This window comes from Channa argus, chromosome 6 (assembly GCF_033026475.1).
Source record: "Channa argus isolate prfri chromosome 6, Channa argus male v1.0, whole genome shotgun sequence".
NCBI classification, from domain to species: domain Eukaryota; kingdom Metazoa; phylum Chordata; class Actinopteri; order Anabantiformes; family Channidae; genus Channa; species Channa argus.
In genome coordinates this window covers 28,004,917-28,149,095 of record NC_090202.1, presented here as the reverse complement: position 1 = coordinate 28,149,095, position 144,179 = coordinate 28,004,917, and the positions used below count along the sequence as shown (strand labels likewise).

Genomic DNA, 144,179 nt, shown 5'->3' with positions numbered 1-144,179 from the left:
ATTGTTACATTTTGACCACTAACTAGCTTGGCCGATGTGTGGCCAGTATAAATATTTTTTTTTTTGATAAGCCATCAGTATACTGTATTTGTGCCAATGAATAATACCTTTTTGTCCAAACAAAAAGTTTAACTGTTTCACTCATCATTTGTCTTTGTCTCAGTTCTTTGATAAACACACAGAAATGGCGCCTATCAAGTACTTTGTGTTTATGTTGCAGTAAGATGATGTAAATGCTCTGCACTTATATAGCGCTTTTCTACCTATTGGTATTCACCCATTCACGCTCACAATCACACACACTCACACACCGATGGGGGAGCTGCCATGCAGCTGGCCAACACTCACCGCGAGCAACTAAGTTGGGGTTCAGTGTTTTGGTCAAAGGAGTCGGGAAATGAACCAACAACTGTGAGATTGGTGGACAACTGCTCTACCGTCCTGCACCACAGTCACTCCTCTTTGTTTTTGAATGAAATCCAATGAGATTTTTCTCATAGCATCGAGTTTTAAAAACTTGCATCTCTTGATCACATTTTATTCGTTGACGTGATCGTTCCTGAATTTGAATTATTGTATTGCAGTATGCCTCTGTCATCCAACCAAGGTACGGACTGATGTGTGGTCACTGCGGGGGAAACTTTTTATTTAGACTTCCGCGAGGATTTTTGTGTTCTGTCAGACTTTAGGACAGACTTGGTTTGAAAAATGAGGCAGTGTTGCCCCATTATTGATCTCTCTCCAATGCAAAGAATGAACTAGTTTCGGCCAAAGAATGAAGAACTATCAAAATGTTTATTCCATCCTTGAATTCAGACGTGTTGGGTACATTTGAAGAAAGGTCCACAAAACGTTTCTGAGATATCACATTGACGGGACTGACCTGGCAGGAAGTTACCGTAACCTTGCTGTTTGAAATATCGCGAGTCCTGTTTTTTGTGATATTGTGACAATATGTACATAATTTCTTTTTTTTTTTTTTTTAAACCACAAATATAATCCTCACACATAAAACCAAGACTAGACATTCACAACTATTCATTGTTTCAAATTAAAATGACATAATGCGCCTGGGTAACATGAAACACTGAATACTAAACGAGGGGTAAATTGTTCGTAATGTGACACAAACATTTTAATCTTCTATGATGTTTGATGTGCCATGGTGTAAGCGCCATCAAATAAAAGATGAATTTCTGAATGGCATCTGACATCCAGCTTATCATATTAAATCCACATGTCTTCAGTATTGAGCAAAAACAATAAACTAGCTTTGCAATTTCAACACTTTTGGAAATGACTGTAAATTCCAAACACAGATTTACTCCAGAACTTAAAAATGCTCAAAAAAAACACCACTGTGGATTTGATTGAAATATCTGACTGTAGCATCAGGAGAGACACTGCACCACAGGAACATCACATTATGTAATGCTTCTGTTTTATGTTAGAATAAAATCAAATCCTAGTATATGTCATTTTAAAAGGATCATGCTACAGTAAATGTTCTTAAATGATTCTGCTAGCTGATTTAAAAATAAAGCACAAAGGCACAGGGCTGTTTTTGGCTCCTTCAGTTATTTTAAAACTTCATAAGTCCAAGACTCAAATCTATTCCAAGGTTATGTTTTCTCTAGAACACAGCTCAAATCCAGGAAATCTATCGAAGGGAACGATTTCTCTCTGGAAAATATATAGCAGCAACAACACATTATTTAGCTTCTGAAGTCATTTATTTACTCATAGAGACTCCTTGTTCGTTTCCACAGGCCAGTCCCAGTCCCAGTCCTGTGGGCTACAGTCCCATGACGCCCGGAGCACCTTCTCCCGGAGGCTACAATCCTCACACTCCCGGCTCCAACATCGAGCAGGGCGGCAGCGACTGGGTGACCACTGACATCCTGGTCCGAGTGAAGGACTCCTTCATGGACCTTATGGGACAGACCGGGGTCATCCGGAGTGTCACGGTAACGCACACAGTCTCATAGAATGTCTTACATTGTCATATCAGTATTTGGTCTCATCTTGTGATGCTGTCTGTGTGATCTAAATTCATGTTGGCTGAGTTATTGAAAACTCCGCTTGTGTTACTGCATTTGGAATTAACATCCTGCTGATGGGGAAACAGGCCCAACGCAAAGGAAGCGATGACACGATTTATAATAGAGCTCAACAGACACACACCAGTCCATATGTCAGCTTTTGCATCATGTTGCATCATGAAGGATTCAGACTCAGGGTTTCTGTTCGTTAATCTACCCTCAATATCCCCAAATCAGATTCAGTAATTAAATTGTGTGTTTGTAGGGAGGGATGTGTTCGGTGTTCATGCAGGAGTCGGAGAAAGTGGTCAGCATCAGCAGTGATCACCTGGAGCCCATCACTCCCACCAAGAACAACAAGGTAACTGCTACTGTTTAAACCAACTTTACCAAAAAGAGCCACACAAAGATTTGTAACAGAATTCTGGGTCATTTAAACCGTTTTTTTTTTTTTTATAAATATACCGCATATGAATAAGCTTCAGATATTTCTATATTTATTATTCCTCAGTCTTAGGTTTTTTTAAAATTGTGATTTTTAAGTATAGATTCTATTAAAATTAATTTATTTCTTGTCCCACATATACATCATCTACTAGTAAATTTAGACTATAAACTATATTTATGGTGTGTAGACTTGGCAAAAGGTTAGTTTAGGCCAGAACCTTAAATAACTGACATTAAAGTGATGGTTTTCTGTCCCATGACTTTATTGGTAGTTTGATGATGTGGAAAATAAGCGGGTTTTTCCTGTGTGTCCAGGTGAAGGTGATCCTCGGTGAGGACCGCGAGGCGACCGGGATCCTGCTGAGCATCGACGGAGACGACGGCATCGTCCGCATGGAGCTGGATGACCAGCTGAAGATTCTCAACCTGAGGTTCCTGGGACGTCTCGAACACTGAGAGACCGACACGGCAAGGGAGAGAAACATGTGCATAGAAACACAAACACACTATAGACTGATACGATGGTGTTTGCGAACATATCTGTTTAAATATTTGTGTGAGCCAACAATCTGTTTTTGTTAAGCGCCAAAAACCACCCGCACACCCGCTCACACACAAAGCTGAGTGGATCTTGTTGTACATCATTCTGACAGTGAACTCTCCTCTGCTGTAGATTAAAGTGTTACGCCTTTTCTCCAAACCCATATTGGCCCAGCAGTCTCTGTTTCCCCTGAGGTTTTTTTTATTCCCCATTAGCTTTACTCTCACAAGTGATCTGAATCTGTTTTAGTGATTTATTGTTGTTCCATTATTGCTTTTGGTTTATTTTGCCACAGTAGCATAAAGAAATTAGATAAAACATGTCAATAAACTCTTAAATATTTGAACTGTTCGTCTACATGTGTGTTTTTGCACACAAACTGTGGGAGTAGTGTGTGTGTGTGTGTGTGTGTGTGTGTGCAGAAAATAACATTACAGTTACGTGTTTGGTTTTGAAGTGAACTCTAATAGATTAGACCGTTAGCCTCCCTAATGAAATCTGTTGAAAGCCTTAGGTTTCCCATTTTTCAAGCATGGACTTGAGCCTTTATGTTGGTGACCTTCAAGATGTTTTGGACCAACTTGGATGTGTGTTACAGGTCACTGTCCCAAATGTGTTGCTGGACCCAGTGCTGACTTAAAGCGATACTCTCAGCAGCAGCTTTCTTTATATCACAAAATGTCAACATACTCTTTTCGCATGCTCTCAAGCAGGGGACCTTGTTCCTAAACCAGCAAACTAGACCCACCATGTTAAACTGTGGGAAGTCGCTTTCGGGTTGAGGGCCTCTGCCTTCTCTGCCAAACGAAGCAGCATATATATCCCCAAACGAAGCAAGTGTGGTCTTATCCAACTAAGAACACTTCCAAATGCCATTCCTATGTTTTCAGTGCTCCGGTCTGGCTTTGCTGCGTTAGCAATAAAGCTTTACTTGGACAATCACCTCTTAGATATTGTGACAAACAGCCCTTCCAACACTCCAATATAGGCCAGTACATCTTGGCAGAGATTTGGGGATTTTTGTTGAAATCTGACTTCTAAACTTTTGGAGAGGATACTGGGGGAGGAGAGGATCATGAACATATACAACATACACTGAAATGCTTGGACAGGTCAGTAAAGCCTTTACGCTTTGACATGATAAAATTACTTCTAAAAGTGCCGCTGTTGCTGATTGCGCACCACAAAATGGATGCTAATAATTTTGGCCTCCTCAATTTATGAATGATGCAAACATCCATCTCTGCCCTCCACCCTTTTTAGCAGAACTAATGCTCAAACATGTTCCATTACTAATCAAGCCTATTTAATATAACGCCCCTTTATTTTTTCAGCACTTACAACTGGATGCACAAGTTTTCTGTCTTGGTGATTTATCTTGTTTGTTGTCTCTGTGAATGCTGTTTACATGCACTTAAGAAACCCGCTTACTGGAAATTCATGTACATGTGGAGCAGAAATGAAATCGCGATCCACCTCCAGCTTATTTTAAAAGCCTGAGGCTTTTAAAGGCTCAAAGATATTAACTGTATAGTGCAGACACCACAGTTTAGTAAATGGCTAAAACAGCTGGTTACTGTAGTTTGTGTTGTCCATTTAGTGCTTTTTTTTTAATTTATTTATTTAATGAGAACGCAAGTTTATAAAGAAAAGGAAAATGGTAATTGAAAGTTTAAGTTTATTCTGAAGATTTAGAGACAAAAAAAAAAGAGCTAGAACATTGTTACATTAATTGAAATGATGTTATACTGTAGCTAATTCAGAACAAACTTTGAAAGTCTGAAGTCCACCAAAGAAGATGCAAAGCTCACAGCTGTTATCTAGAAGTGATAGTGAGGCATTAGCCACATGGCTGCCGGGGCTGCTGGTGGTCTATGGGGAGGTAGAAGAAAGGGGCCTGAGGAGGGCAGGGATGTCCAGGAGAGGCCCTCCATCCTGGGCCAGAGCTGCTTCCTGGTTCCCCTTCAGTGTCCACGTGGTGATCACAGCCCACAGTCAAGTTGGGAGACAGGGGGATCTTTACCTGGAACCACACCTGCCTGTCCTGAAGGGGAAGAGACGGAGGAGCAGAGATGAAACACGTCCCCTGGTAAGATGCAGTTTATCATTAGTGCTGATCACGATAATTGCTGCTACTTCTACGTATCTTAAAACACAATAGAAGTTCTCACCCTCCGAGAGTTTTAAGGTTTAATCAAGGAGGATTTAATGTGACTTTTTGACACTGATTAACAGAAAAACATTTTTAAAAGTTCCTCCAAATTAGGAAATTTTAAATACTTTTTCAGTCTTTATTTACACGTGAAATGGTATTTTGTGAGGGATTTTCCAGCTTATTTTGTTACTCAATTCCTGCTCAATATCCCAAATGTAAAAATGCAGAAAAGTTGGAGAGCAGCGTCATAGTAGAGGAAAGTGTCAGTGAGCGACGTGTCACATCAACCAACACATTGGACAGATTAATATTATTAATGACTTCTCCTCAATGCTGCCATTTTATACTCCAGTACTCCTTCAAATTGTGCTTCTTACTAATCTTCAACTAATCTTTGGACAATCAGTGAAAACCAAAATGAGGCTTCATCATCCTTTGCATTGTACTAATTAACTGTTGGACAGAAAGCTCTGCTGTAAATCAGACATCTGGATTAAATTGTCTGCGGTTTCAGCCAGCACATAAACCTTTTAATGGAAAACTGCTAAACGTTTAAATCTTTTTTAATAAAGTGATGTTTTGAAAAGCTAAGTACTGACCCAGCTCACCTTCATTAGTGCTGCCGTCACAGTCAGAACCAGCAGTCAGTTCTAATAATATCAAATTCGTTGCTCATTACAGTCAGTGGAGACGGACTAATGTCAAGAGAGCAGATTTCAATCTATTTTCCAGGACTTATGCTGGGTTAGATAGATTTAATTAAGATATAAAATGTTTATAAAAGTCTCCTGTGGGTTTTAAAAGGTTTCTGAGATCTTCCCACACATTAAGGTCCTATCCACAAAGCTCACAGGCACTGGACTGTGGTTTGATATCATCATTTGGCCAGAAAGACAAACAGCTCCACATTTCGATGTGTTTAGAATGTGTTTTCATTACTTTTAGAATATTAAGCCTTTTGTTTTGGAGAAGTTACTCACATGCTGCTAGAGCTGCTAGTGAGGCTTAGCGGCAGATGGAAGCTCTTTGATATTAGTCACATCGAGTCTTTTTTTTTTTTTTCAGGAATACAGGCCATTTGTCCCATAGTTCAACATTTACAATGGCACAAAACGCACTTCTCTCTGCATTTGCAGAGCTCGTGTACCGAGAAGCTCAAAAGTGTTATTGTGTTGCTGTTTGTATCAGGAAATATTCAGCCAAATCCTGGTGCTGCACAAAATATATTGTCACCAAAAGATTTCAAACTTAGATCAGGTTTAGTGTTAGGAGTCTTTTACCCAACTTAGATAAGATAAAGCTCTGTGGTTAAAAAGTCAATATCGATGGTTAGGATATTCACAGATCCGACAGATTTTTTTGCTGTTCACTGTCTGAGGCCTGTTTGTGACACTGAGATTTTCATGGCTGATGTTGATTGGGACTGACTCCTCCACATCACACATGGTAATAAAGAATTATGAAATTCTTAAAACCCTACGCAAATGATGAATGTTCCTACCAGACTCATTCCAAAGATCAGAATAAAGCCACCTTACCAGATCAAATACTTACAAACATACCCCATATATACACACATCAACTGCAGTATTTCTTATATTGTTATATTTATAATCTGAGTCTCCAAACAAATGTCATCCCAAAAATATGGAAATCAGCCTGTGTTGTCCCGCTTTTAAAAGGTGGGACCCAAATGGCTTGAACAACTATTGCTGCGTCTCAACGTTGCCTGTTTTAGCTGGGTTAGTTTCAGATTAAACATTACTTGCTAGTATTTTTGGGCAGCACATAGCTGCGACGGTGCCCGTGTCCCCCGACCCTCACTGACCCTCAGGAGACGACATCATTGGTTTATTTTTACTTATCAATCCATCCTGGGTAAACGGCCCTCATGTCTATGCAGTTTGATGTTCCCAGTTCCCTGTAAGTTATAATTCTTTGTTTTTCTCTACTAACTAGGCTAAACCCAGGCCAAGTCCATGTCCTGACAGCATCTGTTGAATTACAAATAGCCAGTTTTAAGTACACTGGAATTTCATTGGAAGGAAAAACATCCTCTTCTGGGTTTAACATCAGTCTGATTTTGGAGAAGTCTACAACTGTGTTGATGCACAATCAGTAAAAGGTGCAAACGTGGCATTGACTTGTTGATTGATTCGATTGTTTTGCTGTTTCCATACAAATTATATTTGTTATAGATCTGACCGAGTAGGCAAAGGAGGAGGGGTTCCCAGCACTTTTAGCTGCTGGAGGTCTCAAAAATTACATCTTCACGGTCCTTTTCACAGCTGCAGACTAATATTTGCCTTAGTCCTCCAAGCTCCTGATGGTCTGGCCTTAGACCTCTGGATTGGATTGTGTTGTTGATCAAAGTAAATCTGCACATATGAGCCCATTAATCACACGTCATCTCGTCTGGTACCACATTTCAGCTGTTCCCCAGGGGCTTTGTGGTAGAAAAGTGTTTGTCAACCAACATTTTGTTCTTATTAAATCCACTGTAACACTGTACGTACGCAGCAAAAAGTGGTTTGACCTGCATTTGTACATTGATTGGACAAAATTGCAAGGTTGAGCAGAGGGACTAGTTAATATCAATCAATCATTTGTCTGTTAATCATATTTGCTTTTTAAACTAAATTGGAAAATGTCTGACATCTTATTATTAACTGGGACTGTCAGTAATCAGGGCTACAACTAGAGCATGGATCAGGACACATTGTTTTCTATCCAAACCCAACCCAAACCCTCAGGACTTACAGGTCCTATCAGGCTTGTTTCAAGTATCCAGCCTCTAGTTGGAGGCTAGTAGCTACTTTTACTTTTAAAACGGCAGAAAACCCAGAGATTCAATTTGCAGTGGTAGAAAACAAAAAATGTTGTTGCCAAGCAAAGAGGAACGTAACGAGAAGGACAGTTTCTCTGACCTTATCATCCATCACACACTGGATCTCATGTTTGTCTCCCAGATGTGGAGCCAGGATGTTGTGAACCTCTGCAACCTAAACACACCCCAACAACAAGATGATGCACAGATACTGCAGGTCACAGATTCCTCTTCATTGAAAATGTAAAAGCAGCTGCCTCATATTAGAACATTGACATTAAGGGTTAACAAGTTCATTGTACTGAATTAGTGAACATCTTCAGTGACTGGACATTGCACCTAATGTAATAAAAAAAAATCTGATCAGTAGCTAATGGCAGCAAATAGTGGGTAAATATGTCTGTTATTATGGGTCATTACACATGGTTCTGTGATTCTTACAGCTGCTGATATAAAATTCCAAACATACAAAGTGTGAAGATAAAATCTGCTAAAAAATAACTGTGACGTTACCTTATAGGGTCGTTCACAGGATGGAGTGATACCAGCATCCTCCAGAAGTCTGCACAACACATACAACACTCTTATTTTGACACCTATCTTCTTTTTTCCCATACAACATTTGCCAAATTTTTTCCAAGTCATACATCTTAAGTTTGACGTCTACAAACTTCTAGGCAAAGAAAACCTAAAATCCTGCCATAATTTCAGCAGCACAGACGAACAAGCCCAACAGATAATGGATGTGGGTGGAGAAGCTTCATTGTCGGTTTCAGTGTCTGATTTAGTTTCTGGGCACTGTTAAAAATACTTGATGTGGAAACTTTTCGGAGTTCAAGTTAGAATTGGGGCTAGTTCATGTTCGGGATTCTACATCAGGTCGTGCAGGTTAAGGACATTGTGTCTGCTGGTCGCAGATGGATGCAATAAGTCCCCACAAGATATGAAAAGAAATGTGTCTGCAGTGCTGGATTGGACCAGTAATAAAGTACAGGAGAGGGTTATGGTAATGAATGTCCTCACAAAGACAGCTGTCCTAATGTGTGTCTGTGTGACTAACTTGTAGATACTGAACCGTCCTCGCAGTTTGAGGCAGATCTGGAAGTATCTCAGTGGAGAGTTCATTCCTTCAACACACGCTGCACAAGCTCCATGTTTCTGCCACTCATCTCTCCTGTTCCACACCAACACAAGCGCAGTTACACACTTACACAAACATTGCTTGATCACAAAGTGACGGAGGAGACACAGATGTGCGGCGCAATTCGCATTCACACTTCTTCACCGTTTGCACACTGTTGTGTTGGAAAACAAAGTGATGCAATCTTACAGCCGCGTTGGCAAAGAATGATGGACACACATTACAGTGGTGTGAGTAGCGGAGAACAAGCTCGAGTCAGTTCATGAAAACGTGCACAGCCTACTATGCAAAGCAAAGTCACTGTGATCAACAGCCTGTAGGTAAAAACAATATCTTTGCTACCAGAACTGGAAGCTCGGTTTATCTTTCACCAAGGATGGCCAGTGTTCAGTCAGTTCTTCCTCCAGCTCCTGGAAGAGAAATCAGCCAATCGGTGCTCAGCCTCAGATAGCATCATCACTCATGTATCATCACCTATAAGCAGGCGAGCTGATCCCCACTGGGACTCACCTGGACGTCAGAGTGGAACATCGGCCAGCAGTCACAGCAGCTCATTGCCCGAAGAGGCCTGCACACACACATACACAGGAGCAGTGGTCATCCACTCTCGTCCCTGCTGAACTAAACCGATTACCAGGATCAGTTCTGCTCAGTCAGGTAGAGAGTTGATGAGCACTGCGCTGGTGTCATAAATGTCCCTGCATGGAGAGTTCCTTGCATCCAGGGAGGCTAAGACGGGAGTGTTGCTAAGACAAACTGACCATAAATGGTCTCGGGATTGAACAAAGCCAACAGATGAAGAAAAAAAGAGCAAACAGGACAAATGAGCTAATAACCCTTTTATCATCAGTTCCAGACCCGATGTGTTTTCATTGTCTGCAGCGTTGTCTTGTTTGAATCATGGAAGTTTGATATGGCGCCGTTATTCAGCCGCTCGGCCATGAAAAACACGTGTGTAACTGCTGACTCGGGACACTCATTCGTGATACAAAGCCCCTTTGTATCATGAATGTTTTCATCCTTTGATGGATTTCAACTGTTAGGATCAGTTGCCTTCATGCTTGGTACATGCATCAGTGAATTAAGCACCGGTCAGACTGGATCTAGTTTCATATCTATAGGTTTGGGTTGTGATTTTTTTCCTCACTGCTGTTAATGAATATTCAGTTACTCTCCAGCCTTTAATTGTCTTGAAGATGAGCTTAGAAATGGGTTTTATCATCATGACCTCATGTGCACACAACCCGAGTGCAGTAATCTTTTGGTGACCATTGTGTGATTTTTACCACAGGCCGTGGATCGTCCACTTGTCGACGTCCTGAGGAATCCTGCACTCAATCTCCTTGTTCAAGGACTAAAAGACAGACAAAAGACAGAGGACAGTCACTGGCTTTGTTTCTATTCAAGGATTGGCCTACACAATCTGCAGCCCCCCCCCCCCATTTGCATTGCCATCTGTTCTCCCCCTACATGTTCCACCACAAAGCAGCTATCAGATTGAAACATTTAATAAAAACTTGCTTGGTTTTCTTGACTTGTGAATCTTTAGCCTGAACTGAGACGCGTCTGACGTTTTTATGGTCCCTTCATCTGACATGTTAACCTGGTCAGTGAAATGTGGTTACTACTAATAGAAATAACGGACACATATATCAAACTAAAACCACAATCAGTGACCACACAGTCACTGCCATATGGTGTTAGTTCGGAGGAATTTCTGTCCGAGCAACTCTCTGCAATTACTGGAAAACTACAGGAACCAGCTCAGGCTGGGCCAAGGACAACAGGAACTTTGACAGTCTGCAGCTGCTTCTCATTCGAAATGGAAATGAAAGCTTCTTCTTTCCCTTATCGCTGTTCCCTTTCAGGTGTCTCCACATCGAATCATGTGCCTCCATCTAACTCTGTCCTCTGCATCCTCTTCTCTCACACCAACTAACTTCATGTCCTCCCTCACTACATCCATAAATCTCCTCTTTGGTCGTCTTCTACACCTCCTGCCTGGCAGCTCCAACCTCAGCATCCTTCTACAGATATATTCACAGTTTTTCCTCTGAACATGTCCAAACCACCTGAATCTGTCCTCTCTGACTTTATCTCCAACACATCTAACATGAGCTGTCCCTCTGATGTCCTCATTCCTGATCCTGTCCGTCCTCGTCACTCCCAAATAGAACCTCAACATCTTAAGCTCTGCTACCTCCAGCTCTGGAAGCACCTCCTGACCACCCAGAGTCTGTCTCAGCTCCTCCCTGAAAACTATAAAACATCCCTTTCTTTTTCAGCTCCCACCACTTCGTCCTCTGCTCTGCCTTCGTCCTCTTCATCGTCCTCACCACCAGCATCATTTTACACACCACAATCCTGTGTTGTCTGGCTACACTCTACTCTACCAATGCTTTACAGTCACTGATCTGTTTCAGATTACAGCATCTACACAAGATGTCGTCCACCTGAATGTTTCTACCTCTGCTCTTATACGTCACCCTATGTTCCTGCCTCTTCTGGAAGAAATTATTCACTACAGCCATTTCCATCCTCTTTGCAAAGTCTATCACCATCTGATCTTCTGTGTTTCTGTCCTGAAGACCAAACCTGTCCATCACATTCTCATCACTTATGATCCCTTCACCTACATGTCCATTGAAATCTTCACTAATCACCACTCTCTCACCTCTGGAGATGCTCTGCATCACTTCTTCTAACTCACATCCTACCTGTGGGACGTAACCGCTAACAACATTGAACATCATGTCTTCAATTTCCAGCTTCAGACTCATCAACTTGTCTGATACTCTTTTCACGTCTAGAACATTCCTCACAAACTCCTCTTTCAGGATAACTCCTACTCCATCTTCCTATGTGACCCATGGTAAAACAACTTAAACCCTGCTCCTAAGCTTCTAGCCTTGCTACCTTTCCACCTGGTCTCCTGGACACACAGTATGTCCACCTTCCTTCTCTGCATCATGTCGATCAACTCTCTATCCTTCCCTGTCATAGTACCAACATTCAAAGTCCCCACTGTCAGTCCTACATTCTTAGCTTTCCTCTTCTCTCTCTGCCTACAAACACACCTTCCTCCTCTCCTTCTTTGACCAACAGTAGTCCAGTTTCCCCTGGCAGCCTTTAGGTCAACAGCACCGGTGGCGGTCGTTGTTAACCCAGGCTGCAACTGATCCGGTATGAAAGTCGTTTAATTTGACACAACCCTCTCCATTTATCCAGACTTGTGACTGGCACAATAAGACACTGGCTTGTGTCCCCTAATGGTTTCATTCCAACAGGAGATAAAATCATATAAATCAAACTTACCATTAGTCCATCTGTTTTTGCAGAGAACTACATCAGAAATAGCCCCTTTACCATTTGTCTGTTTCCTTCCTTACCACACTCTCTGGAACAACCTCCTTCATCCCTTCTTAAAGATTTCTTCTCTTACCTCCTCCTTCATTTTACTTCCTTTCCTTCTACTACCCTTCACATGTGACTGTGGCACAGGAAGGTAGAGCGGTTGTCCACCAATCCCACAGTTGTTGGTTCAATCCCCACCTCCTCCAGTCACATGTTGCAGTGAGCAAGACACTGAGCCCCAACTTAGTTGCTCCCGGTGAGTGTTGGCCAGCTGCATAGCAGCTTCCCCATCAGTGTGTGAGTGTGTGTGTGATTGTGTGAATTGGTGAATAAGAAGCAGTGTAAAGCGCTTTGAGTGCCAATAGGTAAAAAAGTGCTATATAAGTGCAGAGTATTTACATTATTTCCACTTTAGCCTCCTCCCTCCTTTCTTTCCTACGCGTTCTTTTTCCTTCTTGTCTGTTTAATTTTGTTACCTTCATCATGTTTTCCTGCTCGATTAATTCACTACCTGCTTTTTTCCTTTCTTCACTGACCTTTCTGCACCACTTTTCCTTCTCCTTACCCACTAGTTTCCATTTCCACCACGTGCTTCTGATCTGTTTTTCTTCAAGGGAGTCTCCTCTCATCAGGAAAACAAACTGTGTGTCTTTCTATGGCAATGATGATGAAGATGAAGCTCACCTGGCAGAACCCTCCGGGCCACTGCAGGGTGAACAGGAGACATTTCCATGTGCAGAAACGCTTCTTTTCATGCAGCTCTGAGCCTTGGTGGCCATATTTGTAGTCCTTCCAGTGTGTGTCTTGTGCCATAGTGACAAAAGGCAGTTGCAGCAGCAAGAGGCTGATCAGGGGGTGAGTCCGTAAGTACCACATCTCTTTAGACAATCAACCAACCTGCACTGATCACAAATAGTTTTTAATAAATACCATAGAAAATACTGTATATAGAGATGGAGAGATTGCAATAGAGAGGTCAACAGAGATAGATATAGATCAAGAAAGGGAGAGAGAGAGAAAGAGAGAGCGAGAGAGAGACATATAGATAGAGAGATATAGAAATAATATTGTTGGAGGAAAGCTGTTAGAAACTTACCAAGAGCTGCTGCTGCCGCTGCTGCTGCTGCTGCTGTTAAAGCTCAGAATAATGGGAAATGAAACCCATGCTGAGTTTTTATGTTCATGTATAAAGTTTTTTTAGGGGAAGCAAACTCTAGTTTCTTGCACCTGGAGGGAAGTAGCACTATTATAAAACCAATCAAAACCAACAAGAAACTACACAAACACTGACTTTTTACACTAATTTATTTATACCTGCATTTGTATTTGTATTTATGGGTAATTGGGACAATAGTGGCTCCTGTTTCACTAATAAACGGATTTACACTTTTTTAGCACCATGTACACAACTGAATGTTGTGTACATGGTGCTAAAATCACTTTTGTTGAAAAGGCCGCTCACTGTAAAACAGACCCCCCATAAGAAGACCATACACAGTAGTTGTTCCTTAGCTGTGCAGAACCTACAGATGGTAAAGCACAGTTTCAGAAAATGAAAATGAGAATGTTTGCACTCGCACAGCAGAAGGAGTAGAACCTAAAGCAAGACTCAAAGCTGTAACTGGTGCCAAAGGAGGCCTGTGGGTGCAAACCAGAAAAAGATAAGGACTGAGCAGACAGAACCGACGTTAACCCAGATCAGCATCAATATATGAAAGTGAACAGCAGCCAGCTCCTAGATTTTATACGTTCAAGTTTCCCCGTGAGAAAGTAGCCAGGTAGCTTTTCAGTAAATTTTACCTGAATAGAGAGATTTTCTAACACACGTTTTGCACCCACTGGCCTCCACAGCACAAAACTGAAGCATGTGAATGACAAATTTTAGTAAAAAAAAAAAATTGATTTGATGGAATATTAAGGGTTGATGACACATTAAAAAAGTGTTAGGACTGCAGCTCGTTCTCATCAGTGTCCTGCGGCATGTGTGAACTTTAGTCCAGCATCGCTGAGTAAACACAGCTGTGAACACACTCGGTTTCATTTGAGGTATTAGAAGTATTATTGCACAATGAAAAAAAGAAGTGCGAAAAGTTCACCAATTACCAAGTGCATGTCCAAAGGTTGGAAGGAAAAATTTAGATGATCTCACAGATATTAAAATATCTATTTCCAGCTGAATAACACCTCCAGATGACATCACTTGGAGGAAACTTAAGTTTAGATGATGTCATCTAGTTGCTCACACTATGAGGTTTATCACGGTCAACCTGCTTTTCCAGAGCTCCTCCAGATGACATCATCTGAACACCTACTGATGGAAAACTCCTCCAGCTGATGTCCTCTGGAGGAGTTTTTTTAATATGGGGAATTTAATATGGAAAATATTCCCAATTATTTACTAACTAACTAATTGAAATTAAATGTTAAAGGCTAACACACACCAGCACCAGGAGCAACATTTTAAAAAGGAGAAAACATTTAGAGTCAACTCATTTTACATCTGTGCTGTAAACTGACAGATACAGGTGGTATCAGTTCAGTAGATACTTTGTGCATCCTGTCACTGAAATGACGTGTAGGGGGATGGAAACGTAACCTCACACCTAACATGATAATATACACATGTTTTTTATCATCCAAAAAGGTCAAGGGCTGTATGAAAAAGCTAAATTATTAACGTTAATTTTGGCTGAAGGAACATTGTTTTTAGCTGAACGTGCATGAAATATTGTGTTGATGCAATGGACATAAAATATAAATAAAATACTGATAATTAAAGAAAAGAGCTGGTATAAAACATTTTGACTGCATCTTCAGGATGAAGTCAAACGTTAAATAGTCAATGCAGCTATGTGCAGTAGTTACTAGTAGTTTGAGTAAGTTCTGCATATCACAAGCTGAAAATCAGTGTCCCACCCTCTGTCAGTGTAGTGCAGATAACACGTCCAGCTTCCCGTCCCCACCGGACAACAACTGGACTGTCGTTCTCCAGTCAGTCCAGCAAACACACGTCAGGGACACACAAATTATGCCACGACGGATGTCTCTGTCTGCTTCCACAGTGTTGCCGAAGGCAGAAAGTTTGGCCTCTGCAGCAGATCGTAGTTTGGCAGTGATTCAAAAATGTGTGTGTGTGTGTGTGTGTGCACGCTAGTTCTTGTGAGGGTGAAGTGCAGCAGTGCAGCTCGACACACACCACCACAGACATGAATCACCTACTGGTAACTACAACTGTTCTTTTTCTGCTTTTATCCACAAGTCTTCCTCCTGTTTCTGTATCTGGTTTTTCTTCTGGATCATTTCAGGTAAAAAGCAGGTGCAGCGAGGACAGAATGAGCAGTGTTGTTGTGTCAGGCTGAGCGACTCAGGTAATCAGGCCTGACCTTTGTGCTGTGTAGGACAGAAAGCTAAAGTCCGTCACAAGCCGGCGTTTACTTTGTGTTTGTGTTGGGAGTCACACGGACCTGCTCTGTATTTACTGACTGCAGGACCATTTCACATGACTGGACACCAGGTCACTTTTCTTCTCCTCTCTCAGCACAATGCAGTGCAGCACGTACACACACACACACACACACACACACACACAGAGAAACAGGTTGAACCTGCAGCACAGAAACAGACAAAAGACAATTTACTTCATGGAGTCCAAAACGTTTGATTGGGAATCATTGTACTTTATCTGGAGTCAGTTTGCAGATGGAAATGTGCTTGTGACGTAGCAAAACCTACTTTAACGTTGTTAATCATTAAAACTGTGCATTAACGCAAAGAGCTTCTTTTATTTGAAACACATTGGATCGGATTTCAGTCAGTGATCAGTTTCCAGTTACAAGATGTTGAACTTTGGAGACAGGATTGAAAGTTATGTTGTTATTTTACAGAGCACAATCTTGTTTTATCACAGTTTCATTCCTCAGAAATTCTGCTTTTCCCACTGGTTTTGTCCATTATGTGTCAGTAATTAAACTTTATTTGCTGCATCCTGCTTACAAGAAGCATTGTCTCATGTGAAGAAAAAGCCACAAATAGAAACCATATAATGCTGCAGGCTGTGTGGTCTTTGTGTGACAGTGAGATCAATGTCACATTAAACACACGGAATTGTGTTTGCAGTTTTTGTTAGTTTGCGTTCAGTGAACAATCTGGGAAGCAGAGACGCTACAGTTTGCAGATTATACAGGACTGGACGGTGTCTTTGCAGAGACTGAAAGTGCTCGACTGTAAACTGACTCCACAGTGGAAAACACAGCACAGTTTGGCACAGTTGATCTGTCTGACGCTTCTCTGCCTACTGACTGGCTGAAGTGCCAAGTTCAGAGGCTGCGATTGGCCGGTGGTGATGCCGGTTACGCCTGCAGCAGCCCAGTGTGACCTTGGTGGAGAGTTGACAAGTCAAACGGAAATCTTAAAGTGCGGGAGGAAGTGGCAGCTGAGCTGTGTCATTCCAAAATAAAATACTCTCCTGTTTAGAGCAGCAGGAACATGACGAGCGTGGACGGCTGCTTCTCGACGCAGCAGGAAGCAACTTTAAACAAACCACGCTTTGTTAAATGGGACTAAAAAACAAAGTTATTGATTTCAGACGCCTCAGTGTGGGGACATTCTCTGGATGAAACTGTGGCTGTTAGGAACCAGACGCACATTCGAATGAGTCATATTCTGTGCAAACACACACACGTGTTGAACACACAACACTGTCTCCTAACTGTTATTACAATGTTTTGTTGTTTCCCAGAGAAACTTAATTTCAACCTCATTGTTCCCAGTAGGCCCAGTCAGTGTTCCAGTGTTCCCTCCTTCGCTGACGGTTTGTGACCTCTTCACATTCTCCGTAAATAATGACGTCACCCCAGTGAAACAATTGTTGACAGGTTCAGGCTTTTACTGTTTGGTATTTATCAATTCTCTTCAGTTCAATAAGCTGTTACTATTGCATTTTCCAGCTTTGGTTCAGTCGCACAGATGAATATTTCAACAAACCTTCAGTTATTCCTTAAAACGAAACAACACAGGGGCCAAAGAGCAGCACACAAATCATTCTTGCTCTAGTTACTCTGGGACCATGTCCCACAAAAACAAATAAATTCTTTTTTCCTTCAATATTTGGCAGATAAGTGCAGGATTTCTTCATCGTATTGATGAGAAGCATCAATTTAATGCATCTACTTACAATGAACGAGGCCACAACATTAGCAGCTGTTCTCATACTGTAACACACTGCAGTACGACCCCACTAACCAACTTCGCCCTTAATAATTAACGGGAGAATTATCACCTTTCTGACAGTTTCAACTAAAAAACTGAGCGATTTTAACATTGTAAAAGTTGAAATTAAATTACGTAATGTTCTGCCTGATCTGTGTAATGATAATTGATGTTGGGCAGTTTCCAAACTCAATCCGGTCAGAACATCAAATTAATTCAAACCTTTCGTCTTATTCTCAACGCATGATTATCAGTTCTTTGTTACTGCCAACAGTTCCAGCCTAACCAGCCCTGTCTCCTGGAAAATGTGGTGGAAATAAATGTGAAGCACGACCACCGTGTTCGTCTCACTTTAATAAAAGCAGCGAGAATTTGACCTGAATTAGGAAACAGTTAAATGAAGCTGTAGTCAGTGGTTTCAGCATTTGTTAAGCCGATGTTTTGGCAGCGATTCAGGAGAAAAACACGTTGCAGATGTTTTCTAAATGAACACGTTAAAGACTTGTTACAAATTAAGTCAATTCCACTCTGATGACAATACAAACACGGTCGCAGTTACACTGCATGAAAGTGTGTCAGCTGACAGGGTCCTGCCCAGTTTGAATCACCAACAGATGCTGCTCCAGCACAGTGTGGTTGCAGCTCTGTAACATAAGTTATAATTAGTGTGACAAATCAATAAAAACTCTATGACAGCTTCATACAAATCTAGCAGTTGTGTGTATAAGCTGGCCGGGTGTCTGATGCGATGGACAAAACCAGCAGAGAGAGAAACTCAGGCAAATTTTATGTAGAATCAAACCGCACGGCAGGTGAGAACACACCTGGAGTCTGTGTTCTGATTTTGAACTTGCTTCTTTTAGTTGTAGTTTGGGTGCATGTACATAGATACCATGAAACGTCCCTCTGACTTCCCCATTTCAAATGATCTTCTTCACGCTGGAAAAATGCCTCCAGATGACATCACTTGGAGGCACCTTCAGTTCATATTCGGTCCTCTAGTTGGTCACACTATGAAGTTTCTAATCATGGTCAACCTGCTTTTCAGCTAGAAGCAGAGAATTATTTTAAAATGATGAATTCAGAGGGAAGTTTAAAATCCTTAATGTACATTTAAACCCTGAAGTAAAAGCATAGAAAGCAATTGGCCCTTTAAAAGAATTCACCAGAATTTAGAGTCAAAGTAGCAAAACGTGAGCTGATGCTGCAGGATTCCAAACAGTGGATACACAATGGATAGAATTAATGTCCGTGCTGCCCTCACACACTATCACTGCTTTCTGTTTTAATTACATTTAGAACAGTCCTGACACTTGGTTTGCAGAGATTAAAAGCTCAGACCTGAATACTCTCACTAAGACTGGAACTGGGACTGGGACTGGCTCTGGCTCTGGCTCTGGCTCTGGTTCTGGCTCTGACTCTCCTCCTCTGTCCAGCTGCATTTCATCTTCACTCTTTCCAATTTCTGTTTTCTTACGCTTCAGAAAGTTCCATCTCTGGCCGTCCGAGCCTTCAGCAGTTCCACCAGACAGCTGAAGAACAAAGTCCCTGAGGCCCAGAAGCTTTTCCAGGTAAAGCAGCGGAGAAAGGCAGGAAGAGCCTAAAGGATTAGATATCCTTCAGAAAGTTTGTGGATAATAGGAAATTATTCTATTTTACTGCCTTCAGTAAAAAAATATGACAGATGTTTTTATCATCAGCAACAAGAAAGCAGGAAATAGCTTGAAATATTATGTGTAGAAGTTAGACCAGAAATGTATCCGCAGCCCAGTTCAGCCAAAACCAAATCTTTGAAGGGCCGAACATGTTTACTGTGGAAAAGTGCGTTTATGGGTTCAGGTGTTTTGTTCAGGGAGTCTTCAGGGTTTTATGGTGTGTCTGTGTCCATTCGTTTATCGGTGGGGGACAGTAACAAAGTCTATTTTTACTGTTCTTTACTTAAGTAGATTTACTGACATGTTTTGTCCTCCTGTCCCTCTGAAGGAAGCAGCTACATACTAGGGACCATCCACAGGTTTCCTCCTTGTTAAGGGATTTATTTCTGTGGCTCTTTAACTCTGTGCGTCCCCCCCCCAACATAAGGCAGCACTGGTCTACAGAAAAGGACTTTTAATACTTTAATTAAAATCAAAATCATGTACTTACTTACTTTTAGTTAAGTAGAAATGTCAGTTTTTGTTTGTGTGTTTGTACTTTTACTGTAGTATAGTTTGAGTACTTTGTCCACTCATTCCTTTCTAACACCAACATACAGCTTCTTACTTTACAGCTCAAAGATTTGTCATGAATGGTGATGAATTCCTCAGACAGGCTGTGGCCTGCTGCCGCCGTGTGAAGGTTTTATTTAGCCCGAACACCAGCACCCCGTCCTCTGGATACTCTAAATATTTAGTTTGGGATTTTTTGCTGCTCACATGAATGTAGAGGACAGACAGCAGCATCACTGTGACACTCAATGTGACTAAGTACTTAAACATAAATGTTTAAAGTATCAGTTATTTCTCATTTCCTCTTTCACAAATAACCACAGTTACTGTTTAAATAGCTGGTGGCAGGTGCAGATCTACATGTGTGTCATGTTCCTGGTCTCAAAAAAAATGTACAAATGAAGTAAAAGCTCAGACGTGCTTGTGCTTTTTTAAATCAAATGTGACTGGATAGTGCAGGCCGGGGTTGGCACTGCTGTGGTTCTCCCCTCATGGTTTCCTCCCACAGTCCAAAGTCATGCATGTTAAGTTAACACAATGTGAGTGTGGATGGTTGTCTGTCTGTGCATGTCTTTCTGTCATGGCCCTGAGACAGACTGGAGACCTGTCCATCCTGCCTCTCACCCAATGACAGCTGGGAGAGACTCCAGCTCCCCACGACCCCAAACCTGCACTGCTGCAGATCAGTGTTGACATGGAGGTGCAGCATTAAGCTAATTTAACCACGTGGTTTCTATGGTTACAGGAGGACAATGGGCTGCCAGTCCACATCAAAGGAGGAACCAGCGATGTTCTGCTCTACCGAGCAACCATGACGCTAACTATCGCAGGTAACGACTTCTTTTTTAGAAGTTTTTTTATTGAATTATCCTACATGGAAGCTGCTCCCAGCAGCTCAGCTTTGGGTCGTTTTGCTGTAGGACGATGGAACATTGACCTTAATACACTGTCCAACCATTTTTCTCCTGCACAGGAACCTGTTACTCTCTGTACTGGCTGCTCATGGCCTCTCTGCCCCCGAAGAAAGCGTAGGAGGAGCAGCAATCCCGGGCTCGGCTCTGTCCAACGCCTGCAAACCCGTTTGTTTGCTCCATGCTCATCTTATCGTGACAACGTCCTGCAATATGTCACAGTCACTGTTCTTGTGTAACAAATGTGCTCGCGAGTGAAAATTGGATAAAATGTTCTGAGTAAATGTTGCTGTGTCACATTTTTAAAGGGGGGTAGTAAGAACAGGTTTAGACCACTGAACAAAGCTCCTTATATAGTAGCAACCCTGTCAATTCACTTAAAAGAAAACACATGAAGCCATTGGCTTGAAGAAATCGTGAGCTGGAACAGAAAGTGTGTTTGTGCTTACAAATGGTTTTTTATTGCAGTACACTTACAATTAAACTATAAAAAAAAACAACACAACAACAACACCCCCCATAATATAAGAACATGCAGTACTATTGTAACAGCAATATCATATTATTGTATACTATGCTACTGCAGTAAGCTCTTGAAATTGACAGACCCCCACACTTCCAGATGCTCCATCTAAGAACTTCTTTTGTAGATCAGTGCCACCATGGTGGTAAATGTTCTTCACACTCTCAATGTAGAGGATTTTCCAAGAGCAGAAAAGCTCAATGGTCGATTGAACCAGGTTTATGATTTGCAGCATGTTGCTCACCTAGAAAGGGTCGGCTCAGTCACATTTTAATGAAAACCTGCAGGGAGACATTTAGTGGCGTCCTCCAGCCCACACAGAGCACAAGCAGTGAAAAACAAAGAGCTTGATTCACACACTGAAAAATACAGACTGAAGAGGAATTTGGGTTCTTTCCTATTCAAAGAAAGTGAAGCAGCTTTGAGTTTAAGATGCCATCTGAACACCTCTAATCTCATCCAGCTGTTCAACACACAACCAGCTGCCAGAGAAACCGGAAATGCTGAACAACAGCTCCACCAAGTGGTGTCAAACTAACTGTCTCTTTGTACAAGGGCTCAAACCCAAGACGTGAGTGAGGGAAACACGACTCCTACAGTCATTCTGAGGAATCCTCAGTGTTTCCTACAGCAAGCGTCTAATCGTCCCTGAGTGAAAACAGATCATCGTTTGTCAGACTGACGTTGCTGCTTTAGTGTTGCTGTTATGTTGAATTGTAGAAATCACGGCAGAAGGAACCAGTGCAGATTACGATGCTGGATTGTGAAAATAAAACCCAACCCTTAGATATGGACATGGAAACTGCAGGTCCACATCTTTCTTTAATGGTAGAACTCAACACACACAAAGTCCTAACTGGGTGCGTGGTCACAGGCGGAACCTTGACAGATAGACGCAAATGTCCATGTGAAGCCGATGCTGCAGGTGACGTCCATCCAGTGATTTGCTGCTTCTCTCAGACACCTCAGCCTGTGTCTCCTTCGGCCTGTGAGCTACCGTCTCTCCACCTGAGGACTCGCACTGGGCTTGTTCTGACCTCCCACCTGACCTCGCTGCCCGCACAGCAGGTGCAGGTGTTTGGTCATTTCTCATCCCACTGGTTGTGAGACCTAGTTTGGCTTTTAACAGATCTGAGACGTCCTCATTGTCCCTTAGTGTTTACGGTCCTGACGAAGCTTCTACTGGGATCGTGATTCAGTTTCACTAACAGCATCTATTTACAATGTGGGTTCTACAATCCTGCACGAACTAAAAGTGTTAAAGAGGCCGAGTCTCTATCTCAGGAAGCGAATACTCATCTTGTGATCGATGTCCACTTTCTCCAGTGACTGCAAACAAAATACACAAGATCGTTTCAGTTTCATTTTGTTGCATTGTTTTCCATGCAGATAATCTCTGATTCAAGATTCTAATAGCAGAATTTAATCCTTTTAAGCTTCTCGTGCAAAAGGGGCTTGTGTGAAAATTGTAGAAATAATTTACTTTTCGTTTTTAAAACTTTAGTATTTAACAATAATTTAAAATGTGTTTGTTGTTTGTCACAGGATTCTTAATGAACAGGATAAAGAGTTATTAACACATGATGGGGAAACATGAATCTGTTATCAGAAATGGATTCTAAATGGTTCTTCACATCACTGCGGCGGTTTTTGATCGGTTCGTTTATACTTTGTTAAAACTCAAAGTCTTTCTTGGGCTCTCTCACCTTCTTGAACTCCTCGAAGGAGATGGCGTCGTCTTTGTCCAGGTCGGCCTCCTGAATGGCTCGTTCAGCGATGCTCTGTAGCTGCTCCTCCGTCACCTGCTTCTCCAGCATCGCCCGCAGCACCTGCCGGTCGTGGTCATCAACCGATCAGTAATGATCGCAATTTCATTTTTTTTCAGCAAGGACTTAACTTACCTGAAGAAGCTCTGCTCTAGAGATCTTTCCATCTCTGTCCTGGTCATACAGCTGGAAAGCAACTACACACAGATGAGGAGAAGTGTCATTGCTAGAGCTCAGAGGTCAGTTCAGAAAATGTGCAGCAGATTAAACCCAAACCCCTGACATTTCAGCTTCCTGTTCCTGCTGTTGGCTGCCTCTTGCTGCATCCCGACTCTGGTTCTGTTTGTGTCGGCGGGACGGAAATGAGCCAGAAGTCGAACAAATGCAGCAAAGTCCACAGTTTCCTGCCTGGAGAGAATCAAGAAAGACAAATTGTTCCCTTTTCGTCTTCAAAGTGAAACCAAGAAAATGTAAAGGATGCTCCAATTAAAGCAGAAACTGCTCCAAGATGCTGCTGGAGCCTCCATGACTGTTGACTTTTAAACTCATTGGTTTGTGTCAGATTAACTTGTCTCTAGTGCAGACAACATCATTTACAATCAATGAGCCATTGTCCCTAAGAAAGGGGGGCTGTTGGTAATGGACAACCTGTGGACGGGAAGTGTGCCGTTCCCTGGGTTTTTCCATCCCTCATGTTTCCCCGTTAACCCTCCGATTAGTGGCTAAACTCCCTTCACCTGATGAACCTCCTCACCCACATGAACCGTGATGAACTGAAAACCAAACCCAAACTCACAGGACCATCTCCTCCTTTCTCAGTTTTCTGGACATATGATTATAGGGGGACTGAACTTTAGCAGCTTGTTTCATCTTGTGTTAACCCCGTAAATGAACTGCAGCTGGAGTCAGTTTTTGTTGGCTTTATTGGAGTGAATTTAATTTGTTTATTATTTGATATCCTACGGGAGAATGGGATGAATTATTGAAAGTGAAGAGATCATCTGGGTTGTTTTCCTTTTGTAGTGAGGTATAAGTTAACCAGGACTCTTATTAAGATTAATATGATTAAGCTTAACTGTGAACAGACAGGATGAACTTCTAGATCATTCTCCTGTCTGACGCCCAACTTCTGTTTCAGCTGACTAATAGCTCCTTACTTACACAGCTCCGCATTCAAATCCCCATGTGGACTTTGTCCTCCAGTCCAAAAACATGCTGTCCGGTTAACTGATGTCTGTAGGTGTGAGTATGAATGATTGTCTGTCTTTGTTAGTCTTGAGACAGACTGAAGACCTGTCCAGGATGGACCCCGCCTCTTACTGGGACAGGCTCCAGCCCCCCCACAACCCTGAACAGAATAAGAGGTTACAGATAATGGATGGATGGATATTTGCGGACTGATTTACCCCGGAGAGAAAAAGGCCCTGATGATTCTGTCTCCGATGGGGTTTACGGCCAATTCAGGAACCGCTCCAAAGTCCTGAGGTCTGAGACACAGAGATTGGACGACAATGAGACCACAGGAATTAGACTTCACGCAACAGAAGCACTGGAGTTCAAGCTGCAATCCTTCATTAAGACAGCTAACTTGTGAAGAATCATAAAAGCATCACATTTTTCCTTTACATTTATTGTCACCTGAGGAAAAATGTGACCACGAGTCTAATTGACATGTTGAAGCTTCAGTATCATGCGTTAATACATTTTTTTATTTCAGAAAAACACAGTGTGTCTGTTCAGGCTACGATGATGATGGTTTTGTGACGTTTGTCCACCAACCTGAGCTGTCCTCGCTGGTCTTTGTCCAGAAACTCAAACCTCTCGTACAGACGCCGGAGATGAGCAGCAGAGACTGAAACACACACACACAGTTGATTGATTGCAGGCTAATCACAAACTTAGACCCACATTGATCATCTGTACTGTTCAGAAACGGCCACAACGTGTTTTACAGCGAGGACGAGGCTTCGGGGACTAATCTGCTACATGCATCTGCCCCCACAGTTTCTTTATCAGTGAGGACAGTCCAGGCTGTCCACTGGAGGCCCGAGATAAACAACAGACAAAACGGCCGACACACCCGCACACACACACACACACGCAGACACACCACCACCATAGGACGGAGAACATTTTGATCCAAAATAATTCCTAAAATTAACTTTAATCCTGGGAAAAGCTGCCAAAACGAGCTCCACTAAAGACTCATAGACGTCCTCAGCTTTCAGATGAATCACACTGGTCTTCATCAGCACTTTAGTTTTATGGACATGCAGGTGATTTTATGGACAAGCTGTTAGAACTGCAGATTTTTAGTTTCCATAGTTTTTATCAATACGTTTTTCTTATAATAATTATATAATTAGATTTTCTTCTTATTTGACATTAACTATACATTTAATTATTATATTAAAATTATTATACTTATTACAATGATTGTGATTATTACTAATATTAGAAGTACTGTAGTAGTAGTAGATAGTTAATAGGACTCTCAGAGCTCAGCAATCATCGTCAGTGTGATTTTAAAAACAGCAATGTGCCTGTGAATATCATATTATTTAACCTGTGTGCAGATTATTATTTATCTGTTGCCAAACGCAGTTTAAACAGCTGCCACTGTGTGACGGTCCATCAGGGGACAGTCTGGGTTTGTAACACGCTTTAAAACGCCTTGAACTTTCTTTTCCCCGTCTGAAAAGAAAAAAAAACAAGCAACTGGAGCCAAAATGAAAACAAGCATCTCAACTCACAGCCAGTTTCCTGCATGAGCTCCCGGGCGTTTGGGACGGTGCTGATGCTGGAGCTGCTGGAGCCCATGGTGCTGCCTGTTGTTTTTCATGGACAGTATTTTTCTTTTTGCTCTGCTCCGTGACGGACGTGCAGCCAGCCAATGACAATGAGGCGTCCTAACTGCCACTCACTGATCAGTGGCTGTTTAACTCCTGTGTTGCAGGAGAGGAGCTGTGTGGAAATGTAGTGTTGACTTTCACAAAACTAACAATTACAGCTGTTTGTTACAAAGCAGTAACTTTAGGAGTTTGAACAAAACTGAACAATTTCAGTTTTGGAGTTTATTATAAGATGAATTAATATGAATTATTCAGTGTTAAATGTTGGGGGAAAAAACTAATTGAGCAACTGTGCAAATATAAAAAAAGCTATTGAAAAAAAAAGTTCTTTGCTTTGTGCAAAAGAACCCCGAGTTGCATTTGTTAGTGAAGGTGGGAAGAATCTTGTGCTGCTGCAGGTACTGAGACACATTCAGACTTGAATCGCTGTGTTCAGGCTTAAAGTAGCTTGTCAAAAGAAAGAGGTAAGTCAGTCACTGTTCACCACAGATCAGCCAACTGTGTCTCACTGGGTTTTTGAAAATCCTAAAAACATTCAGAAGTTTTTAAAGCGGCAGTAAATGTCTCTTCACTTGTAACAATCCCGTCTGCTAATAGTGATGCTCCTATGCAACTAAACTGCAAAGCTCATTGTGTTTTTGTAGTAAATGTAATAAGTTAATCATTATGTTCTGATGCAAAGTATTTTTTTTTTCTTTTATTAAGGTAAAGGAGCAGCCAGGAGCTGGTTGGGGACGGTGGCAGGTGTGCAAAGCACTGGACTGTGAAGCCAAAGACCTGAGATGGATTCTTGAGTCCTGTGTCTGGTTCGGTCTGGGCAAGAAATCACTGACGTTAAGGCTTAGAGAAAGATTTTGGGTGTGTTTAGAGCAAAAAAACCCATTTTATTGGCCTCAGTCTTCACAACAATATCACGCTGCAGTTACACAAACTGGATCACATATTACAGCAGACAACAAGGAGGAGCACAAAAATACGTTTCATTGATATCTTCAGTGGCTGCCCACTGACCATAGGGTCACAAAATGACCATCCCCTTTCCCAGCATGGGGGGGTTGTGTCAATGGCTGTGGAAACTGAAGTTGAGGGAAAAGCCAGAAGGACAAACAACAAATAAAGTTCACAGGAAACATAGTGGGGAAGAAGTTAAGAATAATGTTTAAGGAAAACATGATTCTAATTTGTAGGAAACGGTTACAATGAGTTGTTTCGTAGTCGCTTTGATCCAAAGCCACTTACAACTTAGCAGCAGACGATAGGGACAAGCAGTCAGTGTCTTGCCCAGGGACACTTCACTTCAGCATGTAGACAGGGATGACCGGGAGTCGAACCACTGACCCTGTGGTTCGTGGATGACTGCTCTACTAACTAAGCTACCACCTGTACAGGGCTCCTGCTGTTCCTGCTGTTCTGGACCTCAGCCTGTGTGTTTGCCTCGCTCTGATTCTGTGTCCTTCTTATTTGAAATGCTTTTATCCTCAAGCGTTTGCCTGTGTGGTGTGTAATGCTGTAATGTTTGCATGTTTTTATCATTTGTGTTTGGATTCTATGATGCTCAGAACAACTTAACTTTAACTGCATACTGTTCACTGTGTGTGTGTGTTATGGTGCAGATGATAAATGAGCTGAGGGGAAAAGCTTTGTAGAACTGACTGTTCTCACACACATTGGCTGATTTGACCTTTTTCTGCTTTCAGCCAGTTGCAGGTTGTGTGACAGCGTTTTGTGAACTTGATGGTGGATCGACAAAGACGTGTTGCAGAGCAGTTGCAGTGACCTTAGGAAGTGCCTGCACATCTTTGGGACACTAGATGGAGACATGTCCACATAAATTACACACTGCTCAGGAAGACATTCAGGTCAGTCTGCGACTGGAAACTGGGCCAGTTTAGGTGTTATTCCAGTATCAGTGACCTGCCAGATTCTTTACTGAAGGTTCTACTGGGATATTAAGATAATCACAAACAGTTATAACAATAAAACTTCTAACATTAACAGAAGATGTAACATTACACTGTCATCAACTGATTAAGGCAGGAAGCTGAACGCTGGTCTCAATGGACCTTCAGGTAAATTTCGTGTGTGGATTAAGCTGTTACTACTAACAATTAAAGCCCAAGATGCTAAAAAAAATGATATGTTTATTTTTACAGTACTTTAAAGACACTTTTCAGAGGTTAATATTCAAATATTTCTAAATGTGTTAATAGCTAAGAAGACAAATGTTTCAACAAGCATTTGTTCATGTGGGGCAAATGTACAGTGTTAATGTAGATATGTGAGAAGATGGCAACAAGTTACAGCTGCTGATTAGTACTTAATATATTCTTACATGAATAAATACACAGTACTTTCTAAATCTGCAGTGTTTAAAGCTGAACTGTGGGATTTTATGCTCCTCATGCCGCCTTCACTTTTGATGCAGGTGATTGCTTCTAATCAAACAAGCTTGAAAAAGCCCATATTCACCACCGGACTTGTTATTAATGAGCTTGAAGTTTGTGTCATGTCGCCAATAATTATTAATTATCGGCACCTTTACTTTTGTGGTGTAGTAGTAAAGTGTAATCAGCACTGATTCAGCTTCTCCTTTTGCACTTTGACCCAAAGAATTCTGAGTGCATGCGCACACACACGCACACACACACACACACGCAGACACACACGCACGCACACACACACGCACACGCACGCACACACGCACACACACACGGCTTGGCAGGCTGACTTTGCGTTCCTCCCAGTAACATGCACAATAACTTATCAGCTGTTTATCTGAATAAAGAGCTGTTGCAAAAGCTCAAGATTTCCCATCTGTTGTTTTCATTCTTATGTCCCAAAAGAGTTTTAACAGGCAGCTCAAGCCTGAAGGATGCGAAGGTCAGCGAGCATTGGACTCTTTCTCCAAGATCCACCTTCAGCACCAGACTTGGGAAGAACATGCGAGGATAACGTTCAGGTGCCGAGTGAAACCCAAACAGTCTCAGAAGAGTGTGTCAGAGCAGTTAAAGGAATAATTACGCTCACAAAGTGCTTCACATCAAACACTGACAACAGACAAAGATAAATGTTCAGCGTCAGTCAAAGTAACCAACTATCTACAGTTCAGGCATTTTCCTTCAGTTTATGGGCAGAGTTAGGAAAAGCCTGTGTTTACAGTCATCTTGTGTTTCAAGTATTGGAGATATTCTGGATGAAGCAGTCAGTCAGCCCTTTGCCCTTTGGTGTCTCTGCCACAGCTTTGGAGTGACTGGCACTGGAGGCCGAGTAAGACCTGAACCGATAACTTTGGTTTCAGGTTCATTAAATATTCCAGCCAAGCTCGAGCCATCAGCGGTTGGTCGGCCACAGTCCTCCCTGGCTCAGAGGGTCGTGGCAGAACTGGAGAAGGCACAAAGTCTGAAAATGACGTGACATTAAACATGGTCAGCATTCACAGCAGGCTAAGTGCTAAGTGTTACCTTCCTATACAACTGAACACGTGTAATGAATGAAACGGTACTTTCACTAAGGGAAATAGGAGCTGATCAAACTGGACATTGTACTGCAGGATGACATGTTGCAGCAGAAAACAAAACTGGATATTTTTGCTGCAAGATTGGAAATTTGGTCGGACACAAATATGTCGCCTGGTAACATTTCATTGCTAAGTTTAGCAACAATGCATTTGAAACCTGTCTTTTACGTTACATATCCACACATTGTCATTATGTTCACAGGAAACGTGGTTGGTAAGTGGTAAATTAATGCTAAGGGTAAAAGTTAATAGCATTTGCAGTTCATTTGTATAGGAAGGTACGTTTTAGGAGACAGGGCTGCCTCCATGCAACCGATCAGCTATTTGCTGATTTGTAAAAACAGATTCCCATCTGTCATTTTTGCACGAAACTAATCACCAAGCTTCAAGTGCTGGCACAGCCAGAACTGCACCTCTTTTCTTCACTCATCCATCGTGACATTTGTTTTTTTTTCATTTCTCATAATTCACGCACAGTCACCGTGTCTCTCAGTTTACCTGTGGAGGTTTTTCCAGCCCTTGAAATGAAAGTGCAGGTATGTTCAGTATGTGATAAGAGGCGACACGTGGGCGGGTACACAGATTACACAGTAGTCACCCTGTGCTCCAACAACAGAACAATCAGTCAATAAACGATAAATCTCATTCATCTACTGTTCACACAGTTACAGCTGGAACCTGTGCCTCCTTATGGCACTGAAGCTTAGGACTCGGCCTGCAGACTTCTGATATTCAGCAAAAGCCTGCAAAGTCAGGAGTCCCGTTGGCCAGAGCTTCTAAATGAGCTGAATGTTAAAATTTGTGGTTTGAACATAGAAAAGCTTAATTTTGACACAAAATCCCCACAGAGAGCAGCAGAACAACCAGAGACAAAGGGGCTTAGTAAAAAGGTTGACCACCACCCAAAATACCAACAAACCAATCAAAAAATGAGCAAAAAGAAAAAGCAATCAAAACTACACAAGATGAACCCAACAATAGAAAAAAACAAAAACAAACACACAACAACTAAAGACGGAACAATTGACAAAGGCAAAAAGTGGATTGTGGACAAACCGTGTCTCATTTGTAGCCGTTGTGTGTCTTTCAGTCTGGGAGGCAGGCGGCTCTTCACCCTCTGAGCCCATATTCATATTGTTTCATATTGTTTTCAGCTCATCCGTCGGTGTGAGGTGGTGTTCACATGTGACCGCGACACTAAAGTCAGTGTCTAAGTGTCTGAGTGACAGGTGGGTTGACTGACAGATGGTCAGAGTTGATGCTGCAGCGAAGGCCAAACACACAAAGACACAGCGCTGCAGGCTCGCAGGGCTTTTCCCAAACTGTCACAACGAATAAAACCAAAAATGTGTGTGTGTGTTGTCTGAGAGCCAGCAGGAAACGAACGAGGTTTTCCTGTCTCAGTGAACTCTGACCCCCTTTCTTAACTCTCCTGACCACCGCCTGGCTCTGCTGCAATCAGAACAGGTCAGGGACTGACCAACACAATAGGAAGCTGTTCAACAGTACACAGAGAACGTAAAGAGGTGGTTCAAAACAAACAACACACCATTTACTTTAGATTACTACATATCTGAAACCAAGATGTGAAATCCTTTCGATTATCCAGTTCACTTTTGAAACGTAATAAAGCAGACAGATGCCAGTTTAGTTAAAATGAATCCTAAAGATTGAAAGTAATTATTTAGTTAAAAAGTCCCTTCGAAACATTTTAATTACAGTATAAACAAGAAATAGCTCTAACGATGACTCTTGGTTTCAAGTCTGGATTGTATCAGGGAAAACTTGGTTTTTATGTTGCTTTATCAACAATTACAGAGAGTAAATGGGGCAAAACCAGTACGACCAAAGAAAGAAGCAATATACACCGAGCAGGTCGGTCAACAGCAGCTGGTGACGTCAGTGACGCCAACCACAACCTCCACAGAGTGGAGCTGAAGGTATCACAATACAGCGTCTGAAAATCAATGAGCACGAACACAGAGGTTGCACAACAGGATGTAAACAAAATCAGGAAGTCAAAAAAGTCCAGAGATGATCCACAAAAGTTCTGTAATCAGGTTTTATGGAGTGATGAGGCCAAAATGAACCTTTACCGATGTGTGGAGGAAGACAGACTTTGCTCATGAACCAAACTATCCACGCTCATCTGTGAAGCACGGTCAGGGTAGTATCATGGTTAGTGCTGCATGGCTGCTTCTGGATCAAACTCACTGATCTTTATTGATACTTTAACTCATGATCGTAGTAGCGGATTGAATTCAGATGTGAACAGAAACATTGTCTGCAAGTTTACAGGGAAATGTGTCAAAACGAATGTGCTGGAGCTTCATCATGGAGAAACACAAGTATCCAAAACACACTGTGAACAAATGACTCAACAAATGACTTCAGAGGGGAAAAAAAGGTTTGCTACTGGCCAAGTCGAACATCAGACCTTGAAGGGCAACTTCACAAATTTTCAACTTGCTTTCTATCGCTGTAGTTTAGGGTGTAAATGTACATTAGTGCTTTTAAACGTCTCTCTGACTTCACTATGTTAAAATGTTTCTTTGCATCTGGCTGAAAAGCTCGTCCAGGGGACATCGGAGGTTTAGACTTTAGATGATGTCATCTGGAAAAGCAGGTTGACTGGGATCACAAACTCCATAGTGTGAGCAACAAGATGATGATGATAATTTGAATTGAAGGTTCCTCCAATGATGTCATCTGGAGGCATTTTTCTGCTAAAAGTATAGAGGTTTTATAACATGGGAAGTCAATGGGAAGTTTAAAGTCATTTATGTACATGTCCGACCCAAACTAGAACCCAAAGAAGCAAGTTCAATGTCAGTAACCAAACTCGACATGTCCTTCACCCACTGAAAATAAAACTGAAGTCGGCCACAGTACGGTCCTGGAAAAGCAAACCTAAAGAAGGAACCAACAAACACGTTGATACTAAGCGGGTCAGTTTTTTCTGGGGACAGTCCAGGGGACAGTCTAACTTAATCTAAACTTGAGGTTAATTAGACTTAATCTCAACTGTGATGGACATGAACAAAACACAGCAAGCAACAATACTGTCGGCTTAGACCCACTTACATGTTAAATGTGACACACACACTGGCTAAATGCAGACTTATACCCACTAAAGTTTTCTATTTAGTGGGTATAGTCTTTATAGTATAGTTTAATAGTGGTCAATGTACTGTGTACTGTCAGGAAGTGTTGATCCAGAGAGGAAACGGGGAAAAAGCTGCTGCTCTCCTGCAGAAGTAATGCAGGACAATGGCGGGAAATAGGACAGTGTGTCCACTTGGGCTGGAACAACCACAATCATGTGCATTAACAGCAACAGTGTGGACTTGTTGCCTGGATGAATTACTGAAAGCACAAACACACCAGAGCCACTTTGTGAAGTGTCCAGCTGTTGAGCTGAGCTCAACACAACCAGAAAACAAATAACAAATATTCTGCGTTGACACAATGTAAACACACTGACTACATTGTGCGTTGAATCCCGCCACAATATTCAGGAAATACAAACAACATGGCCACCACCCAAAGATTAAGGGATTGTTGTAAACCTGTCCATGTCCATTGTGGGTCTGTAGAAAGAACAACTATCTGCAGTAAAAGGCTGAAAATGTGTCTCCTGAAAACTTTTTTTTTTTTGGTAAAAATATGTGAAGAATGTGATTATATAACTGTGCCATTGTTTCCAGAGACAAATGAGAGGTGACGCTCTGCCGTCCAGCTTCTACCAGAAGAGAGACGGATGAGAAGGAACGTCCCACTGAGACCAAGCAGGCTGGTAATGAGACAGAAAATTCCTGTCCAGTGCTGCAGGAGAGAAAGAAATGACACGTTACAGTTTGTAGACACTTTGAAGACTCGAGAAGCCCCTAATGAAGATACCCTCTGACGTTTCCACACCAATCTCAAATTCTACTGGCTGGATAGTTCAGATCTGTCCTGATCACAATCCTGCTTTCCAGACGCCAAACCCAATAAATCTTCATGACCTTCCCTCAGGATGAACTATGCCGGGGGTTCGATGGCACATCAACACAAAGTACATGAACGGCTCAGAATGTTATTTCTGTTTCAACATAGTACAGTTACAATTAGTCATATAGCAGCTGCGTTTATCCAAAGGGAGTTAAGACTAAGCGGCAGACAGTAGAGACACCGTGAGGGTTCAGGGACTTGCCCGGGCAGACTGACTTGTGTATATCACAGCAATATTGATTCTGTGCTTGTGAAACACAAATAGGTCAGAGGGTCATGAAGTGAGTGGGACTCATCATCTAATGACGACGATTGCTGTCGTCAGGATGTCATTCATACCAGTGCTGGGGCTTTTCCTTTGCTTTGTTTTTGAGAAGAGAGCAGCTGTGATGAGGCAAAGCAAGTGTGAATCTCAAAACTTGAATTTCAGTATGGACCAAGGCTGAAAGTTTAAAATTCAACAAAACTTCACTTTTTCTACAGCAGCCATCAACACCAGCAACTGCTTTTAATTATGTCGTAATCATAAAAATGAAACAGATGTGGAAAAGTTCACTTCTGACAGTTCAGTCACTGCACGATGACAAATATTAGCACTGTCTCACTCATGGTGAGCAGTAACACAGTTTGTGAAAGCCGACCCAGGCTGGACTGAAGGCTGAAGGATTTCCACAGCATCTCAGCTGACTGCGCCTGATACGCTGCACAGGAAACGTCTGTGCTGATTGAATGATTTCATAAGGAGACTGTGAGTCCACAATGACAACTGTGACTCAAACAGCTTCGCCCGTTCACTTTCAGTATTAATGAAGTAACAGGTTTTCCCCATGTCACCTGTACGTACACAAACAAACACACCTGTCACTTATGTAACACTGAGCGTTTCTGGTAAAACCCTCCATTGTGTTGGATTTCACTTCTAAAGAATCACAATGCTTTATAATCAAATTCCAACGTGTCAGTTTCGTTTCAAAATTAGCATTGTTTCCTAAATTGACCACGTCCTGCACCATCACCAGACTCACAATACTGTGTGAAACCACAGGCCGGAAATCGTTTGCTACTCCCTGTCTGAGCTTTTCTTGTTGAATTTCTCAGGATACGCTATGAGGACGCTTTGGAGGCGTCTCTACGGCAGTGAACCGTTACCGATGGCCTGTACACCAAGCAGGCTCAGAATCCAATGTCTCAACATCTGGACAGAATGACACAAGCTTTGGTTCAGACATTTATGTTCCCCTTTGGATGGTTTATGATCCTCGGATCTTTTATCAACAAACATCATGTTAACTGTCCAATATGTCGTTTTGTAATATGTTTGAATTAGCATCGTCTTAATGATCATGTTACCATCCTGATGTCAGTGACTGCTGTCTCCACCAAGTTCAACCTTTCTAAACTCAGATCAGTTCTTTGCATTTAAACAGCCAAAGATCTGGTTCTCTGTCTGGAGAACTGGTTTGAAAGCAGTACTTACCCTTGGCCAGTCTAGAAACAACCTAGAATCTCTTACATCTGGGTCTGGACCAAGATGAGAAGAAGAGGACAAAATTGAACTTGTCTCAGATCAACTCCACGTGGAAAATTCCCATAAGAATAAAACACATGGCTAATTTGAGACCAGAGTAGATCCAGATGTGTTTGTAGCAGATTTAATGTGCACAGTGTTTCTGTATAAAAAGGAGGCATTGACTCAGTAGGTAGAGCAATGGTCCACCAATGACAGGGACTGTGGAACCCAGGTTGGTACTGGTGGATCGGACCTGAGCCTTGTATCGGTGTCATCGGTGTGTGGTATTGTGGAAAAACCCAACGGGACCCCAGTAATTCAAACTAAGGTTATGCTAACATACAGCATCTGTAACAAAGGTTTGCTTGAAGAAGTTAGTCTCTGGCTTTTTAACCCAAAAATGTTCCAATCTGTGGTTATGGTGTCAAATGCAGCACTGAGGTCTAACAGGACGAGTTTAGAGACAAGTCCATTATCACAGACTGAGATTCCTGGTGACTTTGACCCGTTCTGTTTCTGTACTCTGATTACTACTCTGAGCTCCGACTGGAAATCTGCAAACAGGTTTTTCCTGCACAGCTGGTCATGTGACAGCTCCACAACTGCTTTATCTTCAGGGTTTTGGAAATAAAAGGGAGATTGGATATCGGGCTGGAAATGGCTAAAACACCAGGGTCAAGACAAGGTTTTTTTAAGAAGGGGTTTGATTACAGCTACTTTTATTCAAGACAGTCAGATCAAATCCAACCTTATTCTAGCAAAGGGAAATTTGCCATGGACACGCTGTGCTACAAATCTGTCAGTCCACACGATAAATGCTATGAAGGAAGAATGCAGCATTCCTGCTAACAGTGTTCTGCCCTTTTTGTACATGCAGATCATTGCAGTGAAAAACAAAAGAATGACTGGACAACAATAGGCTCTTACTCAGAATAGAAGCACAGACTCCGCACAAGGAAAACTAAAGGACATGCGTTATAGGAGACGGGATATGGCTCAAGGTTTATGAATAAGAAAATAAAAATTATCAAAAAATTATAACCTTTCCTTTCAGGCTGAGTGGGATTCTTCTAATGTTGATTACATTTAGATCCTGCAGTTGCCACAAAAGCAGACAAATAAGGCAAAGAACTCTTGTATATTATTATAAAGTTTTGCTGCCTTGTACCAAATGTAAATGTTCACACTCTGCACATGAATCATCCTCTGCCCCGATTTAAAAAAAGTATTTCCTCTTAGGTGACAAAGAGCAATTCCAGATAATATAGAACTCCGGAGAAAACCTGATTCTCCAGGTATTTTCCAGGGTTTATATATCTGAATCCTGTGATTCAGTGGCCAGACATCAGTGCTATCAGCAACATTATCAACTTATATTAAATTTGAAATAAAAATTGTCAGACAAAAGAGAACTATGGGGAACTATGGGCTGTTCATTTTTTTGTTTCACCGCTGTATATCAGGACGAGGTTTCGGTTCAGAGGAAGTTACTGTCAACGTCTGATTGAAAGCTAAAGTCTGACAACTTAACGACTTCCTCCGTACAAAGCACTAAATCAGAGAGAAGGTCTGAAAATCCAGTAATAAACTTGGTTGGGACTGGTTTTGAACCAAGGGAAACTGGTGCTGCTTTGGAGGCAAAGGGTGCAGATTTGCAAAATGGAAACAAGCCTCGACACTTTACTTTTAGAGTCTAAAGCCTTTGCAGCGAACAGGACACTGGGCTCATCAGTGGTCAGTCGTGTTCAGTAGCTGGTCTCTTCTGAGTTTATCAGTCTGTCTGATGAAACCTGCTGCCTGCAGCACTGAAACTGACCCAAACAGACTACGCAGTAAAAGCAAAACCTGGAACTAAGAGGCCAAAAAGAGAGCGGGAGTCATGAATCACGTTGGTAACAGTGTGGCCAGTGCTTTCAGTAAAGTGGTTTTCCTCCACAAGTAGCACACTGTGCCAACACAGTGCCCTTGCTTTGTTTGAACTGTACTTCCACTCCCATTAACCAGCTCCAAAAACAAACCACTTCCTGCTCCGGGTCCAGTTTCCTCAACGTGGTGATTTCCTGGTGTTTGCATGCAGTTGCAGTATGTTGTATAACAAAAGCAGATAATCCTCTTAAAAAAAATCTCATATCAGATCTGACTCTACTTTCCCTGCTAAAAACCCCAAAGACTCCGCTGGTCGCCGCCCCTTCCTCTTCCTCCCCCTCATTTTTGGGGGTTTCCAGCTACTTTGATCCCTACAAGGGTTTCGGATTTTCTTTTGGGGCTTTAAGATGACGTTCTCTTTCAGACTTGATGAAGGTTTTCTGTCCAGTCGGCCAAACTTGGACTTCCTCCCACCGTAATCAACCGGTGGGTCAATGAATTACGTGACTTCAGCTGATAACGAAGTCACCAAATCAGATCCAAGCAGGACGCAGAAAAATAAATACAGTGACATTTGCAATCGCGTCTTTGTTTCATTTTCTCTATGTTGTAAATGTATTTTACTCCTGTTTCACATTACTCTCACAAGTGTAAACTTGATAACTGTAAATATTATTTTACTCTACTGATATTAAATATAATATATATTATATACATGACTCCGCTATATGTATATATTTATTTTAAGTTCATTATATTATGTTGCAAAGATGAATTTAATTTAATTTATAAATATAATAATTACGTCTTTATGAGCTGCAGTGCTTCATTTTATTCACACGTTTACATGTAACCACAGTTCCTACCTGCCCTGGGTTATCGGGGGGACGGTTGTACCGGTTACCAAGAGGAACTGTAGCCCAGAGACACTGCAGAGTCCCACGTTGTAGTTTAATGAAGCAAAATAAATTATAGATTATAAACTGAGAATTGTCAGTGTATTGTATTGTAACAGAACATGCACTTAACTCTGTAAAAAAAACAAAAAAACTCTGCTCTTCCTTGAATCTCATTAAATGTAAACCCTTTTCTGATAGAGTTTTGCTGCCTTGTGACTCACTTGTAGGTTTGGATAAAAGCATCTGCTAAATGACTAACTGGAAGTGGAAATGCTTTGTGACAGATATTGTGGTTTGCATATCATCACAGTGTTAAATCAGCTGTTAGCAGGTCTATAGATGATAGATAAAAGGCCTCCTTGGCCATCGTCATAGTGCAGGAATTTGTCAACACAGTGAAGAACATAAATAGGGAATATGTGCATTTTGGGAGCTGAAGGTACTTGGTTGAGAGAAAGCTTGAAGTTTGATGTAAAACTGTGACTTATTAAAAAATCAACACTGAATATCAGTTTGAACAGGAAACAAATGACTATAGATTGAAAATCCTGTGTTATCAGTCAAACACCACACTGACCTATGAAGAATAAGGATTAATGTTTAACATACTGCACAGCGAACACAGACATTACGGTAACATGTAAATGAACCATTTGAATCAAACAACAGAGGGGTCTTAAAGGTCCACTTACACTGAACTTGCTTCTTTGGGTTGTAGTTTCGACAGGACAAGTATCTGAATGCTCTCAAAATATCTCTGTACGTGTAGCTGACAAACGCCTCCCGATGAAATCATCAGTGCTCGTACTGTGAAGTTTGTAAAGCTGGCCAGCCCACTTTTTCAGCTCCTAATGATGAAAATCTCCTCCGGGTGATGTCATCTGGAGTATTTTTTCTGGTAGAAGCCGAGAAATAATTTAATATAGGGAATCATTAATACATTTAGATCCTAAACTTTGGCATCTTTCAAGTTGAAAATTGGTGAAGTCGCCGTTTAACATTCAGGCCTGACATAGTTACTGCAATGAACAGCTGTAGCAAACTCAGGACAATGAAAACTGACACATGCTCATAAGCCGTGACCTGCACCTCCAGCCGTCGTGTTCGCTGTTGCTCAATTTAACTGTATTTACAGGTTTATCGTAAATGTAATGGTGTTAATACATATTGTAACTGTATTGTTTATGTTGGTATTAATACTTTGACTGAAGTACATTATCTAAATACTTTTCTGCTCCAGTCCATATTTAAACTAATAAAGTCAAAATTATACAGATTTCTTCTTCAGTTTCTCAAGCACAAAGAAAAAACCGTGAATAATATTAACTGACTTCCGAGCAAGGCCTCCGCATTTACATCAAACCGAAAGTAACTCCAGAGTTTTGGGAATAAAAAGGGTTTGGTGTTCACTCAAGCACTCAGTGTAAACTGCACATCACAAACACAGACAGAATCTGTTCACTTGGAAAGATGCTAAAATAAACATCATGCAGTCAGTGAAGAGTCAATCTAATAACTGTATTTCTCTTTCAATGTAACAGCTAAACTAAATTAGAGAATGTAGCATTTTAAATTTGAACTATAGTGTTGATCCACTTGAATTGATCAAATGCCAAAGGATATTGTGAGAATTCTAATTAAGTAATAATTAAGTTTGGATTTAAAACTCGATTGGAAAGACAAAAGAATTGTAAATTTCCCTTTGCATCCGTGTTTGCAACCAGATGCTAAACAAGTACTTTGAATCTACTATCAAAAACCCAATAATAAAGAATAATGTATTAATATATTCTTTCAAACTTAATGTTCACTGATACTTTTTAAAGTCCAGTCCAAACAAGGTCAGGACAGAGGACTCTGCATTTCCCAATAATGAAGTATGAGTACAATTGAATAAATGTGACTCGCATGACTCAGTGTTATCAGCTAATCAGCTAAAACGTAAGTTAAATGTGAGCTCATCATGCTTTCAGTTTAGCTTTATTTTATTTTGGGTGGAGCTGAGTCTCCTCAGAAACAAAGAACAACCTGCTGACTACAGAACAGGTCACTGTTAGAGGTTTGATGAGACTTACAGTACATTAGTTACTCGGAAAAAGGCTCAGATTATTTAACAAATCTTCACTACAACCAGATGCCACCAGGTCCAAACTCCAAGCCGACGTGAAAGAGAAACAAGTTGTTCAACAACTTCAAAATTGACATTTTGTAAAACAGAAGAACACTTCAAGGAAAGTAGTCAAACATTGTGAGCGATTCTGCCACCGCCACCACATTTCCCAGATGGGAGAAGGTTCTTGTGCTGGAATTTGATCCTCACCAAACAATCAAACCAAAAAGTTCTACTTTGGTCTCATCAATCCAAAGAACACTCTTCCCACAGTCTTCTGGTTTATCCACATGGTCCTTTTTGGAGAGTAGCAGCTTCCTCCTGCAGCTCAGCCATGTGTGATTATTGCGTAATGTTTTACTGATGGTAGGTCCACGAACATTAAGGCCTATAGTTCCCTAGAAGTAGGGTTCCTTGTGACATCAGGGACTGGTCCAGACTTCGCTTCGACTTTGAGTGATCTGTGGATGGTGATGTTCTTCTTGTTCACCATCAGCCTGACAGTTGACTGGTGGAGTCAAACCTCCAGAGACTCTTGTGTAGCCCTTTCCAGCCCTGCAAGTATCATCACGTCCTTTGTTGGAGCCATGTCACTGTGCTGTCCCATGTGCTGTTAGAGCACTTGGTAAGGCAGTCTTCCACAGGCCACAGGGTCAGCGGTTTGATCTTCGGTCTCGACTACTATTCGAAGTGTCCTCGGTCTGAGTCTTATTTCCTCTTCAAATGACCTGATAACACTAAACATATACAAGATCGGATCATTTTCTTTAGCCAGTATAGGGACAATTCTAAATGGTTCACAGATTTTAAACACCACTGTAAGTAAATGAGACGTGGAGATTTCTGTCTGTCCATGGTCTTGATTTGGAATTTCCTCACCAAGTTTCCATCATGGAATTAATTGCTGATGTTGCTGTAATTAATCTGGTTTAAAAAAAAAATCATGAAGAAGTAATAAACGTTTTGGGGTTTTTTTTTTCTACATGTCACAGAAAATCAGAGGCTTTACTGCCTCTTCCAGAAACAGGAACTCATGTAGTGCAATTCATGATTCACCCACGTAACAGAAGAATGATGACACGAAGGGTGTGGGAGACTGGAATCATTCACCTGCTACCACTGATGAACCCGGATTCATGTCCGTCTCGCCTATCACTGACTCGGATAACACTAACTATTGTTGGTAGGAGTTTTGACCAATGTTGGACTTATAGAACATCCTCACTAGAGGCTTTCCGACAGCAGACTACAGTGGCCCCAGGGACAAAGCACGTACAAATATAAAAACGCAAGCAAAAAGTAAAAGCATTACAACACAAAGATGCAACAAATGGGAAAACACCTACAAAACACAAGAAGTTTTAAATAGAACTTCCTAACTGGAAGTGCTCAGTGTCTCTAGGGGCAGTGATGAGTTTTGCCAAGTCAGCCACAAATGTCATAGCATAACTGCTATGAAGTGACTTTATTTAGTTTTACTTCTTTTTCAGAGGAGATTTAGAACACGAGGGCAGTTTGTATTTGACAATGTGGGACCTGAATGTCATCTCTCCAGCTTTTTCAGCAGGACATGTGGATCAGTGACTTATTTCAGTGTGTGACGCTGTGCTCTTAGTGACCACTGCTGCACACAGATTCACAGGTTCCTCAGTGAAACAAGCAGATGAGTCTGTTTTGTCACTACATTCTAATGTTTCTTTCTTTTTATGGAGAATGATTGTGCTGAGTGGTTTATTAGACTGTGCAGCATGGAAACATATACAGAAGGAGCCTTAATGAAGGGATGATGGTGCTGCCTCTCAGCTGGCTCCCTGCTCTTTGCAGCGTCTCCCTGTGCTGATACTCTGGTTTCTTCCCATGTGCAGTTAGATTAACTGTCTAAACTGTCTATTGGTGTAATGTGAATTTCAGTGCGAAGCAGTATTTGCGCTGTAAGGCATCGTCCATAGAGGCCACCGTACAAGAATCGTTTGAGAGCTAACACTTTGACTGTTGGCTGCTCTTACACAAAACTGGGAATTTAAAAATAGTCAGGGGACACACCTGTCCATTAGCAGCCTCTAGCAAAGAGCAACAACCGAAACAATGAAGCCGCAATCAAGGCAGTTTCTTGTCTAAACTGCCGAATGACATCACTGCCTGCTGAGAAACATGGACTTAACTCAGTCCAGCAGGACAATACACCACTGCCACCTCTATCCCCAGGACATCTTTGGGAGTCCCCTCCAGAACTGTTAGTAATCAGTGTTTTTCTAACTGAGGTTTGACTGAGCTCTGACTTTGGTAAGTCCAAGGCACAAACAAATGACCTCTTAGGGACAGATGGCAACAGAAAGCAGGTTAAATTAAGTTATGGACCCAAACTTCCTTACACAAAATCGGGACTTTCCTCCTTCGCTTCCACCAGGATTCATCTGAGTGCTGCAGGGCTTTGTGTTTTTGTGCTGCCACTGAAATGACTGATGTGACCGTTTTTCTATGGAAGGCAGTTTAGTCTCACACAATGATAAAAATAACAGTGGTATTTTTCATTAATCACAGCAAACAAAGGTTCAAAATCAGAATAGCTTAGATTTGTTGAACCCACTGGGTAATTGCAGATTTCATGGAGTGAACAGCCTGCTATCAAAGGACTTCCTCCTTGCTTCCTGGTTTTGTTTTGAGCCGCTCTGAGCACTTTCTGTTCGATGGAGTCCTGCTGAAAGAATGTGTGTTGGATGAGTGCAGCTGATACAGTGAGTCCTGCTACCATAGTTTCGTATGTGGGAAACCCCGGTCATTACCGAGTGTCCCTTGTGCCACTTAAAGACATTATCCATGTGATTTTTTATTGTTATGTTCTGCACTTATACAGCGCTTTTCTACCTATTGGCACTCAAAGCACTTTACACTGCTTCTTATTTAACCTTTCACACTCACAATCACACACACTCATACACCGATGCTGTGCAGCTGGCAACGCTGGCCAACACTCACTCACTGGACGACCGCTCTTCCTTCCTGGGCCACAGTCGCCCTCATTATAGGCCTGTACCAAAGGTGAAGCTGTTCATTTCCAGATGAATTAAATATTAGACATGTAATGTGATTTTTCACACTGACTTTATGGAAGTTTGTCTGAGTTCTGTTTGAGTTCCATCATGTTTTTTTCTCTTTTCCCTAGATTTTGCTCCGTTAATTAATTATATGTAGAACCAACCTGATTTATTTCATTAATACTTAATAAATCTGTGTGAACATGCAGATTAACATTTATTAGCATAATATGAAAACTGAAGTTTGAAATTTTGGTTGTGTAGAGCCTCAAGAGACATTTAAAACCCAACAGGTTTTACCATATTTTCCTGAAGGCAGCATGTAAAGGAATATGTCAGAACCAAATTCATATATTTCTGATGATGCATTTCATTTAGATAATTTTTGATCCATTTTCAATGTGGCTCTAACTTTCAAACAATCGATCGGTTCTGCAGGTAAAAACCAGCCCTAAGGGTTTTACCATCCAAGCTACCCAGTAGTTTATCATTTGGGGATGTTGATAGCGAAAGTAACAAAGTAAGATGATAGTTCAAAGCAGATAAATTGCTTTTAGACAAATGCACCTTGTTGAGTAGATTTTCATACATTTCCATTTCATCCATTTAGGGAAATTAATTAACATTTCTGCACTGGAAAGTCCTGCAAGTACAAGGCTTCTGATTTTTAGAGCACTAACTGAAAGGGAATGAGGTTATGTTAATACTGTGTGTTGCAACCTGATACGTCACTTCATCCACCCAGTGCACAACAGAAGAGTAACCTTACCCTGCTTTTTTTTTTTTTTTTTTTTTACTCGCCCCATTGCCGATTTGTGTGTACGTCAACTTGCTCCTGGAGCATCTAACAGTGACACCAACGAGCACCTGTGACTCTGCAGTGTCCTCATTCAAATCTTTACGCCTTTGGCTAATAAGTCCAGTAATCCTGGCAGCATCGTGTAGTTGCTGTTGCAAATGATTATTGTACTCTCTCCCCCAAGTTTAAGGAGGACACAGAGAGGAAAACCGCTCCTGTTTGTATTTGGTGGATGTTTAGCTCCTCATAAATTGTATAGTTTTGAATTTGTGTGGCTGCTGTAAAGTGTTTTGTAAAAAAGATAACACAAGGTTAGTGATGCAGTGAGAATGTGTGTGGGGGTGGGCTGTTTAGATTCGACCCGTCAGTTTGTATCAGTCACTTCCTGAGTGCAGAAGTTGGTTGGGAAAATCCAGCTTGGCTTCATCAGCTCGACACCTGAACACAGCGCTCGATGCCGTCTACCTCTGTGAAGTCCCTGTCACACAGTCAGGGGACACCACACGCTACATGTCAGACGTGTTGCCAACAAACATGCTCGTTGTGCTGGATTCCAATGACGTGTCGTCTGTGCAGCATGTGACAAAAAGCTTGGTAAATCCCAGACAGTTCTGGTGTCTCTAATAAAGCATGAGGGTGAATCTGTGATCCACAGATACTCAATCTGTTCTCAATCAAACAAAAAATAATTCACTGCAGGGTGAATCATCCGAGGAAGGACTGAATCACAAAGAAAAAAGAAGGAATCCTTGCACACTGCAAACTAAACGAAATCCAGGCCTGTTCTTCATCTGCAGCTGCTGCAGCCAAAAGCTTAGCAGAAGCACAGTAGGGGGCAATAATCTGGCCAATGGTGGCACCTCTGTGCTCGTTGATCTTCATCATTACAACGGTGAAAGAATAAACTTTGTATCCGTGATGCTAAATACATAATATTTGACATAAAAATACAAAACATTTCAACATCAGTTCCCTACATTTACACTGATATCACACTGAGTTTTGTCCCAGAATCATCCTCGATTCCAAACCCATGTCAACACCAAATGCCAATTTCTGTGGATACATGAGACGAAATTCAATTAAAATCGTATGAACATTGGGCTACATTGTTCTACAACAGCATAGAAATATAGATTTTCTCGTCAGTGGCAATTGCAGTCATTTCCAGATCGCGTTACATTTACATGGTGTATTTTCCTGACGGTCTGTAAAGTTTTGCTCTGTGCACAGTGAAGCTTTTTCCCTTTGCTGTTCAAACTTGGCAGCAGCAGCAAGACTGCTAATGCACAAAATCCAGTGCACAAGGTTTTATTTCCAAAAGATGCTTTTTCTCAGCTGGTTACATTGGGGCAAACTCCTACTCACATACAAAAGCTCAACTCCTTCATTAAACCCACTTCAGATCTAAAGTCCCGATCCTGTTTGCAGGACAGACCTGAGAACAAAACTGTCCACTTTTGTTATAGAATCCCTGCACAGAAAAGACATAAAACCTCTCCAGCTTCAAGCGCTAAGATTATGTTTCAGTTGTTTGATGATGTCTACATGGTGCCTCCAGCTTAGTCTTAAAAAATAAAAAGTCACCACCAGATGTTCATACTGTTCCATTTACTCAACCCCAGCCAGAGGCAAATCGTAGTAGTAGTAAACTGCAGTAACACACACAAGACTTCAATTCATGAGTCAGTTACCCCATTGCATGTTGGGAGTCTCCAACCACCTGCAATCACTTGACCAGCACTTGAATTTTTTGGGCCTCATTTAAAAGTAAAAACACAAAATAACTTCCTGATTTTTTAAGCAAACTGCTCAATAAGAGCCAAATTTATCAGATGAATACTAACAGAAATATTTTAGTCTGAAATCAGCGTGTTAGCCTGAATTAGCTGAGCCACATACTCTATTATTTCCAGTGCAGCAGAGCCCACCTACCCCTACATTCTCTACCTGCTACCTCCACTAACCACAACGAAACTCATCCCATGACAGCTTTACGGTAGAGGCAGCTGATGCATCCTGGGCCCTCGAGAAAAGAGTAGCAGCTATAGCTCACTTCCGTCCAGCATCCCCCCGCCCGCCCAGAGTTTCTCTACAGACACAACCAATACTGAGTCAGTGTCCTCTGGAGATTTATTTGACTTCCCATGGTCCCATCTCTCTCTGGAGATGCTAATGAGTTCACCATTTCCCGTATGAAGTCATGTTCCCTTCCATGGTGAAACACAGTGGAGTTCCCCTTTATGTTAATCACCTTAATTGTAGCCAAAGTGTGAAACAGTTCGAAACAATCACATTCTTATGGATGTTCTAAAACATAATTATAATACAATACATTACAGGAAGTGTTCAGATAAAATCCAGTAAACCTAAGGTTTTTCCTCAAGTCTGGTTCCTTCAACTTGCAGGCCTTGTGCCGTAATTCTCTGCATTTCCCACCAACCCTTTGACATGCAAGTCAGGTTATGAAGCCGTTTCCAGTCAAACAGAGGACAATAAAACAACAATCTGCAAACATTACCGACATGACGTGCACCTATTTCTTCCCAGGGCTTCATTTGGACTGGATAGGCCTCTGTGGAAGGGTAATTCCAAAGTCAAGTGTGACTAAATTTCTTTCCACGCCCGCTGCGCATCTGGTTTTTCTCCTGTTTCACACTCAGCATTTTTAAGAACCATGGATCCACAAAGCCGATTCCAGTGCACAGTAATGCCCCCTGTCCCAGGGCTACACAAGTACGCTTGGATTTGGAAGGGACATTACAGGTGCATCATCGAAACTTGTTGAGGATCTGTGATAGTGTGTATCCAGGACATTCAGACTAGTTAAGTGTGAGCGGTGTGATTTGACTAAGCATTTATTACAGCAGCCAACAACAAGGACGTGTTGAAGATCAACCACTTTACATGTTTCCCATGAACAGCAGTGCATGGTGTTTTATGCCAGGTGTGAATAGATCAGGTAATTATCTGGAAAATTCATGGTAAGCAAGCGGGTGCGTTAACGACCTCTATCTCCTGTGATTACTGCAAAAGCCAACACACACACACGATGGCAAAGATATTAACGTCTAACTGGAGACAGAACAAATTTGTGACCTTGTGTTGCTGAAGACAAACCCTGAAAATGTGAAGCAATTTCAAGGAACAGCACAACAGACTGTTGTATATGAGGTTTGATGCCTTATAAACACAGTACTGCGATTCTTGGAAGGTACTTGGGTGTTTCCTGGTCATTTGTAAAGAACTTAACTCAATGTTTTTACTATTTGTAAGTCTGTAATGTTTTAATAGTATTTTAACTCAACCTCACTGTTGTTGGTGACTAACCTGAACTCTGCTGTTTGTGCGTAAACTCAACTAAGCTCTGATGTTTTTAAATCTGTAACAGAGCGTGTGATGACGAAACGTCTGAGATACAGCCATCATGGTTCACGTGGCCCATTTTCATATGTGGTCTTCTGATTCATACGTGAATCACTGAACGGTTCAGTCAGAATTCATGTATATTTTGTGTGCGCGTCACCTCTGTGCTCATGTGCAGATCACCTGTCGTCATCAGCCTGAGTCTCACTAAATGTAGAGGAAGTCAACACAGAGACTGACGTAAATAAAGATGACGATTCAGATTTCTTGGATATTTTTAGAGAAGCTTGTGTTTAAAACTTAACTCGAAAGAACAGTTTGAGGAACATGCTTCATTTGCCTGTTGAACATCTGGCTTTGTTGTTATGATTCAGTCCTGGTCTTTTTCTGGTAACAGTGTGTGTGTGCGTCAGTTCGGGATGTCGGCTTCATCACAGCTGGACATGTGTCACCTATAAACAAGAACGGCTCGGATTCAGATACAAACCATCAGAACTGGGAATGAAGGCTGAACGTCAATGCCACTGAGCATCCCTGGACGGATGCGAAGAAAAGGCAGAGGAGACATTGGAGACCTGAGACGTCTTTTCCTCTAAACTGACTTTGGACTTACTGTGGTCACTTTGTTGAACTGAAGCCCTTATTTGAGCAAAAACGCACTGTCCAAACAGAAATTACGAGACACAGTTAACACACTCAGACCTCTGCTCATTCATGAAAACCTGCATTTGGCTCGATGAACTGAGGCTTAAACACAGGCGCTTGATGCAGCATATGTAGCATTTGTCATTTATTTAGTCAATAAACTCAGTATTCACATCTGCATTTATTATTTATTCTGTTTCATTCTTCAATAAAAAGCCTCGTGTCAGATGTTGTCTTGTTGTTGAAGTGTTCACGTCATTAACTGCACAAATGCACATTTCTTCTATTAAATCAATGATTTACTCAGTGGGACGTTTGCCGAGGTTGGAAATATCCAATCAGTGTATTAATCATCTGACATCATGAAAACACCTGTTGTACTAAAGGTTCAGTCTAACAAGGTGTTTTCACTTTCTCGTCACTGACAAAGCCTGAACTCCGACATTCTGGAAAGTTCATGTCTTACTGTAACTTTAACTTGTCAAATGCAACTGAAACGAGGAAACAGTGGAAGCTCAGTTTACTCTAGCGAAAGCAGGTGCACTGTGTTATTATTCAGGTATGTCCTGGCAGGTAAATGGATTGGTTTTCTCTCCAGAGCGTTACAATGCAAACAGATGAATAACGAGAAAGAGTCGCTCACATAAACACAGGATCTGTGTCAAGTTTAAGCAAACATAAATCTGAAGAGTAAAGCTGTGCGATTACAACACTCGCAGCAGACATATGCACAAATGAGCTCACAGCTGCAGAATGAAATGTTTTAATGAAAAGTAACCATTTCTACTGGTTTAGCTACTGCGGAGATTCCTCTGACCACGTTACCGCATACATGCTTCAGCCACAACATTAATACCACAGCATGTTTGGCCATATTCTAACTGTATTGAGATGCTGTTACGTCCTCTTCTTTAAGTTAACTGTCTGCATATACTACGTCTAAAAACTACGTGAAAGTCTTTGCAATATGCAAAGTGTTTTGTTCTGTGTGCTGAATTTCTCAGAGCTTCTACAGTGACAGAGACTGAGGCTTTGTATGTGATCAAAAGTCTAAACTTATGACCGACATGGACCAGATTTGTCTTTGTTTTAATCATTTACTCATGCATTCATAATTTGGCACAGTGTCCATTAGCAGGACGAGCGCTTGTAGAAAACATCCTACTTAGTCTCAGTCTCCTTTGAGTTTAGAGGCTGGTTGGTCGATTTACACATTATTGTCTTGCAAGTGATTCTGCAGAGTTCCTGTGTGATGTGACCGTAAGGGGAAACAACCATCTGATGGAAGAGAGCGATGTGAAGGGACAGGAGCATTCACCTCCTTGTTGCCCCTTTTGTTAGGTTTGGGGAGGCTGTCCCCTGTGCTCAGCTCTGGTGGAATATCATCGACAATGATGGCGTTGTCACTTCGGATCAGTGAGTGACAATGAAGACAGGAACACTGAGGAATGTTGGCCGGTCCTGTTAAGCTGCACGGTCACGCAGCAGGTTTCACTCACACGATGCAGCTACAGAGTGTTTTCCAGTACGAGGTGAAGCATGGACAGTAAATGCATTTTTCTAACTTATAGGCGACGAGCTGTTCACATTAACGCAGCAGAAAAAGAAATGCAACTACTGACTCGCTGAAAGCAGCCGGACACAAGCCGGACAACTTACAACATGAAGCACGGATCAAGGACTCCACTGTATCCCAGCCCTCTGCTAATTACCTGCATCAGGTGTGTGCAGCCAATCAGACACTGGCACCACTTTAAATGAGGGTGGAAACAGAGTTTCAGGGTAGAGGTTCAGAATGGAGAAGCACCGCTGGATTACTGAATGAGCCAGCTGTGTATGAAGGGAAGGTTTCAGTTTCACGATGCTCACATGACAGTATCCAAAGTCACAAAAGCCACTTAATGAACTCAGCACAGCTCTTTTGGACTAAATATTTAATATTTATAAAGGGGTTCAAGCTTAGAAAGAGGCTGCACCCCGGGAAACACGAGCTGCTGCTCTGCAGTCCTTCCAGATGCCTGAGTTTGACGTGCAGGGCTGTGACAGCAGCAGGGCTCAGGTGGAGGCCGGCAGGACCACATAGCTGAGAGGAGCCGAGGCGTGACGAGACACGCAGCACCTAAACCCTGTGCAGGTTTATCTGGGTCACTTCCACACTCACAAACAGCAGCAGCGCTGACACTGATTATTAGAAGGAAACTGCAGCTGGTAAAACACACCTCCAGCACTTACTGGCTGCAGGTTCATGGACTTTTAGTTTTTATGGCTTTTATTGCCTCAGAGGTGTAAACAGTTCATTGTTGCCACTGACAAAAGTGAACACTGGCTCAGTGAAGTTTGTAAAGCCATTAAAACAAAACCCAAATTAATAAAACGGGGCAAGAAACTGTATTGTGGTTTTAATTCCTGTGGAAAATGAGGCAACAAAATATTTGTTTGCGGTAAAACTATGCAAACCTGTGTCTTCAGTTTGGCGAGACAAACAGACCCAGTTATCACCCCCCTCCTCCCATTTCTTTGCAACTAAACCGTTTCCTGTAAGTGTTTATCAGCCCTGCACATCAGCTTGGAGGGTTTTGGGACGATTCGTCCGCACAGAACAGCTTCAAAATAACATTTGTTTCTGCTTTAACCATTTTGGGGGGAAGAGTTGCAGAGATTTTCCTTCATAATCTGTTTGTACAACTGAAGTTTTATAGCTTGATCATTGATGGCAAGCTGTCGTCATCCAGAGTCTGTGGAACCAGCTCCCATCCAGATTCAGGGATCCTCTCTATTTTAAGACTGGACTTTCCTCAGTGATAAAGCTTTTAGTTAAAGGTGCCCACTCACGTTATGCTGCTGGAACCCCCCCAAATGCAATGAGCTGCTCCCCTCTCTCTTGTAACCCCACATTGTACGTCACCACCGCACAGCCTTAACTTGGTGTCCTCCGTCTCCCTCTCTCTGTCCCTTTCTGCAGGTGTCCCCGGCTTTGGAGCTGTGTGTTTCCAGTGTGCAGCTACTGGTCCAACGAACCTGCTGATGTTTTGTTGTTGCTTTTGGTGCTAATTTAATGTCTCTCTTCACTTTCCACTCACCCCAACTGGTCGAGGCAGATGGCCGCCCACCCTGAGCCTGCTTCTGCTGGAGGTGTTGGGATTCCTCTACATATCTGTGGCTTGAGATGATTTTGTTGTGAATTGGTTCTATATACATAAAGCTGATTAGAATTGAAATCTCCTTACAGAGTGGGGATGACACAGGACCTCTCTTCAGTTCAGAGCAATTTGCTTGCGTTTCTGTTATACCTGCATGACAGAAGGGGGCAGTGTCACATTCACAAGCTAGTATTAACTGAAGGAAGTTGAAAGTAAAGTTCCCCCAGCATGAACTATTTCCCTATGGAATCAATAAAGTTGTTTGCTTGAATCTTCCATAAACAATCTACTACGCTAAATGTCGCATGGAGAGACAAAGGAACAAAACCAGACAGTTGTGTTTATAAGTTCTAACCTTATCTGCTAACTGCTCCGTCCTTTGCTTTGTTTACTCTCCATTTCAGTCTCGCCTCCCGTCTCCAAGCAGTTAACAATCAGCTTGTTCACGCATAGCCTCCTTCTCTGTCAATTGACAGAAGCCTGATTTTGCCTCAAGTCTCGGGGCTTGTTGACCGACAGAAAACCTTTTCCGTTCTTTGCAAACCAAGTTCTGATTATTTAGAGCATAAATTGGTTATTTTGAGACCCAGAATTCAGGATCCCAGTGAGAACCAGATGCCAAATGAATCCAAAAAGGAAACTGTAATGACTCAGAAGGGGGCAGTAATGCAGCTAAAAGCCATGGGACCTGCAGCAGTACAAACAAAATCCTACCAGCATCGATTAGAATCAAGAAAAATAAGTTAAACAAACCTCCTCACCAATTTTTCTCTGCCTTTAAACATGGGATCACTGTGATCTACAAGTCAAAATTTGAGTTCAGACAATGGGCTGCAGCAGCGTGTTGTGGTCCTCTGAGACAATAGGATGTCACACCTCACCGTCAGGAAGAGGATATGAGCTGACAGGAAATGGATGTCTTCCTTGGAGAAGCTTTTTATAGAAACACGGAAAGTAAGAGCTATTCTATATGAACCGAGTGACCTGAAGGGTCATATAGTCAGCTACCTGCTGAAGTGTGGTGTGTTTCTGTGCTGAACAGGAAAGAAGAAGGGGAGGAGGAATACGAGGACTTTACTTGTTAGTATGTATTTATCTCGCAGCCTTTGTTTTGACAGTTCATTGAGTGAGTGTTCAGTTGTTTAGTAGGTTTCTCAGTGTGTTTACTGCCCCCTCACTGATCAATCCTAGTTCCCAGCACTGCTTTTTATTAGGAAACGTACATGTGTGATCCCCCTCAGCTGGATTTTCTTCTTTTCCTCCAATTACTAGGTTTCCCTTCGACACTGTAAGTGAGAAACACGTTATCACACAAACATTCAGACTGGTAGCAGCTATTTGAGCCTTGTCACCCAAAAATGATGTGTTTACAGAAGTTCTGGATGGATGAAGCTCCAGTGCAAGTTATTTGAATTAATTTATGTAATTACAGAAACACAGTCCGACAGGAGGTTGTTAAATGTCAGGTGGACCAGAGTCCTGTTTGTGGTTTCACCAACAAAAGCCCTAAAGTTAGAGAATCATTGTGGTTTTGTTTAAAAGTAAATGAAGACACGTGCGACGTCTCCAAATGCTGTGACAGTCTGAAAACAACCAGAAACTGTTTAATGATGCTGTAGACAGAACTTTTTGATGTTGTTCTGCAAGCTCTAATGTTTTGGGGTCTGGAAACATGTCACTGGAATATTGACAATGAATGTTTGTAACTTTATGATCCCTACACAAACATGTTTGCAGTTTATAGCATTTTAATTGTATAAAAACAGAATTGTGCGTGTCTGCAGCCGAACACTGCACCTTCCTCTGATGCGTTTTGTTTTAGGGAAACCTTGGTTACATTTGCTGTTACAAATATTCTAAAAATGATCCGTTTTAAGAGGTGAACTCCAAACACATTCTGTACACACCAATGCTAATCACACAGTCTGTGTGAATTGTCTCGCCACTCATCACACCGTTTACGCAGGTTCGGTTAAGACCCGTCGCCTCAGCTGTCGAGCTCTCGACAGTTCGGGTGGCTAAGAGCAGGAACACGGATAGATTCTCAGCAGTTTCATTGCACTGAAAACCTTCACAGAGAGAGATGAGCAGATGTGAAGTGGGCTAGTGGGACCCTCACAGCAGCAGGAAGACATCCACTAACTCCTTTACTGCAACGACAAAGAAATACCCCTTAGCAATAAAAGTACCTAAATCAATGTGTCCTGATTTGTCTTGTTCTGGTGGAGTAAGAAGCCTCCACACTGAACCTGCCCACAGTTACCAGCTGTATCAGTTTTCCACATCAGATGGACAAAAAAGCAGCAGTGACAGTCATCTTAAACCTCATCCAGTGAATAATATCAGACTATTTTTATGTGGATAAAAGGATAAGTGACATACACAGGATACAAGGTTCGAAGTTTTCAGTTTTAGGTCAAAACTGTATAGAAGAGGTGGTTCTAATGTTTTGGCCACCTCCATCATTTTAAATAGTGTGGCCTATTTTAGAACCACCTGTTCTGCTAATACATTCCAGTAGGACTCCACTACCCACACAGCCTCAGGAATGAACACAGTACAATTATCATCTTTCTGACAGTTTCAAAATGAAAACTGAGAAATTTTAACATTGTTAAAGTAGAATTTATGGCTGAGCTGCATTAGATTGTACAGATGGTCTTATGCCTGATCGGGGTATTCGCAACTTGGCTGTTGTCAGAAAATAAGCTTCAACAAGTCGGTGCCATATTTCCACTTCTATGCCAAGAAGAGTATTGAAAAATGTTCCTTCGCAGCAAATTCAGAGTAGATAAAACATGCAGCCTAATAATAATAATACTGCACACATACAACAAATAAAAGAATGCGCATGCAGCTTATCTTAAATCCACATATAAAAAATATTCAAAGCACAGAGCTTCAGAAGACACGTGCCAATTTGCTCAACAAACATGACAGAGACTAGTTTTTTTTTTTTTTTTTTATTGTGTTCACAATTTCAACCGTATGTTGGCCAATTACGTCCAGGCTATAGTGATGCATTCGACAGTTGCACTGAAAAATAAAATAGAAAACTCTCTAAAGTAGTAAAATCCAGTCTGTGGGCACTTAAATCATTGTGCAGTGTTTTGATGCCTTTAGACATTCTGTGGCCTCATCTGCACTTTCTGGATCTTATTTGATTCTCTGGTTTTCTGCTTGAATTCCCCTAAAAACTGTAACTAGATCTGCAAGCAACGTATTTTGTTCAGACAGAGTTTCGCCATGTATTAAAAACACAATCCTTTCTAGTGAGGGAGTTTGTTTAATGCCGTGGAGACGACACCGTGGGTCGGGGGGCAGAGCTCCAGCATAACAACACACCCTCTAATAGAAACAGAATTAATTAAATGCTGTCTCCAGATTTCTCCAATCCTGTCTGTGACCATCATGAACCACTGTCCCATGTTTTGTCTTATAATCTTATAACTTTAATTTAGCAAGTGAAGTCAGGAAGAAGTCATTAAAAGCCGGAGAAGTTCTACTTCCAAGCGACATAACTTCCAAGAAGTCGACATGAATGAATCTGGAGGGGTTTGAATGTGCAGCTGGTGGCTCCATCAGCAGGACATTGCAGTAGTGGGGACAAGATATGAACAAGGAATTGGGTTGCCGATTCTGAAAAATCAGACTTTACCTTCCAGATGCTGTAGAGGGCAAATCTACTGGCCAAGAGATAGAAGTAATGTGGTCATTGAAGCTTTGTGTGAATGACCCCCAGATTTCTGGCGAGTTCACTCTGAAGCTGGGATTCTGGTGGGAAAGACCAGAACGTCTGTGCTGGAGAGACTGAATTAAACAGGTTTCTCTGGCATCCAAGCAGAGAGATGGGTGGAAATGTGTGAGGAGACAGTGGAGTCATCCAGAGGAAATGACAGGAAGAGTTGTGTCTCATCAGCGTAGAAGGAGAAGAACACCACACTCAACCAGCCATTGCATTTGATGCATTTGACGCAGCATCATATCGCTGTCTGAACGCAGAACGTGTAGGTGAACATGCAGACAAAAGATTTGATCAGTGTAGGAAATGGATGGGGGCTGATCTGAGTGCTGTACTTTTAGGGTACCAAGGTGTGAGATCCACTTTGATTTGCTTTTGATTCCACATGATTCAACCACTGACCTTTCAGAGACAGATGTGATTTGTGTTATTGCACCGCACTGGTCTCAGAATGAGTTAGTGAACTGCTGGAGGATTGACTGACAGGTAAACGGTGATATTCACTCTTCCTGCACAGAAAGCTGCCATGCTGAGCAGCGTGACTATCGTACTTTTTATCTCCCCTACGTTGATTTGACAGATGTTGTTACCGTTCACTTTGCAAATTAGGATTTTTGACTAATAGTGTGTCAGAAGTCCAATGTCTGAAGAGACATTTTCTGTGTACTATACTTGTAAATCACTACTTTTATGCACCAAATTGCCTGTCATAATGTTATAAATTCTTAGTTGCATGATGGAGATGATCTTAGTTCAGTTTCGTTATGTTTTAAATGCAGCACATTCCAGTTGCATCAGTGTTATTCAGCTGACACTGAGGAAAATACTTTTAAGGCTGTTTGGCTCAGTTCCTACTGTGATTAGTTAAGTGATTTGTGTGTGAAGTGTTTGTGTGTGTATATAAGAACTGTACAGTTTGATTGAGTTCATGTGATTTATTACAAACAGATTATTCTGCTTGAAACCTTGTTGCACTTTATTGATAGATGAATGACACATAATCATGTTACACAATCTTTCATTTTCACTTTCTTTATGTTGGCTGCGCTTTCAGGTTTTTAACATCCTCTTTGTTGTGTCTATGCAGAATCTGCAAATGCTTTTATTTTTTAATTTAAGAAAACGTTGAAAAAGCTACTTTAGCATTTTGTCAGTTTGCTGCATCCAGGTTGCATTTAATAATTTCTAAAAAAAAAAAATTTCCTCCAAGCTACTGAAAAAAACCAACAACATATATTTACATACACTGACCCTTCGGGGAAATTGTGAGATTATGTTTGATACTACGGTTCCAGAACTTAGCTGGTGTAGTTGTTTATTTCTAGTAAATCCTCCATGAAAAGCCGACATGGTCGATGTTGGACAAGTATAAACAGCTACAATTAGTAATTATCATCTTATTTTATTTATAGAAAATGTAATGTTGTAGGCCAGTGACAATAATCCATCCGATTTTATTCGAGATTTAAAGAAAGAAAAACAATAATTCTTAATTCTTGATCTGATAGAAGGTATCTTTTTTTTTAATTTAAAACAACAATTTCTCTGTTCCTGTGAAAATTCCATTGAATCACATTTGAGATGGTGCATTTTGCTGCAGAGTAGGTGAAGTTATATAGCATGACGTGTTTATTAGATGTTACAATTCTGGCAATTAACAGCTTAATAGCAGCTAACGTTTAGAAAATGAAGAAAGTTTCCTGGAAACTATGTGAAAAATACAGGGCCTGTAAATAAACTTCTACGGTTTTATTTTGTGTAATATTGTTATGAATATTTTCAAAACTTGAAAAGCCACTGAGGTGCTGCTGGCGTGGGAATTTACGCCAGCAGCACCTCAGTGGTTGTTCAAGTTTTGAAAATATTCATAACAATATTACAATGTTGTAATTTGTATTACAACATGTCCATTATTACAGGTTAAAGTCTGCTCATGATGTGCAGAAGTCGCACATGGGCACAGCGTGGTAAAAATGTTTGCATGCTCACAAACCAGCTACACGACATACAAATTCTCAGCTCAGGAATTGTTTATGTACCAAACCGCTATGAAATCTGCACCAAATATTCATGGGCGAGAACTTCTGTTCAGGACTCTTGGTGATTTTTGGTGAACCCCTGAGCGATTCCTCTTCCTCACCATCAAAACGAATGTTACATTTCAGGGCCACTACTAGTTCAGTGGTTCTGAAAAACACCTTAGGATGGAAGACGACGTTATACACGTGAAATTATGCACATTGCATAATGTTATGGAGGCTTCCAAGTCAATCACTTATCGTCCTTTCTAGAGTAACCACATGCACCATGTTATGCTACAAGCATCATTTAAGCACAGTCTCACTCTAGATTTGAACCCCGGCCCCTTGTGGAAAGGTCCTGTGTCTTGTTGTACCATCCACCACCCTGTCCAACCTCCCTCTGAGACTTTTTCATTGTTTTAGGTGGCAAATATTGAAGCGTCAGGGTTCCTATTGTACTAGACTGAATACTGGTACCCTGCTCCTCAGGAATGAGAATGGGCTGCGTTAACTAACCCCATGGAGATGCTGTGAATTTGTTAAATACAATTGTATCTCATTGCCAACACACGCTTGTGCTGCTACAAATGTTAAGGCCAACACAGTGTTGAGTTCGTATAACAGTGAGTGTGGTGTCGATCTAAAAAGAGCATCAAGTCTAAAACTCCAATGTGGAGAATGAGATAAACGAATGTAACTAAAAACAGACAGCAACGGATCTAAACTGCTCCAACTGCTGCTACTAAAACAGTGTGGGGGTGTAGAGGCAGACATAACAGGAAGAACACATGGTAAAGACATCAGCAGTCTATAAATCTTTAAGGTGGGTATCAGCATGAAACACAAGTCCTATCGGAGGTCGAAAGTCAAAACATCCTCAGGTACTTTCAACTCCAGCCCTACACTCACACAACTGCCGCTCTGCAATGCAGTGCAGTTTTATCTTGTTTAGGAGGGTTTAGTCCTGCCAGCTGTGATTTCCTGTATAGCTCGAGTGCTGCCCACAGTGAAATGATCACGTCTTCGGTTATAAAATGAAACAAATGATAACAGCTTCTGGAAGACAAAACGAAACAAACAAACAACAAAAAAAAAAAAACAGTATCACTTTAACGAGCAAAAAGGAGAAATGAAGCTCATGATGTAGCAAAGCAAAGGACATTATTATTCACTTGGCTCATGTCATTTCAGGGAAGAGTAATGTGCTTCACACTAAAACGGAACAGACCATGTCTATAACACATCGTCTTTGCACAGCATCAGAAAATGATGCTTTCTAAGGCGTCAAGTTGCTTCGCTTTTTATGTCCTCGGCATCATATATTGACACCACAGGCGCAATTTGCTGTAGGCCAATCAAATGTAAAGAAAAATGGCACCATCTGCTAAAAGACTCCATCTACCGGGACGAGAGGCCACTTAACTGCTTTTTGTTTTCTTAGTAGTTATTAGTTATTTTATTTTTTATTCAGAGCTCTGGATGAGTAGGACAGATACACCAAGTACTGTGGTCTAATGAGAATTATTATAGATTTATGATATAAATCAAGCATAAAAGGCCAAGTATCAACCCCTGAGGAACTCACCCATCCCTTTAAGTGGCATAACTGTTTACATGGATACATTTTTGCTTTTGCACATTCATTATTTCAGAACTGCACTAACTCACCTTTATTGCCTTTATTGCTCTTATTGTTTTTTTATTTCAGTTTTTATTTTACTTTACTGTATGACATTTAAAGTGGACGGCAAAGTAAGAATTTCATTGTGCAGGGAAAAATGCTTTCTGTCTGTGCATATGACAGTAAACACTTTGAATCTCTAACACAAACCATTTTTGACAGTCGGTGTTTAAAAGAAACTCAAACCAAAGCCAATATTTAGTAAGAAAGTTAAAATGCTAAGCAATGAAATTTTGTTAACACCTGCTTTTAAACAACTTTTTGAATTTTTTAATGAAAATAAATCCTGGCCATCTCCAAGTCCTATCTTGCTAAATATTTCTGTTGAATGCACCTACAAATACTTTCTCAGCAACTAGTCAATAGTGACTTAAAGAATGACAAATATAACCTTAAAGCAGCATCGCAGGGATTTAGTGTTCCACTTCTGAAGCCCTGCTCTTTAAAAGGATAACACCATTGCAGTGCAGCCAAAGCCATAAACAGCTTTTGTTCCAGACAGTCTGTAGTTCTTAATGTATGGTGGGCCTGAACCTAATCCCAGCAGCAATTGCTCATTTTTGCAGAACAATTCTAAAGTGTTTTCTTCACCACTCGAGGGGGGTTTGTGGGGTTTCTCTACAAGTGCCCATGGTTAATCTTGGACTGAAATCTGAGTTTTCTGGATTCGACATGTTTACATGCACTTAAGGTGACTCAGAAACCCGGTTAGGTAAGAATTCGGAAAATGAGGGTCCACATACTGTAGTAATGAATCAAATATCTTCCCTAGCATCAACCTGATTTTACGGTCAGTGTTAACAAAAACTACTTCCTGACTGGGTGAAATCATGTTACCCATAAGGGCAAATCATGCAGTACAATTATATTTCTTTTTATCTTACTGATGTGGATTAAAAAGCCCATCAACTTGTTGGCAAATCCAAACAGTTCTGACATGTGCAGGCAACATGTTGGTCCCAGATGCCTAAACGAAGCACTTAGATCAAAGCATTGCTGCTGATATTTGAGGATGACTTCATTTAAAACCATTCACCAATCCAATTGTATTGTTTGTACTTAAGCAGAAAAGTAATCTCATTACTTTTGCAGACTCTCTCGCCTACACAGACTTTGGAATGAGTTCCACCACATTTCCACCCGAACTTTTCCTGTGGTCAAAAGTAGTGTTATCGCATTAATCATGTTAAAAATGATTATCACCCACTCAGCAGATGTTGTCCTTTGCAGTCTTGCCAAACTGAGTTGAGAAACACATGGACTGAAGACTTTGGGAAGAGTGGATTACAGTAAATAAGGAGAAACGGGAAAGGGGGAGTTGATGCATTAACTGAGTTTGGTTGAAGCTGAAATGCCTCAGTGATGGAGACAAAGTGCCCTTGTCCTCCTTCATTCTTCCCGTCACACTCCAAAAAACTAAGTTATGTCCTTTCATGACAATCCAACACACAAACAGGATGTGAGGTCTGAGGTCAGCAATATTTGGGGGTATAAACATCCTAATGTGCGTTAGCATTGTGTTTGCTTAGGAGTTGATAACACTGAGTGTGCTGCATCAGCCTCGAGCAGGCTGAGACTGTCCTCAAGCTTTTTATTGGACATGTTTCCTGTCAACAACCCGCCCGTACTTTAATTTCTATTCAATTTATAGAAGCTTAAGCAGATTTAAATCCAGAGAAGACATCAAGTTAGAAATACATTTTCTAAAGACAGTTAAATGCAAAAATACCTAAAGAGATTAACAGGAAGTGACTTTTCTGTATATAGATTCATCATTTGATGGCAGCATTTACACGATGACCTAAAGAGAGTAGGACTGTAAATCTGACCATGAAATGATATTGAAGCTGCAGGACACTCCCTCCTCCTGTGTCCTAGCAGCCGATGCTAACATCACCTGCTCACTTGTTAGTCAAAGCTTGAGCCTCTTTATCTCAGTCACACTACAACTGGTCTTATCACACCTCACTGATACTGGACTGTTAGCATCTGACATTCATTCTTTAAAAACGCTCCCACTAACATAAGCCCCTCGCTGCCCCGCGGTAAAGCTGTCTCATCTGCAGCAGCGAGGAATCACTGTGACATTTGACATTAATAAACTCCAGGTTGGGGGTCAGGATGCATGAAAAGGTGTCAAACAAAGGAGATAAAGGTTTTCTTCTTCTTTTTCTTCTCTTTGCCACAGCAGATCATCTGTCTCCATCCTGTCCTTCTTCTGTTACACTAACTCCTTGCATGTCCTCTTTCACAGTGTCCATGAACCTCCTCCTTGGTCTTCCTCTTGTCGTCCTGTCTGGCAACTCCATCCTCAACATTCTCGACATATCCGGTGTCCCTGCTCTGCACATGCTCAAAACGTCCTACCTGTGCTGTCCCTCTAATATTCTCATTCCTAACCTTGTCCATCTTTGTCTCTCCCAGTGAAAATTACAGCATCTTCAACTCTGCCACCTCCAGCTTCTCTACCGTCTTTTTTTTAGTGTCACCGTCTTCAGGCCGTCCAACATGGCTGCTCTCGCTAATGACTTGTAAATCTTCCCTTTCATTCTTGCAGACTGCTTCCCATCACAGATTACTCCCGACACTCTTCTCCATCCTTTCCAAAGTGCCTGCACTCTCTTCTTCACTTCTCTGCCACATTCCCCATTTCTTTGAGCAGTTGACCCTGATGTTATATTATTGTTGTTATTAATAACCTTCATATTTCACTGGAAACAAACATTTTCTGCCCAAATCAAAGAAAAGTTAAATCACAACTGTGTCCACTGTTGCTTCATTTAAAATCCCAGGCCGACACCTTTCTCCTAACTGAAGGATCTGCCTATGTTTTCAACCTGTGACATCAGCAGATACCAACGTACATACTGACAGATGTGCAAATCAAGTTCCAAACAAGTCCGGACCTGCACAAGCTGCTTCATCACAGAGCGAATTATTGCATTAATTGGATCATAGCTGTGGTTCTTTGAATGTAGTGCAGTGAAATGGGAAAGAAACGAAATGTTAGATTTCTGTGTCTGTCGTAGGCCGAGAACGTGCAGGTCAGGTTTCACGGTTATTTTTACATTTTAGCACAACAGCATTGAGGTCTCACCAGTTACAGTTACACGTTTATTCCCTTGTCTTATGTACAAACTGAACTGTGATTTTTTTTTGTTTCTTTAACAGCCAACACACTGGACAGAAAAGTGAGATATTTTAAAGGTTTCATCACTATTTAATATTTGTAACATGCAGAATTGTTTGTTTGACAATTGTGTTGATTTCATTTTGATTTTTTGGTGACTCACGTTTTGCTGCTGTAATATGGACATTTTCCCTTCAGGTTTTATCTTCTTAGATATCAGCCATTTGATAAAGAATCAGCTTTCATTTTTCAGTCACAGACTAACAAACAGACGTCTTCTGATCCAGATCAGCAACGATTACAAAAAGAAAGCAGCACATTCACGGTAGTATTGAAAGTATCAGTACAGACAACCAGATAAATGATGTTGTAAAATTGGTAACAAACCAAGCGTTCTACACATTAATGGATTATGAAAACAAAGTCTGCATTTCTATGTTTAATGTTTAGGTTTTTCCGTCAAACTAAAGAAATATCAGCTATATTGCCTCATGTGAATACTTTTGCAAGGCTCTGTATTTTCTTATGTTGTTGCTGCCAGAAACTACAGTCACGTAACATGGGTGCAGGCCAACCAGGAAAAGAACAGGCAACAAAAACTGTTGGTATCTCATCATTTTAAAGCCAAGATTGTGAAACGCTGTGATATTAAATATTGTAACAATGTACACAGCCAAACCCGTTTCTCTGCACATAAACACATAAACTGCATTTACAAACAAATCTTACGGGAAACACTGACTGGATGGATTCTATTGTGGTGCAGCGTACTTTTAACGAAGCAGACTCAACATTTGGTAACAGCAGAGTTGCACGAGATGACAAAACGTATCACCTTTTCACAGGTGACAGGAAGTTAGAAGTCACGAGTGATGTGAGAGAACAGGCTGCAGCACCGTCTACACCTGTAGACACTTCGCTGTGAGGCCTGAGGGTGGACTTTCCTCAGGAGCAGCAAACGTGTTTCTAAGGTGTCAAATGTTCAACTTTATATACACACAAACACCGAGTTAGAAAACCGCTCAGACAGTGACAGTATGTACTTCCTCACTATCGTAACCATCTGCCCTATGTTGTCTTACAGTCCTCATAAATGCATAACCCTGGTCTCCTGTGGAAATGTCCCGTCTTGTAGCATCCACCACCCCGTGAGACTTTTTAACTTTATATACTTCCTCACTGCTATAGCCGACAAACATTGAGGCGTCGGGTTTCCACTGAACTACACAGACAGCTGTGACTTACTGCAGGTGCATTAGTCAACGCGAACCATGTGTGAGCAAAGAGTCCCATTGCCCACACACGGTTTGACGGTCTAAAGTTTTCAAAGGTCTACGATCAAACAGGAAAGTGAGCGACGTCTTTTTCTGAATTCAGTTCTGTTTGGTGGTTTTACAGTGTTTACAGTAACGTGACCTCCACCCACTTCACTCACACACGGTCGCTGCTAAATCTGGCTGTTGATTCATCACTGTTTCACTTTGTCTTACGGAAAAAAACCCTGAAAAAAAGTCTCCTCAGAAACTCGCTCTGGTCATAGTTGGTGTCCAACATAAAGCCTTGATGATGATGAAATGCAGCCTTTTTTCCTGGATGAAAATGTTTAAGAGTTGGGCTCAGTCTGGGCTATTCGCACAGTTGTGCATCGAGCAAGCTGATTGGTTAACATAAGGCCGGGATGCAGAGCTCCAATGGAAAGAAAGCCTAAAATGAAGACGCCATTCTAAACATTTCTCTGACATCTTGTTCTGCTCCTCTTCTCCACTCAGTGACTGAATGCAGTGATTTATTTACACCAGTGCGTCTTCAGTAAACCGTGGTTCATCAAATGCAACTTTGGCTGCGACTCGGACACATTCGTTTATGTGCACAATTCCACCTCAACACACCAAAAGCTTAAAAGGAAAAATAGAGCGTCCAGATAAACTGGCATAAGAAAACACACTGTCTTTTTTAACTTCCATAGCCAGTTAGCCCTGGTCTCCTTCCTATCAGTTACTGCAGCACTCATTTCTCTGGAAGCAACATGAAACCATTATGATGTCATTGTGAAGAAACCAGCCCGGAGACGAAGAAAGATTCAGTTATAACGCGATTTTGCAATTATCTCCCGCAGTCTCCGGTTTCTATCAGCCAGTTTGACTTTGAAGTTTCAACAATAGCAGCTGGGATAAGCCGATGCTGCCCAGCCTCACTTCCTGTTCATAGCAAAAGGGGTTTTTGAAGCCACACTGTGTGCGCTTGGTTAGAGTAGATGTGGTGTGTATGTAACCTTTATTTACAGGCTGTGGTTTACACCTCACACAAGGTTATTTTTTTGTGGTCTAAAGCAAAAGGTCAAAAGCAGGTTAGAGGCAGAACATGAGCCGTGCAGAGAGAGACAGATGTGTAGTTTTTATATTTTCCTCTAATGCTTATTGAAAGCAACTATTCAAACCTGTCTGCAAAATCCGGCCAAACCCTGCTCTGCTTTCATTAAACATACAAAGTGACTTCATTTTAAATGATCTGCCCCATTTATTGCCAATAGAAGATCCAGGTCAGTATAACAAAATCATGCCCAAAGTTTCCATGCATCCATTTACACACACACACAAACAGTGATGGTGATGAAGATGAGAGGTGATGGCCTGTTGCACCAGGACCAACTTCATTGTAAATTCCGATTATCACTTATTTAAAAAACAACAACATACAAATCAATAACCTTGAAAAAACCAAGCAAACTGGCATAGAAATGTTATTTCTACTGACAAACGCTTACTAAGTCTCGTTCACTTACAATTTAGTTCACGCAACTGAACAAAACAGTGTAGTGACTTAATTTTCTCAGTGTCACCAGGGCAAAAATCGATTACTACCAGGAGAAGCTCAGCAACACCTCGGACACCAGAAAGCTGTTCTCCACTTTTAAATCACTCATCTACCCACCTTCACCCCCACAACCTACCTCTCTTTGCTGACTTCTTTACCAACAAGGTGGCAGCCATCAGCTCACAGTTCAGCATTGCTCTCATCATTTGTAATTCTGACTGAGGATGACGTATCCACCCTTTTCCTCTCTAATCATCCGACCACCTGCTCTCTGGATCCAATCCCTTCCACTCTTCTTCAAGCAGTTGCACCTGCTCTAATGCCTGTTATTACACAAGTCATCAACACATCTCTCGCAACAGGGACTTTTACAATCTCTTTCAAGCAGGCCCAGATTAGCCCACTGCTCAAGAAGACTTCTCTTGATCCCTCTGTAGTGGAGAACTACCGACCTGTCTCCCTCCTTCCTTTTCTAGCCAAGACAATGGAACGAGCAGTTTTAAATCAACTCTCAGACTTTCTTTCCAAGAACAACTTCCTCGATGTCAACCAGTCTGGCATTAAGACAGAAACAGCACTTCTGACTGTTGTGGAATATCTTCGAGCTGCAAAAGCCACACGTCAGTCTTCTGTCTTAATTCTACTTGATCTATCATCAGCCTTTGACACTGAACCATCAGATCCTCTTGTCCACACTCTCTGACTCAGGCATCTCTGGATCAGCCCTAGACTTCAAGGTATCCTGGTGGGGGCATCTTCCTCACTCTCACAGCCTCTCTACCAATGTGCCGCAGGGTTCAGTTCTTGGTCCTCTCCTCTTTTCTATCTATACTTCATCCCTGGGTTCCATCATTCACTCACAGTCTTTCCTATCACTGATACGCTGATGACACAAAGCTCTTCCTGTCCTTTCCACCGGACGACTCCACTGTCTCATCAGGCATTTCTGCCTGTCTCTCAGACATCTCAGCTTGGAAGAGAGAGAGACATCTTCAACTCAACCTCTCCAAGACCAAAGTCCTTGTCTTCCCAGCCAGACCTTTGACACAACACAACATCAGCATCAACATTGGATCTACAGTGATTGTCCCCACTAAGTCGGAAAAAATCTGGGGGTCATCATCAACAACCAACTGAGCTTTAGGTACCACATGTCCTCAGTCTCTAGGGCAGCAGATTTCCCCTCTACTACATCAGGAAGATCAGACCCTACATCACGGAATATACAACCCAACTCATTGTACAGGCGTTGGTCACATCTCGTCTCGATTACTGAAACGCTTTGTTGATGGGGTTACTGGTATCCACAATCAAACCCTTGCAGATGATCCAAAACGCAGCAGCTCGCTTCATTTTTAATCACCAAGCAAAACTTTTCAGTGCAATGATCCCACGATGGTGGAACGAGCTACCAAACTCTGCACGCTCAGCAGACTCTCTCCCAATATTCAAAAAACTGCTGAAAACAGAACCCTTCCACATCTTCCTATGCATTTAAATCTCTTTAAAAAAACAACAACAACAAAAAAAAATTTCCTTTTTGCTTTTTCTCACACCTACATCTTGTGAAATGTAAACACTTTCCTGACAGGACTTTGCTTTGATGTTTTGTTCTTGACTTAGATTCTTGCTGAAGCCTTGTAAGTCGCTTTGGATCAAAGCGTCTGCTAAATGACTAAATGTGCATGTATTTAATGTAGAGAACTTCAAAATGTCATTATTGTGCACTTGTAACTCAGAATGTACAAAATCATTTTAATGTGTGCTGTCTAACAATTTAACGTGACATTTCCTTTTGACCTCGAGTTGTAGACAGCAGTCTAATGTTGGTGAAACTTGCAAACCTATTGCCTTAAGTAAGTTGCTTGTATAACTTTACTTTCTGCTCACTTGCTTGTCAACCACTTTCATGCAGTACTGTTAACAATACTACACGTCCTTTCAGCTTATCCCGTGAGTTCAGGGTCGCCAGGGCGGATCAATGTCCGCATGTTGATTCGGCACAGTTTTTATACCAGGTTTGGAACCGGTGCGGTGCGGCTGGGGATTGGGAATGGGCTTTTGGGGGCTTTTTAGTGTCTATAATACTTACCTTCATGAGCCGGTTAGTAGTTTCCTACATGTTTTCCCGCAGACCAGCCACCTTTTTGTGAGTTGCTGCGTCCCACTGGTTAGGTAGTGTCATTGTCGCATGTTGTTACTATATGGTAACAACAAAGGTAGCTGCATAGAGCCTCAGTAGGGGGTTCAGTGTCTTGCTCAAGGAGCCGGGGATCAAACAAGCAACTGGGGATTGGTGGACGACCGCTCTACCTTCCTGCGCCACAGTCGCCCACAGGCGTTTGTTCAGTTTGATTCAGGGTCCACCAAATTACTGATCAACTACATTTTTCAACACTGTAATATGCTGTGTGTCTCATAGCCGAGTACATGAAGCGGACGTTAAAACTCTCACCGCAGTCTGGATTTTAAGTGTTTAACTGTATGATAGTTTTCCTAAAAATGGTATAATTTTGGAGGCTTTTGTGATATTTTTGCTTTCAGGATCTGGCAGCACTGGTCAGATCTATAACTGAAGCAGTCGATGAGTTATCTTTGACACCACAGTGGTGAACAAATCCTGTGAGAAGTCAACAGGGAGATAACTTTAATGAGTCTGTTTGGTAACAGGACAAAAATGTGTTGCAAAATTGCACAAAATTACCTAGAAAGATGAGTTTAACTAAATCTTCTGCACAATGTTAAAAGTGGGAATCTTTGCAAATATTTGTGCATATAACTACAAGCTGATGGGAAGTAAAAAGATGGAAAACAGGTGTTAACAGCACCGTGATGTTATTGAGTTTGCAGCCTTAAATGAAAACCTGCACCAGCTGAAAAGGGAAGGCCTTACCGAAACCAGCTCTGCCACAGTTCTAATGAACAGCACTTAGTGACGTGAGCATGAAAGTGGGGGCCAGTAACTAAGTATTTCACAACTGAGAACCTGGGGCCTCTTTTAAAAGTTATGGGGCCAGAAGTAAAACCAGGAAGTTTTGGCGTCAGTCCATGACGATGTTTACTCAGGATCCTTTGTCCTTTCGCCCAATTAATGTGTCATAATCACTGAGGTAAAACACACAGACAATGATGGGATGTCATTAGTTTGCAAACTCAAAGCTCTTTCCAGCCCTCACCAAAGTCTGGGGCATGAATTAGAGTAATGGGCCTAATCTGTGCTGTCAGATACTGATGGTGGGCCGTATTAACTCAACAAAAATCTAATTAAACATTTGAAATATGCTACAAATACTGCAACATTCTCAGCTCCCTTGACAGACATCTGTCATAATAATAATAATAATAATAAATTATATTTCTAAGCGCCTTTCATGACAGGACAAGAATAAAATACTAACTTGAATGCTCAGAACCAAGAACTTGACAAATTCTTTTTTAAATTGTACAGTTCATGTCTCATTATTACTTTTTGACACTATTAAAGCTCATATTCCTGAAGTTCAGTTATGGTGATAATAAATACAGGGAGAGAAAGTGAGTTTTGAGCTTTGATTGAAAAATAAACAAATGCTCTGTCTCCCCTGAGCTCCCGTGTCCTCAGCACGTCCAGGAGCAGCTGGTCAGCAGACCTGAGCGACCTGGATGGGGAGTGCAGCTCAGAGAGGAAGGCGGAGAAAGACCGTTGAAGGACTTTTAAAATGAACTCTAAGATGGACAGGCAGCCAGTGCAGCGATGCTAAAACCGGGGTGATGTGCAGTCTCTTCCGTGTTCCAGTTAACAAACGTGCAGCTGCATTTTGTACCAGCTGAAGACGGAACAGCGACTTTACCAAGGCTCTGAATTCAGTTGAGTATTTTGGTTTTGGCTCTGAATTCAGGAAGGTGATAATTGTGATGTATAGTGGAAACGACGGCTCAGTTTCTCTCGCACTATTTCAGAAATGTCTGGGACAGATAAGTTTACTCCACACAGTTCACCACATTGGAGCAACAGATATGTTTTGTCTGAAGGGAAAAAGTCTTTTTTTTTTTACTATAACTGGTACGAGAGAGGTGTTTGGTCTATTCTGCACGTTCTGGATTCTGAAAGAAATAATATAGTTACACAGATGATAAATTGAATGTCTCATGTTCTGTAACACAATACTCTGGTGTAACTGGGGCATTTCCTCTCTGATTGGTGAATATGATAAAAAGTATGGCATCTTACTCAATGCCTGCTGCAAGAATGTCATCTGTGTACGTAAAGGAGGTGGATTTTAAAGACAGGAGAAACTGTACAAATACATTTATGAGGGACGTGAAACACATGAAAAACATGAAATATTTCCACAATCTCTGAACAGCGAAAAAAGCAAAGTCACCTGTTTTAACACACCTTGATCTTCATGAAAGAAAACTGAAAATATTCTATACTTGCTTAATTATTTTGGCCAAACAATATATCGCAGATGTCGAGTCATAAATTGTAGACCACTGTTTCTGGTCTTTGTAAAGTTATTAGTAAATTTAAAGAAAATTTTAAAATAGGTCCAATCTTAACAAGCTCAGAATATTATTTTCAGAATAATATTTATAATAATATTTTAAGTTTTAGACTTGGCCACATTAGATTTTTCATCTGTCATAAATAGAAAAGTTAAATGAACAAATATCCTCATGGTTCTCATCCTGTTTGCATCCAAACATAGTCCTCACTTCTTATTCAGAGAAGATACTAAAGCCTAATAGTGTGTAGGGGCACGTAAAGGTTTGGCAAAACCGGCCCTGGATGACACAAGATGACGGAATCAGAAACAAGAAGCAGACCTTCCATTGTGAACCAACTCATTCAATAGCCTCCACATGTGTGGCCTTAAACTCAGACCCAACTCAGCTTTTTATGAAACAGGATATTTCACCTTCCCAGCACTAAACATGCAGCAGTTACAGGAACAAGTCCAAACCAGTCTCACAAGCACAATGTCTCTAGTATGAACTCATCCAGATGCAAGTCCTGATTTCAACCTGAGACTGGGTCACGACTGTGACGACTGTGAACATGTGTGTTTGAAGGCGAAGCAGGATGTTGTTGGGAAACTTGCAGGTACATCTGCAAACAAGACTTCCAGAGAATCATCAGAAACACATGAGATTAAAGGTTAAACCTCGCTACACAGGGGAAATCCTTCTGCATTCTGACTATGAGTTTTTCCTGGTCAGTCTTCCTGTAATCTGTGCTCAGCTCTCAAACAAAACCCGCTTTCTCTTCAGATTGACATCATCACTGTGGTTCACCCACAGTCGCATTCTGCAACATCACCAGAAGACCCTCTAGTAGAGTTAACCAAAGACACTCAGCTACAGCTGAAATGAAAGCTTTAGTCCATCATCTCCAGCAGCCTGCACTGCGTGAAACCCCTTTTATTTATGCACACAGCTAAATGAGAAAAGTGAACTCAGCGAGTTCCAGGGTTTCACTGTAACATACCTGAAGCTGCACTAACCCTCAGGGAAGGTGACATGTTAGACAAATTATGTCTGATAATTGGAGTGAAAACAGACGCAGTAGTTGGTTTCAGGTTTATCCAGTTTAGATCCAAAACTAATACATCTCAAGTCATTTCTGCTCGAGGGCTGATTTCTGATCCAGATGTAAAGTTTCAGTGAGACATCATCACGTAACAGGTGTAAACAACTTGCCAATGTGTTCACATTGATACGTTTTCTGACATAAGTACAAGCTCACACACACACACACACACACACACACACACACTTCATAAATGTAAACAGCCAAAAAGTGAAAGAACAAAGATCAGTGTGATTCCTCAGAAATGCAGACGCCTTTCGTCAACTGTCATAACAGAACGTTTATGAAATCAAACTGTGTAAATATCAGTCAAGGTTACACAATTTAACACGAATCAAAGAAACTTATTTCACAACACAATCTGTTGATTTGAATTGTTTTGTTTGTTTTCTTTTTTGAAACCAAATTCTGTGGTTTGAATTCTTTATTGACTGATTTAATATTTTAGGCGATAAAACGCCTGAAAAGAAATCTGGCAATTACATCTTCCAAAGCTGGATTTGTAGTTTTCATGGTTTTTTTTTTCATGCTCCAGTAAATCACCAAAAAGCTAATTATCCAAAATGCTGCAGAAATTGGACTGACTGCAGTTTGCAGGAGAGACCATATTTCTCAACAGCTTCATTAGTCTCTTCTGTCGAAGGGACTTGTTCTCTCCACTGACGCCGCAGTGTTTACTCAAAGGGGATTTGGTGGGTTTTTCCTCTCTAAACCTGTGGAAACTGCCCTTGAGGTAAATTAACATTATAAACACAAAGTTGGGAAAACAATTTGAGGCTGGAACCAGAAGATGTGTGAAGTGGGGATGTCCTGATACCACTGAGCACAAGTGTTTACGTTTGAGTACTCGCCGATACCCAATACAAGTACCCAACACTTTTGCTTCTGGCACGAGTTACTGGACAGTAAAAGCCAAAACAATAGTCAATAAAAAACAAAGATGAACAAAACACAGATTTATGGTGAGGTCCTGGATGGAGAAGTGTGGACAACATGGACTTTAGAGTCCACACAGGAATATTAAGGAAAGTAACTCTGATAAACAAACGTTCGGGTAACGTTCACGTTACTGTATATGACCCTCGTTGTTGTTGATGTCACACAACCATCTTTTAAATGTTCTACAACAACATGAGTGTGACTGTTGGTAAGTAGATCTTTAGACTTTAGCACAGCACAGTTTGTCTTCAGCTTAACATTTCTCCTCATCAATTATCTTAAAACAGCTGTAAACCACAGACGTTTTTTCACCTCCACCCGCAGAGGTTAATGTGGTGCCGGGCGCAGTATCGGGATCGATGCCCAAGGAAGACAGGATAACCAAGCACTGGAAAAACCACATTGTAATGGACACTATGACGAGACCTTGCAACCCAACTCTGAGTTAAGCAGCGATTCCTCAAATGCTGCAGCACATGTTTAGCTCGGCTTTCAATTGGACTGGTTGTTGGCGAACACGCAGACGTTCTGAACAGAGGGGAACAGAAAGTAAGAGGGCGTCTGAAGGCTGCTGGACAATAGCTGCTGTCTGACAGGAAACAAAGCAACACGATCTGTCATCCAGATTCATGAAGTGGACACAGTGGGGTCAGCCAAACTGGAGCCTGTTGCCTAACAAACTGAATCAGTCATATTTGACTTCCTGAGAGGATGAAGGAAAAGACCTGCTGCTTATCATAATTCTGAAGATTTGGTTGTGGTTTGTGTTTTCTGTTGCTTTTAGCAGAACAGTGACACCTTCACACTGCACAACAGGGTTCTGAGAAGAAAGGGCAAGTTTCTCTGTTTGCCTTCTTCTTTGTAATAGTGGGAAATCTTTAAATCAGGTACCTGCAACATGGGAAAGAACAAAGTCCTTACTGAACACGGCCGCAAGAAAAAGTATGCTTGTAGTTTGTTTTCTGCATAAATGAAATTTGATCTGATCACCAAACACAACATTTCTTTATTAAAGAAGTGATGGCAACACCAGGCTTTTGATGCCACTGTTTGGTGTTTGCAAACCTGGAGTCCAATCAATGAAACCAGAATGGAGGTGTGGTTCAGAACCACCTCAACCTCAACCACTCAAACAGCATCAGTTGATGTGAACCAGGCCTCGGTACAGAGATGTTGATTTGCATGTGGCTGGACAGGGTCAGTCCTCAGTTAATCATATTGCCTAGAAATGGAGAGAAGTGGAATGCACAGTCCTGGTTGTGTGACCGATATTTGACCGTCTCATATTTTGCATAGTTTGCACAGATGTGACCGCTGACGCCCTTGAACGTGTCCATCAGCTGCTACTGCAGTTTGTACAAAGGAGAGCAGCTCTTCCGGGGGTTGACTTCTTATTCAAAGGCCGAACAACCATCACTCAGAACAGAATCATTACTAAAAATGACTTCAGCCTTAAAATGTGACGTTGTTTCTCAACATTTCTACTTTATCCCTAAAAACACTCTCGCAGTTTTAACAGGAGGCATAATTACTTCATCCGACTGTTTGAAGACAGATTTTTTAAACTATGAACTCGTGCTGTCATGCAAAGCCAAAGTGAGGCCAATTCAAATACCCACAAGTGCTAAACAACACAAAGGAAAATACTAACACACTCAATCTACATGTGTTTGCACTTATGTCGCCTTAAATTCCAAAGAAAACAGTAAAGAGAAAGTCTTTGCCTTGATTGCTCTTAAAATGTTGCAATGTTAGTTTGTTGCATTAACAGTATCACGGCATTTATGATAATTAAACCTAAAAGAGATTTGCACACACAAAATCTCCTGTGAAAACACGCGTGTGGGGAAATTCTCTGGTTTGCTTTGTGTCCCTGATGTGTTTTTTGGACCACACTGTGGGATAGACTGCATTTGGGATTTGAGAACATAAAGGTGAACACAGCACACTAGGACTTGCTCGAGGAAAACCCCTTTAACATCATCGTGTGACAATGACAGTGAACATGTGCACAAACATAATCATTCACCCTCAGGTGTGTGGGTTTCATACCTGTGACTGATGAGAGCAGCAACACAAGCATGTTTCCTACATGACTCAAGACTTTCTTTCATTCCCATTCTGCAGCAATGGGGAAGCATCAGTGCATCAGTGGGCCTTTAAAACATGATGCACCTGACCACAGGCAGCCAATCACGGCAGCCAGCCGGGTTTCAAAAGTGATGCTGTGTTCGTAGGCAAATACAACGTGGGAAATTCCTGCTTCGTGCTGGGAAGAAGAAAAGTAAACAATGCTGGTTTGGACTTTTTCAGAAGCTTCCTGAAAGCAAAAAAACACTCGATTATTTTTCACTATTAATTCAATGAGTCAAAGCATGAAAAGTGTCAGAGTCGTATTAATTCTTGGTGAACTGATCTTTCGACATTGGTTTGGTTTGCTGAACTGAAATGTGGAAACCAGCAGTCAGGGCTTGGACTGCACCCGGTGGCTTCTACAGTCCTACACAGAGCAGTAAACATGAAAGTCACCTGGACTTTTGTTTACTGGTTGTGATTGTTTTAATCCACCCCGACATGCTGGGTAAGGACAAAAAGAGAAGTCTCAGACCGTCATGTTTCAGGGGACGTTTCGCTGTGGTCACTGCATTTTACTCACTTTTCAATGCAGAACTGAAACATCCAAAACACCTCTGTGTGAAATAACAAACTGAAGAAAATCTAGTCTTTTCTCCACAAAGAGATTCAGAACTGACGTGTCTACAACCCGAATCATTTTCTAGATCAGATTTATATCAGAGAACAGGTTCTGATTGAATCAGAGATCAGAGCAGAAGTCAATTCTTCACAGTCCAGTAAAAATAAGGCAGAGGTGAATGGAGACATGAGGAAGTTGGTTTTGTGAAGAAGCAGCTGTTTGTTATTGTTGTTTCATGTTCACATTTCAGTTTAATCTGTTTCACTTCAGGGCCTTGACTTAATGTGAAACACTGTCCCAGTAAGATCGGACCCGACAGAAAAATGGAACCGAGCATCACAGGCTGCTGTGACGATGCTAACATGCTAATGCTGCGTTGGATGTAATTGACAAGATGGACAGAACGTTTTCTTGACCCCAAATGCAGAGAGAAGAAGATGCTCTGACGTTGCTTGAGGAACGAGGACTCCAATAAGCTGTCATCAAAACCGCAGAGGTCACTGTTGGCTTCATCAATGAGGAAGTCAACCCCCCCCCCACCACCTACAGCCCGATTCCACAAGAGCTTCACACCCCAAGCCATCAGACTCTTAAAAACCCTCTGACCTCTGGGGTTAAACACACACAAAGTGAGGAAACTGAAGTTAAATCCCTCAACACAAGCACACACACATGGACTGAATGTGTGTGTGTGTTGTGGTATTTGTGTGCACCTGCTGAAATGACGTTAAAGTCCAAACAACAACCTGTCACCTACAGCTGCAGCAGTCTGCACACAGACTCACTAATGTTCACTGACCTGCAGTTGTGGCTCGACAGTGTTTCTCTAAACTAAACTAAACTTCCCTAAACTTAAACTCATTATCTAAACAACTTCAAAAACGGAACCCACACAATGTGTGGTCCTCCGTGAAGAAGCACAACTGTCCCCCCCCAACACAAACCAATGAGAAAAGGCATTTAGGGGAAGGTTTGCCTCATCTTAGCACTTGAGGACGTTCTTCCTTGGTCTCTTTTTATACAGTATAGAAACTGTGGGGCTAAATACCCAAAGATGCTGCCACTGCTGTCCTGTGCATCGGTGGCGGCCATGTTGGTTCAGTATAGATCAGTCCGCATACTGCTGTCCTTCCACCTTGTTCCACCCACAGATTATGCACCATCATCAAACATATTATATATTTTATACAAATTTGCGTGTCCTGTAGAGAACTGTGGAGCTCGTTACAGCTCGGTAGTGACAGGGCATCAACACACCATGTAGTGTACAGCTTCACACTTTACACATTGACAAGAGGAACTTAACCCCACACAGTCCCCTGCTCCCTCCTGGGAAAAGCCCCTGAATGGCAGCAGATGTTTATCAGCCCTGGACACACCAACTTCCTCTTCCTCTTCCTCTTCCTTCTCTCTTACAGCGACTCAGCCCTTGCGCTCACAGTGCACCTGTCAATCAGGGAACATCATTAATCGATGACTTTTTCACTGACGGTGCTGTGTCAGCCTTTAAATCTTAACGGATCGTAAAGAGGCTGTGGACATGCGAGTTTATGCCACTGGGAACTGAGACGACCATGGGGAAGAGAAAGGGGACGTTATGATGTTCGATGAATGAGCTGAGTCACTATGGTTGCGGTCACAGGTTGTGGAGGTGAACATTTTCTGTTATCACAAAATCTTTATTCATTTAGAGATGAGAATGTTTTAGTGACAACAGAAAGTGTTGGTTAGTTAAATTGACATTTTTAATGACACAAACAGGTTGTTGTTGAAACTTATCACATGTCTGGAAGATTTAAAGGTGAATTCCTCTGGAGTATTACTGCATAAGTGAGAGAAGTACAGTAAACAAGTCCCAGCTGCTCAGCAGCTCATCTGGATGCAGTCTCCATGTTTTAGGAACCAACGAGCTTCTTCAAATCCTCTTCGAAATCAAAATCTTCTTCAAAATATAAAATAAGCACATTTAGTGGAAGGAGTTTGTGATGCTTTTATTTGTCGTTTAATAGCCACTTAGTACTGGTTGGAATGGTACAAAAAGGCTCTTTGGGCACAGCAGGAGTTTCCCAACCATGACAAATCACTTCACCTTTGTGGGGACTTGATCTAAAAGTCCTGCATCGTTCGTTTGTCCCGTCGGCACTGGCAGCTTATTTGGTAATATTCTTGTTTATTTAGCGTCAAGTGAAATTTCCCCTCAAATTGTGTCACTTTACTGAAATGACCTCAAGATAAATACACTGCAATGACTAGTTTGGTTAGTCAGGTTTGAGGGCGGAGTGTGGGAGCAGCAACGAGGTGAGGACTGGTAACACTACCAAGGGTTCAGGCCAGGCTCAGAAAATTAGGATTTGAAGCAGATTACGGCAATCAGCCACAACATTAATACCACCAGCTGTCATCAGGCAAGAGGCAGGGTCCACCCTGGACAGTGAGACAGACACCATTCTGTCTAATGTCACCAATTATTCTAACGTGCATGTTTTTGGATTGTGGCAGGAAACCAACACAAGCACAGCCTCCTAGCTGTGAGGCGGCAGCGCTAACCACTCCTCCACCGCGCCCTATAAAATATGAACTGTTTCATTATGCACCACCTTTATCACAGTGACCTTTGACCCTTTGTTTTATTGCTTACAGTAATTATCATAATCAGTATCATTTAAAATACATTATTTTATTGGTGCTGTACTTTTACTTGACTAAAAGTTTGGAAGTGGAGTAGCAGTGAATACTTGCACTTTTACCCAACGGTTTGTGCACTTTTGAGCAGCCATGTTGGAAATTCTAATAAAAATTATTAAACACCTGGGACTGTTTATTAAAAATAGACTGGACTGGGGTAAGAACTGAAGCCCTCTACGAGAAAGGCCAGAGCTGCACCATGCTGACGATGTTTGAGGAGTGTGTGCTGGGGCAGTGGACTGAGACACAGGAAGTCATTCCTTTGATGTGTATATCTGTGAATTTCTACATTTGGATATTTTTAACTTTACATTAACTTTTTATTTTATTCTCATTTTATGTCTATATGTCCAGTTTCTTATGCACTGAGCTCCGTACCAGCAGGCAGCTGCTGGAGGCCCCAGGCCAGTTGGGGGCCCTTGAACTGACACTAGCAGTCTCAGAGCTCCCTCAGAGGACCCTCCCTCAGAGGACCCCGACTCTCATTCCATTGAAAGTGGTGCATGATTGAGTGCAAACAAACAGGTCTAATGAAGCAACACAAAGCAGCTGATGAAAGTGAAGAGGAGTTTTCATTCTGGAAGTGAAAGAGAGGAACAGGAGTAAGTGGAGATAAAAAACCATTTCATATCAGAAACTAACAGCGTTAGTTAGTGTAATCAGGAGCCAACGTGTGATAATGTGTGAATGTCGGTTTATATTTTCTGCAGTGAAGACATCTGTCTGTGTTTGACTTTGTCATTGTCTTATCAAATGTAATGTGCACAAACTTCCTGTGGATTTTCTCCCACACACCTTTGCCATATTTCATCCCTCTTAGTCTGAACGCTGCAGCTACTGGTTTGTTAAAAAGTGATGACTGGCAGTGTGGTGCAGGTGAGAGGTTATCTGTGGAGAGGGAGGAGCGTTTTCCTCTGGCAGCCGTTCTGCTGAGCTCTCATTCCTGGAAATTAGCCGATCGTGGCTAAATAGAAACTTCCTCAAACAACATTAAAGATGAAGGAACAGCGGAGTTGGCGACAGGCCGTAATCCCTTCAGGACGGACATCATCAGAGTCACATGTAGTGTGAGACGGCTGTTTCCTGCTCTGTCCATGATTCCTGAAGGAGCGAGGAATCAGCTGTGAGGCTGAAACACACACACACATCAGAAATCACACATTTCTTGTCTGTTTTGTGATTTTATATCAGTTGTTGGATGTTTGGCATCTGTTATTTGGCCGTTTGAGCCTGATGTTACGTTGCTTGGCATCCGTTTATCCTCCTTTTGGACCTTTTCTTGTTTTTGGTTTTGATTCTTTGAGTCACATGCTCTGAATATTAGGTGTCAGTTTTATGATCATTTCACATTGTTATTATTCTGTTTCAGTTTTTTTCTGTGTTTTTTGCATCTGCATGTGTTTGGTAACTTCAGTCGAGAAATGTGAACAGACGCTTCATAATGAGGCTCCGGTTCCGGGTCCCCATGACCTCTTGGTCTGGGTCTGTTCACTACTCGTCGCTGGTCCCAGTTCCAAAGCTGAGAGACTTCAGATAAACATCAATCAAAAAGCGTAATATCAAAAAAGCGTCTCCCCCCCGTCCTGCATTGAGACACTTAAAAGGACTTTTTACAGTAAACCGTCTCATTTTCTCTTTTGAAGCGTTAACATTTTCTCAGCTCGGTTAAAAAGTCTTTTCATCTTCACAGTTGTACAGTTGACGAGCAGGCGTCTCCACGTTCACCGTGACAGATTCTGAAGACTTTGCTCGTGGTGTTAATCGTTTTCAAGGAAAATGGTAAAACATCCGACTTTAGCTCTGTCTGTGTGTGTTTGCCCCTTATCAGATGCAGACAAACCCTTTGAACTGCACTAATTAGTTGCAGGTTTGAGGAAACTGATGCAGTTACACTGCAGCTGTGCATCCACAGCTGCACAAGTTTCTTCCATTGCTACTATTTTTCAAATAATTATTGTTTAGTGTGCACTGACAGGGAGGTTGACCCCAGACTCCCTGACACTTCACAGACAGTGTGCGAGCAACATCAGCTTCAGCGGTGTCAGGTGTCAAAAGAATCGAACATGTGAAATCCCCACGACGTTTGCACAACAAGGTGCAACCCCCCCCCCGCCTCTCTCTGTCCCCACAGTTCCCACACTCTGTGATTGATTGGAGGCTGTAAATTTTCTCTCGTCATCTCTTCCCCGAGTGACGGAGTCGAGTTACAGTCTGAGAAAGAGTCAGCCACAGATTTTCTCCCAAATCTACATAAAACCGTTTCCAAAAGTATGAGAAACTTCCCCCCATGAATCTGATCACCAACATTTTTCTCGTCCAGTGTTGTTCTGAAATCTTCCCTTTATTCTAATGAGCTTGTCTGGGTGTTTTTATAAACTATTTACCTCCTTCTATGGCTGAGATTTGGCTTGATAAGAATGTCAGGTCATAACTAGTGTTTCTTCATCCCATTGCAATGATTCCATAAAAGACTGAAGAGAAATGTTTCTGTCACAGCAGCATGTCCAAGAGTAACATCACACCTGAAGATAAATCCTGATATTAAAACTGTTTACGTCTGATTAAAATCACATAAAACCAAGTTTCCAACTAATCTCAGTCCTTTTTCTTCATCTGTCCAGCAGGATGGGGGATGGTCACATTTGAATTTCAGGAAGCATTTGTGCACAGCACAGTAAATGAGCCTCCACAACCTGCAAACAAGCCTAAACTTTACCCTTTAATTGCAAAGAGTGGAAAAACATGTAGCCAGTGTTTGTTTGCCTTTACTCTGAAATGTGTCCGTTGTAGACGAAGATTATTGCATATTGCTGGATTTTATTGTGAAAGGAAACAATATTGTCACTGCTGTGTGTGTGTGTGTGTGTGTGTGTGAGGGGCGTCAGACAGGTGTTGGGAGTTCTGTTAGACTCATCATCGCCGCGGTAATGTCCTCGTGGTCGTCACGCCAACTCATCCTGCTGACGATGTTCCCACGATGGGCAGGGTCAAAGTTCAACTCTTACGGATGTAGGGAGGAGGAGGAGGGTGGGAAAAACAGGCAGGGGAGAGAAGAAGAACTACTGCAGCACAAACACATTACCACCATCAAAACTCACATTTTTAAATCAAATGTGCGATTGTATCTGTTATTAGAGGAAAAGGCAAATCCTGTTCTGAATACTCACATATACAGTATATGTACATGAAGTATTCAACATGCTGGTACTTCTACCTGAAACTGATTCCTTAAGTGGAAAGAAATGAAGTGTTTTTACCTCAATACTAGCAGCTGTCACACCTGGAGGGTAAGACTTTACTACACACACAAAGTTTTTACTCTTCTGTGGCCTTTACTCATCCTGTGCAGTGAGGCTGAGTGTGTGTGTGTGTGTGTGTGTGGCTTTATTGCCATGTGGGCAAATCTTGTTTTTTTACCATTGTTGTGAGGCCGGTGTACATAACTCCAAAAGGCTTTTTGAGGATCATTTTAGGCTCAGGGTCAGAATTAGCTTTAGGTTAGGGGGTGTAGAGCTGATCTTACTCGAACCTGACGAATCTGACTCTCCAGCAAAAACTTCACTCACTGGATGATGAACATTGAACATTTATTGTACTTGCGTCTCAACTTGGCCGATGACGGATCAATTGTACGTACAAGTTTAAGAGGCACGTTCGCAAACAGCTTCATCAAACAAGTTTCTCAAACTATGGCTGATATCGGTAAGAATCCGTGGGCCTCCACAGCTACACACTGAACCATCTCCTCTAACTTGTTGTGGTTCACACCACCTTGCAGCCAGTTCCTCAGCTCCAGCTACCGTGTCACATCATCTCTTTGCATTGCATCGTTCCCTTCACCACTGCACAACAAACTTAAAAGGTAAACTACAAAGGCAAACAATCACAGCTATATGATGTCACTAATGACATCATCAGTACACAGAAACCCAACTCAATACATACTACATAAAACTAAACCTGAGGAAACCCTTGGTTGGCTCATACAGGGGGGATAGGGATTGAAGTTTTCCTCCTGTGAAGAGTTCAACATGGTCAAGATGTCTGATAACTGAAAACTGCTCATCCAGGAAACAGTTTTAACTGTTCAGATGTGTGTGTGTACAGCAAGAAAAATATTCCTCACGAAACCGAGTCGTACAAAGTTTCCGGTTCTTCCACAATGACAGATACCAAATAGTGTGGCACATCTGGCAGCTCTGTAACTCTGGAGCTGTGTGATGTCGTCAGGAACAGTTGTTTTCTGACGTATCAGACAAACAATGTCTCGGTTTGTGTCTCAGTAACTTGTTAAAGACATTGTAGAGAATCAGGCAGCTGAGGCTGTGACATGTCATCTCATCGTGGAGCAGAAAATGAATATGAGCCTCAGCTGCACCCTGGGGCTTTCTGGTTCCATCGTACTTCACTTTAGTGTGGAGAGAGGACCACATGTCCCACGTGTCTGCAGACTTGTCTCCACTGTAGTCCAGACAATAAAACAGGAGCAGAGCAGGACTCTGCAGAGCCTAAACCACAAAGGACACATCGTCCATAAACTCTGCAGTGACCCTGCAGAAATAAAGCACTGATAACAACACTTACAAATCCATAGCTCACGTCTCTGATTTTTAATGTGCAATTTACCAGAGGACGACACAGAGCACAGTCAAGTATCTGAAAATCCTGGTCCAGAGTGGACAACACTGACACACATTTTCAATTAACTCATGCTGTGCGACCAACACGCTGCTTCCTGCTGAGCAGCCACGGATGGTTTGACATAGGCAGCATGTTTTTTTCATACATGTGTTGATGAATTATCATAGTACAAGAACAAGTATTTATCTGACGTTCTTGTGTTCACAGCGCAGAGCAAATCATGTGGAGCTGCTCTGGAAGAAACAGGTCATTTACATCTTTGTATGAACTTTGTGGGACATCAGTTGGGGCCACTTCACATTCCTTTTCTCTCTCACACTCACATCAACTTCATGACCTCCAACACACACACACACACACAGTCTGTCTGACTGTTCGCTCTATTTCTGTCGTTGGGTCACTTCCTCAATGAACGACCTCTGACCTTCCTGGGTCACAGCAGCTGATTTTCAGGGGTTTGAAGCTCTGCAGCAGCTCAGTCACAACACACTCCTGCTGAGCTGTGTGATCTGCTCCGACTCAGAGCAGTGTCCAGAGTTTTGTCCATCATTTGTCTTTGACGTGATCGACTGCTTTGTCCTGACCAGACTAAATTCATCCACATTGAATTGTTTTGTGTGTTTGTGTGGCCCTGACTGAAAACAGGAACACGGGAGCTAAAGGTGACATACATTCAAAAATGCAACACACACACTTTCTGCAGCTTGTCAGTATCAAACTTCTCGGCTGCCATTTCAACTATGAGAAAAATCAAGCAGAGAAGAAGAAACATCAGAAGACGCTGCAGCTCACACAGCGCAGGCTTTGCTTGTTGCTGTGAAAACACTCTGTGACGACGTTCTTGCAAAACATGAACTGAACATGTTAGCAAGTGTCTGTCGGTGTGGCTGTGGATTCTCAGCTCATGATTTAAGTCTAAAGCCAAATGTTTAGTATCTGTGCAGGAGGGAGTGTTTCCTGTATGTAGGGAGTGTAACACAAAGACCGAAGCTGGACTTAATGCTGTTATCTGACTTTTGACCCACACGAGACAAGAGGACAAGAAGATGGAGAAACCTCCAGCATTTAGTTCAACCATGAGAGAACACGCTCGGAAAAGCTCTGGTTCCCACGGTGTGTGTGTGTCTGAAATATCTATCATGAGCGACAGAGAGAGGTGGAGGCGGAACAGGAAGGTGAGAGAGAAAGGGCTTGATTCATGTGCTCGTCTTTATCCTTCCTGTTCCTGTTTCCTCCTCACACACACACACACACACACACACACACACACATGCAGGGGGGAGGGCAGACAGACTGTAGTGTATCCAAAACAAGCTGAGACGGAGAGAGGGAGGAGGAGGGGTCAGAGGTCATGGACGGTGATGGAGTGCTGACAGGTGTGTGTTTCATCTGTGTGTGTTCTTCACTCTCTCTGTCTCTCCTTTCATGTGTCTCAGTGAAATCTGTCTCCATCTCCGTCTTTCTGGCTGCTCTTCTCTGAACCTCTGAACTTCTCTTGCCTGAAGCTCCTCGGCTGGATGAAGCTCGAGGGCTGGAACAGTCTCCGTGCTCCATCTCCTGCACCTCAGCATCATCTGAGTCATCAAAATCTCGGCCAGGCTCTGATTCCTCAGACACACCAAGGCTCCATTCAGACTGCAGGCAAAAGTGGCCTAAAAGTGACTTTTTTGGACCAGGTACGATTTTTCTTACAGTCTGAACTGCAGAAATGACATGAAATCCAATTTTCCCAATTTCATCAGACCTGGGCCACTGTCATGTGTTTCAATGAGACCTCAATCTGAACAGTCGGTCACGTTACATCTGACTCAGACGTCTCTTAGATGACGTGTGGAAAGGCGCTGGTGGATGTAACCTAATGTTTGTCTTGACATCCTGAAACTTTGGATCAAATGTGCTTCTGCTTTCTGCATCCACACACATCTGTGTACCGATGCAGCAGCTGTTGCTCCACAAATGGCCATTGTTAGAAGTGTCTCTCTTCTTCTGCATCCTTCTTCTCATTATCATTTGCCCCTAAATTTGGAAGTGAAATGATAAAGAGTCACTTCAGCTGCATTCATGTATATCTCTGTTTACTTAACATCACAATCTTGTTCTTCTGCACAAGTCATTTCAGGGCTGTGGCCAGTTCACACTGGAGTCCCATATATGTCTTTATACATATATGATGTATGGAGTTTGGAACTCCACCCCCATCTTTCATTTTCTGTTCCCTGTAACACACAATCTGGAGCTGTTTCCTTCAATCAGCCAACAGGAAGCTGAACAGTAAGGACAGTGTTGCACCATAGTGGCAAAAACGACATATTCACACACAAGTACAACAACAGTTGTTGCTGCATTGTTCCTCATAGAAGCAGTACTTGCAAATGGTTCATGCAAATATCCCACTACGATTTGTAACAGCAACAGGAGGTCAGTAACCGTGACCTTTGACCTCTGCCCAGCTTTTAGGTGTGTTTCTCTGAGCCAGAGTCTGAAGGTCTCTCCACTCTCCTGCTGTCAGTTTCTCATGGCAGCAGCTACTCATTAACCAGCAGAGGTTGTATTTATTAACAGCACGGTGAAGCTTCAGAGTGAGAGTGGGAAAAAGGCAAAAAGGAGGTAACCAAGCAGGAAGTGCAGGAGGAGAAAACCTGTTTAATGTGAAGTCATGAAACAAAGAGAGGAAACGTGGGCCATCGGAGCCAAAGGAAAAGAACCACAGGCATGTTCATAAGTTCTGAAACAACATGCTTAGTTTTCTTACCGTGAATCGACATTAGCTGCAGTTGTTGTTTTCGCCATTTTTGGTACAGAAAAGGGGACATAGTCAATATCCGGGGGACTATTTTAAGCTCTGGAGTAATCTTAATCATTTCACCAGTCTCTGGTGAGTATTTGTGGCAGCAGGACAGTGAAAGTGGGACTGAGACAACATAAACATGTCCCCAACTGAAAGAGTGTGGTTCACTGAAGTGTGTCTTCGACTGGATGGATGTGTACTGTCTGATGACTGCACAGCTCGGAGAGGATGATCCTGAATATGCTGCACACACACACACACACAGAATCAGATGCAGGATAGAAATCTCTGGCTTTTATTGTCTTTCTGTTCCACAGGACTTAGCAGCAGGACTTGTTCTACTGGACAGTTTCACACATCTTCAGCACTTTTACTCTATTTAAACTGTACATGTACTGTTCCCACAATGGAATGATTATGTATGATTGTGAGTTATCCAGACACCAGTGGAGACTGTTAATCGGCCTATTAATATCTAATCCTCGCTGAAAAATCCTTAAAGAATTGTTTCATCAGCAACAAGAAATTGTGGCTTGTTCCAGAAAATTTGCACCACTTTGGAAACAGACAGAAAAGAAAACGGAAAACACCTGTGGGGGTGGAGTGTGTGTGTGGGGGGGGTCCTAGGAATGGCAATGGGCACCACCCACATCTGATTGGCCTCCACCCTCCCAGAGTGACATGGTGACAGGCACCCGCTGTAGAACTTTCAGTGCAAAGAGAACTGAGCAAATGTGAAGATGAAATAAATCCTCGTCATCATAATTTTGTTGTAGTTTCAACCAGGCAAATTATCCCAGTAAAAGATGGATTTTAACCTCCCCAAACATTTATTATTTGTTTATGGCCATTTGGTAGATAAGTTACACATTTGACATGTGCAACACTGAACAACCCTTGGTTTCAAAGAACACGTAACGAAGTCGCACAGAATACGGGAAAGTTTTGTGGCTTGAATCACACATCCCACCTGAAACCATCCTAACGTCCGGATGTGTCACCAAAATGTAAAGTTAACCCGTAGCTCTAAGGACCAATTACACATCATGTGTCTTGCTTGTTCAATCCATTCAACAAAAAGAAATAATTGTGACTTGTGTGTCCCACCGCCATCAAAAAGGAAGAAGTCAAAAATAAATAAATAAAAGAAAATTAGCAGCGTCATTATGAGTTATTCCAAACTGGGACAGAGCCAAAAAAGGCAGAAAGAAATGTGAGACAACAGCAAAATTCATGTTATTTTCAAATTTATTTATGAAAAAATATATTTCTTGATTCTAACAGACATTAGGCACATTAACATAGACATATATACAATTCTCTTTCATAAATACAAAATTATTTACAAGGCGCAAAATTAAATAGTAAAACTATCTTCTGGAATATATGTACACATTGCATTGTTTTTAAATTAACGAAGATAGTACACAGACATGATTACACAAGAACACCACATATTTTTGGTATCAAATGCATTAGGTAAAAAATAAGGATTGGAAAAACTCACTTTCACGGCTGTGAAAGCTTTTTCTTTGAACATAAAAGTAAAATCATCCAGAGTCACGACTGCAACAAAACTAAAATCTGTAGCTTGCAGAATGTTGCTGGTGTTTTGATTGTTGGTTGATAAAGGCAGCAAAAGAGAGAAATGGAGTATACAGGTAAAAAAGGTGTGAACGGCTGATTGTTGTCCCCGGTTTTCCTGAAAACTCCTTTAGACGGGGTTTGGGAAGTGAGACTGGAGAAGCATTTGATGGACTTAAGAACCCATCATCGGTACAGTCGGCTGGTTGCAGTGCATTTTAGTGGGTTTCCTGGACGTTTACGGCACATATAAGTCCTCACAGGCTTCCAGAAGAGTCAAGTCCATGTTGTTCTGAATCTGGCTGTAGGTCAGAGGCACTTCAGAGTTAGTACAATGTACTGTGATTGTAAGACTTCTTTTTCCAGGATGCACTTACAAAGAAAAGTGAAAATAAAGTTAAATGTACAAAGTGATGTTACAGAGCCCCTCACAAACTGTCTGCTTCAGCCTTCAGACAGAATTTTGTTCTTAAAATGTTCAGATTGTTTGACCTAAAATAAAGTTCCGTGTCCCGTTCCTGTAAGCAGTTCCTCGAGGGATTTGATTGACATTATTATAAGTGTACAGGAAATGGTTGCCACAGTGATTAGGGAGCATAGCTAAGGCACCGGTCTTTTGAACTCTTCACGCCCCTCTAGGTTGTTTAATCCAAAAAAAAAAAAAAAACACATTCCGATATATAGAGAGAAAAATTATATTAGGATTTAAAAGTATAAAAAAGATAAATAGTGCAAATGATGCCGGACATTCAGTCTTTCATCTTTTTTCTCCTCCTTTGCTGCTTTGACGTCATAACGTTGTCAGTAGAAGAAAAGAATAGTAAAAAAGTCCTTTCTTTTTGTTTCTTTCCACTGAGCAGCCGTAATAAATACTAGATAAAATAATGTGTGTAGAATAGATCCCCTGGGTGAATTGTCTCGAAAGGTAAAAGTTCCAGGTCTTCAAACCAAAAGAAGGTCGTCATCTGGTGCTGTGAAACCTGCAGGTTATACCTGAGATTGACACAAACAAACAGGGGTTAGTCATCAGCGTACATGATCACTTCTTCAACATCAAAGTGTTGTTATTGAAGGTAATCAATCACTTGCTATAGATGTTTTAGATTTGTAAATATGAGACGCTGAACACTGACAAAAATGCAACGTTTTTCCCCAAAACTTTCCATAACACCAGCTACATTTGCTGTTGTTCTTACTTGTTTTTAAAAAGTTCACAAGTTTGCCATTTGTAATAAACTACTAACTTTCCGACAAAGAAACAATCCCGAAAACCTGTGACTCAAAACCGATTGACTGATTCTGATTGGTTACTCTTCCGTTTACAAAATTATTACTGGAAGAACAATTAATCTCTGATGACCCAAGGTCAATAAAAAATACACAATACAAATACCCACCTCAGTAGCAAACACACACTGCTCCATGTGCTCAGGGATGATGAACACTGGGTGATACAAGCTGTCCTTTGCAAAAGTGAGGGGTGGGATGATGATAGATGGGTCGCATTTCTTACTGTTGGAGAAAAAGAAAGAAACCGTTTGTAAAGCAGCTACAACAACAGTTTGAAGTTTGTGAAGGTGTGACAGCTGGACTAATCAGATAACAGACGACAAGGCGACATGCTGTGACTTGTTTTCACAAAACAGACAGACAGACATGCAGAGAACTAACTCTGAAGAGGACAAAAGACAGATGCAGACACAGAAAGTCATAAAAATACTATCAGATCCTTACAAGTCAAACTTGTTCTTGCTGAGATGCTGCTCGTCTTTCACGAGGTTACAGTCTGCCATTTTGTTTTTAAACATGGCCACATTGTCGCTGCCCTTCTCCACCAGCGCTGCATCTTTATTGGACACTTTAAGTTGTCCCCCCGAGATGAGGAAGCCCTCCTTCTCTCTCAGAATGCTCAGCGGTGCTCCTGGTAAGCTCCCTTTATTGGGTCCACCACCTCCAATCACTGCATTGCGGTTGTTCACTGTCTCCAGGTCATTCTTTACCGATGTGGAAATGCCTCTCAGCTCCCTGCTCCGGTGAAGCTGGCGCAGAATGTGAATGGCGGCGCACACTAGCAGAGTTAGTGTCACCAGGCCGAGAATGACAGCAGCAATCAGCGCAGGAGGGGGATTATCTTTATCAGTGGGTTTTGCACTCGGCGTGGATTTCAGCACCGGATACTCGCAGCGTGCGCCCATGAAGCCCAGCGGACACTTGCACACTGGGCCAGTGAAGTGGGTGTAACATGTTCCGCCGTTGTTGCAATTGAAGTGGTCACAGAGGCTGCTGCGCACAGAACAGTCCTTGCCAGTAAAGCCCAGCGTGCACGTGCAGGTGAAGTCATTAATGCCATCGATGCAGGTCCCGGCATTGCGGCAAGGATTGCTAGCGCAGTCGTCGATGTTGGTCTCGCAACGAGATCCAGTGAAGCCTGGTTGGCACCGGCACACGATGCGGTTGCCGACGTCCAAACACTTGGCACCTGCGGAGAAACAGAGCGAAAGGTTTCAGTTTACGGCACCTACTGATTATGATGGACTCAATATTTTGCTCACATGCTTTGAAATCATGCACAAATCCAAGAGATAAGGTTACTGTGAAAATACTCCCAAGACAAAACAACCCATTGCTGAGGGAAATAAGGAATCACATGCATCTGATTTAATCAAATGTTTAATGCCAATATTTCCATGTAGCTGCTTGTACATTGAAACTACAGGAATCCAGAATAATCCTGCTGAAATCATCCGTGCATCTAAAAAGGCCTCCTGATCACCAAAGCAAATAACGGACAAAAATCTAAGGGAATCACTTCTCAGATTTACAAGTGGCAATTGCTTCGATCCTCTAGACAAGAAGAAGACAGAGTTGTAGCAAAGACCTCAGCTGGAGAAAACCTGGATTATTGCATTGCTTCCTTACAGCTGCTGCTAATCAGGAAGGAAATGTGAGCTATTAGAAACATCAAGGACAGATTCTTTCCACAGCAGGGAAGACACATGACCAGCATTCACAGCAAAGTTTACCGTAAGACACTAAACACAGACTGAAGAGCTGAGTGCACCAAAAACTAAACCGACTGATTTTCTTGTTCTTTATATAGATTATTAATTTTCGCTCTGTTTGGAAGGGACTTAAACCCTGTAAACAATTCCTGTCTGTTTGACATTAAGGACATGAAAGGGAGGGGAAGTGCCTGAAGACACTCATTGTGCAGTGGCCAAACCAATGGAGATGTTTAAATGGGATCTATGGGGCAACACGCTGAAACTCAAACTGAAGCCCAAACACTGTCAAGTCCGACTGTATTCAGCTCCATATTTGGATATTTTGTCCTGATTCTGCTATGTTGCAACATTGCAACCAGAGCAGAGCTACAACAAACTCCCCCCCCCCCCCCCCCCCCCCCCCCCCCCCCCTTCTGTCAGGCTTACTGAGAGGCAGGAATGACTACAGATTGCAGATAAGCAGAAAGCGGCTTCGACACTAATGAGGGCCTGAGGGACGATCGAAGGCTTGGAGCGGGATCCACAGGCGTCTCGGCTCAGCAGGCCAAAGATAACAGTATGTTCATCGTAATATTCATTTTGCCATGCTGGCTGTCAGTGGAGCTGTCAGACTCTGATACGCAGTCTTCTCTTACGACAGAATGATGTGTCTGATGTACACTTTGTTTTCTTATGAAGACCTGTTCACTACTAAACACAAGTTTTAATACCAGTGTATTTGTGGTTTTTGAATCCTAGAGTTGACTCTGGCAGCTGATGCATAAAGCAATTTGTAATCTAATCCATCACAACACATAATCTCATCATTCCAACATGACCTGTACCTTGTACAAACCTCAGACAATACTGAGCTGACTACCTGGGTTCACTGCATTCATACTGATAATCTGGTTTATTAAAAGCAAGTGCTGTTTGGCAGCTACTTGCATGTCGCTGGTTCCCAGGAGTTAGTCACAGAGATAAAAATAAAACCCAGCACAGCTCTGACAATGATGGATAATCTCTCTGGAGAAGCCTTCATGTTACTTCAAGCAGACTTTGAACAAACAAATGAAAGCAATTAATCTGACATCTTATTCAGTGACATCATCAGGGGTTTGTAATTTGTAGTAAATGAGCTACATATGCAACGACACCAGAGCTCCTCTGCTAACATGCCTGCACAGGGCACACGCATATATTTCGTGCCACAATGATGTGCAAGCAGCTAAAAGGATCTCGTCAAACGTTTTTGTGGGGCTCTTTAGGACCCGATCTGCATTTCCCGACGTTGATTCCTGCTGTGGATCAACGTGCTGCCGACAGCTTTATCAGGGTAAGAACTACTGCCAGAGCTGGATTCCTGCCTGGGATGACAGCACGAGTAGAACCATGAAGAGAACAGACTGAGGCCTCTCAGCATTTCCATGGCTGCAGCTAAAAACAGGCTTGGTTGCAATGGCAAGAAGCATTCAAATGTTTGTGTTGTCAGATGGGAGGAGATAAGACATGCTCACATGCTTCTGCATGACAATCCAGCAGTTATTGTGCCCTTTGACACACACACACACACACACACTCATCTGAGGTGAGGCTTTGAACTTAACATAATCACTCACTTATCCAAACAGTTGTTTGCCAAATGAAGTTTACATGTGAAACAGATCATCAGAATTGTGCACAAACTTGGGCCAATGCTGCTTCAATAAAAGCTTCAGAAAGAGTTTCTGGCACCACAGAAACCAGGGTTGCAGCAAATTTTCTGCACTTGTTTTTGGAGCATTTATTACTTTTTTATGTTTAATTGAATTGAATTACAACCATAATTTTACTTGTACTTAAGTATATTTGTTGTACTATTTTACTTGCTCCAATTTAAACTGTCTGGATTACTACTGGGGGAACAAATGTTTGTGCTGTAGGAAATGACATGATCCCTTTGCTAAGACAGTTAGTCAGGTGCCAAACATGAAATTACCTGCCCCAGAAGTGAACTGTTGTAGGCTCTGAGACGCACTGGAAGCCTGTCCAGTGGGCCACAGCTGGGAATCAGGACGACAGCAGCCGGGTTCAGCTTTAGCGCCGACGCGACAGCTGGGCTATAACAGCTTCACTATAAACTTTGCTTTGCCAAAAGTGTGGAGGAAGCTTCAGCAGGTAAGTGAAGCTGTAGCAACATGTTTGTTTGAATTTGTGCATCCTCACCACGGCAACGGGGCCTTTTTTTGAGTAAAACTATGTTGACCCCTTTCCATTTCAAACAATAAAGCGCTGATTCAGAGGAACACGAGTGAGGCTCCTATTTCTCAACAATCAGAGTGATGGATTTCTGCAGCATTAGCATTATACATTTACATTCACAACGATGACTAGAGCCCTGTGCAGACTGTGGGGGAGCGAAGCAAAGCTGAAAGAGGGAGAACAAATCAGAGTCTCGTGTTAACATTTTTTAGATTGTAGCTTCAAGATTTGACATCGTTTCTTATCATCTTATCCAGAAATTTAGGGCAAAATGGGAATGTTTCACCACAAAGGTACTGAACTCAGCCGATCTACAGTGTTTGCACCTCGACATGCTGCAATGATCCTGAAAGATTTGCCTTAAACTTCACATTTTTTATTACAGTTAAACCCAAAAACACTGATAATCACATAAAAGAAAATACACTGAAAGACAATTGGGTCAACGACCGACTCAGCCAGGAATTAATACAAAAACAGTATTAAAAGGTTCACTGCTTTGGAGACAACCCTTCTGTGTTTTCCTAAAGCTTTGTTTTTATCCTTTTCCCCCCACACACACTGACACAAAGGTCATTGACTATAATGGTGTTTGTGAGTTTATGGATTTTATTTAACATGGGTTTGCTCCAACACATTAGTCCTCATTATCACTAATGGCCTTTAAACTTAGATAAGCACCATCAGTCATATTTATGCTGGATCATTAGTTGTTACATGCCATAACATCCCAACTTAATGTAAGAGATTTGCTTGTACATTCAGTCTGGTTACTGAACGTGTCTAAGCTCATGTGCTGAGCAGTGACTCTAGTCCAAACAATGATTCTGTCTTGTTCTTCTATGTATTGGCACTGCATTCTGTGAAGGACTTAGCACAGTGACATATTCGTCCTACTGACACATAAGCTTACAGTGGAGTTCCACAAGGCCCAGATGTGGGGCCGCTTCTCTTCTTACATACGGAAAAAATAAGTTTTCAACCGTGACAGCGGTTCACTGAACCTGCAGCAGCACATTTAGGGTGCTCAAAAAAAAATATTAAAACCCTCTGTTATTGTACGAATATTAAAACAGCTGAAATCGGCTTTTAGGGGCTTGGTGGCTCAATGGGAAGAGCATCAGGTTGGGATACAGTACATAAAGTACAGGCGTTCAACTGAACTTGTCCAACAACACTAACCCCAGTTTCACTGTGCTGCAAAGGAACAATAAAGGCCAAATTCTGGAGGAAAGTCAAGCATTAAGTGGTTTCACAAAAACAGTAGGGCGAGATGAAAGGTGGGTATGTGCAGTCACACTGCTGAACAGATTTGCATCTCTGACAAGCTCTCAACAAATGTCACTGAACAACCTACAGCAGGTGGATCCACTAAGTGAGAGCTAAGATCAACAGATAAAATGCCTGAGAAAAGATGTGCAGGTTTCTGGCATGTTCGTTGTGCTTCAGCCAAACAATTCCTTAAAGGGGCAGACAGAGTGCAGCTCCACAGTAAAAAGGATACATTCCATTTCCTTTTGTGCCTCAGTTGATTAAAACTAAATGGTACTGAAGGCTGTAATTGGAGTACAAGCACACCAAGAGTGGAATAATAATTAAATAGCCCACAGTCCAAAGTAAGCAGCCCTTCAGAAACCGTGCCGGCCAGTAGCAGCTGGGCACTCGTCCAGCTTGGCAAGTTGGTATATTTCTATTTGTTGGCGCTTGATTGATTCCAGTTCTAGTGACTTCAAATCCACGTCCACAACAAAGCTACAGAGCAAATCAGCCAAGATCCTTTTGATCTGATATTTGGAGAAGCTTTGCTGGGAACGGAGGAGAAAGTGACGTGATGACATGCTTGAAAGAAGGCTGTCGGCAAGTCTAAACTCCTGCACACAGTGTGCTGAGCTTCGTTCGCGGTTTGTTTTACTCTCACTAAAAGGCCTGGTGCTTTGTTTGTGGTACGGGTAAAAAAATGTTGCCTATGTTGGCGAGTACTGACAGGACCGTCCTAAACAGGACTGTTTTTTTTAAATCACAACCCTCAGATGCATTTCACATGCTTTATGATTTTATTCATCCTTAGCCAGTAAGAAATCATTGCTGTAAATACAGAACCACTTCCACAAACCAGAGGCAGATAAAATGCAGGAAGGATTAGGAGTCTAAAAAAGACGTGCTAACAATGCTGCAGTGGTTTCATGATGCCAGTGTTGTGTTTTCTTTGTGTAAATTCGATTTAGAAAATGTCAACATTCACTGTCCAATCTATGTCAATTTATGCCTCACAGTGTAAAAAACTTTGAAGCTACTGAGGTTTTCAGCACATTCACTGACTGAAAGTAAAACTAGTAGGTTACAGGTGGTTCATACCATTAGCACAGGGGCTGCTGCTGCATCGGTCGATCCTCTTCTCGCAGTTGGAGCCGGTGAACCCAGCGGGGCAGCGGCAGCTGTACCCACCACCAATGTTCTCCATGCAAGTTCCTCCATTAAAGCAAGGCCCATCAGCACATGTCATGGCGCTGATCTCGCAGTTCTTCCCGTAGAAGCCCTGAGGGCACGCGCACGAATAATCGTTTACCAAATCCTGCAGGAAAGATAGGAGCTGAGATCAACACTTTTGTAATGTGCTTCTGCTACGCTGGGACTGCTGCCGTCTTTCTCAGGGAATCACACTCTTCAGAATGTCAGTGGTCTCAGTGGAGGTGACTTACTTTGCAGCTGCCACCATTCTTGCAGGGGTTGCTGTCACATTCGTTGGTCTCGATCTCGCAGTCATTGCCGGTGAAGCCGGGCCGGCAGGTGCAGGTGTAGCTGCCCTGACCCGTGTTGGTGCACGAGGCGTCGTTTTGGCAGGGCCTGTGGTTGGTGCAGTAGTTCAGGTCTGGAGTGAAGAAACAAGATGTGAGTACGATAAGCATCAATAAACCAGCTGAGAGCAAAGTTAGCTACAAGAGGAAACGCGTAGATCTGCGAAGCAAGAAAAGGTGCTTTCTACTGTTTCTCTAAGGCTTTAATTCCTGGCCTGCATCCTTTTACCAAAACGTTTTACATGATGAAGAGTTTAGTTTGAAGTGTCACAACTTTTAATATTGAATACAGAAATTTGCCTCAAGAAATAAATGTCCAAACCTTTTTCTTTCTCCATATTAGAGACGTTAAGTTTGTGCTTTAAATTCAGATAAAAGCTGCTATGACTGAAGTGAAGTAGACGTCCGCCGCAGGTTTTAAGGTGACAAATACACCAAGAGAGGGGACAGTGGGACAGTGGCAGTCTGTCCCATTTGGGGCCATTTAATGAAATTAGCTTATAAAGCCTTTCTTGGCATCATGTCACTTCACTTCAGCAACGATGTGGAAATCAACTTACGGAGCTATTTCTGTGACAGTCGACATCATGTCTGCTGAAATTTCAGTTAAACGTCGCATTATTGCTGTTGCAAGCGAGGGCAGATTTGAGGCATTTATGATCTCGGATGAAGCTTCAGTTTCCTAGTTGACCGACGACTGTTCGTGTACGTGAGCTACGTTGGCATGGAAAAAGAACCAGAAGACAAACCGAAAGTGAGGCCTGGGAAAACGATCGAAACGCTCAGACTTTTCCTCTCACTTCAGCAGATCATTGACCTTAGTACGCAGCAGTGGCAGAAGTCAATGAAGACATGATGTCGAACACAATCTGATTTTCACTGCAATGCAGGTGGAGCTTTTAAACTCTGGCTGCATTATTTGGAAAAATGGCCAAAAAAAAAAAAAAGATGCTAAATACTTGAAAGCAAACAAAAAATGTTTCATTTTAATCCTAGTGAGTCATATCCTGTGTTTAAAACTACATCCTGTCCTAAAAACAGATCAGGGCAGGTTTTGGGTAAAGAAGCCACTCAGCCTCCGTCGACCCCACAGGCTCCTCCCGGGCGTAAACTCACCTTGGTCGCAGTACAGACCCCCCCAGCCCTCCTTGCAGTTGCACTGCCAGGGCTGCTGGCAGGTCCCGTGAAGGCAGCCGGGGTGTCGGGCACACTCGTCGCAGCGCTCGCCCTGCCAGCCCTGCCGGCACACACACTCCCCGGGAGAGTCGCAGAAGCCGTGCTCCTGACTGCACCCTGGTGCACAGATGGCTGATGGGAGGGAGGTGGATGAGAGAGGGAAAGGGAGAAAGGGGAGGAAGAAGGACAGGATTTTACTTTGAGTATATGTGTGTGTCTCATGTTCTTCGTTTTAATCACAAAACCCCTCCCCTCTACTCACACACACACACACACACACACGCCGCCCCTACAAGTGCTTGTTAAGTACTGAGTGAAGCAGCTGGCCCACATAACAAAAGCAACACATGCCGTCTCCTTTCACGCAAGGCAGCGCACATTAAGCTTCAGCGCGTGTCCCTGTTAAAGCAGGCGGGCTTGGGGCCAACAGGGGGCCAACTAGGGGCCCATTGTTGAGCTCAAAACAAAAGGAGCAGACTTCAGCTCCAACACACACACACACACACCCTGGAAACAACAGAAGATCTTTTTTATGTCCTCAGCCACCAGGGCTGCAATGGCGTTGACAACTGCTTGACTTCACAATTTTTAAGGCCACTGTAGAAAGAAATGAAGCCCCACAGGTTCTACCCCCCCCCCCCCCCCCCCCCCCCCCCCCCCCCAAGCTGAACAAACGTTAGAATAAAAACATGTGGGGAGGAGGAGGGCAGGGGTCACACTACTGCACCAGAACTGTTAACTTTTTTTTTTTTTTACAGCCACGTTTACTGCAGCATTGAACTCATTCTGTAACTGACTGTCACAGACAAACCACAACTTCTGTTTAATTAGAAAATAAGATGCTGCACAAATGTTACAGGAACTGTGCACTGACTCTAGAAACACAAACACCTGCACACACTTTGCACAATGGTGCAGTCGCAATGACGCCTTTCTGTCCATGACAGGGAGGCGTCTACAGCCTTTGGCGCATGCGGGAAAACACCATTCGAGGGTCCTGACAGTGAAGGACTGCTTCGGACCGGGTCTGCAGCTCGGTTACAGGACGCAGTAAAACCCCAGTGTTCAGACTCACGGTCAGTGCAGTACTCTCCGCTCCAGCCGTCCAGGCACTGGCGCTTCCACTCGGCGTCGCAGGTGAAGTGGCCGAAGGTGTCGTTGCGTGGTCGGCAGTAGGAGGTGCAGTCCTCGCCGTGGTAGTGCTCGTTGCACACCACATGGTAGGAAAAGCGGAGCTCGCTTTCGTCCCCGGAGTGCTCCCCCTGCGACCAGTCCCCCCCCACGGTGAGCTTGCTGCGGGTGACAAGGCGGCTGATGAGGTTGTTCTGGTTTTCTGGGTGAAGAGAAAAGCAGAGAGTTTGTCACATAAATGTGCATTAAACACCACAAGAACTTCCTCAAGTTTAATCACACATTCAATTAGCTCTTCGCATCTGAACTGCCGCTAGAAACTGGCGCCGCCTGGCGGCTAAAAAGCAGAGCCCTACCTGTGGACTCGAGTCCTGCAGACTCCGCGTTCCAGGCTTCAATGATCAGAGAGAAAGTCCCCTGAAAGGATTCAGAGAGAATTAGTGACCGAGCTTGTGAGTTTGATCAGTGAGTGATCGTGTGTTCCGCTGTTTTTTTTCATGTCTCCAGAGAGAAACACGAATCCTCAACGAGCGGCAGATGTTGCATGACAGAGCTGTGCTCGAACTATCTCCAATAACCACTGGACGTAAAAGCTTTAACATTTGAGGTTTTCAAAAGACGTCCTGTGATTCTTGTCACTTACCGGCCACTTGAAATTAAAGGGCACCCTGATGGGCGCGCTCTGGGAGATGGAGTTGGAGTCTGCACCGAAGATATCGGTGAGCGCGGTGCCGTACGTGCACGGGGGCTCCGGGTTGATTACCTCCTGCCAGTGCTTGAGACATACGCGGAAAAAGATCCGGCAGTCCCTGGGCTGGTAGCCACAGACGCCGCGGGAGGTGGTGAAGGAGTCGATCTTCAACTCGAAGACCCCGGAGGAGAAGACCTGAAGGTGGGAGAGTGAAGAGGAGGGGAGGGGGAGGGAGTTCAATACAAATAGACAGGAGCTAATAGTGTGGATGAAAATACAGTTTGTTTACTGCTGGTAAAGAACGAGAAAATACGCAGTTCTTCTAAATCTGCCTCTGTTGATGGATGGTGTCCTCTGCATCATTTAGCAGCTACACAATTAACTCATTTATTAATGTCACGAGTAAAAAGCCACACACAAAAAAAGCTTGACACGTGCGCGTAAAAGCGCAAGTCTCCAAAGCGCACAACGTCTTCAGAAACCAGCAGGGCAAAAACGAATCACTGCAACATTAAGCTGAACGGATTTTAATGTGTGCGTGTTGTCAGTGCCACTCACCGTCTGCACCGATACAAACAGCAGGAGACACGACGATAACAAACGCGCCATGATGTGTTGGCGCAGAGCAGGAACCACCGGAGGTCCAATTGGGTCAAAAGTAAGTAAAATCCAAACGTGTCCAAAGGAGCTGAAGAAGTAACAAACACAAAGCTCCGGAAAGAAATAAAGTCAGAGGCGCATGTGTGTCATCCGCGTGCACACACAGAGAAACACTAACGAGAAACAATCCGCTCGGCTACTGAACTCTGGACTGTGGCAGCTGCGGTTAAACCTCAGATTTATAAACGGAGAGTCAAGGAGAAGGAGGAGGAAGAGGAGGAGGGGGTGGGGAGGATGCGGGAGGAGGGGGCACTGCAAAAAATGTTCACCTGAAGGGCCAGTCCCTCTCCGCTGCTGCAGCGAAATGGCTTTTCCATGAAATGTTCGTTCAAAGCGAAACCGTCGCACAAGTCACCTGGATTGAAAAAAACAAGCGACGCTTCCTGTTAAACAGGAGCAGTGACACGCGCCTGTGGGTAGAAATGACTGCGGCTGAGATTTGTCTACTAATCAGGTGCAGCGCTGTTCCGCTCACCGCTGACAGCTCGTCAGAAAGTCCTGGTTCAGATGCTTCCTTCTCCAACATCCAGGTAGCTGCTGGTTTCCACGGTGGACGTGAACAGATATGAACCGGGCATCATGGGGGGGGGGGGGGGGGTTTACTGCCGCCACGGTATCTGCGCACAGAACTTTTATTGATTGAGTTTGGGACAAGTAGGACATTTCTTGCAGTGTGGAGTCAAGGAGTCTTCCAAAGGACCACGCATGGTAGGAAGAGACAGGGGATGGGCACTAAGAGTGGGGGTGGGCGTGTTAAGGGGCCCGCTTTGATTCACTTTTCACCACCGAGGACAATTACAGTGGGGCAATAGAACAAACTGTCAGGCGACAGCAGCAGCGACCAAACGCTCTTTTTACCCCCCCCCCCCCCCCCCCCCCACCCCCCCCACACACACACACACACACACACAATAGTGAAGAAACATGAAAACTTCCAGGTGTGTTACCGGCGACATGTGACAGGTATCCAGTCATTCCACAACTACACCAACTGTCAAGAACCAGCTTCTGGGCTCCTTTCGTTTTCCTTGCTCGGGTCGCGTGCCGTCCCGGCAGGGCGGGTGGTGGAGGCACGCCTGCCACGCACACACACACACACACACACACACACACACACACACACACAGACACGGTTTATCGCAGCACACCCGAACAGTTAATGCGCTTCAAGGAGATTTTCGATCTGCAGAAGTCAGATAAAATGAAGTGTGCGTGTGTGTATTGGGAAGGGGGTCCCAGCTGTATGGTAATACCCCCCCCCCCCCCCATCTCAGGGCGTATTAACGCTCTCTCTAATGTAATTAACATGAAGCACGAGCACAACTGCATTAATAAACGTTCTGTTATGACTCCACACCTGGAGGAGGGGGGGGGGGGGTCTTCAGGTCCATCCAGCGTAAAAACTCCTAGATATTCAAAACAGTGCATATAAACAGTCACTCAGATTAGGAAACGGTCATAAGAACCACAGCAAAAGTGGAACAATGTTTTATGACTAGAACAGAGATAAAGACATTATGATTATTGAGGACAAGCTGTAAAGATTTGTGTGCTGAAAAGACTTCGAACATAAAGATGGACGTACAATTAATGTTTTATTCTTATGTTTGTAAACGTTTGCCAACACGCGCACTGTCAATGATTTTTTTTAAACAAATAAAGAAATAAAACCTTTTAAAACGTAGCAGTAGTAGTAGTTGTACTTGAAGTAAAACAGTAACATATTTCTCTCTGAATTGCAGTAAAGATCTAATTTGTCTTTAAGTACAATACTTGAAAATTGAGAAGACATAAATCTTACCTGCACACTAACACGGAGTCACGTGACACAGTGTGTGCGTGTGCGTGTGTGTGCGCGTGTGTGTGTGTGTTGGGGGGTCTTACAAACTGTTGCCTTTTCTGTAGTTTTGTTTGGCGCTCGCGACCCAGCTCGCCCTCTATTGTTACTATAATGAGGGCTGCGCGTGCCTCCCCCCCCCTCTTCTTGTGTTTGTATCCAAACGTGTGTCTCCTCAGCTTGACACCAAAGCGTCTCATAATGTGCAGTAAACAGTGAATGAAAGTTGTCCAGTGGCCTGAGACAGAAACTACACGAAGCGCTACGTCTCCCCCGGTTCCACAGTCTCGGTTTCACAGTGAGATATGATGTGTTTTTGTTGCTTCATCTGAAAAGTTCCCACATAAATGAAATGTAGTGGAATTAAACTCAGAAGTTTCCTATTTAAATGTGGAGAAATGAAGATTTAAAGAAATAAATATTTATCTGCTGCTGCTTCTGTTCCACCCCGAGTCTCTGTTGTGACACTAATATCTGATTATATCTGTGTGTGTGTGTGTGTGCCGCGCCGAACACCTGGTCTCGTGCTGCAGCTTGTTGCAGCTCGTTTTCTCTCTAACATCATTTGCTTTGTTTCCTGCCAAACATGAGCATTAATGCGACGCACGCGCCAGTCCATCACAGAATAAGAATACCTGTTCAGCGCGTGCAGCGTCCGCTCCCCGGGGAGCGCGGGGGACGCGTGCGCACAGCCCCATCAGACAACATGCACATATTCGATCGGCGCCATCTGCTTATTGATCTGACCCCCCTCCCCCTCCCCCACCCCACCCCCTCCCCCTCCTCTCAGGTCGACTGACTCCACGCCTCGCGCCCAAGTGAATGGACAGGTCCACAAAGGTGCACGTTCGGAAATTCTGCCGCTGGCTGCGTTGCACCATCACCGCCGCCATCACTGATTATTGTTCTGTACAATAACCGTCTTTCAGTGTATCTGCTTTTGGTCTTTGTGCCAGTTGTTAGTTTAAGAGGAAATGACTGTGACGCACTGCGTCATCAAGAACCTTTAGTTTCTACTGTTTGTGGCTTTAATGTGAATGCAATTAAACTTTATTGTCCACTGACGTGACCGTTATCTTTGCCACAAATGGTCCCTTATACACATGTCAGGTCAGCGTCTTTCTAACATCTGGCTCCTCTGGCATCCGTCCATCCGTTCTGGACACCTTTTGTCCTCCAACACGTGCCCAAATGGTCCGAAAAGAGGCGGCACGAGCTTTTGTTGAAGTGAGAGAAGACACGGCGTGTGCCGCAGAGGAGTTGTGTGTGTGTGTGTGTGTGTGTGTGTGTGTGTGTTAAAGATGAAGGGATCGTGGGAAAGTCTGCTGAGCTGTGAGGGGGGGGGGGGGGGGGGGGGCTCAGAAATGTCGGGAGGGGCTCCAAGGTGTCAACGCTGACACCTGCACAGACAGCCGCGAAACAAACGCGTCCTCATCAGATGTGTAATAAAATATTCAAACATATGACAAACTGCTTTTATAAATCCTGTCAATCATCACACCCCACTCCCCCGAAAGAACAGAAGGTGGGCGATGATTGGCTGCAGGATTCATTAACACTAATTACAGATTTTTCTTTTACTTAATATTGTCTTTATCCGCCTTTACTGTAATGCACCGTCTATATGCTCGAATATATTGAAATGTCTGCATACGTCTTTGAATGGAACACGTGCAGTGGGGGGTGGGGGGCGCTGAAGGTGATACTTTTCAGTCCCTGCATTCTGTTAGCTGTTAGCATCTGGAGCTAAACAAGCTTCTGAAGGCAACAAATGGTCTGAGGTATAAAGTGCAGCCGCGTTCCCAGGTTCACACCGCCAACAAACTCGGAGGTAAAGCACATGAACTCGCACACGCGCGCAGAGCCGCGGGCCCCATTAAAGGCTTTGGGCACGTGCTGGTCTGTGCATAAAGCAGAAGAGGTCCCGGCGCACTCCTCTCACCTGAAGGACCGTTTGCAGGTAGGTGTGAACTGTGGTTCGGTTCTCTCACGCGCCCCTGTCAATGCAAGGAATTACCATGACAACGATGTCATTCAAAGAAACACACATTTCACATTATATCCAGCAGAGTTTGAGCACAAAGACTCGTTACAGAAGCAGGTTTGTCTGTGTGATTCCGTGACACTGAAGAACCGTTTACAACCGTGTGTTACTTTTCACGTGAACAATTTAATTTACAAACACAGGTCAAATTAGCTCCAGCAGTCCCAGTTTCACCTTATGGCCAGAGATGGATCACTAAATGGGCCTAGTGGGGACAAAATGATTTTACAGATGTCCAAAAAGAGGCAAAAACGCATCAGTAATGTTAGTTTTACTTCAACTGTGGGAGGGAATCTGGACCTGGATCAGCACTTTGGATGCTGTGTATTGACAGCATTGAGTGGAGTTTCTCAGCGTGCAGATGTGCACCAAGCAGCACAGTAACCATCGAGGCTCCTACTGCTTGTTCCTGAAGCTGCACGGGCACGAAATCCCTTCAGGGCCTTTGAAACCTGCTTCACTTCAGTCCCAGCAGTGGGTCTCAGGCCTCTGATCCGTTTGCTGTAAACATCAACCGGCTGAACCTTCTTCAGTTCACAGCTCCGACCAAGAAAAGTTACTGGTGCTTTTCTTTGTTTTACTTCCAAAATATATTTAATGAGACTGCGAGAAACTTTTATATCCTCTAATGGATTTTCAGTAAATTGTTTGGCAAGTGTGTTTTCACTTTATGTGGAGTGAGGGTGGTGCTTTGCTTTTAAATGCTGAAGTTCTCTCTATTTTTATACAGTTTCATTTATGTATCCAGGGTTTCAGAGGAAGCAGCTTCTCTTCTCCACAACAGAACCTCAAAGCAGATCGACTGACCCTCTGATGACACCTCAGGCCTGAAACTGATCCCTGCAGTATTCTGTGTTAACCAGGGTCCCACAGGATGAAGGGACATGTTCCTCAACATGTAACAATACATAAATACAACGTCACAAATACTTGAACAATAAATTAAACAATTAAATTTAAAAAATTCAAATGAAAGAAATTTGGGTGAGTCTATTAAATTATAACACAAAGATGTTCCACTTAAAACCTGTGAGAAATGTAATGTTTTTTGTCCTTTATTATGAAAATGAATAAAAGTTTGTAAGAAATGTGTCTTTAAAAGTAAAAACTATTTCTGAGATTACAAAATATTAAATTATATTTAACTTAAATTAAGGAAATTTAAACTTATTCTAAAAAAAACACAAAAATAATTCTGACCTAAGTTAAATTATGACAATTTATTTAAATAAAAAATAATTGAAGTTTTTAAAGTAATAAAGTCATTGCTATAAATAGATACTTTTTTTGTCCTTTCAGCTTAAGTACAATAAAAAAATGAGACTGAAGCTAATAAAATACAAATTGTTTTGATTAAATGTAATGTAACACAACCTAAGCAAATAAAATACAAAATAATTCTGTTAATAAAATGTAAAAAGAATAAAGTGTAATTTTTACTTAAATACAAAATCACATTTCTAACATGAATCAGTTTGATTTGTATAATTATAAGCAAAATTAAAATTTTTAAATTGTAATGCAAGAATAATGTAAAAATTATTCTATTTAGTTTAAATTGAAATGACTATGATTGGTAACAAAAATACTTACTGAAGTTTGTACATTTCATGTTCAAGTTTGAACTAATGAAATTACCACCAAATTTGGTAACAAAGACCGTAACAATTTGAAGCTCGTCATTTTACTTTCATAAAGCACCGATTCACAACAAAGTCGTCTTAGGAGCTGCTGGTGCAGGTGAGGAAACCTTCCTGCTGCTCATGTTCGCATGTTTGCTCCAACAGCAGTTTTTGTGGTTTCCCATCATTCCATTAGGACGAGTTTCCATGCCAGCTTCGTGAAGCCAGGCGGGACCTCTGCGTTTGAGAGGTGGGGGTTGTTCCAACGCCTTCACGGGACTCAAAGACGGCTGGTGATGAAGTGGGATTACAGCAGAGAGGAAAAACACATTTACAGGTTTAATACACAGCAGGGAGTCGGTTTTCCATTTCACGGTAATGTGAAGGACTCGAGGTTCACTCAGGTTTCAACAAGTTCTTTGAAAACCAGCTAAAAACACAAAGTACACAAGGATTCAGAAAAACAAAGTACTTTAACACTAGAACTAATGTACTGCAGTGTAGAATTTTATCTTTTTGGAAAAAAAGTGTAAATTAGTTGTTCAGCAGGTGCTGTTCCTAATTTATCGGCCCTTTTACGTCCTGCACAGAGCAGGAGGGTGCGAGTGTTGTTGCTGTAAAACAAGTGGAAATTCAGCTTTAACAGGGAACTGTAAAGAAATTTACTGCTCATAAACCTGAAGGAAAAACTGAGGCAACACAACATCAAAATGATTCATATAATTGGCACAACTGCAAATGAAAACAGCACAACTGCAAAGATTCCACGGTTCTGCGGAACAAGGCTGAGATTCTAACAGTGTGCTTCTACACGAAATAAGAAATGAGTGAAAACTCTTCACACCATGTCAAACACCTCCTCCACTTATCGGCTGGTTGTTGGAGAAAAGGATGAAAACACACACACACACACCGTAGTTTCATTTGACTCAGACACTTACTGTCCCACTGCCACAGATAATGTGGATTCAACCGCCGCTGAAAATAGTCCCCAAACAACTACACCTTCCCTTCTGTCTGATAAAACCTACAGCTGGTGGAGATTAAAGGATGTCTGAGCCTTTTTTGTGAGGTGTTTTTAAAAATGTACATCTTGAGCAGAAGCCGAGAGCCAGAGACAGCAGGGAAGTTACAGGAAGTGCTAACACACACACACACTGTTGGTTTTGGTATTTTTAATAAGACATCGGGAAACACATAGAATACCAGACTACATTAAAGAGGTTTGACAGAAGCCAGGATCAGATCTTTCAGATCCCCTTTTCCATCGCAGGCTCAGTTGCTCTTCCAGTCGGCAACATGTCCACAACTGAGCGCCGTCGTCCACGCTGACATATAGAATTATACTAACATTTTTATTAACAATATTCAGAACTAACATCCAGCAGCCCCTCAGCACAGTCTGGGACACACAGAGGAATAGACAATAAAATACACGTTCTGAAGGCGTGGTGCAGGACAGAGCATCGCTGATCTCAGGTCAGATCCTGGGAGCGGTGGGGCCGACCAGAGCTGGAGTGGCGATAGCAGCGCTGGTCAGATCAACCTCCAACCACCAACCACAGGAGTTTGAACCTAACCACGATCCTCACGCTCTCGCTCTATTCAAACAATTAGCAGCTTGAAATGCATCAGGTGACACCAAGATGTTCAAAGGTGGTAGCCAATGGCTAGTCTCCCACACACAGGTAGAGCCTCTGTCATTGGTGCAGAGGCCGGCCAATGTCCTTGCTTCATCCCAGTACTGCAAACGCGTCCCCGGAAACACGATTGGTTACTTGTGACCTCAGTGAACGCCCAGCTACAGTGCACAGGTCTCCCCCCTCCTCTCCTCCATTCTCCTCTGGCCCCTCACCTTGACACTGGCGAAGAGCCGGGCTGCGATTGGTGGAGTGTAAGAGGGGGCGGGGCTCACTGCTGTTTGGAGCGCCAGAACCGCGAGGCGATGGAGCCGAGAGACAGTCCCTGCTTCTTCTGCTGGGACAGCTCTGCTAGACGCTGCTCCTCCTCCTGAGAGAGAATCGAAGCACATCGGTCAAAACAACGAAAATCCACGCAAAAAAATTACAGGGTGCGTTTGATTTCTCCTCCTACCTGCGCTAGCTGGGCCTGTCTGCGTTTGAAAGCCTCGATGGGGTCTTCTTCCAAAGCGTAGTTCTCCAACACAGTACGAACATCATCCACGCCGCTCAGAGCAATGGCTGAAACACAAGATACTGTTCTGTTAATGCCCAACGATTTAAAATCAGAGACCTACAATTTATACCCGTTAATAGACAAAGTATGCAGGTATAATTGCAAACGTCTCTACAGCCTCTAATTGTTTTTCTCCCTGCAACTTTACTGCAGTTTATATTATTCATTCCTTTTATAACCTACATCTTTCATTTTGTAAAAACCTCTCAAGCTTGAATCCTGCAGATTCCCACAACCTCACATGCAACGTTGAATAAAAGAGCTGTTGGTGTGTGTAATCTTTTCTGGTGGTCGTCCCGACTGAAGCGATTCCTGACACCAGTCGCTAGAAAGAAGCTACGTAACCACTTAACTTAACCAAGAGCTGCAGAGTATAAAAAACTGAAACGTTATAATCCGGTTTTTAAGCAAACTGGATGATTCTCTGCAGGGCTGGGTGTGTTGGTGGACACTGAGCAGGAGAAATGCATTTGACACATTTACCTTATTGTGAAAATATCCTCATTAAGTGAATACACAGTAATACGTGCAAGACCACAGTGAGGCATTTCAACACCGGCACAAGGCCTTGTGAGTCACATTTTCATTCGGGGATTCTAACAATTTCAAAAACAGAACAATACCCCTAATGTGGGCAGTTCTACAACCAACACAACAAAAACCCTACTTTAGCAACCACGGCAATGCAGGTCTCATTGCATTTGTACTCAATTAAGGAATCAAAACACCTAATTTCACCACATTTGCAGAACTTGATGACAGATTTTCAAATGCTAAATTATTTTGTAGGAAAAGCCAGAGCACCTTCTTTGCAATGGATTCGGCAACAGAGGGAAATAAACTGCAACAATAACAACACCAAGAAATGACTGGATCTACTGGAAAAGTTGGACTGTGAGGGTCTCGCTGTGCATCTTACTCTTGAGGAAGTTGGCGAGGTCGTAAAGTGTCCGGTCCTCTGAGTTTCCATCCCACTTCTTCAGAGCCATGCCGTTAAAGGGCTGCAGGCCGAACGCCTCTCGCTTACAGTCCACCACGATCACCTTACTAGTGTCCCGATTCAGACACGACACATCCTGAAACAGACAAAACAGCCCAGAAGCTTGAGACAGTGCAACATGGAAGTGATTTAAAGTTGTGTTAGACTTTGCGTAACCTGTAGAGTCTCACATAAAGGACACATTGTACTACAGGTAAAGATCCTGAAAATCACACAAAAGGTGTTAAAAGTCCAGTTTCTTCTTCCTCCATCCTAATATAAGCTGCAAATTTAACTCAACAACGCCATTACAACACACACATTTTTCTTGGTTCAACCTAAACCTGAACCTAAAACCAGGTCAGAACCTCCCAAACTAACTTTCAATGTGATCCAACGGACCAAATGTCCTCCCATTTCAACCACAGAGAAAACACACACTTTCCCTGTCAGGTCCCAGATGGTCCCCAAGTGTGTGTGAGACAGATGGAGAGGGACGCTGCTTGTTTCTCTATCACGAGGCTCATCTGGTGCCCAGCCACCCACCCCCCAAAAGCTGCTGCTGAGCTGAGTGTGTGCGCGCGTGTGTGTGGCGTGTGTCTGCAAATAGAATCCCGGTGGACACATTCGTCCATCCTCCTCAGAGCCAATGAATAAAAGGCATCTGTCTTCACTCAGGCTGTATTGGGTAACGCTATAACCTGAGATGAAGTATCTACACACACACACACACACACACATCAGTGGGATCATAAAACCACACTTTAGGGGAAGTGAGTAAATTATCATGACAGTGAAGCAAAAAAAAAAAAAGAAAACACCCACAGCACATGAAATATATTTTTTATATCCTCATTTTGTTTTCATGCAGTTAACCTGGACGTCCAGCACATGAGGCCACTTGCATGTATCCAAAAGAAACAGGGAAAACCCTGTTCAAACAGTCCTAACTGCTCATGAGTCACAGACTAAAAAGGTTGTTAAGGTTAAGACTTGGTTATAGTTAACCCAAGTGGTTTGTCGGCACCATCTTGTTTATTTTCTGCGGTTCTTAGAAAAACTGCATGTGACTGAGTTAATCTAGGAAACAATCGCACAACACCCTCCCTCATGCTTCCTCTCCTACATACAGTGCTAACTTTAGTTTTTTGACTTTGCAGCCCTGCAAATACTCACTGACAAATTAAAAACGCTGCTTGTATTTAATTTGCTCCAGAGATGATTTTGTCAGCAGTGAGCCAAGTTCGGACAATCACGGAAACAGAGACTTCTGATGCAGTCAGGAGCAAACCAACCTCTACAACACTGCAGCCTCAGTAGTAGTTAAGCATCAGGTGTTTGCCACCGTAAAGAAGTTCATATTTTTTTAAACAGAAGTCTCAGCAGTTTTAAATATAATGCTTTTGTGTTTTATTGACGGAATGCCACCAAAGTCCCAGTATCAGGGGAAATACACTGCAAACCACACGAGTTTTGAGCTAGTTTTGCACATTTCCCGCTCGTCCTGGACTCAGTAAGGCTGTTGTAACTTATCATGGATTCGGTTTGATGTAAGCAACGTGTTTGATCAGTAAGACACGTTACCAAAAACGAGCTGACCACCTGTCATGCCACCACATGCATGTCTCAGTGGTCACACGTGAGTGTCCTGGTTTCTCCTCCGGTGGAACCTGCTCGAGTTTATATCGTGTTGTAAACTCAGCTTTTCCTTAAACGTGCATGATCCTGCAAAGAGAAACCACTTTTGAGTTGCGAGTCTCAGAAACAACATGCACTTCACACACTTTTTCTCCACCATGGTGGGGTCTCGCTTTCTAGGTCTGTAACACACGCAGCCAACATCATGAGCTAAGGCTGGTTGAGAGCGACCTGCTGCACCCAGCAAACGTACCACTTCTAAAGTCAGCATAAAGGAGGGTCCACAACAGTCCCCCATGCCGAGTTCCTACCGTTTATCACGTGGTGCACAGCGTAATAAGAGACCATTTGGGAATTTTCTAAAATCATGTGATAAAAGGTTTGACTGCTTCTGATGCAACAGCCTTGGCAGGAAATGTTTGCTCATTTTCATTCAGTTTATTTGTGACATTATAAAAAAAGGTTTTCACTTAGAAGAAAATCAACGCAATTTCAACATGTTGCACACCACCACCTAACTCAGATGCTAAAACACAGACGACTGTGTAACTGCAAAAAGAGTCAGTCAAAATACCTGCAGCCCTGTGGTATCTCAGTATGTATCGTCACAGGCTTAGAAAGTTTAGAAAATAAAAGTTTGTGTTTATTCATATAGTAATAAATGGGGTTATATAAAAATAGAAGAGCTGAACTACAGACTATGGTGCGTTTTAGCTTGGTGGTGACTCTTCACACACACACACACACACACACACACTTGCATCAAGGAAAGGTCACGCCCCAGCTACTTCCACACCACCACTCTTCTCTCTGTGTCTTTGTATGAAAATGCCACTCGTCAAATTTGCCGTGCGATGGTATTGGCAGGAGCCATCTGTGGCTGCTGCCCCCGTTTGGAGATTAGAAACAGGAATGACATCTACTGCTGTGAGGAGCAGACGCTGCATGGACGTCCAGCAGAGGAAAACTCAGTCACACACGTCACAGTGTCACTGCAGCAAATCTGACTTTATTGCCTCCCGTTGTCTCTTAACTGACTGGATCACTGAGCAGAAGAAATTCACCTTCATACATTGTGCGTGTTCGCTGCTGCATGATAAAAACATTTAAGAACAGAGCTGACTGCGTATTTATCTGCAACTTCACACAAAACATTCCATGCGTCTAACGTGAGGCTGTAAATGAGACTTTTGTAAGTTCTTTCCTTAAAGCTCTGCAGCAGGCACCTGTCTGCAGCCTGCTCACTGCAAAGGGCCAAAGACAGAATATATAGACAAACTACTTTTTTAGATTCTATTTTTTTTTACATATGAAAAAAGGAAGCTCAATTTGTCTGGAGGGAACAGGAATTTATCTTACATAAACATAAATTCAGAAAACATTTTGTCCAGTTGGTATATTTGTTTGATTTATTGTTTGATCTGTATTAATACTCAAAGTAACAGAAACGAATACAAATGACCTACTGAAGCCTAAACTTACACCAACTGTATATATGCAAGATTCCATAGTGTCTTTTTTAGCTCAAACAAGAGGGAAAAGCCATAAAAACGGTTAGAAACGTGCGGAAGCTGTTGGAGATGAGTGGGATTTGGGATTGACTCAACGTTGGGCTGAGAAAAGGAAATGACCTTCTACTCTGAAAACCGACATAATGAGCAACACAGAACCCTGCTGTCTTCATTAACCTCTTGACAGTAAAGCCTGCACGGACAGGAGGCTGGAATGAAAACAAAGTTAGGAAGACAGTTAATCCAACTGTTGTGTTTCTTAACCCGGCAACAGCCAGCAAACAATAAGACGTCTGATCCATTTCAGGGCTGCGGCCGACGCCGAGATGCAGGGCAGCAAACAATAGCTGGATGTTAGGGTCAGGTTTTCTAAGAGGGTGAGGAAGAGCCAAAGCTGCGGCGTAGGAGGAATTAATCTTACTATAGTTGAGAAAGTCCTGTCGTTGTTCATTTCAACATTTCTGAAGCAACATCAGACAACATGAGCTGACAGGATGAGATCAACATGTTGCTGCAAGCACACTGCTCTGTCTAATCCAGATTATGATGCAGCCCCACACATGGAGCAGACTCCCTGGTTGTTTTCCTGTAGCTTTAATAATCTGTTCCTCTGCTGCACCATTGTTTCCTGATGCATTCGGGAAATTTCTTTTCAAACTATCACTGTTTTTATTGCTGATTTTTAATATTCACATGCTTTTTGTTGCCTGTGTGTGTAATATGGACATTCAAGAGTTAAACAACTTTATTAATATCAGAGGGAGACTGCTTTGGCAGGTTCACATTCTGCCTCAGAACAGTGTAAACACATGGATTCATGTGCATAGATCATTTACTGACCCACCTTTGTTAGAAGTAATGCAGGAGAAAATCCACAGTACACTGCACCAACACGTGTGTGTGTAAAACCAGTACAAGTCTGTGCTGTGGGACTCAATGTAATTAAGTGGATCTCTTCCGTGATTTAAGTCTTTCTAGCATAAAATTTCCTCTGAAAGTTTGTGTTGCCTCAAAATATCTGCATCTTTTTTCTGAAATGACGCATCCCTAATCCTTAGCATACACCCCTTCCTCTTTTCCCAGCATTGATAAGTGTCCAGAAATGCAGCAACTTCTATACATCCCCTCCTTACAGTTGCACATCTTGGCTGTGGTCTGTTCTTTATCTCATATCCATCTGTCTCAGTAATACACACAAAAACAAAGACACAAAAAGAGATTTACTGCTTCCAGCTAAAGGGTCAATTGGTAAATAGAAGAAATGAAGAAGAATTTTTTTTTTTTTAAGTGGTTCTCTTCTTAAATCTGTACAAGGATTACATTTTACAAGACCTGAACATTTTTCAATTCTGCACAAACCTTATTTATGAGGCACATGTGGAACAAATGTGGACTGGATTTGCTCATTCATGTTATCAACAGTGTTCAACAGTGTTTAAATACTTTGGTGTTATCAGTAAATCAGAGAAATCACTGCAGTTCTTTTGGAGTTTGCTCAAATTAAATGTGCTTAACATATGCTCCAAGATGTAATTTGTCCAAAGAATTTGAACCTTTACTTGTGGTGGGGTCATTTTTTGGGCAGGAACTTGCACCTTCACAGAGTTGTTGTAATTCTGCATGATGCTGCAGACAAGAGTTGCACCTAAACTGAGTCCTAACTTTCACATGACACACACGGTAGACAAACGCTCTTGTGCTGCAGTTTACTGCATTTTTAGTTTTTACAGACATAACACACCCACACACACACACACACAGCAACTGATTTTTAATTTGAATCTTATGCTGGATTCAGTGCATGTTAAGTGTTTAGATTACAGCCACAGATGGCAGGAAAAGCACATCGACAGACAACAAAACAATTTTAATTTCATCAGATATTCACTAACTTTCTCCTGACATCTGTAGCATTTCTAACTCTCTCTCAGCATATGGAGCATTAATAACTCTCGCTTAGCATCTGTTGCATTCAGCTCTGTCTTGGCGTTATGGAGATGAGATAAGTGTGTCTTCTTTCTGGGAAGTAGGTTAACCAGATCCTTACAGCTTCCTGAGAAGTCCTCAATATGCGAGAGGGAGATGGCAGTTAGAGGGAGACAGAAGGAAGAGGAGGAGGTGGGAAGACAAAATGTGGATGGTGGAGAAGAGGGAGGGTGCAAAGAAAATAAGGATAAAAGGAAAGCAGGGGAGGAGGAGGGTGAATTGGAGGTGAGGAGAGAGGGAGGGAGGGAGGGAGGGAGGGAGGCACAGGGTTAACAAAGCCTGAAAGGGAGCGAAGGAGGGAGGACTATTGTGGTCATGAGGTCTAGAGGTTGGAGTAAAGCAACTCTGTAACTGTGTACTGTAGTTTTATCCAGAAATGTAACTTTAAATCATTTTTAAATGTCTAGATTTAATATAAATCTATAATAGACATAAATAAAATGTAAAAAAATAATAAAAATCATATAAGTACAGTGATTTTTAAATATCACCTCATGTTGAAATGGTTTCATCCATTCACAATAAGAGCTGTAAAATATATTTAAATTGCTAGAATGAAGCAAACCTAAGTTACAACGAGTTATTATATTTTTATTTAGGTTTTGTCTTAATTTAATTTGTATTTATATAATATATAAATATACGCACATTCATTTATATAATTTTCATTATAATCTAATGTTTAAGAATTTATTTCTGTAAACAATATTTATAGTCATTATAAAAATGTATATTCATTTATAAAGGAAATAGTGTTAATACTTTAATATTTTTTTAAACTGAAGATTGTCGTTATGCTGTTTGTGAAAATGAACGTTTTGGGTTTTAATTACACTTTTTGTATTCGTATATATTTAAAACAAAATAAATTTACGCACTGACACTAAAAGAATTTTGCCAATACTGACTGTGTAGGCTTCACACAGACACACTCACACACACACACAGTACCTTAACATGATGTCCGTCCACATAACGTGTTGCATCTCTGAAGAGACGATACATGACGAAGCCCTGAGGGTCGATGCTGTCGATCAGAGGATACGCCGTCTGGACAAATAAAGAAAAAAAAAAAGTATCACTGTCACTGATATTGAAAACACTCAAATATCTATAAGATTTCAACATGACAGAAACTTCACAATAGGTAAAAAATTACTTTTAGCTTACTGATCTTTGCCAACAGGAGAAACACGAGGCCTAAACAGTCAAGGCAATAAAAAAAGTTGCTGAAAAAGTAAATCTGAGCACCAGTATCACCATGAAACTTCTTGGAAGAGAAGTAACAGAAGACATTAGTTAGAAAAGTCCTTTCCGTGAAAAGAGACACGAGTCTTGATGAGGTGGAGGAGGCACAAAATGTGATAGAGGCAGCTGCCTTTTAATTCTCTATGTTGTTAGAGGAGAAGATCTGTTTCTTTAGATGAAGTCTTTATACTGTGACTGGTGGTGTTGCTACGGGGGCACAACCAAGTTTGACAACTGCAGCTCAAACATGAATCAAATGTGGTGTAACTGGTTAAAAAAAAAGTGAATTGACAAATTGTTTAAATCATTTCCAGCCTATGTGCTTGTCGGGCAGCTGTCAGCTCCAGACAGGAAACTACAGTGAAGCAGATGCTGGGAAAACAACAATTGGCCAAGTCAACTCTTATGAGCATGACACTCAAGCTTCCATGGGTTTATTTAGTTTGTGCAGGTGAGCGTGTGTGAGCAGGTGCTTCTCCTCACCATGCCGGTCTCTGCAGTGAAGATGACAATCTCATAGAGGGGCGTGAGCTGCTGGAACAGGTAGTCAATGCCTGGACGTTTCTTAAAGCGCCAACCTGTGGACAGCTGGAAACGCAGAAAGCAGTCAGAAAGTCCACAGGTGCTGCAGCCAAGTACTAAACGCCGACCTTAAAAACATCCAGTGTTAAGTGAGAAATGGGGCGACGGGCAGCATAGTTCAGAAAGGGAACACAGAGGCACACTTTTACCCTTCACCCATCTTTTCTGAAAAGTCAAAATATGCTGAAGTTGAATGAGGATGTGACAACTCTTTGCTGGGATGTTTACAATGTAAACTGTAGAAATACAGGTTATACAAGTCGCAGCTCGACTGCACCTCATGCACATCAACACAGAACTGTCCCAACATATCACATGAACAATAATTATAGTGTCATCAGAAGGTTGGTGGGTTTTTTGGCATAAATATGACCTAAATCAAACACTGGTATTAAAAGTGTTGTGTCTCATTGTTTATTGGATTCCATTTATTCGGTTTTAGATAAATGTGAGCGTGTCATATTTATGCAGAAACAGAGAAAATCCCCAGGTTAAAAACCATAAGCTCCAATGTATATTTCACACAGAAAACTAAAATAGTCATGTTACTTCTGACTTACAGTAAAAAATGTGACTTAGTTACGGCCACACTCCTACACAGTCCTGTTAGGAAGTCATGACACGGTAAATCATTTTTTAACTTGACGGTTGAATCAGAAAGCTGCTGGTTTAAGGAGAAGGGCAAAGAAGCTTCCAATGAAGTGAAGTTGTCCTCACGAAGCCTAATATCTTACACAACACTGTTGTTAAACACTTTATGCCTCATTCCTGTTTCAACATGACAGTGACCCAGTGCACCAAACCAGCTCCAGAAGGAAATGTTTTATCTGTTTCATGTGGAAGGAAAAGAATGACTTACCCCCCAAAAACTCTGGGATGAACGGGAACACAGACTATGAACCAGGTCTCATCATCCAACATCAGTGCTAAACTTCACAATGGTCCTTGTGGCTCAAATTACTGACAATTTACCGACAACTTCTAAGGCCCTTTGTTACATTTCTGGCCTCTTAATCCTGTCGTTTGTCCCAATTTCATGTAAAGTGCCTTTTTATTTTTCCCCCCATATTAAATTACTAGTTTCTTGACATTCTTTTTATTCCACTTTAGTGCTTTTTTTTTCCTCCATTGACTTTATCTTAAGGGAGCTCAGGCCCAGAGATTTGTGGCGTTTCTGCACAGAACTGATGCACAGCTTCTTCCTTGCATCTTAAAAGAGTAACATTAATAGTGTTTCATGTTGCATTCCTGGATGCAGCAGTTGAATTTGTTAAGTGATTTGTGGTTTCCCACAGGACTTCTGAGCCCATCACAGTAACATGACGGTTTCTTATGCAGTGCTAAAGGTCACACGCACATTCAACAGCAGTTACCACCCATGGGCTTTACACACCGAGGTTTTCCTAGAGTTAAATCTTTTCACAACAAAATTAACTGTTAATGGCGAAAGACCCACCGTCCTCGCAACCTTGTTTTGAGAAATAGTCTTTTTGAACCGATTGACTTTCTCTCACAAACTTAGCACAAAAGGTTGAGCCATGACCCACCTTTGTTTGCTAAGACTGAGCCTTGGTAGATGCTGTTATACTCAATCATGGTCCCCACAGCTCTTACTATTAACCTGCTAATAATGAAATCACAGGGATTTTTAACTCACAATTTTTTCAGTGTTGCACATTTAACTTTTAATATTCCCATATGTGCAAAATGTACAACCCAGTTGTGAACACTGAAAATTAACAAATCGGATTTAAATGTCACTGCATTTTAGAAAAAGTCCCAAATTATTTGTATTTCTGATCAACCTTTTGAAGACAAAAGTTGGTCAGATATCATGTTAAGACCCATAATCTAAACCCTGACACAACTGGAAAGTGGCTGAGCAGAGGTTGTGACCCTGATGTTGCCTAGGTTAAACACACACAACATCAATATCTTTGTGTGTCAGAGTTAAATACTAGATAATGAAGAATAAAGGTGTGTCTGTGTGACACAGGAAGAAAGATTTAAGTGGTGGGCAGGTGAAGGTTGGGAGGGGTCTGCTTTAACAGACAGCAGGTGTGGAGTTACACCTGCTGAACACCTGTCAGGTTACATGGAGACGGTGTGGGAGTGTAAAAAGGGAAGCATTTTAGCAGACAAGTGGACAGGTGGTGGACACACCTCTGACACACACTCCGTGTCATCCACCTGTCTCCTAAAACCATAAACCCCCAAATTCACCTCAGCCAGGTCTAACTGTTGCTTGTTTTCTTCTATGATGCTTCAGTAGAGAAAGAAAAAAAAAACAGTAAAAAAGTCCAGCAGTTATGTGAAAAAACTAAGTATGGAGGAGTATTGGAGGAGGACTATAAGGGAACTGAGAAGGATTAGAGGAGGGGGAGTACGGGAATCAAGGGGCAATGTCATTTTCTAAAGCAACTGTACCAGTTGCCAGTGACAACAGCTACTTATTTATTCAATACAGTCACAGTTCAGTTAGTTCCACTGATGGATTTCATTTGTACAGTATTGTCAAACTCACTGTGGAAAAAAAAAAATTCAAAATCAACGCTGCTGGGGCACAGACACAACCTTTCTATGAAATCTATTGCACACACCTGGCACATGAAGAAGTGTGTGTGGTTACCGACAATTAAATGACTAAAGCAGCTGTTATGTTTTTTTTTGTATTTCACATGCTGATTTATGTGGAAATGATGTAGGAGGAAGTGAAGCATATTTAGCAGGATCTCTTTACTTTTTCCAAACTACATGTCAGCTGCTCTTTTGGACAAATTTCAAGTAAAAATAAGTGAAAGATGTCCACTGTAGCCTCCCTCTCACAGTAGTCAGTGGACACAATTGGACTAAATATATATGTGCGTCTCCAAACCACCTGTCTTCAGATTTGGTTACTGCTGCATCACTTCTGCTAACAGTCGTCATACTCCAGTCTAATGCTAGTAGCAAGTAGCGGCTTGAAATCGCACTGGCCAGAAACATACCGACCACTCCGGGTGCAGCAGGACGTCGGTGAGCTCCAGCACCAGAGTGTAGGGAGGCTGGTAGTACGGCTCCTTCAGAGGGTCGGGCAGCAGCTTTGGACTTGTGGGCTCAATGATCATCTGATGTCATCAAAGAAAGACAAACACACACACACACACACACACACACACACACACACTGCACATTACGCTGTGCCTTTGGAAATCAACAATATCAATCATGAACATATTTCACAACATCTTCCTGGTCAGATGAGGAAGTTGGCAAGTCAGAAAAAAAATTCAGGAAGTTCTAGCTTCAAAAAGGAAAATACAGCCCAAAAACTTTAGACTGAATATTAAATCTAAGATGTAAATCAATAACTTTCCCTCTGTGAAACAGCCAAAATCCGCTCATGTTACTGCTCTGAAAAACCCAAACAAGAAGATGGGATGTGCCAATATTAAGATATATGGATCCTGGGTACAAAATATTATTTCATAACCGTGAAGTTCACTTCTTAAATTTTGCTGAGGTTGGTCATAGTGGAAACTCCAAACTGTGTTGTGAATCACACCCCCTTTCTGGCAGGATCTTCAAATCAAACGGAGATGAGGTGTGAGGGGTTTGCAGAATGCTCAGTTATGCACGAATCAGAAAAAAACATTTCCAAGTATTCAAATACACTAAAAGTGTACGATCGTGTGAACAGTGTAGGTTTATATTCAAAGGTCACCGTCCTTTCTGGTAACTTGAGAAACCTGAAGGAGGGCTGAGCAGCATTACGGTGGGTTTTTACCAACACATTTAGCAGCTACTCCTAAAAGGTGGAAGTACTCTCCGTGTATTTGGTTTTTATGAATCAGCTTTTTTAAAAGTGAAAGTAAACGAGTGAAATTCAGAGAACACCAAGTGAAACTCTGATAATGTGAATGATCTATTGATACAAGCATGATGACAAATGGGACACGTCTTGTAGGTTTAACATCCATAATTTATTTGCTTATCCATTCTGAAATACTAATGTTCCTTCTTGAATAACACTAAATGTTAGGAGGCTTGCTCCAAGTTCACTTTCCTCAACATTTCTTTCATTTTCACAAACTGCTGATAGTTCTTATGCAAGTGCTTCTGCATCCTTGACTATTTAAAGTAAACAGCATTATTTTTCTCTGGCCTTTTGTTTTTGAAAGCGAGCTACTAGCTTGTTTTGTGTTTTTGGGTCAGATGCCACATTTTCAGCAGGAAAGCCCATCATGAACAACATTTTCATTCACTCACTTGTCTGTAGTCCTTGAAGTATTTAAAGGTTCTTTTCAACTGTTGTACAACCGGAGGATCTGAAAGAACGAATGGAAAAGACACAATCAACAAATGTCTGCAAGATTAATGACTCAAATTAATTCAAGTTAGCCAAAGTCTGACGGTGAATGAGCCAGAAATTCTGTATTTTAAGGCTGAGGTTAATTTCTCTTCTAGTTAAGGATCATATGATCAGTTGAACTATGAAACAGACAGAGTTGAATGAAGACAAACGCAGGTTTGGCCCCAACGGAATCTAAAATCTACAGCAGTGTGACTAAGGCTGCATTCACACAATCAGAAACAGCTGCCATCCCTGTCGACGGAAACCAGCACATCCCACTGTGATGTAAGTGATGTGTACAAAAATGACGAAAGTTCACTTTTTTTACTGATGCTACATCTGGGCTAATGGGAGCTAAATGGGAGCGTTGTGATTCCAGTTGAGACCAAAGCAGTGACTTTACTAGCAGACATAAAAACATTAACAAAGAAACAACAGCTGTAGACTAAATCCCTTTGGGATTCTTTTGGGACAGCTAATGGCCACGCACTCATGTCAGACTGATTACATTTCACTTTCATAACAAAGTATCTTATCTTGTTCTAGTAAACAAGTGAACGAGAAACGGCCTGTAAAAACCTTCCAATGAAGACTGCAACAGCTGAACTGTAGCCGTTTCCAGCTTTGCAAAAAACCCTCATAGGTAATTACTTGAATAAATTCATTACTTCCAGAGCTGACTGACGTTATGCCTAAGAAGCCAGACTGGAGCAGCACTAAATGCTGGTGAAGCCCTCTCAAGCTGGATGACAAGTGATTGGTCAGGACTGTCAGAGGAGTCTACTGCTTTTAAATGCAGCTTCCAAACTGATCGGTGGGTTTGAGCCGATCGAGTCCGTAATGTCACGTCTAGCTGTCAACGCTTTAATGATAAAAATAATAATAAAAAAATATATAAAATTCACAGGGCAGCATGGTCATTACTGCAAAGAGAAACACATTAACACGATACACACACACACGCGCTGAATGTAGCGCACTGTGGTCTCAGGGGACTCAACCCCCCAGAGTTCATAGCAGCGTGCTGAAGCAGGAAGCAGAAGCCATCTGCCGTGCTGCTGCTGTGATGACGCGATGTAGGGGACACATACACTTTCACACGTGAGGGTGTGTGTATACACACACATTGTTCAGACCCCTTCACTTTTACACATTTAGTTGTGGTTAAATTCACGTTCACCTGTGGCAAATTCAATCAACTGGACAGTTAAAGATACACACATCTGGTGTGCGAATGTTGAATTCGATAAGTTGAACTATAGAGGCAGGACCCCCAAAGACAACGGAACGATGCCCCTTGTCAAGAACAAATGCAACTTCACCAGAAGCAATTTTGGGAGCGTCAACATTTTTTAAACCTTTACTTCCCTCTTTACCAAATATATCAAACTGGTCAACGAATCACTATTATGCACAGGCAGCATCACAACCCACTGCTAAATCACTGTAGTTACCCTCTTACAACAACTAAACTAGACTTAAAAGCTTAAGGTTGCACTTAGGATTGTACACGTACAAGTACTTGCTGAGCATCAATACGAGTAATAAACTGTTGTGCTTAGTATAAATAAAATCCTCATCAGTCCACTGCACAGTTAAGCTGATGAGAGACACGTGCAGACACTGCAGGTTCTTACGTGCATGTAAATGCAGTACGAGACATGAAAACGACGAGGCTGACACAGTCTGGTTCCTTCAGCGAACACGAATTACTGTGTTTTGAGTAATGAAATGAAGTCAATGATAAGATGCACTCTGCATGTTTAAGTAGGTCCCACACAAACCGCTCAGGCAGCGTGTGGGTGTAAGCGTGGCTTGTGAATAATCGGTCCCCTGGGACCCAAACACAAGCTACAATAGGACAACTCTCAGTGTGTGTGTGTGTGTTGGGGGGGGGGCTGTTAGGCTTGTGAGTATGTGTGGATGCCTTCTGTGATGTGTGTGGGGCTCAGAATAAACCAGACTTTTATTATGTGGAGGAATGAGGAGGAGGAGGAAGATTTTTCATTACTAAGTGAAGGAAGTCCGTGATTCACTGACTGCAACTTTCATTATGAAGTAGCCAACAAGGTTATCAGGGTGTATCAGACGCCCATCTGCAGCTGCTATAGTCTTAACGGTGGATCTATTTGCTCTCTTCTATTGCGGATTTTAGATGCAAACACTGTAGAAGAGAAACAGATCTGATTAGAGGTTAATCACATGTGGAGAAAACTTAGTTTTGCACTTAGTTGGCAGCTGAAAACACCAAAACCTTCTGGTTGTTTGTTTAATGGCACTGAACTGCATGTATTTACGTTTTCAACTAATACTCAAACATTAGACATCTCAAGGCAACACCTACAATTCTGGAAACGTTAAAGCTAATTTTGTTTACCATTTTTAATTAATTAGAGTAGAATTCTTTTGTTATTTTTTTGTCCTTTCAGCTTATCCCGTACGTTCAGACTCGCCACATCAGTCATAAGTCCACATGCTAATTTGGCAGTTTTTACGCCAGATGCCCTTCGTGATGCAACGTTCTCCAATTTCTACACTGGGGATGAGGAGATGGTCAGTAGGTGGCCACTCTACCAACTGAGCCACTGCTTCCACTCTAATTAGAGTAGAAAATTATAAGCAGATTAATCGATACTGACAACAGGATAACAACATAAAACCTAATGTCAAAACTGCAGAAACAGTTTTAGATTTAGTTTGTATGGTTTTATGTTTCCGTCAGTTTTAAAGCGAGGCCATATTCCATAAACTTATCTAAGATTTATACATTCAGTGTGTTTGTTTTCATGTTTGCACAAGTGAAACTTGACAAAATGAACAAAAGTTGCAACGGCTTAGGCGAAGTCAGGAGCCTGGAGTGAAATGAAACCAAAGCGACTGAGCAGGGGAGTGAGACACGTCAGGGACAGAATCTTTAGGTGCCGACATTACACGAGGAATGATTCAATGACTTTTGTTATTTTGGGGAGACTGAAGACTGGGCTGAAAGTCCTAAAGAAATAATTTACTTTAGCAGGTGTTAAATAAGGTAAAGTAGATAACTGTTAAGACTGTGTCTACATGCACTTAAACAACCTTTCTCCTCGGAGAACACACCTTTATCAGGTAATCACTGTAAAAAGCCTGGTTACTGGAAATCCACATGCAGCAGCAGAGAAACCTGATTGCTCCTCCACCTTGGACTAATATTGGAAGCAAAGATTTTAACAGTATAATGACAGAAACGCTGTCAATGCTTTTTGAGTCTCTCTTTTTGTGAGTTCAGGGTGAGGGAAAGGAAAAAAAGGGAAGATCCAGCCGATTCACATTTAAAAATCCATAAAAATGTGACTTTATTTTAAACTTCTCTGAGGCTCTTTGTGTTGGTAGCTTTTCTGTGGGGACTGTAGACAGACTTTAAAAATGAGGCGGCATCACCGCATTAACCCGTTAATGATCTCTCCTTTCATTCACTCCTTCACATGTTGGAAACATGGCTTTGTGTGCTCTGCGTTCTCTGACAGAAGTCGACCTGGGGGAAAGCAGGTTTCACTAATTCCCTGCCGCGATTTCAGAAATGAGCTTTCCAGTTTACATGACACTTAAAAAAATCAGCTTTCTTGAGAAAGTCCATGTGTAAACGCTCTGAGAGAGAATTTCTGATAGTTCTGCAGAGATTCTTACTACCTTCTCTCCTTTAATGAATCGATTAACAGGATCTCATGTTAAGTCAAAATGGCTGTATAATTCTCGCCAACTGTTGAGGTCATCAGTTTTACTTTGTTTAAATTTGTAATAACAGACTCCTGTCTGCCACGTGCTTCTGCCTGAGTGAGTTCTGTCCTGAAGGTTTGTTGGTATGTGGAGGACAGACCACCTCTTCTTTCTTGTTATTCTTTCATCTTCTCTTCCTCCCTAGCGGTTTTCCTTTCATAGTCAAAGTTGGCGCTTTATGCAAGAGGCCTTGTGCTGGCAGGCTGTCAGACCAGAGCTGATTGTGTTTCACCAAAACCAGCCTGGGAGGGCCGATGTGGGCCGATGTGGGCCAAGCAACTCTGCTCCTGCCTTCACAGTGTCGTGTTGGTGTAATGGTGAAGCCAATAGGCCAAATCTATCCTGGTTGAGGCTGTGAACATGGATCAGCACATCTACCTTTAGCTGTTGTTTCAACAAGAAAGTCCAGTTGATCTGCTGAAGGAGAATTTACAGTAGTAACTTCCCGTCCAGTGGATCTTACACACACTGCAGATGCACACATACACTTCTAGTCATACACATAACTAGCTTTTAGTTTTGGAAAGTATTTGTATGTACAAATGTGAACTGTGCCCTTTAAATAAATAAGTGACAGGCAGGCATTTTAGCTAAATGTTAGATACACACTAAAGCTAATACGGAGACAGACCAATCATCACCGGGGCAGCTTTCTTTTATGGACATTTATATCGCAGAGTGGGAAAAATGTTTCCTTTTAAAGAGGACGACGAGAGGGATACAAATAAAAGGAGGAGTAAACTAGGTGGCCATGATCAGTTATTAGGAAAGAAGAATGAAGGAGGAATTTTCTATGATAATAAATGAAAAAATATAGCTGTATATCCTGGAAATGATATAAAGGATATAAAGAGTTGGTTAAGAAATGAAGAAAAGATGGAAGCCGTAAAAGAAATGGGACTAAAGGTGGAGAGGTGTGGGATGTAGTAATGGAAGACAAGAGACAAAAAGAGGAACGAGATATCATGGATAAAGGATTGGGAACAAAATGAAGACAAAAATGTGAGGTGAGGAAGGAAATAAAATATTACTGATAATAAAGAGACGAGAGAGGAGAAAAGGATGAAGAAAATAAGATATTAAAGCAGGTAAAGTAGTGAAGTGAAGGATTAAAAAGCAGAAATTGAGGTTTTAAAAGCAAAGACACTACAGAAAAAATGATTGAGAGGGTGAAGGAGAGAATAAGGTAAAACATGAGGACAAAGAAAAGAAGTAGAAATAAGGAGGGATGAGATGGTTTGTTTAACATTAAGAAGAAAAAAGGGGGAAAAAATGAGAGATGAAATCAGAAGAAGGACAGATGAATAAAGAGGTGTGGACAGATATGTGGAGGGGCCTCTGTCGGAACAAAAGCTCTGCTCAGGCTTGGCATCTGCTGCACAACACCTCCCTAATCCCCCCCCCCCCCTCCTCCTCCTCCTCCAATCGTTTGTTTTCTGCATGGGGTGACAAACAGCAGCGTGGCCCGGCCTCTTTAATGTTGGCGCGCGTGCGTGCGTGCGTGTGTGTGTGTGTGTGTGTGTGTGTGTGTGTGTGTGTGTGTGTGTGTGTGTGTGTGTGTACCGGGGATCTACAAAAAGGAAAGAGTGTGTTTCTTCATGTTAGAGCAGCAGTGGTGACCAAGTCTAATATTCTTGATTACAGAACTGGTTGATATGTTGCATTTGGTACATTTTAAATTAAGTTATTCACTGCTCTGAGTGATAGATTACAAGACTATAAATAAATAAAGTTAAAAACATCAAAGAAAATCCCTACAATGTTGAAGAGGATGCTAAGGAGCTGAGAGTCAATGACATGAGTTGGAAAGGTGCTTTTTAGAAGCAGCATGAGCCCGTGTTCAGTTTTGACTTCTACAGTTTAGAATGCATGCAGCCAAGCTTTTTAATTACTCTCTGATTCACTTATCTGCTTCTTCTAGAAAAGTAATGAAGCGAGACACGTTTTCACGCTTTGAGCTTATTTAACAGTCTAAAACTCCGGATACCTTCACCTCAAACTGAAACAACCTTAAAATACAAAACCAATTTTAAAAATTAATATTAAAAAGTCTGATGAGACTAATCATTTGAGAGAGTCCAGCTGTTTAAGCCATGCGTCTTGTTTTCAGCAGCGTGACTATTTTGAAACTTTAACTGGAATCTGTTCATTCCCAATAAATTACAAAGTGTGATCCTACAACCTATTGGTAAGTTGCAGTCTTAAAGTCATGCAGTTCCCCATCAGGCGATATTGTTCTGTGATACTGTTTGAGAAGAAGCTGAAGAGTGTTTTCGCTCCATGTTTAGGTATGTGTGCATGTTTTTGTGCAGAGAGGGGAGATTGGGCAGAAAACTGTGCGGATCAAGGTCCATTATAAATCCAACGCTCCCCCACACTACACACAGATGCCTCCACTTGGCATTAAAACAAAGTTCGTAGCCAACACGTCCCACAAGACCCATGTTTCCACACATTCATCCATCGCTCTGTTCACCTTCTACTGCTGCTGCTTCCAGACGAGGAAGAGGAGGAGAGCGGCAGGGAAAATGAAAAGATGAAGGAGAGACAGGGGGAAGGCAGGATAAAGGAGATGAGGGTCCAGAGCTGATTCTTCCCCTGAGGGATCATCTCTTTTGCCCTGCTCCCTAAGCTCATCGGGAATGACTTGGCCTCGGTCCCAGAGGTCTCTAAGAGGTCCCTGAGGTCATGACTGGCTCTCATTGCTCTGAAGAGGGCTGATGGGTAATGTGCAGAGTTCAATCAATATGTGATGATGAGGTCATGATTAGTTTCCAGAAAGTTCAGTCTAACTCAAAACAACAATATTTAAAGTTGGTAAACTTTAAATCATGCAGCATTTGTAAAGCATCCTGCTGCACTTAATCAACAGTAAACCTATATCCACCTTTCTGTATTGTTAGAACATCTAAACTGCACCTTCACCCAAACCTAAGTGTGGTGCTGTTCTATGTTTTTCTGTTTTCTTATTATATCCACAAATGTTCCAAGTCCAACGATGTATACTGAGCCTTGAAGAGCAGCTCCAAATATATGCAATGGTTTCATTTTTTCAGCTCATTAATATCCTAAAACCTCCGCCACTGTAGTTTGTTAATCCAACATTTGTCTCCATTTGTTGCTGTAGTATTTATGGCAGGGTCACGTCGGCTTCAGTTCATACTCTACAACAAGCATATTATAGCGTGTTTGATGACCAGGTGTTAGCATGATTGGATATAAAGAACCAGTAACAAGTAGGAACTGGTTTAAAATTTCCGAGAACTTCGAAAACTGTGGCAGAGCCCTGAATTTCACTTCTGCTCTTCAGTGAACTGCAGTAAGTGTTTTAAGCAGTGCGCAGATGATTTTTTAAATGCACAGCTCTGACGTGCTCTAAACAACACTCCCACAAGTTTTCCATCATGTTGCGTCTCCTGTGTGCGATGATCGCACATCAAAATCCAGCGGACACTCACACATGAGGAGGCTTGAGTTTACTTATTGTGCAAAGAATAACAAAAAGCTAAATTCAGTTTCTTTGCTTCCAAACATATTGGAGTCAACGCAGAGATTGGATAAGCAGAACTGGAATTAGAATCAGTAAAACTGCGATGAGGCCAAGGCCCAACCAATACTGACACTGATAAGGTAACTTGTAGCAAAGAGGAATTAAATGTCCTTATCCCAGCAGATTCTGTCAAATCTGTCCTTTACTTTTGGCTCAAGAATAATGGGATGATCAAGTAGATCATAAGAAATCATCAGAAGTCCAAATAGGCTTCAGTTTTTGAGAGCCACACTTAAAAAGTCTACAAAGGATGGAGATAGAATGTTTAATTATGGAGATAAACGTGTATATAAAGGTAGTCGGCAATTAGCACCTTAAACCAACTACACTGTGAAAACGTCTATAATGGGACAGCTGTGAGGTCGGGTCGATGTGCTGAGACAGAACTCTCCTTTTAAATGAATTCTAATTGCCTGCTGATACCAATAGTCCCTTGGTCAATACTTCTGTGTCCCAGAGGCCTAGTCCTGCCCATTCCCACATCAGACCTTCTGTTCATCAATCAATCCACCCATCCATCCTCTCCTGCACTGTACGAAATGATTCTGTGTTCATGTAGATTTTACATAATGTTTTCACTAAGACATTCAATTGAATTCAGTTCTTCATTTTACGACAATATGCAAGTAAATACCTAAAAACGATAAACGCTAGTCATTCATGCTAAATAAAACATAACCATTCTGTCTTTGAAAATCCAATTACAATGATTTGTAATGAACCCAAACTAATATGAACAAGTCATTTGTAATTTCTAAACACTTGCTGTCCACGGAAATCTGTTGACTGAATTTAAATGAAGAGACACAAAATTCCCATATTTTCCAGCAAATACTGGAAGTTCTGTCGCAGCAAACAGTACTTTATTTTTGGATTCCAAAAAAAACCTATTCATAATAGAAACAAACATTGTTTGTTGTCAAAATGTTAAATTAAGTGATGGTTGTTTCATTTCGTAATAATAAAAACTACATCAACCATGGTCTTATTTAATTATTAACTTAATACAATAGGCCGTTATATTAATAATATTGTTTATAATCTGTTATCTTGGTTTTATTGCTTAGATATGTCTCTTTCACGTCACCAGACTTTCTTTTTAGTTCAGTTCTAGTTGAGCCTCAGTCAAATCAAACAAGCAGCAGACTGTAAACACCACCTTATCTTCAGACCTCCGGCAGCCAGAAACCACAGGACAGACAGAAGCAGAGGCGAAGATAAAAGACAAGTAAAGAGGAGCAATAAAGTTACAGACAAAGAGGGAGGGAAGGGGAGATGGAGTTTTGTAGTCAGATGAGGACAAAGTGGACCTCAGGGAGTAGCTTATGGTGGACGGGGGGTGGAGGAATAGAGTCAGGAGGAGGGACATGTACAAGCAGGAGATACCAACTGGACCTCTGGGAGAAAGTTTTATTGATAAAGTGATGATTAGAGGCAGCAGGTGATAAGAACTCCTGCTGATCTGATTGAGTGTTTGTTGACCTGCATCAGCAGCATCAACATCGTATTTCATTATTGTCAGAAGAATGTGTGTTGATATTTGAGCTCATGGCTCATTAATGGCATTTGTCAACCTAGAAATGACACTTTGGATTTGCTGATGTTGTACAATCTGAGCCACATGAGAAAGGTTTCACTTTATTTTAGATTTAGACTTAGTCCTAAGATTGAGCAAACGTCTTTCGTATTTTGTAAACTTCCCTATTGTTTTATTTCATCATTTTAGTGCCTATTGGGCCTATTTAGGGCCTATTTTATGCCTGTTTGTGCAAGTACACTTCAGCAAACTTCTTATTAAAATTGACTCTTTAGCAATAAAGTCACGTTTGGGTCCATTTTGTTTTTATGAATAGTATTTTGTGTACTAATTTTACAATTCAATACTTCTGACCTCAGACATGTTGGTTTGTTAAAAAATGTCTCGTCCCTGTTCATCAAAATGATTCAAGTTTTGTGTTCTTTTTCTGCTCCCCCAATTTAGGGGAAGGAATTATAATGGATGCCACACACACACACACCTGCAAGTGTCAGTAAAAGACTAATTTTCAGATAAGGTGGAGGGTGACTTACATAGACCAAAGCAGGAGGTACAGAATGCCTCCACATGCACACACAACATCTGCATTTTTCAAAAGGAAAAAAAGCATCTTTCATTCTAATACTGGTTGTAGTTTGGTGCCGGTACCCAAAGTGATGTCTTCAACTAGTTATTTCCGAATTTCATTGTTGATTCATTTTGGCAATATCATCCTTTCTATTAAAAGATTTGTCATGTCAGAAAATGGTTTCCTAGATTATCATTTCCCAGAACTTAAGTGACATCTTCAAATGGCTTGTTTCGTCTGAATAATCCAAGTATTTTACATTTATAGCAACTTAACAAGGAGAAAAACAGCAAACTGTCACATGAGAGAAGCTGGAAGCAGAAAATGTTTGAATGTTGATGTTTTCCTTGATATGTAAAAAGGTAAGGGACTACAAAAAGCTATAACGCCAACATTTCTCCCTCCATCCATTAGCTGTGTGCCATTCAGGGTTGTGGGGAGCTGGAGCCTGTCCCAGCTGTCACTGGCTGAGAGGCAGGTCGTCCCTTAGGGCCAACACAGAAGGCAGTGTTTACGATTTCTGCCACACTGTGATAAGGTGAAGCACCAGGTTGTAACATGACCTGTTAAACAGTCAGTTTAATGTTTACTGCTGATGAAAACTGACTTTGACATTTGTTTGGTCAAAATACTGGAGAAGTAGCTGGAGAAGGATTTTCTTACCAGTTTTAGCATCAACCTACTGTAGAACAGTCCATTTGAGAATTCAAATTACTGATGCATAAATGTGTAAACACTGCTGCAGATGTAAAGGTGGAGCTGATTTAAATTACTTTAAATGCTGATGGGCAATTAATCCATAATCAGCTCCTAAAAGATGACCTGATTGTAGATTTTGTAGTAGGACTGTGCATCTGAAAACTAACTAAAATGGCCAAATATAAAGACTAGTTGAGTAAATTGTACAATATTTCCCTCCAAACTGGGTTTGAGTAAAATAAAAATACTACAACTACTTCAAAAAATATAATTAAGTGTAATACTTGAGCAAATGTACACTTTGAATCATGTGTAGTGTGACTAGAAGCTAAATTTAAACTGATACAGGCTGAATCACTTCAAAACAGTCCTGAAAACAGTCCTGTATTCTACTATTACAAAGGTGACTGAAGCATTTCTGTATCGACTCGTCTTGTCTCATGTATCAAGACGCATTTTGAATTGTTTCAGAGGGACAGTTTCACAGCAGAGATAATAGGCTACCGTTTCATTAACTAATACTTTCAGAAGTGATCCATAAAACATTTTTTTAAAATATCTGCTACAAAATGCTAGTGTTACTGTAATACAGGAAACACAGCTGCCGACCTGAGAATAACTAGGTTTTCCCCTCTACACAAACAGTAAAGCAGCGTGTTCAAAATGTAAATACACTTTGTACTGCAACGTGAAAAAATAAAATACCTTCGGATTTCCGTCAAATTTCAAACACCTCAGACAGCAGCTAAGCTTTTTAAACTATGGGGAGAAAACCCTGAACAAGAGAAATCCTGAGATGATCCAACAATCTAAAGCAACGTGAGATCGTAAACATGAATGTATTTGTGATCTGAAGGTGATAAACTGGCACGTAAAGTTGTGAAAACACAGAGTAAAGTTATGAATAAATATTCACACTAACCTTTGTCGAACTCGTCTGGAATCTGTCAGAAAGACAAGGAGAGAAAAGTGATTAAAATCTGAAAACAATAACACAGGTGACAGATAATCAGGGCACGGTGCTGACTGTAAACATGTCAGTGTTACACCAGGACCAATCGGAGCTTCTGATGTGACAGCTCAGGGTTCACCGTTTGTGGTGATGACACATTTTTGTTGATGGTTAAAACAGACACAGGTTTCTCCACAATACACAGACAAATAAAGTCTGATGGGTGGCACAGCAGCAGGGCTACACATTTGTGTGATGCCGGCATATAAAAGCATTAAGAGGAGAAGCGGCAGAGAAGGAAAGAGGACAAGAAGGATGAGGGAGAATTTAAAAAACAGGAAGAAATTAAAGGAAAAACATCAGTGATAATGAAAAACAGAGTAGAAGAGGAAATGGAGAAGAAATAACAGCTGACAAACAAGTGACCACAAATGATTCCCAGAAGAACAGGAAGACTAAAGAACGTAGGAAGGAAAAATATGATTTGGAGAAACAGAAGAAAAAACTGAGAAAGGAAGGAAAAAAAGAGAGAAGTGAAACTGAAGTATTAGACAAAATGAGATAAAAATAAGAGACATAAATGAGAAGAAGGAAATAAAGGAGGAAAAAGTAAAGACAATGAAAAGATGCAAATAATGATAGAAACTGACTTAAGGAACATAAGAGGACACGGAAATAAAGTTTGGAAAAGAGCAGAGGTGTAGGAGGGAAGGGAAGGAAAAGGGAAAAAAGGAAATGGAGAAAATAATAAAATTAGGGAAAGAAAGATGTGGAAAGCAAGAAGCAAGTAAATAAATAAGTATTTATAAAAGAAAGATAAAACTGGAAGAAGATGGGAAGAGAGGACAAATAAGAAACCGTGATGATGATGCAACAGAAGAAGCTGAAACGGATGGAAAACAAGGAGGAAGAGGCTTAAACAAGGCAACAGGAAAAGTTTAAAGTGAGGATAAAGACAAAACTGTAGAAGAAGAAGAGAAACGTTGTTTTCACCTTTGTAAATGTGAAACATTTAGGGGGATGGAGGAAAAGCTGGAGTAAAGTTTGCAGCATTGGTCAGGACAGAAGTTTGGGCTATGGTGGAGGACGCCACCTGGTGGTCAAGGTTCAAACCTGCATGTCCATCAGTTTACAAAGTGATGTCCAGATAAACTCCTCATGATTGAGCTAAAAGGCTGCAAATAAACATTTTTTCAATAGTCATAAAAGGATTAATCATTTAGTCTACAAACATCAAAAACTCTCAAATCGTTTTGCAGACTTGAAGAATGTTGTATTGGTCAAAGCAAAAGCCACGTTTACAATGAGAAAACTGACGGACACCAGCAACTTTTTTCTTCCAACAGTCTCAAATATGCCAAATGCTTATAAAGGGATACAGGGTTCCCAACGCATCCTATCATGACCACATTCACTTCCATCCCAGAGTAGATTTTCTGGCCACCTTTGAACTCCCTACACACCACTGCTAACGCCGTAATTATCCAACGTGCACATCCATGAAGAATCTAACACCAGAACGGTGTTCAAATAACATCATGGCAGCTGGACCTTCCTCGCTATTTAGGACTGTTACAAACTTGACATAATACAAAATTATCGTTGTCTACATAATGTGATTCTTAAAAAGAAAATAAAAGCTGAACATTTCTTCCTCACATGTCACATTACACTTGGTTGACTTTGTAAACCAGATAGAAATAGACTTAAAATGCCAACAGGTGTGTGTAAAAAAATATTTTAGTTTTTTTTTGTTTGCTCATTTTCAATCAGCAAACTTCATATCATGATATAATGTATCATGAATTTTATATTATCACCACCTCAGGTCCATATACTGACACTTAACCTTGCACTGGGTTTTTTCCCCTCAACATATTTTTTTTTTTATGTACATTCAGCTAGTAGAAATGTTCCTTTAGAGATTTAAAGAGAAGTAAAGATACATTTTAATAACTTATGAGACGGATGCTATTTCATTGGTAATGGAATGCAAACTTAACGATAGCCATTCAGCTAGTACAAACGTTCTTTCACTACCAGAAGGATTAAAATAGGCAAAGAATATATAAAAGGGTTAGATTAAAATAAAAAATTACAATGGTGCAAAACTTGATGAATTATCAATGAACCCTTGATATTAAATATTATGTTGAGGGGGGAAAAAATATTTTTCTTTTTTTGACATTTCAAAGTAAGGAAATTACCATTTTTGTTTCCTGTTTCTACAGGTTTGTGTGATGTTCACCAGCAGACAGCAATAATCAAAACAAACCGGGAACCAAATCTGGAAAAAGGCTTCCTGAAAATCAAATGCAGCTTTTCCTCATTTCCTTGAAGGTTACAGGGAAGGTTACTGCAGCTGCAAACTTCAAGCACATGATGACATATAGAAGGGAAGAATTGTCCTGAGCAGAGCTCAGCTGCTATTTGCCGTTTGTGTAAATTAGAGAAGAACAAGGTGTAAAACGGGCCATTAAACCCAAATGATCCCTCAGGAGGACGGCAGGGCTGCAGCCTGGGGGGCAAACATTCCTCCACCCTTAGCGACACAATGCAACGGCTGCATCGCCTTTTGTCTGAGCCGACAAGTGGCACTTGAACAAGCGACACCACACACAACATGTTGAAGTGTCCTTGTGCAAAGACACTGAATCTTAATTCCAAGTGAATTTTCTGCCAGAACTGATCTTTGTATCAAAGTGATTCACATTCATGTTTGTGTTATGTGGCCATGTATCCAGCTCTGATATGAATACTGACGCAGTTCTAAACTCACATGAATGTGCACATTTCAGAGAAATGCGAGTCATGCGTGTACAACAACAACTCCATACGTGCCACATTCAAATAATGTAATTTCCCCAAAATGAGCTTGGTTGCAGTTTGTTCCTTGCAGAAATCAGATATGAATAAAATCTAAGACCAACTACAAAAGTGGCCCATATCTGATTTTGAAAAAAGGAGGAGGAAAAGATCGGATTGGGGCCATGTCAGCATGAAATGTGAACTCGGTCTAATCATCTTTGAGACCAGGAGCATGTTTCCCTCCAGGTTTTCCAAATGTATCTAAAAACAGATGTGAGGTCACAGTGACCTTTGACCGTACATGTGAAAATGTAATCGCTTCATTGAGTCCAAGTGGATGTTTATGCCAACTTTGAATCAAGGTAATAAGACATTCACAAAAAAGGGACGGAAAGACAGACAACACACCATTGCTGGGAAAGACGTACAAAAAAAAGATAAAGAACTTGCTATAAACTATATAGTATAGTTTATTACACCAAATACTACAGGTTATTACAAATATTGCCACTCGCTCAGAGAAGTAACCCTCTGATAAATGTGTAACAAGAACTAACTAACTTATATAAATGTAGTCGTGATTACAACATACATACATAACTGGGATGTAATGATTCTCCAAATCCATAGTTTGTTTTGAGGAGGTTCTAGAACTTGTGCAGCCGTTTCATCCACACAACTACTATACCCATATTAGTGAACAGCTATTTATCAGATTTCCTACATAATGCATAATGTCAAATCCACAAAAAACCTAGTTCAGTCTTTCAATGGAAACCAGACTGTGGTGAGCTTTTAGTGATTCCCTAAACAGTGTTTCTTCATGTCCTGTATTTTCAACTTACTGCTCTGCGAGTTTGAGCATAAAACAAATTTAAGGCTAATGAGCCTTTGATGGCTGGGGCATGTGCCTCCTGAGGGAGGAGGGCAGCGGAGTAAGGGGGTGACAGAAGTGTGCCTGAGCTTTGAAGTCTAGACAGGATACAGCCACAGGGTTTATGATGTGTGACAATGGGAAGATAGGTCTCTGAACACAGCACGGAGGAGAGGACAGGTCCTGGTTCCCGCATCCTCACAAGGGGAAACACTACAAACAGTTTAAGATTACAAATTCAAACGCAATCACATCTTAAATTATGGCCTAATGTTCATCCAAGAAACTGCTTTACCTTAAAATAGTCACACTACTCAGCATCATCAAGTGGTTTTGTGCAACTGATCATTGATGAACTGAACTGAAGGCTGCAACTTCACTATTCAACATTCTCCATCAATTCACAATATGTGATGACAACAATGAATTTAACCAATCCCGCATGAATTCTGTTTGACCTTGACACACAGTGACACACCTGACTGTTAGTGAGAAAGCCTGTCAACAATCTGGGCATTTCAGGCCACAACAGCCAAATCTGCCAAATCTGGAGGCACATAGAAAATAAACAAAAGTCCTGTTTTACAAACACAGGCAAAACTGCCTAAAAAGTCTAATTATTCTTTTCATTTCAAATAAGACTTTATTTGCAAATGTTGATTTCATTCTTTAAGCTACACAAGTATGTACAGTAAAGGTCTTTCAGTAGCAGTCACTGTTTGGAGCCTGGTCACTCACGTTTAGCAAATGTCCTCTCAAGACAGGAAAGAGCCAGAGGACGAGCAGGTGAGATAAGCGTGCTCCCTGCAACAAAAAGCACATGACGGGCTTCACACCGATTTGAGAAGTGTGTCGTGTGTTGGGAGCGAGGACGTCCAGCTGAGCTGAGTGTGGGCTTTGAAGGAAACTATCCTGTCTGGTTCAGAGACAGACAATTCATCTTTCCAACATCCACACCTCAATGTTTGCACAACACTACTAGGCCCAAACTGGGTCAAAGATGGTGGATAAAAGACAAAAAATGAAGCATTTTGTCTAATGCGATTCACACCCAACCAGCTGCAAATGAAAAATGATGACTTTGGCCTTGTGATCTTCTCTGATGTTCACGCAAAACACTTAAATAATACAAATAATGATGTTGATGGTGGTTTGTCAAATGCAACCATTGTGGAATGTAACCATCTTGATCCTCAAATTATAAATTTGAGAATGTTGTCATTAATGTCTCAAAGGCTTTTATGTTCCAGGTGTCTCAGTGTAACAGTGCCACCACAGTATGAAGTGTGTTCGTTACCATGGACTTAAGTAACCAGATTACTTAGAGAATCCAGGTTTCTTGGGTAATCAAGGAGTTTTCAAGCCCTTATTAAACCCTTAATCTGAGTTTGAAACCAATGCATTTAGACTTCACAGGCCACAAGCAGATTAGAAAGTTTATGGTGCATATACATGGCAGCGAAATTATCCAAGACAACTCTGCCTGGATAAGATTTGCTAAATCGTTACCTGAATTGACATGACAGTTAGGAAATCATCTCAACTGCATGTAAATGCACTGATGGACAAGCAAACTAAAAGCTACTTCTCATCTCAGCAGAGTGTTTTATGTTTAATAAAAAAAAATTACCATAGAGTTATTAGAGGCTGCAGCTTCAAGTAATAATTCAGCCTTCTGCTAAAGGAGCCTTTCAATTTTCTGCACAGCATCTCAACTTTCCCACGACACCAGCTTTGTGTCCCATCAACAAAAATCATTTAGCATGAAGCTGTTGTGAGACCATTGCTCTTTGGCTGCTAACAAAAGGAACCTAATGTGGAAGAAGTGAGAGAAGTATGCGCTTTGAAGTGATCGATCTTCCCACAACAACACCTCGAACAGCAGATCCTGTCTCAGAGCCGGGAACTGCCTCTGACACTGGGCCACAAACAGCCGAGAAACTGTCAGTCTGCCAGCTTTACCTAGTTTGTTACCAACACTGGCATTAAGGCACAATGGCAAATCCAAAGGTTTGCAAGATTTAAGATGGGAGCAATCAGCCGTTCAGCCTCAGTGCACCTCAGGACACTAAGCCATTAGTTTTTGGAACTTTCTGTGGACATTCAAAATAAGACTAATATTTCTTAATATTACATGTTTTCCTCAAACAACACAACTTGTAGTAAATCTTTTACACCTCTTTCAACCAGTCACTAAAGTGAAGACAAATTCCTGAATATGTCAATAACCAATGGTGATTTAACTAGAGAAACAAACCCTGCTCCTCTCCACACCTGCACTTTGTTGACATGCAGGGCTTACAGTAAATATCTAGACTGGAACAATTCAGACAACCAGTATTGCACAGTGTTTGTACTGTATTCTTTCTTCAATGAAGAAAAAAATCCCCCCCACCCCTTTTTTTTTAAACTGTGCTGCATTAGATTTAATTCTTTTTCCCAACATGGAAAAGCCGAACACTGTAACTAACTCTGTGAAAATACAGAAAAGTAAAAAAAACTAAATCACATGTAACGGTGAAAATATCCCAATAAAATCAAAATGAAAAAATGAAATGCTCCACAGTTTGTCATCAACATCACACTTAGTGTTTTCCCTCACCACTGATCCAGACTAGCAGCAACACAGAGGACTGATCACTGACTGAAGAATTTTCTGTAGGGGTTTGCACACAAATAGATTAGCGATTCATTTCTATCAGCTGGGAACGTGTGTTTTGTTTTGTTGTAGTCACCGTGTAAACTAAGGTTTTAGTCACTGAATGACGTGTGTTCACTGTTCACAAAAAGGATACAAAGAATGTGTGAAACCAGTGGAAACACAAGCAACAGAAGACAACGATGTTCTAAGAAGGTGATTATGAAGATCAAGTGGATCCCAGTTTCAAAGCACATCTTAGCAACTGAGAAACACTGGAAACAGAAAAGCAAACTGACAGACTACATTTGATTTAAAAGCAAAAACTTATATCAGCTGCTCTACATGTTCCATATCACATGGGTGTTTGTTGGCTTCATAATTTGGTGCTGGCACCGGTTTTCTGGACCACATTACACATCTGGTATGTAACTGTACTTTTAAAGAATATTAGGTCTGTCACTACTGCAGTAATCTCATGCAAACTGAAGTGGCAGTTGCTATTATCTCAACCTCTCCGACGGACATCTGTCGCTGGAAAGAATGCGGTTTAAAATGTAAATGTATTCAGTTATGCAGTATCAAGACTGCTCTATTAAGTAGCACTAGAGTATTAGAGAGCGGCCCATGAGAGGACTGCAATTAGTGTGCTGAGGTGGGAAGACTGTGCTCTTTGATGTTACTGACTTTCCCAAGCTCACAGCTCAGACCAACATGATGTCTCAGGTCGCTGTCGAGTGTGCCTTTTAATCCTTTCATCACAGTAAGACAATGGACAAAAGGGGAGGCTGGAGGTGAGAGAAGTGTGCTCCCTTTCTTTCCCATCCAGGCACCTCTGATACAGCTCCATCGTCTGAAGTGGATTGTCCTGTCTGTCCAAATTTACACCTCTGTCAGACAGACACAGGTGACAGAGGGATGTGAAGTGTGCCCTTTACAACTAGCTGTAGAACAGGAAGAGGATCTCATGAGCTGTGAGGTGAATAAAACACCAGCATACATCAAAAGGAAGCAATGAAGAAAAATTCACACCTGTGTGCTGAAGTGAGCTGAAACCATCAGCCCGGCTCGGCTCAACACACAGCTGAATATCCCATTGTAGCCCGAATGCTAACGCTGTCTTTGCTGTGTGGATGTAAGCTTTCTAACCATAGTCACCTCGAAAAGCAGGCACTGACAGGTACCATTGTTAAAGTGTGCAGCATCACACCTGGAGGAACAATGAGTGCGACTTACCATGTTTCCATGTTCATCCACTGAATTGGTGCCTAAGAAGAAAAGAAGAAAAACAGTCAGAACAGTCAAGAACAGTTTATCACGTTCAGTAGATATTTCAGAATTAGCTTTTTCCCCCCCACAGAAAAAAAACAAACATTTTCAACACATTATTAGGACAGACAAGCTTTGGGACGGATAATGCTAAACAGATTAAAACGGCTCTGAGGACGCCTGAAGTTCTTTTGAGAACTTTAAGGATGTCCAGAATCACCTGCTCACTCTTTAGTGAGCTATATAGTGTGTTTGCAATGTCGTAGTGTCCGAATGTTCAGCGTGTAATTCTAGCCAGATTATAGCACCATCAAAACTATATTGCACAATCCCACAATGCAATGCTCCCTGTTTTAGGAAAATCAAACAACCACAGCAGCAAGTATTACTAAATTTTTTATTGGAACTCATATGAATAGCAGTGAATGAGGACACAGCTATTATGTATTTCAATGAAGATACACAGCTAATTTACTGTTAGTTTACAAGCTGCCTAATGTTGGAATTTGTTACCTTTAAATAAGGACAGGATTTTAAGATAAAAAAATCACTCAAGTTTTGTCCCCGATAAAATCCAGATAATATCCAAAGAGTACTCCACATGGAAGAAACATGATTAAATCCCTAATCCAAATCGAGTATTCCAAATGTACGAGGTAAAGATTCCATGATACCCAAGAAAGAAAAAGGGGGGTTAAATATCCAATAGGAATTCAAAATTAAGAAACATATCAATCTTCTGTCTTCTGTGTTCATCATCCACTCCTCCACACGCTTCATTACTTTCTCAAAAAAATGTCTGTTCCTCCAATATCTTCAAAATTTACAGAAAAAACAAGGACAATAAAATCCGGCTCCATCCCTAAACAAAACTTTAAAGCGTGTGCGTCATGAAAACACGGAAGAAGAAAAGATAAAAGCAGCAGTGACTTCATGAATTTAGGCTCTGCTGAGATGCTAGTGTCTCAGTTTGATGCCTGTTCTAAATGCCAAGACTCTGAACTCCTGAGAGAATCTGAGACTGACTTTAGAAAAACTCTTAGATAGTGGCTGCACTGCCTAAATCGAAAATACCATGTGCTGCCTTTCCTTCCTTTCATCACGTGGGTTTTCTTCTGCAGCCGGCGACTCAAAATCAAACCATCCAACAACCTGAATCTCACTCACAGCTCACATACGTGTTCTCTAAAAGACAAGCTAATAAAATCAGGCTCTTTATCGTCTTCAGTCTCTGTTATCTAATGACATGCTGCTCCTCTCTGACTGACAGCTGCCAGCTCCACCCATCTGTGGGCTGACCCTCCAAACAGGAATCAGAGGGCTATAAACCAAGCACCATTTGAGACTTATAAACACCCACAACATGGTTATGAAGTGACCAGAGAACTAGAGATGAACTACAGAATAAGTAAGTTCCAGGTTTGAGACCGAGGTTGACAGACTGTGCTACTGTACAGTACTGGAACATCAAACATCAGGTTAATGTTTTTTTTTATTTTTCATAAAAAGTGAAACTCCTACTAGATTATGTCAAACCTGTTTTGTTTTAATTTCAAAGATTAGGCTTTCTGTTCATAAAAGTCAAAAACGTGAGTAAAGTTTTGTACAGTGTAAGTACAATCATAAGGGAAGAGTTCTGACTCGAGTCATCCAGAAGACAATGATCAATACACTAATTCAGTAATGCACAGTGTGTTATTTTGCACTCTGTGTTTAAATTGTGTCTTAGTTGCACACTCTCACATACATCGTTGTCTCCTGTGTGATTGATGGTGATAGAATACGCTTCACTGTGTAACCCTGCTGTACAATCTCATGTGAACTCAATGATACTGTAGTTCTAACGAAATCCAGCAGAATGATACGTCTTTACTATAGAGGATCCTGTCAGGAATCCTGTCGTTAGCTTAGGACCTCCAATGTCTGAATGTAGAGCTGTGATATGAGAAACATTTAATAACCTGATATAGTTAACAATGTATCATGTTGGAACAGACAGTTTTTAAAGAAAATACATTAACGTACCACATGGAACACAGATTTCCTATTACACTTTGAATTATACGCTTGAAAAAAGTTCTTAATCGTTTAATTATTTTTCTCCTAAAAACCTTTGTGCAAATATTTTAAATAAGCCTGTAGAAAAACATACTGCATACAGTACATGAGAAGCAGTATGTCTCTCATGTACTGTCTCATGTTTCTGTACTGTCTTGAAGTACAGAAAAAGAGTAAAAAAAATTTTTTAAGTTTGTAATAGATTTTTATTTAAACATTTAGTTAATGAATCCCCACCTTATATTCACAATTATATAAAAACGGACAAGAAATAATTACGTCTGACACACGGGAACAAGAATTACTTGATAATTAGTAATTATCTATGCTAAAGAATCTTAATTGTACATTTTATTTCACAATTTGTGATATTGCGAACGTAACAAAAAACAGCCTTTATAAATCAATATCTAAACAAATTACAAAATGAGTTTGTCTGATTAACAAGTTAACAAATAATTGTAGAACGCCCCAAAAATACAGTTGAGCCAGACCAATGTTTGAGTTCAGAAGTCGGACCCTCCAGCAGTTTGCGACGTTGTGATCCCAACAAACAATTCAACCAATGCTCTGTAAATTCTGTGCAACACACATCTGAATCATGAAATCAGGCATTTTAGGCCACAACAATCACAAATCCAGGAGGGACTGAGTTAGCATTCAGTCTGGAGGCTCCAGTACTGAATGCTGCAGAAAAAAACGCAAAAAAAAAAAAAAAAAGCTGTTTACCAGCTGAAGCTTCTGTACAAGGTCTAAACCATGAGGTGGCCATGATGGTGACTGACCTGATAAATGGACATTGTCACTGCAGGTTCCCTCGTGTATTTAAACATGGAGCTCTACAAACTGGCGGTTAGTGAGCACATTAGTCTCTGTATCGGATTATTCTGCCAAAATAAACTTTTTGGAAACGTCTGCCATTTAAAAGAGCAAATCTGGTACTTTCTGCGGGTTTTGAAGGACAGAGTCTCGTAGTTTTTGTGGCCACAGGATGAATTCAACCACACTCACCAAATATGTACACAATGCTGACCGCCCCTCCAATTCCCATGAGTCCAGCCAACCGTAGCACCATCTTCTTAGCGTAGGCAGTGTTCTCCTTCTGCTTCTTCTCCTCTGACTGGTCTCCCTCTCTCTTCTCCTCCCCTCCTTTAGGTGGAAGCTGACCCTGGACAAAAAAATAAATAAATTATTTCATTCTGACCATGACTAATGTAAAATACACTAGGAGGAGTACAGTGCAGTTTGGCAATACCAATTCCGGACTTTACTCTGACTTAAGCATTAAGTAAATGGAGCAATCTCAGGCTAAGTTAGTCAGATGGTTGTAGATCATACTGTGTGCTGCCTCTTTTTTCTTTTCTCTCCCCCTGCACTGTTACTCTGCCACGACACACACCCACACAAAAAGATGAGTCAGAAACCAAAGTTTTCTGTCAGTATCCAGTTAAAATCTGTTAACCAGACTTCCAAAATAAATCAGAGGTTCAAGGCCAATCAGGTTGCTCTGATGCTGCATGTATACACGACTTTCCAGGAACCAGGTTTCTTAAGTGCATGTAAATGCTGTCATTGAACCTTGTAAAATGAAATCTGCTACATGCATATGCAGACTGGCAGTAAAAGGATTTCTAAACACTGCTTACTTAAGAAACCTGGTTTCTTTTCAGTAACTTTCATCCTCCCCTCAAAATAACACTACTGCCAAATGAACATCAAATGACAAGTTATGTGAAAAAACAAGAGAAACACAAATTATTATTGAAAGCAAAGTCACACTCTGAGCTGTAAGTAACTATCGCCAGTTGTTTTGCATTGTGTTACTTTCAAACTTCAGAAGGAAATATTATATTCTATTACACAGTTATTTGATAGCTTTAGGCGACTGTGGTGCAGGAAGGTAGAGCGGTCGTCCACCAATCCTGCAGTTGTTTGTTCGATGTCAGTAGGTAGAAAAGCGCTATATAAAAGTGCAGACCATATATTTACTACATGTCCCCATAGAAAATATGATCAACTAATATATGTGTTATTGTTCATGAACTACTTGCCAGTACATAAAGTGTAACGTTTGTAGTTTACAGGAAATAAATACATTAATATATTATCCTTTTAAAAAAGTGGTTCTCTGCTGTCCACCCTAAACATTTGCTTTTTTACGGCTACCGAGTAAAAGTCAATTAGTAAATAAAATAAATGACATTAATGTGAATTGTCAGAAATCAGACTTTTTACATTTCTGCAGAACCCTTATTTAGTATTAAGCACACGTGGAACAAGTCTGAACTAAATTTGTTTTTAATTCGTGTCATCATCAACGTCAGGCTCAATTTTTCTGTAAGTCAGTCAGACTGATGCAGAGACAAACCTCTTTCTTACTGTAGGACTCACATTTTGACTTTGTTTTCCTCCATTTTAACTTAAGTGAAGAATATAAAGTGCTTTATTAGGCAGATACTTAAACTTTTACTTAGGTTTTCTCCTTTCTATTTAACTTTTCTGAGTGTAATTTCACTTAAAATGCAAGAGACCAGTTAAACAGTATGTGCTCCATGTGTTAGGGGAAGGTGAAGGCAGAGAGGAGCTGGGATCTGTTCTGACCTTCAAGCTAAACAAACCTTGGCATTCAACACTATTTATGTAAAAGAACCCGGTTCAGTGCCGGTCACCACAGGCAGGGACCAAAACATTAGGTGGAGACAAGGCGCAGACAAGTGACCAACGAACTAACATGATTCTAACTACATGGTAACTGACATATGCTGCCCACGTTAGAACACACACAAACAAGGGACCTTTTGGGCTTGAAATGTTGCAGGGCTCAAGCCATGAGCGATGAGCTCATTTGTCCCTTATAGGCATCAGAGACACAGAGAACCTTCCAGTGTCAGTACAAACGCATGCTATGCTAATTAGCAAGCTAACAGGTTAGCTACCCTAATGTCAGGTTCATTCATTTGTCAGACTGGGGGACAACGTGGGGAGGTGAAACACAAATCTAATTCTACCGAAGCTGACATTTATCCAAATAAATGTAGAAGACAGCAAACGCTGAGCAGTGTGTCGGTGTCTGTCAGACAAATATAGCGTTAGTTTTACAGATGTAACGTTGAGCTAGTTTAAAGTGTTAGCGTTACTTGAGTTGTAAACGCAAGGAAAGTGGCTTTGGTTAGGTTTACATGGGCAATTCGTGTGGGTGGGGCTTCACGTTTGATCACAGGAGATACTGGATTTCTGCTCTACCCGCCCACATAAAACTTTGAATCAAGCGCACCCTAGTGGACTAACGTTAGCCGTCTCACCTGACTCTGCTGCTCCTGCTGCTGGAGTCTCTCCTGGAGGATAGCTTGAGCCAGTCCGCCCGTCGCACCGCCAGTAGCGGCAGGCGGCTTATCCGTGGAGAGTGTACGCACAATGTCCAGCACGGCCGCGGAGGAGACACCCGCTGTACCGCTCCTGACCCTTAAGAGGCCCCGGCTCGCTCGCACACACATGGGGAACATAGATGTAGCCGACATCTTGGATAGTAGCGCTAGCTGCCGGCGAGCGTGTGTGACGTAAGTCAAAAAGGACAAAGGCGCCCGATTGGTTCGGCCTAGTTTGAGTGGCAGGCAGGACGCCCACTAAGAGCACCGAGAAGACACGTGGTGCGAGATGTGGGCGGGCTTTAGGGTGCTCCTTCAATCAGAAGCAAGGGTGAAGCTGACCTTCGATTTCAACATAAATCTGCCATGATGGTTAAAGGCAAATGTAGTCACCGAATGTGGTCAACTATTGTACATATTCAAGAATAATCCAAACCAAACTATAGTCAAAAACATATTTAACACATATAAATACTAAGAAAGGAAGCATAAGTAAAAATTAATTAGGTACACCTGTACAATCCAATACAATCCAATACAGCAGTTCTTCCATAAATGTTAAGTTGAAGCTGTCAGAAAGGTGATAATTCTACTCTCTGTTTATTACTGAGGTCAAAGTGGTTAGTGGAGTTGTACTGGAGTGCAATATAAGAGGTGGTTCTAGTGTTTTGACCACCCTATTTAAAATGAATAAGGTGGACAAAACATTAGAACCACCTCTTATATTCCACTCCAGTATGACTCCACTAAAAAAAAACTGCTGAGATTATAACATTGTAAAAGTAGCATTTATGGCAGAGCTGCTGTATTGGGTTGCATCAGATTGAACAGATGTACTTAATAAAGTGGCCGATGTGTGTATGTTTAAGATGTAGAGGCAGGTTTACTCATGTCCAGTGGTATAAAAAGTATCCACTTCAGAGATGGTTGGAAAACAAACACTGAACAGTTATTGAATTCCACATTCCACGATTGAGCTGATAACAAAGTAATTCTTCAGAAAATGGTAAAAAGCCGTGTACCCACACAGCTACACACTCAACGTTCCACTACTAATTTGTAATCCCCCTCTGTCCCTCAGCTCCAGTAGCTGAACGTTGTAGCTCCAAAGGCTGTAAACAACACATAGTTTTCCTGACAAACTAACTAGTCAACTTCAAAGGCAGTTATGTGATGTCATTGATGACATCATGTTCACTTATACATACGCTTCACGCTACAACTCACACAACCCGACCAAAGAAAAACAAAACAGAACAAATACATTGGAAACACCCTTTGGCTCATACATAAGATATCAGAATCAGCTTGATTTTCTATAAAACCATCTCAGTGCAGTTACATACAAAGAGTCTGACACACAGCCAAGGCAGATTTTACAGATATACCTAAACAAAAGAGTGCAAATATTGCTGCAACAGTTTGTTTACATAAGGTAATAAGTTGGACTCGCCCATACAACATTTATTTTAGACGTTTGCATTTATGCACAATAAAAAAACAGCCAATATTTTAGTTAGATCAAGGATAACCAGACAACATTATGTTTTTTTAGTCCCATCCTATTTTCCTGACTCCTAAAGTCTTCAGACTGTGCCAAGTTGTGATAAATCATGAACGCACTGTGCAGCTGCTGCCTCATGCAGATTAGTGATTGACACCTTCATTTCTCTTAAAATGAAATAGCAGTTTGCTCAGTGCTTTAGCCAATTGGCTGCACGGCCTGCTGAACAACCAAATACTGCAAGGATTAATGTGAATGAAATGTGTCTGTGAATGTGGAACCATGACACTGCAGGTTCTCTGACGGCTTGCCGGTCCTTTCCTTTAGTTTGTGGAAAGTGTTAATGCACACTTCAGTATGGATATTCACACATGGGGAAATCTGAATCAGTCAATTCATTAAGGTGATAAACAGCATCACAGGTTTTGCCAAGCTTTAATGAGAACAATGTACAGAATAATAATAATAACTTCTCTTCGGTTGCTTTTATATAACAGCCACATATGGTCTCCTGCAGAAACAACATGTGGCTTTTCTTGGTCTTTTAGTCTCTATACATGATGAAATTGACATTAATATTAGTTTATGATGCAGATTAGTTTTGTGTTTCCCAGAATTAGTAATGGAAGGATTGTGCTTGTTGGACTAATGACTGCACTGCAGACAAACACAGCTCTTAAAGTGTTAAAATTAGCTTCACCACACACAGGGGTGTAGCTACTTATCTTGACCACCGGAGGGCAGTGAACACGTGTTGGTGAAGACTTTCACAGTAGCTGGCAGCTACACAGTTAAACCCTCAGCATCGTTTCCCTGCAGACTGAACACAGGCCATTGCATAAATGAATATATCTGTTCTTTATTTTTTTATCCAGTGGTCACAGTAGAAATGCATAAATCCAGTGTAAAGATGCTTCACAAAAAGCACAGCAGCATGGTGGCAGTTTACTTTTACTTTAAAAGCATCATCAGGAGCAGGCAGAGGTGACAATGGGACGACAGCTAGTAATTAGTGCTACTTTGTATGGGAACTAAGTGTTTTTCATTTCCAGTCTTATCTGTGAGTTTCATTAACGCCTTGTGGAGTACAGTCATACTGGTGAGGAAAGAAATCTGCAGCACATTTTTTAAAGGTACTGCACACAGGTAATGTTCACCTGTTTGAGCTCTTGCATGTTTCTTTTGTGCTGCAAACGCATTTAAAGACTTTTTTGTCCTTTCAGCTTATCCCAGAGGTGGGATACTTCTACTCGTGCGACTACTGAGGTCAAGAAACTTATACTTTATCCTTTTTGGCTCATACTTACTAATGGCTCATACTAGATTCGCCATTAATTCTAAAGTATACTATAATACTGTTAACTAAAAATACTATGAGTAAAATGTCAGAGCAGGAAACAGAGACAACGCTCACCTGTTGATGTCAGAGCTGATGTTTTTTTCTTTGTAGAAAAGCTGAAAATGAGCAGTGCAGCACTTTACTGTCTCAGTTTCATTTTCTGAGAGTGGGGTGGACACACCTCTGTCCCCCTCACTGTGAGGACCAATAGACATGGTTTTGGAAAGTGGGAGATTTTTGCACAGTTATTTCACTTTGCATATCGTGGAGTTTATGGGAATTAGGAACATTTGTGAAATTTGGAAACATTAAGGACAATTATGGACTTTTTTTCAAATTAAAAGGACGCATGGACATTTAGAATATTTGTGGAAAGTGAAAGTGAAAGTTTTTTTCTAATAAATAACAATAAGTAAAAACAGTGAAACAATCAGAATTATAATGTGAAATTCAGCAGATACTCAG

At 41.7% G+C, this 144,179-nt stretch overlaps 6 protein-coding genes and 1 long non-coding RNA gene across 14 annotated transcripts in view; 3 read left to right on the top strand and 4 right to left on the bottom strand.

Annotated features, from left to right (window-relative positions):
- supt5h (SPT5 homolog, DSIF elongation factor subunit) overlaps positions 1–3,376 on the top strand; it is a 21,287-nt gene extending 17,911 nt beyond the window's left edge. For both annotated transcript variants that reach the window (XM_067507307.1, XM_067507306.1), the window contains 3 exons: positions 1,770–1,967; positions 2,308–2,403; positions 2,805–3,376. In XM_067507307.1, the coding sequence (XP_067363408.1) occupies positions 1,770–1,967; positions 2,308–2,403; positions 2,805–2,945 (435 nt within the window). In that variant the 3' untranslated portion in view covers positions 2,946–3,376. The remainder of the gene's footprint in view (positions 1–1,769; positions 1,968–2,307; positions 2,404–2,804) is intronic.
- A 1,318-nt stretch (positions 3,377–4,694) lies between these two features.
- rnaset2l (ribonuclease T2, like) lies at positions 4,695–15,556 on the bottom strand. 3 transcript variants are annotated; one of them, XM_067507725.1, is made up of 10 exons: positions 15,424–15,556; positions 13,604–13,734; positions 13,192–13,409; positions 10,440–10,507; positions 9,664–9,721; positions 9,496–9,563; positions 9,073–9,186; positions 8,526–8,574; positions 8,113–8,187; positions 4,695–5,074 (listed from the first exon to the last, which is right to left on the bottom strand). In XM_067507725.1, the coding sequence occupies exons 3-10, from the start codon at positions 13,381–13,383 to the stop codon at positions 4,871–4,873; spliced, it is 828 nt and encodes a 275-aa protein (XP_067363826.1). In that variant the 5' UTR covers positions 13,384–13,409; positions 13,604–13,734; positions 15,424–15,556; the 3' UTR covers positions 4,695–4,870. The 3 variants fall into 3 exon arrangements, with proteins under 3 accessions (XP_067363826.1, XP_067363827.1, XP_067363825.1); XM_067507726.1 differs by lacking the exon at positions 15,424–15,556 and having other exon boundaries at positions 13,192–13,404; positions 13,604–13,878; XM_067507724.1 differs by lacking the exon at positions 15,424–15,556 and having other exon boundaries at positions 13,604–13,876.
- Positions 15,557–15,570: 14 nt separating this feature from the next.
- cox7a1 (cytochrome c oxidase subunit 7A1) lies at positions 15,571–21,117 on the top strand. Of its 3 annotated transcripts, none has more exons than XM_067507730.1 (4): positions 15,571–15,728; positions 19,200–19,286; positions 20,668–20,752; positions 20,896–21,117. In XM_067507730.1, the coding sequence occupies exons 1-4, from the start codon at positions 15,714–15,716 to the stop codon at positions 20,952–20,954; spliced, it is 246 nt and encodes an 81-aa protein (XP_067363831.1). In that variant the 5' UTR covers positions 15,571–15,713; the 3' UTR covers positions 20,955–21,117. The 3 variants fall into 3 exon arrangements, with proteins under 3 accessions (XP_067363831.1, XP_067363830.1, XP_067363832.1); XM_067507729.1 differs by having other exon boundaries at positions 15,690–15,812; XM_067507731.1 differs by lacking the exon at positions 15,571–15,728 and adding an exon at positions 15,992–16,021.
- A 150-nt stretch (positions 21,118–21,267) lies between these two features.
- On the bottom strand, positions 21,268–32,579 carry chp2 (calcineurin-like EF-hand protein 2). Of its 2 annotated transcripts, none has more exons than XM_067507728.1 (7): positions 30,548–32,579; positions 24,902–24,974; positions 24,529–24,609; positions 23,406–23,530; positions 23,258–23,319; positions 23,063–23,185; positions 21,268–22,685 (listed from the first exon to the last, which is right to left on the bottom strand). In XM_067507728.1, the coding sequence occupies exons 1-7, from the start codon at positions 30,555–30,557 to the stop codon at positions 22,632–22,634; spliced, it is 528 nt and encodes a 175-aa protein (XP_067363829.1). In that variant the 5' UTR covers positions 30,558–32,579; the 3' UTR covers positions 21,268–22,631. The 2 variants fall into 2 exon arrangements, with proteins under 2 accessions (XP_067363829.1, XP_067363828.1); XM_067507727.1 differs by lacking the exon at positions 30,548–32,579 and adding an exon at positions 25,876–26,631.
- On the top strand, positions 24,981–27,792 carry LOC137128987 (uncharacterized). Its single transcript, XR_010914667.1, has 3 exons — positions 24,981–25,398; positions 26,680–26,832; positions 27,672–27,792. It is a non-coding gene; the product is annotated as an uncharacterized lncRNA (long non-coding RNA).
- A 52,950-nt stretch (positions 32,580–85,529) lies between the features above and the next one.
- Positions 85,530–97,143, bottom strand: dlc (deltaC). Its single transcript, XM_067507882.1, has 10 exons — positions 96,723–97,143; positions 96,117–96,359; positions 95,830–95,890; positions 95,418–95,675; positions 94,283–94,474; positions 93,071–93,240; positions 92,727–92,943; positions 86,881–87,625; positions 86,544–86,658; positions 85,530–86,139 (listed from the first exon to the last, which is right to left on the bottom strand). Exons 1-10 carry the CDS (start codon positions 96,771–96,773, stop codon positions 86,134–86,136), a joined length of 2,058 nt encoding a protein of 685 aa, XP_067363983.1. The 5' UTR covers positions 96,774–97,143; the 3' UTR covers positions 85,530–86,133.
- Positions 97,144–103,482: 6,339 nt separating this feature from the next.
- Positions 103,483–141,060, bottom strand: timm50 (translocase of inner mitochondrial membrane 50 homolog (S. cerevisiae)). Of its 2 annotated transcripts, XM_067508183.1 has the most exons (11): positions 140,809–141,059; positions 138,518–138,674; positions 135,416–135,447; positions 127,830–127,851; positions 116,716–116,774; positions 115,455–115,574; positions 112,369–112,473; positions 111,589–111,687; positions 105,443–105,599; positions 104,422–104,528; positions 103,483–104,337 (listed from the first exon to the last, which is right to left on the bottom strand). In XM_067508183.1, the coding sequence occupies exons 1-11, from the start codon at positions 141,022–141,024 to the stop codon at positions 104,239–104,241; spliced, it is 1,173 nt and encodes a 390-aa protein (XP_067364284.1). In that variant the 5' UTR covers positions 141,025–141,059; the 3' UTR covers positions 103,483–104,238. The 2 variants fall into 2 exon arrangements, with proteins under 2 accessions (XP_067364284.1, XP_067364285.1); XM_067508184.1 differs by lacking the exon at positions 112,369–112,473 and having other exon boundaries at positions 140,809–141,060.
- Between the last annotated feature and the right edge of the window lie 3,119 nt (positions 141,061–144,179).

Coding starts and splice junctions, on each gene's coding strand:
- rnaset2l (XM_067507725.1), bottom strand. CDS start 13,383: ATGTGGTACTTACGGACTCACCCCCTGATCAGCCTCTTGCTGCTGCAA. Junction 8,575..9,072: donor GGACGGTTCAGTATCTACAA/GTTAGTCACACA, acceptor TGTGTTGTGCAG/ACTTCTGGAGGATGCTGGTA. Junction 8,188..8,525: donor CCTGTGAACGACCCTATAAG/GTAACGTCACAG, acceptor GGGTGTGTTTAG/GTTGCAGAGGTTCACAACAT.
- cox7a1 (XM_067507729.1), top strand. CDS start 15,714: ATGAATCACCTACTGGTAACTACAACTGTTCTTTTTCTGCTTTTATCC. Junction 19,287..20,667: donor AGGCCCAGAAGCTTTTCCAG/GTAAAGCAGCGG, acceptor CTATGGTTACAG/GAGGACAATGGGCTGCCAGT. Junction 20,753..20,895: donor CATGACGCTAACTATCGCAG/GTAACGACTTCT, acceptor TCTCCTGCACAG/GAACCTGTTACTCTCTGTAC.
- chp2 (XM_067507727.1), bottom strand. CDS start 25,942: ATGGGCTCCAGCAGCTCCAGCATCAGCACCGTCCCAAACGCCCGGGAG. Junction 23,531..24,528: donor AGGGCCTTTTTCTCTCCGGG/GTAAATCAGTCC, acceptor GATTCTCTCCAG/GCAGGAAACTGTGGACTTTG. Junction 22,686..23,062: donor CCTTCGAGGAGTTCAAGAAG/GTGAGAGAGCCC, acceptor TTTTGTTTGCAG/TCACTGGAGAAAGTGGACAT.
- dlc (XM_067507882.1), bottom strand. CDS start 96,773: ATGGCGCGTTTGTTATCGTCGTGTCTCCTGCTGTTTGTATCGGTGCAG. Junction 94,475..95,417: donor CGGAGAGTACTGCACTGACC/GTGAGTCTGAAC, acceptor CCCTCCCATCAG/CCATCTGTGCACCAGGGTGC. Junction 92,944..93,070: donor AGAATGGTGGCAGCTGCAAA/GTAAGTCACCTC, acceptor TCTTTCCTGCAG/GATTTGGTAAACGATTATTC.
- timm50 (XM_067508183.1), bottom strand. CDS start 141,024: ATGTCGGCTACATCTATGTTCCCCATGTGTGTGCGAGCGAGCCGGGGC. Junction 127,852..135,415: donor TGGATGAACATGGAAACATG/GTAAGTCGCACT, acceptor TCTTTCTGACAG/ATTCCAGACGAGTTCGACAA. Junction 104,529..105,442: donor CCTCGCCAACTTCCTCAAGA/GTAAGATGCACA, acceptor CTTGTGTTTCAG/CCATTGCTCTGAGCGGCGTG.